This window comes from Squalius cephalus, assembly GCF_949319135.1.
Source record: "Squalius cephalus genome assembly, chromosome: 12".
NCBI lineage: Eukaryota > Metazoa > Chordata > Actinopteri > Cypriniformes > Leuciscidae > Squalius > Squalius cephalus.
Window position 1 is genome coordinate 3,618,963 of NC_137133.1, and position 123,386 is coordinate 3,742,348.

Here is a 123,386-nt window from a genome sequence, read left to right on the forward strand (position 1 = left end):
GGTGGGAATAAAGAACTCTAAACTATAACACAAAGAACCATTTCAACATATAAAAGGTTCTTCAGGACGTTACGGTTCTAAATAGAACTCTTGTGTAAGGAACCTTTAAAGAACCATCTTTTTTTAGAGTGTATGGCCTGGAAAATGGAGTCCTTCAAAAGTTAGTTGACCCTAAAAATGAAAATTCTGCCATTTAATCACCCTCATGTCGTTCCAAACCTGTAAGACTTTCTTGTCTTAAAAGTTTTGTGAGCGAATGCAAAGGTTTTTCAAGCTAACACAAAATGTCTAGGAGCAGAAATAATTTCTAAAGCCTCTGCAGTCTAACTCCACTAGATCAAAACAGCTTTAAAGGCCCACTGAAGTGCTTTGGTAAGCGCAGCTTTGTATGATGCGTTGACGTAATTTCCACTGAAACAGGAAGCTAAGGTCGGACATACTGAATGGCTCCTCCTCCCCCTTTTCAAATAGCCAATTGCGTTTAGTTTACCTCACAGACTGCAAGTTGTACTTGACAGCAACATGGAAGCGAATCCGAGCACTGATGACACGTCAGATTCTAGAGAGCATTTGATTGGACAGAAGATGTGATGAGAAGCTGAAGTCCGCGGTGATTTCATAAAAATCCGTGATCCATTTTAGCGGAAGTGAGGGACTGTAAGTTTTCAATGCTTATATCTCCTAAATGCACATTTTGTCATTGTTGTGGAGCACACCAGCCTATTCATTACCTTAGGGCTAACATATTCATACTAAAAGCTAAATAACTTAAATTTTGATTTCAGGGGGCCTTTAAAATAAATAGAATTGTAAATGCTTCCTCAGGTCAGGTCAAGTTATACATTTATGATCATGTTTCCTTACTCAGATAAGTTAACTTCACATAGATATACAAGTTAACTTATTGCAATCTCTGCTCAATTTAGGTCCATTTTAAAGTGTGCATTAAATATGACAATAGGACATAATAGCCTACATTAATTGTTTTTTTTATTGGAATGTAACATAGCGGCAACTAAATTAACAACACAATAAACATATATATATATATATATATATATATATATATATATATATATATATTTATATATTTATATATATATATATATATATATTTGGAAGTACGGAATATCAAATCTAATATGATTATTATATTGCACTGGAGGCATTGGAGTAGAATTAGCCTGATGTGGAGTCTGTAATTATAGGGTAAATGGGCATGGACATGGACAGAAATACAAAACATGATGGAAGCTTATAAACTATTTATAGTTTATAAACTATAGTTTCCAAAGAGAAGAGAAAAAGAATTTACAACCACCTGCACTGTTGTGTTTTCGTGTTTTATGTGGACTTTCCATAGACATGGAAACTAAATTTTGACTTGCTTAGTTGGGGACACTTAATATTCAACAATAATATTGATCTGCCTGCATTGACACCATTATGAGAACTGAGCTGGACGATGGCATCACTGTTTTCTCCAGAGCGGCTGGATAAATGAACTAAATTAATAACTTTTTAACAACAGAAATGAACCATCACTGAACTTAAGCTAGACTATGATGCTATTTTCTTCTAGATCTGCTGTACAGCAGAAACACACTTTGTTGCATTATTTTCCTGTTATCACTATAAAGCTGCTACAGTCTGTATTGTAAAAAGCGCTATATAAATAAAGGATTTGACATGATTTATACTGTTCAAACTGTATTCTATTCCCTTACACTAACCCTACCCATCACATAAAACTTTCTACATTTTTACATTTTCAAAAAAATCACTTATTATTTATATACGTTCATATACAGATATATTAAACATATTGTTTTCCTCATGGGGACCAAAAAAAATGTCCCCAAGGATTTCGGAAATTGCCATCTTTGTGGGGACATTTTGTCCTCATAAGGTAGACCTACAGGGTTTACCTGGAAAACACTTTGCTTTTGTAATCAATGAGTGGAAAACCCACAGCATTTTATTCTCGAGAATAATGATTTATTTTTATTTTCCAGTGTACAGCTTCATCCATGCATAACTGACAAATGTTCAATAATTAGAAGTGACGTGCGACAGTCCATTTTGTTGACGTTATTACGGTAACAACACCCGGAAATGCGCGAATATTCAGATATTAATACGTTCGTGTCTTGTGTAAGCAAGCAAGATACAAAGACCCGTTGTTCATAATGTTATAACCAGCACCGGAGTGTTTCCGCGTTAAATGCCGAGACGCGTTTTGCGCGTGACTGCGCCTTCCGCGAGCCGTTTCTAAACGCGGCTTGTAGTCTTTTGTGACACTGTTATCGCCGCTGTCCCACGTGTTGCAGAACAGACAAATACATTGCAGACTGCCGCCACCGAGCGAGCTGCTGCATCGACAGCTGGAAGTCATCGCAAGACATCACGATTCTGTAATCTTACAGTTCACATAACCATTCCCTCTAAAGCCTGTACAATGAGCGAATTCTTCTCGCTGTCGGAGTGTGATGTGATCGGCTTTGATTTGGACCACACGCTCTGTCGATACTATCTGAAGGAGACCTCCAGGGTGAGTCGTGCTGGCATCATGCATATCATCACACAGCCGACCTTACACGCAGAATATGGCTGACACATGGTTATAATAAATCAGAATCGGAAATATGTGTTCTGTTTGCGTTACATACTGGAACAGTCGCGTGTTGATGCGCGGATCTAAAATATCGATCTGTTCGGCAGGCCTCGTTAAAACACATTGAGAATGTGAGAGGAGTGTCTACTTTATCTGGCATTCTAGGAGGACGTTCATACATCGCATCTGACGTGTAGTTTACCTATAATAGCTCGAGATGATGCTTCAGTTATGGTTAGGCCTGGCATCTTCATGTCACTGTACCTCATGTTAGTACTTACATTTATTTCTTCTTCTGTCTGTGTGCAGCTGATCTATGAGAGTTTTGCAGGATATCTTGTGGAACACAAGGGATATGATAAAGATCTACTTAATTTAACACCTGCCGATTGGGATTTCTGGTGAGTTGTTTCAGCAATGCGCACACACACATAAAGTCATTAAAATGGTTAAGAATACCTGCATGAAACCAAGTGTTTAATGCCCAGACTTAACAATTAACAATTAGATATTTACTATGACACACGTCCAAATCACTCACTCACACACTCACACACACACACTCACTCTCTCTCTCTCTCACTCTCTCTCTCTCTCTCTCTCTCTCTCTCTCTCTCTCTCTCTCTCTCTCTCTCTCTCTCACACACACACACACACACACACACACACACACACACACACACACACACACACACACACACACACACACGCACACATTCTCTCTCTCTCTCACACACACACACACACACACACATACATTCTCTCACACACACACACACACACATATTCTCTCTCTCATTTACACACATTCTCTCTCTTGCACATATTCTGTCTCTCTCACACACACACACACACACACACACACACACACACACACACACACACACACACACACACACACACACACAAACATTCTCTCTCTCTCTCTCTCTCTCTCCTGATTCACATCATGAGCTCATTAGGAGCTTTACGCTTGTTAGGAACGTTTTTGTGTGTGTGTGTGTGTGTGTGTGTGTTTGTGGAAGTTTTGCAGTTGGTGACCTAATAAAATATTAAAACTAATTATGTCATCCTGGTACGGTGGACTCGTTCTCTCGTTTCATACAAACGCAGCTGCTGCCATTTTGTAGCTATTGTTGTAATGTGTACACTGTTGGATTATTTATTTATATAAATCTTATAAGATAAAAAACAGGTATGATTTTAAAACAGTTTAATCTCAAATCTATATCTCTTATCACCATAATTATTTAAGTGGTGAAATACCATGTAATAAGTGGTATGACTGTATACCGCATCTCTTAAATGTCTGTCTAGTTTGAACTTGCCGCTCTGCAACTGCTCTCTCCGCGGAAGCTTTGCGCTTAAAGAGCTAATAAAATATTTCGACTCGCGTCTAATTATTTACTTATGTGGCAAGTAGCCGTGTAACAAGTGGGATAATGTACATCCAGCCGGTTGTTATCTCAGAATAAACCCCTTCAGGCTGATGGAAGACCTGATCCTGATCACCCTGTCTGGGTTTATTCTGAGATAACAACTGGCTGGATGTACATTATCCCTTACTTATTGTGTAACAGACAACAACGTTGAAAATGGTGTTGTGCAAACGTCCCCTCAATCAGCTCCCTAGGTCATGAATCAGTATATCGTGTACATGAATTTTGGGCACTGGTAAGGACAGTAAAGGCTCCGATACACTCACGGCGAAGTTCTTTTTGGTTCTCTGTTTAGGGGTAAAATGAAGTTCGAAATACATTAGCAGAGATGAACTGTTATCGAACATCTGACGCCGCCCACACTGCTGAGAGCAACGGTTAGATGAATATGTAAGTCTGTGCTGTGCGCTTTGAGCTCTGCAATTTAGCAGTCTAGTAAAGTCACGTCACGTTTATTTATATAGCACTTTATACAATAGATTGCTTGAAATCAAGCAGCTTTACCGTGTTAAACATTAAAAACAGTGTTAGTCTCTCGTTTCATCAGAAGTACAACTTCATTTTCTACCATAAAGCAGCTCCTCCAATGTGTTCATCTTTTCACTCACGGACGTCGGATCACAACGGACTCGTGAGGAGAAATGAACTGGAAAATATTTCTATGTGAAAGAAGGCAGAGCCTCCGCACACACATACCGATTACGTAATTGCCACGGACCAATAGAACAAGCTGTTTCGAACTCCAAAGAAGTTAGTTTTGGCCTGATTTTGTTCTAAATGACGCCACATCAGTTCGTTCTTTGATTTCGCTTGAAGTATATCAGGGCCTTAATGGACACTGGATCACTACACATTGGGACACTGATGACTCTATTTCTGGCGACATGACAATGTCCACATTGTACAACTGGCGACATGAATACTGGTATTTATGAAACAGCAGAGCTGATATTTTCCTATATAATAAATACAGTGCTATGCATAAGTTTAGACACCCATGCTAAAGTTGACTAAAAAGAGGAATAAAAAATCATCTTTTGGAAATTGAACTTAATGCCTTAATTTAAAAAATTAGGAAAAATCCAACCTTTAAGGACACCAATTTTCTTTGTGAATGAATAATGTATCGTAAATAAATAAATGTTCTTCCTTAAAATACAGGGTGCATAAGTTTGGACACCCCCATGTTAAATTCCCATAGAGGCAGGCAGATTTTTATTTTTAAGTATTTAAAAAAAATTTTTTTTAGGATACTATGCATCCTGATAAAGTTCCCTTGGCCTTTGGAATTAAAATAGCCCCACATCATCACATAGCTTTCACCATACCTAGAGATTGGCATGGTTTTATTTCAGTTAGCCTAATAGCTGCTTTGATTTGCATTGAGAGATGATCTTATGGAAAGTACCCCATGCCAATCTCTAGGTATGGTGAAGGCTGTGTGATGATGTGGGGCTATTTTAATTCCAGAGGCCAAGGGAACTTTATCAGGATGCATAGTATCCTAAAAAAAAAAAAAAAAAAAAAAAACTTAAAAATAAAAATCTGCCTGCCTCTATGGGAATTTAACATAGGGGTGTCCAAACTTATGCACCCTGTATTTTAAGGAAGAACATTTATTTATTTACGATACATTATTCATTCACAAAGAAAATTGGTGTCCTTAAAGGTTGGATTTTTCCTAATTTTTTAAATTAAGGCATTAAGTTCAGTTTCCAAAAGATGATTTTTTTATTCCTCTTTTTAGTCAACTTTAGCATGGGTGTCTAAACTTATGCATAGCACTGTACTTTATTACATTTACCTACCAACATTTCAATTGTAACATAATTATAAATATTGTCTGCATCCAAAATCTTAAAAAATATTGCATTTTGAGAATGCATTCCAAGGTAAAAAGTCATCAAGGCATTGATTCTGAAGGTATTAATTGATTCTTAAAACATTCTGAAGGTTTCTCAGATGTATCCTTCACTGCCTTTGATATCCCACAATCCTGTGCTTGCCATTCCATGATTTATGTTTCAACGCTTCAGAACTTCTGTTAAGGGAATATATTGAGCATCGATGGTCCCTGGTTAATCACGGTGCATTGTGGGACTATTTAGGGAGCGAACGTTTCAGTGCACTGGAAGATATTTTAGGATTGAGACAGCCCTTCAAATTGCCGACTCCCGGATCAGTGCCCTGACTACTGAACTAGGGAGCTGATTGAGACAAGGAAGAGAGACAAAATGTGCAGAGCGGTGGGTCCCCAGGATCAGGATTGAAAACCACTGTTTTACAGTATAGTTCAGATTTATAATTATTCATTAATGGTTCAACATGGTCATAAGCTCAAACTCAGAGTAACCCAAGCATGCAAACTCTTCACCATTGGTGAAAATCACCATTTTGATAGCAGAATCGGTCGCCTAAGTTGATGCGCAAACACATTTTTGACACTTGTTGTTCTGGATGCATTTGTTAGGCTACAATAGTGGCCAATTGTGTATTAAAAAGGTCCAATTACATAACTGAATTTGTGCATCTGAATTCTGCAGCAGGGCTTCTGCATTTATGCAGGAGCACTGCAGATTTTGATTACGTTTTTTTTCTTTGATAACTATTAATTATTATTTTGAAGATATAAATACAAAATACTATGTATACATTAAACAGTAGCATACAGCTGGATGTTAACTACATTTAAGACTGTTTCATGAAGAAAAAAATTAATTCTTAATGTTAATGCTTTAAAAAGAATATTTGTTTATAAAAATATGTAAGTTATGTAATGTTATTGTCAATATGATTATTATCAAACAAATAAAGCCGGTGAATTCACACTTGGCATGTTTGGTTGGATTAAAACGAACCCTGGTGCGATTGCTCTGTTAGTGCGGTTCATTTGAATAAGTGTGAACCCATCGATCTGAACCCTGGTGCACACCGTACAAGCGGACCGAGTGCGCTGAAAAGATGGGTCTCGTCCGCTTTCAGACGAACTTTGATGCGGTTCGACTGAAAAATGAATGCAACAAGAACCAAAGACATGTAAACAAACAGAACATAATGTCACAAGATGCCACCCTAATATAGACAGAATGCTCAAGCATACCTGTTTTATGGGGGGAGGGGTTTGCAAGAAATTCCTAGTAAAGTATTTCCTAAAGTATAATAGTCTCATCTTTTTCACCCCTAGTGAGTTGGTATTCTTAAAGTCAAGAGTATCTAAAAAATTATCTGAAGCATGACATTTTGTTATAATGACCTTGTTTGCCCATTTTTCATATGGTCAGCTCCATTAAAGCTGTGTGGACTGCAAATTTAAACATCTCAAGAACATGGCTTATGTTCAAAATTGAAATACGAACAAATTGATTCTTGTTTCAAGCAGGTATTCTTGTAAATTGTGAAAATTATATTAATTGGGTATTAATATATCCATAAGCTTGTCATTTATGTAAGCTGTTTGTTTCCAAACAAACAAGTTGTTACCCTTGTATGAGCTTGTTTGTCTCTCTAGTACACAAACACAGTTGCTTGTTGTCATGTGACCAGTTTTAAAGGTCTTGTGGTGGACCTTGAGGAGGGAAACCTGGTCAAGCTGGCAGAGGATGGTACTGTCTTGCGGTGAGTCAATTCTAATATGCCGTGTGTATTTGAATGATTACTCAGCAGTACATTTTATAGCTATTTTTTTTTCTTTTTGTACTGTGCATAGTGAAATATCTAAACTGCTAACTTGTTACATTAAGATGTTAATCTATTTAAAACTCTTATTTGTAGGGCAACTCATGGCACTAAAAACCTGAGTACTGATGACATCATAAAGCATTATGGTCCAAAAAGAGAATGGAAACATTTTAATAGCCTTAATACCTCGTACACACGATCTGGTAAGGCTGCTTTTTGTCAGCTAGTTTATTTTATAATTTCTGATGACAATATAACAATCATTCGCTTATTGTATTTGAGGATTTTTTTTATTATATATTGTACTATTATTATTTATTATATTTATTATCAATTGCAGTTTTACAGTGTTTTATCATATTTTCAAATAACTGTCTTTACCTAAATATGTGATTTAGTTCACTCATTTGTTGCAGCAAAATACTATTTTTATGACAACTATTTTGACCTCCCTGGTGCCCTTCTCTGTGCAAGAGTGGTGGATATGTTGAATAAGGTAATACTAATTTAATTAATTCAGCGCTTTTCAAAAAAGCTATATTTCTATTTCAAATTAGAAGTAGCATTTGTTAATTTAGCTGTATTGTGAATGTTAAATTGTATAACAAAAATGTATGTTGTCATTTGCTAATGTTTTCATTTAAAATGAATGCATTGATTATTTTATTTTTTTAACCCTAGCAAGGAGTCGAAATCACATCTGACTTGTGGAAAGACATTGTTGCTGCAATTGACCATAATTACAACACATCTGCATTTCGGGGTATGTAGAAAAAACCCTCTTATACCCTTTTATTATTTGTAATCAGTATTTAAAAATTTCATTTTGATATTGTATAATGTCTATAAAGGTCTTACACCATGTCTACACCAGACGCGACAAAGCAACCATTGCATATCCACTTGTTGTGTCAGAAGTAGCGCAAGCGCTTGAAGTTTATCAGAAATAAAAACGGGGTATGAGTTTACAGTTGGGAATTGGTCATGTCGTTCTGCGCCTCATCCAGTGTAGACAGCATCACTTATTATAATGGGTTCTATTTGCTATCAGAATAACATTTTAAAGTTAAAATTTAAAAGATAAAGATATTGTTGCTTAACTTTTACAAAGATAAGGTCAAGGTAAGCACTTTCTTTGGGAAAACTTTAACCTTTTGCTGCAGTCAAACACAAACAGCAACACTGGCACTGAAACTTTATTTGTATTTATTATTATGATGCACACCTTGTGACGTTACAGAGTTAAAAGGAAAAAACAACGACTCACAATTATAATTATTCACTTGGAAATCCATTTAATTCAAAACCTGGCTCACTTAATTTGTCTTAAAGAGCCTGTGTCTTCAAAGCATACTCAACACAGGAAACTTATGCTAAAATGTGGGCTCAGGAAAAAGTCATACACATAGCAAAATTCAATACATAACCATCAGTTCAGGTTCTAGGCAAATGCAATAGGTCTGTTGTCTAATTTCTTGGATAATTTTTATTGGCGTTCCTTAATAATTGAGATCATCAAAATATTTTCATACAAGGTCTTCTTTAGATCAACAAGCTACAGACAATTTTTCTAAATTAGTCTTCATTTTCTACTCTGCATGACTTTATCTCAGGGAAACATGAAAATGAGTAGAGTAGAAAGATTGAGGTTTTCTTGAGTGTGTTTATCACGTTGTGGCAATCAAGAAGCCAGAGAAAGAACAGTGAACATTTTCATCAGCATAAATGCCATTGGACTGGTCATCTGGAACCTGGATGAACACTGTGTCATGGGAATGCAGCATAAGGACAGCACTGCCAGACATCTGGTCAAGGAAACCTTTGTTGTACTCATCATAAGAGAACAGGACTGGCTCACTGTTTTTGTAAAGTGCTACCAATGCATTTGCTCCATTGACATGCATATGGAAAGAAAAGTAGTAAAGTCCTGGAACCTGACAGGTGAATATGCCAGTGTTAGGATCATAGTGGTTCTCTCCATTGTACACAATTTGGTTGAATGCAATTGGTGATCCAGCATTAGGATAAGCTGTGGTAAGAAGAGCTGTGAATGCTGACATGGGTGCTTTCATCAGCTCGTGACTAACAGGCATTACCATCTCATGGGATTTAATTGGCATGCTTTTCTCGTGGTGGTAAACCATCTCGCCTGGAGGGCCAGGTGGCCCAGGAGCTCCTGGTTTACCCGGGTGACCATCATGACCTCTGGCACCAGGGACACCAGGAGGACCCTGAGGTCCAGAAATTCCCTTGGATGTGAGCCCTGCAGGGCCAGGGGGGCCTGGAAGTCCTGGGTGACCCTTAAGCCCTGCTGGACCAACAGGTCCTGATGGACCTATTGGTCCTCTTGCTCCAGGGATACCATCTTCACCCCTTCCACCTGGTTGCCCTTGAAGTCCTGGATGTCCCTTATCACCTGGTGGCCCTTTGGTACCGGGGATACCTGGAGCACCGGTAAATCCTGGTTCGCCCTTGGAACCTTGATGTCCCATATGGCCCATTGGGCCTGGAGGACCTGCTGCACCTGGAAGACCAGATTTTCCTGAGAAGCCTTGTGCCCCTTGTTCACCCTTTGCACCTCTTGGGCCTGGTGCCCCAACCATACCAATGTCACCTTTAGCTCCCTGTGGACCTGCTTCTCCTTGGAATCCCCTGGAACCTTGAGGACCAGCTTGACCTATTGGGCCAATAGCACCTGGATGACCTGTGTGACCTATTGGCCCTGGTTCTCCCTTTTGGCCTGTTGTACCTGAGGTTCCTGGCACTCCACGATCTCCTGGCAGTCCAGGTGATCCAGGTTTGCCAGTACCTGGCAGACCTGGAGCGCCTGGCTGTCCTGCTGGTCCTTGAGGACCTTTTTGTCCCATTGACCCAGGCATTCCTGGAGCGCCATTCTGGCCTGGTTTTCCTGGTGCTCCTATTCCAGGTGCCCCTGTATGACCCTTTGGGCCTGGTATGCCCATAGGACCTGGTGACCCATCCCTACCTGGCATTCCTGACTTTCCAGGCTCTCCAGGAAATCCACTTGGTCCTGATTTTCCAATTCCAGGCTGACCGGGCTGACCAGAAGGACCCTGAGGTCCCATTGGACCTGGGCTACCAGGTCCTCCTGGAATACCATGGCCAGGTTCTCCTTTCTGGCCTGGCAGTCCAGGAATTCCAGGATGACCCTTTAAGCCCGTTTCTCCACGTGGGCCCATTGATCCTGGGAGACCATGTGGTCCAGGCTTTCCAGCAGAAGAAAGGCCAGCAGGTCCAGGGCTTCCAGGTGATCCTGGTGCTCCTCTTGCACCTTGAGGTCCTGCAGGCCCTTGGTGTCCCTTCTCGCCTGGATATCCAGGTGCACCTGGCTTTCCAGGTGAACCTGGGCTTCCAGGTTTACCAGGTGAGGAGTATCCTGCTGGACCTGGTGGTCCAGGTGGACCAACTGGACCGGTGTGTCCAACACCATTCTTTCCAGGCATTCCTGGTGCGCCAGGTGGGCCGGCGGGGCCAGGTTCACCTGGGGAACCTGGAATACCAGGTTCACCAGCAACAGCTACAAATAAGACAAAATATAAGATAATTTACACACAACATTACAAAATGTAAAAATATAATAAAAATTCTAAAATTGCTTGTAAGACATTCCTTAACATACACCTTTGGCTTAGTAGCATGGCACTGACTTAAATCTGACATTTGACAAGCTAAGCTACATTTACATTTTAAAGTACATTATTAATTAGAGACTGATCTGATTGATCTGTTTGCTATCTCAGCCACATTTGTAGACCAAAAATAAATATATTTTAATTAGAATAATAAGTGAGTGTATTACTTGTTTTCATTTTAAAGTTTATTTAAAATTGATTCATTCTCTTGGTGAGATAGTGTGTGGGTGTGTGTTGATTTGACTATGCTTGTCCAAAATGGCCTCACTATTCAAAAATGTACTCAGTAAAATGCTGAAACCTGTCAAACACTGAATAGTCAGCTTAACCTCAATAGTTAAAGTGGCTTATAAATTGGCCAAATCATGTTTTTGTTTAAAAAATCTAAAGGTCAAGTTAGTCGATATAAAACAACTGATATTCAACTGATATAAAAACAATGGATATATCCTCACTAATATATTAAAGAAAATGTGTGTGTGTGTTAATGTTATTTGCAGCCCACATTGGTTTAAGAATGATTGACGAGAGAACTTTAACTTTTAAATGTGTGCTATGTGGTGATTATCATGATATAAAAACCCCTGCACAAGTTTTTTTTTGTTATAAAATAGGCTGTTTAATTAATTCTATATAGTCATGGGTGCTGAACGTTTGGATTGGATTGTTTGATAATCTAGAAAACGCAGGAAATAGCCAGTTGAAAAAAAAAAAATCGAAAAAAAAAATCAAATTGAAACCGTGCTTGGCCAGAAACTAATGGTATAATTTAACACCACAGTATGGGTTATTTTGGGTATGCCTGTTGTATAAAGTGGTTACCTCTGTTTTGGTGATTTTACTATGTTCTAAAGTAGTGGATTATATAGTCTGTGGTGTATACCAACTGAAAAGTAATTAACTAACAGTATTTGTAGTCTTTGCACAAGAACTTTATTTGGTAAAGTTAATGTATTCTGGGCAATATATGCAGCTTAGCAATTAAAGAGGGGCTAGATATATAAAGAGTTGCTTGATATATGTTGACTGAAAATAGTTTTGTGTACGCTTAAATGACCTGAGTGACTGAAGCTCATCTAATTTGTTGCAAAGAGGCTCATCCAATTTCATATTCATTTATGTACATATATTAGGCACCCTATGTACCTCAAGCTCCCTTAGTGTACTGTGTCTCAATGGTGCACCTTCTGCTGTTATTATACATATTCTGACTCATTCCACATTACAATTATGAAATACATTAAGCATATATGGACCAAATGTAAACTCACTGTGAGATTTTGTAGGATAAGGCTGTTTCTTCACATGATAGTATCTGTCAGGGGTCGCCTCAGCCAGTACCACAAGGAGAAGGAGAATGCTTGTTACCCGGAGGTCCATTTTCTGAAGCTAAGCCTGTAAAGAAATTATGAAATGAGAGCAATGATGAATGAGTGACAGAAACATCTCCTCATAGCATTTAAAAAATGGGCATTATAAAGAAACATGTTGTCTCGGTATATCTAAACATGCTGTATAAAATTAACATAAATAACAAATGACTACAGAAAGCATCAAGTACATGTGTAATCACTCAGAAAACATCCCAGAAGACTTGATGTATGTGGCCCAGGAGCTCACTGACACGCATACAAAGTAGCATCTAAAAGATCTTCTCCTCACACCCATTCCAGCAACACCACACACTCCCAAACCAGCATTATTCGGCCGCAGAAAGCTAGAGAGGCAAGTGTCTTTACCCACCAGTAGGCCGGAGCTCCAGAAGTCAGAGGGGGTCAGGCTGCTGTCCCGACCAATCTGTATATTTGTACGTTTCCAACTCCTGTAAGTCCGTGGTACTCCTGTTCACAGAAGTGGATTCTTCTATTTATACCAAATTTGCTTCTCCAGCAGCACCCAAAATCTCCCTCCCTCCTCGTGTGATGTCAGTTTTAATGAAGGGTATGGTGTCCCTTGTGAGTGCATGGCAATTCGGCATAATTCGGTAGTTCACATCATTTTTATCTGTGGTCATGCTTTCTTTTGATCCATACAGGCAAAATGGTAACACTTTACAATTAGGTTCATTAGTTAATATATTAACTAACATGAACTAACCATGAGCAATACATTTGTTACTGTATTTGTTAATCTTTGTTAATGTTGGTTAATACAAATACAGCTGTTTGTTCCTGTTAGTTCACAGTGCATTAACTAACATTAACAAAGAATATTAAATGCTGTATAAGTGCAGTTCATTATTAGTTCATGCTAACTTATGTAGTTAACTAATGAACCTTATTGTAAAGTGTAACTAGCAAAATTAATAAATAAAAATACAAAAAAGTAAAGGATGTTACACTATATTAAACGCTGTTCTCTAATGGCACATGTTTTTTGTGTGTTATGCATATTTTGTAAAACTTTAACCGAGTTTGTGCATTATTTTGTGAAACTCAGATCTTGCACATTTTATGCAATATGTTGTGTGCCTTCTATACCTTAAAAATGGTTAGGGTGCAAAAAAGTATGGGTATTAAAAATTATTTAGCTGAACCTTTAAAAAATAAGATGACTGGTTAGAAGAATAGCCTTTGTCTGTGTATGTTTTGCCTTTTAGATTTATTCCTTTAAAAAACATCAAGATCAGTGTGAAACCACAGCTTAGAATATGCGTGGAAGTGTGGTTAATTCTACTCTGAAACAGCAGAGGGCAGAATTGAAGTCCTTTTTGTCCTCATGTGGGAACAGTGGGCTGCACCAGCCATGGGGTCGTGATTATGGTTATTTTTAGAATTTTGATGACAGGAAAGTGTCAGAGAAACAAATCTGGTGAAGTGGAGTTCTGTGCTTGTCATTATGGTTAATACATGGCTGTCAATCACATGTTCCAATCATTTGCCTGTGCTGTTTGTCTTTGTGGAGTTTTCACACAGTTTTAAAATGAGTTAAACAGACCATAAGATTTACAGTAACACCATGCAAGTATTACTATTTTAATATGAAATGTTGTGTAATCATTAGTGGTCTTATGATATTTAATTGGCAGATTGACAATTTTGGTTTGCACCAGTTTATTTTGAATCTTTTTTTATTTTTTTAATTAATAATCAGTAAGTTCAAACCTGTAATTTTAAAGCAAAAAAGTTTGCCATTTGGCATGTTTTCTATGCATGCAGTATATTTTATTACAATTTTTTCTTGAGTATCTGATTTAGAAGCCGTTCAGTTTTACGACCCACAGCTGACCACCAGCAGAACTATGTTCCTCCTGACAACCACATTTAGTAAAATAACAGATCTGAAGATTTGGAAGTCTCTCTTTCAGTCAGTTCCTTATGCTGTCTCTTGGGCCAGTAGAGAAGACCTCACAGTGGAGTTCATGTTTACTTCTTTTGATGACAATTTTGGTTGGCTTATCAATTTAAGCATTCCAGTCTAAAAATAATGTTTTTTTTTTTGGTTGTTGTTGCTTTTTTTGTGTGATTCAGTAAGAAACATTTGCTTGTGCATCTGAAAGGGGTGTGTTTGTTTTTGTTTTTTTGTGTTCCTTAATTTTCAGTTCTGGAACACTTTGTAGACAATATTTTTTTATTTTTTTTAAAGTTATATTTTTGGGCTTTTGCTTTTTTTTTTTAAATAGGACAGTTTGAGAGAGACAGAAAGCAGGAGTGAAGGGAACAGGATCAGGAAAGTACCTCAAAACCTCAAAAGCCGTTTTGTGCAATATGACTGAATGCTGGTCGCAAGGCTATAAGGGTGTCACGTTAAATGGTCGATAACTAGAAAATTAAAGTACCGTAATATTATTTGGTGGTGATTATTTGGTAGTAATATTATATCATGCTGATAATTTTGACCAAAATGTTTATTTCAACATTTAATAATACATTGTTATAATCAAAAGTTTTAATTATTATTTAGTGGACCTGAGCTAACAATGATCAGTTGTATTTTTTAACTAATGTTAAAGGTATAGCGGAGGATTTTCCCGAATTTTAGAAAAGAACCGCCCTCTCCACTTTTTGAAAAAATGCACATGCGCAACACTCCTGCTCCCGAGAGGAACGCCTATTAAACGTGTGCACGAGCTAATCATAGCTTACATTAACTTTTACTAGCAGTGATTTTAAATGGATTTCTCCAAATAGCATGCCAAACTTTACCTGTCAAGTAGAAACTTCACGACTGAGGCATCAGTGGGAAGCCCAACCTGTATTTTGAGCACACGCCATCGTGTGAATCGTGTGCACGAGCACGTACCACGGCCTTACGTAAACATATCACCAGAATGATTGACACTTAGGAGGACCAATAGTCTTGATGATCCACCCGGAAAAAGAAAATCCTCCGCTATACCTTTAACAAAGAATAATAACTTACGTAACAATGAGCAATAGCTACATTTGTTAATGCTAATGCATTAACTAACGTTAACTAATGAGACTGAGATCTACTTACTGTAGATTTAATGAAAGTTATCATGAGCATTGTAATGTTTTAAAGCAGATGTCTTAAATTTCAGTTGATTTTAAAAATGAGCAGTTCATTCATAATGCATAAGATCGATGCGCAAATACAAATCGGAAGTCAAAAGACAATGAGCGCAGCGCTGAAAAGGGTCGGGTCTACATAAGGTCTACAGTATGACAACACTTTTTTCGCAACTTATTTCAATATTGTGAAAATACTGTATACTGTGATAAAAGCTTCAGCAATTATCGCAACATGAACATTTTATACAGTCACATGCCTAATTGTATGTATATACTCACACACTTTATTTGCTTTTATTTTAGAACACTTAATGATTATCTAATCAAAACAAAACATGTTACAATCAAATGCATTTCTGATTACTGTCGGCTGCATGAACATATCAGTTTGCTTTTTCACATCATTAGCTTTAAATATGCAACTTTGCTGCATAACGAATGCATAAGTCAAGTCAAGTCAAGTCAACTTTATTTATATAGCGCTTTTCACAATACAGATTGTATCAAAGCAGCTTCACAGTATTAAATAAAATAGTACATCAGTGTTTGTTTCTAGTGTAAAACATCCACGTTTGGTAATGCTGATCAATAGTATTGTTGATTGATTAATTAAATTAAGTATCCCCAACTGAGCAAGCCAAAGGCAACAGTGGCAAGGAACCGAAAAACTCCATCAGGTGACCTAATGGAGAAAAAAAAACCTTGGGAGAACCCAGGCTCAGTCTGGACATAAAAGCGACCAGCTGGATATAAACTAATGCGAATAGATGGGAACAATCGTGACATTAAACATTTGGGTTGGGCTTGTGTGTGTTTTTCACGTGTCAAAATAAACTCCACGAGCTGTCAGCGATTTCGCCTCTAGAGGCCGCTCTCGTACTGTATAATGACAGCAGACCGACCCTTCTCAGCCACAGCAACGGACACAACCCGGAAAAACTATCAGTATGGATTTTTGTTCTGATTGTTCCAGCAATCAGTTATCGGTGCTGATTCATCGGCAAAATAAATCAGTCAGTCGACCTCTATTTTAATCACAGCCATCTACTGTAAGTAATAATGTGCCATTTTCACGGTAGCACCTGGTTTCGCTTATTACTTCTTGACACGTAAATAGAATATCTAAAATGGCACATCTTTACTTGCAGCAGATGATCAGATGCTAACTAGAAACATATTGTAGCCATTGTTTTCCTATTGTAGTTATTATGTTTATGGAAGCATTTCTGATGAGTGTCTGTAAACGAGTTCAAGTATGTGCGCGCACACATAACGTGCATAAAAGGTCTATCTGCCACCATAAATATTATACAATGTACACTGCTGTTCAAAAGTTTCAAATCATTACGATTTTTTGTCATGTTTTCATGCTCTCCAAGGGTGCATTTATTTGATCAAAAATACAGTAATGCTGGAAAAATATTACATGTAAATGAACTCTATTATATATTCATCTACTTCAATAATATAATTTATTCCTGTAATGGCAAAGCTGAATTTGTATCATTAATAATCCAGTCTTCAGTGTAACATGATCCTTTGGAAATCATTCTAATGTGCTGATTCAAAACGTATCTTATTATTATCTTATGTTGAAAACAGTTGTGCTGATAAGTGTTTTTGTGGAAAGTTAATACTGTTTTACTGTATTTTTTGATCAAATAAAGCTTTTGGTGAGCATAAGAGACACACACAAAAAAAATTCTTGATTCCAAACTTTGTTTCTGTTGTGTGTGTGCTGTTGTTTTATGTTTGTAACATTTACCACATTTAAATTGTTACATGTGTTTTAAGTTCTGTTCTATTCTATTTAGTGCTTTAATGATTATAAATACTGGGAGAAATGAACATGATACAATTTATGCTAGTTTAATGTAATATATTTTCCATTTAAATCAGCATATTATCGGTAATACAGTCCCACTGAGTAGTTTTTCCATTCATTAGATAGCAGCTTCATTGTAGGGGGTTAAAAGTGAAATAGGAAATTGTCTGTATCTTTATCGACCACAATGAGCTGTGAATTATCGGAATCTGTCCTACACTCCTAATAAAAATGTACACTGAAGATTCCCTATGATACCAAAACTTTGATAATCTCTTGACTGATTCAAGAAGCAGACCAGACAGGGTTCTCATAATGAGTTCTGCTGTGGTTCACCCAGGGCCGTCAGGAGTTTAAGTTTTGCTGTCTGGTGAGGTAATCTACCTCCTCTGATGTGGTCTTCCGATGAGCTTCTGTCTTTAGTGAAGAGGTGGTGCTGGAAAAACTTAATGCTCATTTACTAAGCTTCTATATATAGTAAAACACACCACTCTCACTTTCCATATGTAATACCATGTGATTTCCATATGTGTGCTTGCACTATGTTGAATCCCAGCAGTTGCATAGCTACGTCTGTTTAAGCCCATTGTCTAACTTAACCATTATGGAACAAAAACAAAAATGCCTCAAACCAGTCTACACATATAGGAGTGTCTCGTATAAAATGATCTCATAGGCCATTTGTTACAAGCACTGACTATGTTGTACCGCCCATATTCACATAAAATAAACAGAAAGATAAGCTCATGATTTCAGTAGTCACAAAGCACAAGACATTACAAGTCAATGGAGCATGTGGATGCTTTTTCTACATAAAATGAACAATGCAAATCAGTGTACTGGATGATTTATGAATATGTGTTGTGTCATGTTTACATGTCATCTGGTTGTTTGTCAACGTGGTTAAAATAGAAGCCAGGACTGGATAGTATCTTGTTGGTACAGTATCTAGATTAGGCAGATTATAAATGAAAGGGTTAGGGACAATGAACTGTGGTGGAGTATGAGGCTAAATAGTGGCAGAGATGATGACGTGCAGGTGTGTGTGATTGGAGATGACGTGCAGGTGTGGACCAGGAGGGATGCTGGGAAGTGAAGTGCAGAGGATGGTGGCTAGGTGGAAATGAGACAGCTGTATTTAAGTATATTTTTTTGTTAAGCCATTTTGCTTCCACAGTTTTTGTAATGTGAGATGTTTCACATATGTAGGTTTATTATAGAAGTGCATCATATAGAAAATGTCCTATTTAAAAAAAAAAAAAAAATGAATGCATATCCACAATGTGTGAGATGAGAATAAAATAGAGTACGTAGGTCTACATTAATCTGGATACATTTGAAAACAGCCTTTTCATTTCAAAATGCTCCCTGTCCACAATAGCATTTCCAAAAGTGGCTCATCCAGATTGAAACATCCAAAAATGATTAAATCGCCTTACTCTGCATGTGTAAAACATGCTAAAAGTTTACAAGATGATAAAAAGAGAGCAAACATAATAAAGTTCTCACGCTATTCTTCTGGCATAATCATTTTATTAGCAAAATATCCCACTAGGTAGTGTTGCGTCCAGGTCGCACTCAAAATCATTGTCATCATGTTTTGTCGCAGCAATTACAAGTGCATTTTCAGTCATCTTTGCAGGAATGCTATATGAGACTGAACCAAGGAACATTTATCTTCAGCAACGCTATGAAAGCAAATGGCAGACACAACATTGCTGGTATAACCATGGATATCTATGGGTTCAATATGTGCCACGACTAAACATGCATTTTCAAATACCTCCATTTTCACAGTCAGCACTAAAACGGCGTTTTCAAATTCATCCACTCGTGAGAACGTTTTGAAAAAGCTCCATCTTCGTTGACAAAAATGCTGCCTCAATGTGGACGGAAGGCCAAAATGGAGAGAAAAAGATATGTTTTCAAATGAAAACGTATTAGCGTAGACAAGGCCTGAAAGTTACCCCAGTTTTTTGTAACTGAGAAATGAGTTTATCCACTTGCATATCCGTAAGCTTACCCGAGGACATCGCTTTAGCTGCTTTCTGGAATAGGCCCTGGCACCAAGCCCCACTGCCCAACATCACCAAAGCTCTTTTATGAATGGGGAAAAATCCCCTGTTATTGGAGCAAAGGGAGGACAGACTACAAATGGCATATACTTCATGTGTCATATACTGTTGACCTCTAGTTCTTTCTTTAAAAAAAAACAAAAAAAAAACAAACTGATCATGCTTAAAATTGGAATCATGATCGTTTTTAACATGGACAGAATGGGGAATTTCACTTTTAGACATGTCTCTAGTACTACTACTACTACTTCACCTTTCCACACTTTTCTGGGGTATAGGCCGTCAACCAGGGCTCGCCAGGCATCTCTATCTTGGGCTTTCCTCTCGACCTCGCTCCAGGTGTAACCCATCTTTTTGCAGTCCACCTCAAGGTCTCGGCGCCTTCCTCTTTTCCTTTTTCCTTGAGGATTCCAGGTCAGGGCTTGCCTTGTGATGTTTGATATTGGTTTCCTGAGGGTGTGCCCTATCCAGCGCCAGCGCCTCTTTGTGATTTCATCCTGTACTGGGAGCTGTGATGTTTTGTGCCACTGGTCCCTGTTACTGATGGTGTTTGGCCAGAGGATTTGGAGGATTTTTCGTAGACAGGTGTTGATGAATGTCTGGACTTTGCTGATAATGTTCGCATTTATCCTCCAAGTCTCAGCTCCATACAGAAGGACTGACTTGACATTGGTTTTTGAAAAAAAATAAAAAAAATAATTGTTTCAAATGTCTTGCTTATTTGTTTGTTCATTTAAAAAGAGCTGGCTGGCTGTTTTTAGAGTGCTGGGAGGCAGATGATGCCTAGAAAAAAGAAAGACTAATGAAAGGCTGCTGAGTGTGGGAAAGCTGAAGATAGTGGAAAAGGTAAAGATAGATTTATAAATTGACATAAATTTAACATTCAAATACATCCAGTGTGCCACTGAGGCATTTGTAATTCTATGGATGGGGGGATTGACGGAAGATCTTCAGGCAGAGAGTTGTTGCAATTACAGGGATCAAAAGACAAACTGTGCCAAATCACAACCGGAAGAAGCTTAACCCAGCAATCCAGACACTCAGAATAGGAGCTGAGGCTCAGATGTGCCATCCACTCATGGCTTTCAGACATTAAGACATTTTGAAAAGCTCTTGCATTTATCTTGCATATTTACTTTGCATACTTTTCAATATTCTGCATTGACAGGGACCAGAATAGGGTGGATTTATGCTAAACCAGGAACTAAACTAGACACTGTAGAGAATCATCCATCTTTCTGTAGGGTTACCCAATGGTACGTCTTCCACAGTGTCACGGTTTACTGTCTTTACTCTTCGTCCAGTTCCTAAACACTGGGCTGCCACACACATGTGACCGTGCCCACCCAAGTTAAAGAGGACCCACATGTCCTCAAAACATAAATGTTCATTTATCCGAGGCGCTGCTTGGCATGGAAGCGGTTCAGACTGTAGAGGAAACATTACTGCACAAAAGCACTGGGTCATGTCCAAATAAACACTTGAAATGGACCTTATTCATGAAACACAAGCAGGATGGATTTCTGATTTATTAGTAAGGTCCACTAAAATGGATGAAAAAGTTTGTGTAAAAATGATTTTACATATACACAATTATTTGTTTTGCTCCTGTATCATAAATAAGGCCAGTTGTGAATTTTTTTTTTACATTTTTAAAATAATGAGAGAGGTGAGCACACACACACACACACACACACACACACACACACACACACACACACACACACACACACTGTATATAGATATATAGATAGAAGTGTGTGTGCTTGTGTGTGTATTTATATATTCTCTGTAAACCTTGAAATCGCTGACCAGATTGTTTTCTTTTTTTCTTGATTTTACACACTTAGAAATTATCTTCATTGAAGTAGTAAAATATATATATATATTTTATATTTCCAACTGTTACACAAGTAGTGGAGTTAAATTATCTGTGTCAATTATTTATTTTTCTTTTGGCTATTACTTTGACTTACTTAGACCTACTATTTAAAGAGACACTTAAGTGATTATTTTGGAAAAGTCATCAATGTTAAAAAGGTGAAGGTAAACATTTATTTTCCTCTCCTATTTTGGACGGACCCTCCAGCTTCTAAAGTCCAGAGACTGCATAAATGAAAACTTGTCTGAGAAAAGAATGATTGAGGGTATGTTGGGCTACAGTCAAGAACTCTTAAAGATAGTGTTGACGCATCTTGTTTGCCAAAATGGATACTTCACATGTCCAGCAGTTGTTTCGTGTGCCAAGGTTGTTGCTGGCTGATGTGCTGCTTTTGTGTCCTGGGACAATTAACTGTGTGTGGAATACTTCTGGAATAAATGTGGAAGTTTTCAAGAAGATGCTTACTACCATTTTAGCTTCTGTGTTTGTTTACATCTGGGTTATCAGTAAACAATTTTGCCCTATAGTGTCCATTCACATAATGATTGTCTTGCAATGACCATTTGGTCTTTCTATATGGAGATGTTGCAGTGACCGTCATGGAGTTGGAGAAGCTGACTTTGACCCTTAATGAGAGGCTATTCAGTTGAGTCAGGCCACCATGGAAAGACCCAGCTCACTGATGTGAGGGTCACTATGAAGGCTTGAATTATTCTTCCTTAAACCAATAGCTGGCTAGCCAAATGCCGTAATTGCCATAGACTCTAAAATGGTCCTGTAATAACCATTGGTAAAGGCGTTGGTTGTGTGGTGTATCCAACATCAGTTTTAGCAGAATTTAAAGTACTGTATCTCACAATAGTGAGTACACCCCTCAAATTTTAGCAAACATTTTAGTATATCTACTCAAGGGACAATACTATAGAAATGAAACTTGAATAGATTTTAGAGTAGTCAATGTGCTGCTTATACAGCAGTATACAGTACTGTGCAAAAGTCTTAGGCATGTTAATGCCCCCCCCCCCCCCCCCCCCCCAAAAAAAACAAAAATGGTTTTAAGTCAGTTATTTATATCTTTTGCTGTAGTGTGTCAGTAGGAAATATCAGTTTACATTTCCAAACATTCTTTTTGCCATTAATTGTAATAATCCAGTGAGATTTGTGTATGCACAAGGAGTCTGACAACAGCCGGTATGATCTGATCTCACCATCATCGAGTCCGTCTGTGATTACATGAAGAAACAGAAGAAACTGAGACAGACTAAATCCAGAAGAACTGCGGGAACGTCTCCGAGACGCTTGAAGAAACCTTCCTGCAAAGCTTCCTGAAAAACTATGCGCAAGTGTACCTGGACAAAAGCCGTTTTAAACGCAAAGGGTCGTTACACCATATATTGATTTGAATTAGTTAATAGAAGTTAAATCATAAACAAATTCAATTTGTGATTTTATTTTTGAAAGCATTCTCACTTAATTTTAACACAAGTGCCAGTGCTTTTCACAGTACTGTAGCTTTGCAGGAAGGTTTCTTCAAGCGTCTCGGAGACGTTCCCGCAGTTCTTCTGGATTTAGTCTGTCTCAGTTTCTTCTGTTTCTTCATGTAATCACAGACGGACTCGATGATGGTGAGATCAGATCATACCGGCTGTTGTCAGACTCCTTGTGCATTCACAAATCTCACTGGATTATTACAATTAATGGCAAAAAGAATGTTTGGAAATGTAAACTGATATTTCCCACTGACACACTACAGCAAAAGATATAAATAACTGACTTAGTATTAACATGCCTAAGACTTTTGCACAGTACTGTATATTTACTGTCCTCTGAAAATGACTCAACATGCAGCCATTACTGTCAAAATAGCTGGCAACAAAAGTGAGTACTCCCTAAGTGATAATAGCTGTACGGCATTTAACCATGCAAAGCCACATGTCCTATTCATCATGTTCATGTTTTTGTCTGCTTGACAGGACCATACAAATTGTTGTATATTGTATTAGAGCAGTTCAAATTAGTGCTTTGAGTTCAGTTCTCTCATACTGACCACTGGATGTTCAACATGGCACTTAATGGCAAAGAACTCTTGAAGGATTTGAGAATTAGAATGGTTGCTCTCCACAAAGATGACCTAGGCTATCAGAAGATTGGTAACACCTTGAAACGGAGTTACAGTACAGGCCAGGGTCATACAGAGGTTTTCCAAGACGGGTTCCACTTGGAGCAAGCCGTGCGAGGGTCAATCAAAGAAGTTGATTCCTCGTGCTGTGCGTCAGGTGCAGAAGCTGGCTTCAACAAACAGACGCATCTTGTCAGTGATCAGACCATACGCTGCACACTGCAACAAGTCGGTTTGCATGGCCATCGTCCCAGAAGGAAGCCCCTGAAATGTGAGGGGTGTACTCACTTTTGTGAGATACTGTAAGTCTGCGTAATTTTCGGAAATTTGTCTCTAATTCCCTCTCTAAATCTCTGACACAGCAGCAGATAAGGTGGCCAGTCTGGTTTGCAGCTCTGTTCGTACACAGTTAGTTTTGAAAGTAAGATCTGAAGTCATTAAAAAAAGGTTTGGAGAGCAAGTTCAGTTAATATGTAGCATCTGTTGTGTTGAACAGAACGACATTTCAATTAGTTGTGTGTCAGGTCATTTACATATGTGACATCAGCACATGCCTCAATGCCATTTTGATAAAGATGTTCATCTGATGCATATGTGCATTAACCAAATGAAGTGCTTAACCTTTGTCATTCCCTCTTTCCATGTTTCTCTCTTCAATCTTTACCCTAGATTAGGAATTAATCCTTTTAATTCTCATGTTAATTTTCGAGTTTTCATGTTTCACATTCTAATTTGGATTTTTGCTGATTGGATGAACACAGCATGTGACTTGTTTAAAGAACACTTTGCCTCTCTTTTCCACATCACACAGTGTTGAAACCAGATGTGTTGCGATAAGATTTCAGTGACGAGGAATTTGCCTGTCCACACTAGACGCGAGTCACGCGACATGACAAAATCATTAAAAAAAAATCACAGCCAATAACAACAGCCTGTGGGAGGAGCTCTCATACATATTGCACAATTTTAACATTATAAAAACATACTGAGTAGTGAAACACTGAGTTTACAGTTTGAACGTTCTTGTTTTCTTTAAATTTTCAAGATCTGAATGATCTAATTATCCATTGTTGCTTTTAGTATGGCTATAAAGGTCATGCAAAATGATATTCAAACTCACATTAAAATCTTTTAGCATTAAATACAGCACAGAATTGGTACCTATGTGTTGATGTTCCAGCCGTGACATTGCAGAAATAGAAACCATTTCTATAATATAATCGCATATATATATATATATATATATATATATATATATATATATATATATATATATGTATATATATATATATATATGTGAAGACTTCAGATGCAAAAGCCTCTAAGTGCCATCTGAAATTTCCTTCTAGAATGATCATTTTTATCAAGCTTGTATGTTTATGTTCACTTATTTCACTTTAATGGCAATGAAAATTACCTATTAATTGTCATTAGAGTGAAATTACTGAACTTAACTATACGAGCTTGAAAAAAATGCTAATTTTAGAAGAAAATTTCAGATGGCACTTATAGGCTTTTGCATATATATATGAAGCCACTTAGAGGCTTTTGCATCTGAAGTCTTCATATATATTTGACATTTAGATATTTCCTCAAAGACAGAAATGAAATACAGCATGTAAAAGCTAAAATGTTTCTGTGAATGAACAAAGCACGTGAATATTTAATGAGGCAAGCGCTGTTCAGTTTAAGACTGATTGTTTGTTGCAGTATAGCACACTGACACCAAAATGTGGGATTATTCCTGCAAAAGCAGTGCTAAAGTAGGATTTCATAACCCAGGGTTAAAAGCAGTGCAAACATTACTGAAAGCTTTAACAAGTTGGAGAATGAGAATGCCTTTTGTTACCTGGAGCTCAAAATAGCACCAAGTTGCTTTCAAAGGGTGATTTACTCTATTTTACTGTCTACCTTTAGGCGTTTAAAACATTATGTCCATTACAGATGAAAGAACTTCATTTGAGTTTCTGGTGAAACAAATTATCCATAATTCTCAGAGGAGCCTTTTTATGTTCTCCATAGTGTGTTTGTTAGACCTTGTAGATTTAACCTCAAACACATATTGGAGAAATGGGCTAAACCTAGATTTTATCATGACATTCATAGTATTTACTACATCATAATGACAGGTAAAACAAAACAAAACAAAAAAACAGTTAAGATACACATGCATGCTTTTCATTTGTCAGGTGAATTTCTAGAGAACAATATTTCTTTATATGTATATTTTGAGGGCCACGGTCCACTTGTGTAGATTTGCGGAAGGTTTTCATCTAAATGATATTGTGTGTGGCGGTCTGAGTTGTTGGGCCAGTCGTGGTTCTGTTCTAGAGCTCTGCACAGTTGTCACCCTGTTTTCCTCTCTATTTAAAGGCAAATGTTCCACCCCAAATCACATGTGGGCAGAACACATATAATTATGGCATGCTTTGTTTACATCCTTATTTTCTACTTCTGTTTACATTGAAGGATTTTCTGCAAGAGGATGATGAGTCATGAATGTCAGCTTGTTGTCTCTCAGAAGGACTTTGATGTTGTTGAAAATGAAGACAATTATGTTTGCTTCTGTGTAAAAGCATTACCCACAATGCCTGCTACTACTTCTATTTGGACACACCAGTTATTTCTAAAAAGACCTTTGCATTTGATTTTCTACAGAGGTACCGCTGGGTTACTGCATCCACACATACGTTAATAGTATATTTCTCACGCACATTACATAGCCTTAGGTCTATAAAAAAAAAATGTGTGTAATAAATGTTGCACACACATCTTTTGCTTTCGTTTATAATCACTTTTTTTAATAATACATTTAAAAAAAAATACAAACAAAATATACTAGTACATTTAAAATAACCTTTTTTTCTTGCCTTACCTTAAGTCACAGTGGTAAACTTGCAATAAACTGTTGAGTTTGATTTTTGAGTTTGAAAATCTGTTTGAGGTCAGTAAGATTTCTTCTGAACACTGAAGTCTCTTCTGCTCACCAGGCTGCATTTATTTGATCTAGAAATACAGTAAAAGCAGTACTATTGTGAAATATTATCACAATTTAAGAGAACTGTTTTCTATGTGAATATATTTTATAATGTCATTTATTCTTGTGATCAAAGCTGTATTTTCAGCATCATTACTCCAGTCTTCAGTGTCACATGATCCTTCAGAAATCACTCTAATATGAGGATTTGCTGCTCAAGATTTTTTTTTATATTATCAATGTTGAATATTATTAAAATGATCACTGCTGTGCTGCTTAATATTTTTGTGAAAACAGTGATGCATATATTTTAAGATTCTTAGATGAAATGAAAATTTGAAATAGAAAACTTTTTTTAACAATCTTTGTAAAGAAAATGTATTTACTATGACTTGATCAATTTAATGTGTTGCTGAATAAGTTTTTATTTCTTTAAAAAAAAAAAAAAAAAAAAAAAAAAAAAAAATATATATATATATATATATATATATATATTATTATTATTATTATTATTATTATTATATATTTTTTTTTTACAGACCCCAGACTTTTGAACCTTTGTGTATCTTCTATCAATTCTCAGCTGTAGATGTGAAAAGTGATCATGTGACCAAAACACGTTGACATGGCAACTTTCCCACTGTTTATGTTTTGCCGCATGAAGCAATGGAACCGTTATGAAATTATTTTTATGACCCTAGTAATCTAACAGTGGAAACAAGTTGTTAGTCTCCACTTTCTATTCATTAAAGAAAGAAAAAGAATACAGACAACTTCTACATAAATACAACGTGGATATAGTGCTGTTAAATGAGCTGTACTGTTACACTATACTGTTGCCAACCGTCCGATATTGAAATATAAAATGCAGTGTCCCTTATTGAATCACTACAAAAAAACAAAACAAATACAGTAGTGGCCAAAAGTGATGTCAGGCCTGGGAAAATTGACATCTTCATCCTTTATTCAAATATTACTAAAAGTGTGGGTCATACTTTATATTAAGTGTCCTTAACTACTATACACTTAAAAATAAAGTATGATGCACTTATTGTGTTGATGTTATATTGCAAAACACTTTTGCAACTAATGAGGTGGGATACGTCAAAGTCCCTTTCAAGGAAAGGCCGCCATATTTGCAATGCTATGTATTAGCATCCAAGACCAAGTCCTATCTATTTGAATTCTCACATTCATAGTAATAGGAGTGAACCGTCTTTCTATATCTGTAGTCTTTGGATACGGGTACGTTTTTTTAAATCGGCAATAGACTTAAGGCCTGCAAAAACGAATACATACAACTGAAAATATTTGATGATAATCGATAAAGTCACTTCGCCATAGTGAATGATGCATGTGGACAACATGCATCTTAAACAGTAGAGGACACAGATTGAGCTGCTGCAGAAAACTGCATGATTTGATATATATTTGATTTTTCTTTTTTTTTTTTTTTTTTTTTTTTTTTTTTTGTGCACAACATCTTATAGTTGTATCTTTATCAATACATGTTAGAAAGTCATGTGAGCATAAAGGTTTATCCAGATTGCAAGCAAGCCTTCATTAAACTTCACAGACTTTAGAGAACGAGTGCCAGAGTGTATGAATGTCAGACAGAGTGCAATGATTGTCTAACATATTTTTTTGTTAGATATTAAATGTACATTTGCAGTTTTACCTACAAGTAATTGTATTTTTATGTAAAGGATAGCCTACATAGATACATTCACTATATTTGTTTTCAATATCCTCATATTGCACATTGTTTGGAGGACAACATTGGATAAGATGTGGAATAACAATTTGAGAATACTGGATTAAAATTATTCTTTTAACCATTAATTATTTTTTTTTGATGAATGATTTTTCAATCAACAGATTAATCAATTACCAAAATAATTGTTTGTTGCAGCCCGAGGCTTTACTGATTTCACAGTCACAAACCGTGATTTGTTACTTGCTAGTCAATTACAGGATGCATTAGAGGGAGGGACGTTTCACATTATAGAGAAAACAAATCTGTCATCAATTAATTTGGTAATTCTTTCTGGAGAAAGACTGCAAAGTTTAAATGCATATAGTGTGTTTGCTAAAAGAGTGTTTCTACATGAGTGCATGAGCTTACATGACCTTGCACCAATTTATAGAGTTGTGCATATAAATGCACTCAATGTTAGTGAAGTGAACTAATGTCAAGGTCCCTCAGTTCAACATGGCGGTAATTGGCTCTGGGTGGGAACGTACACAGCATTACAGTTAATGTAAATACTGGTTGATGTTGTTTGGGCTTTAGTCTCTTTAGCACTGGCTATGAGATAAGTGTGCCAGCTTTGTTATTGTTCGATCAAACGCAGGCTGAGGACATAATGTTTAAAGTCAAAGAAAAACAGGAACAGAGTTCATTTTTGCAAACATATTTGGCAATATTTGTTTGTGGGGAGGGTGAACTGATTATTTATTTTATCAAATTGGGCTGTGTTTGAATGTGTTTATATATTGAAATAAGCTAATGATTCTGTGTCATGCAATATCTGGACCTTGACCCTGGGCACGAATTTCAAAGCAGATGATTTCGTGACCGCAGTATAGGGCTGGGTGATATGGCCCAAAAAAAATATACCACGTTAAAAATGTTAAAATCAGTTGATATAGATTATTATCACGATAAGTGTCAAATCTTTATTTCAGTCAGGCTGATTTTTGCTCCTGAGTGACAGTTGTAGAAACCAGACTGTTAATTGTGGTTTTAAACTGCTCTTTGTTGTCAGAACATGACAAACACTTCATGTTTTTAATTATTTACACTTTTCCAGTCATTTGTCTTTACAAAATAAATATCTTAATAGAAAAATGTATTTCTTAGTTTCTGCATGTGACAGGTGATATTGTTAAAGTAACCTTATTTTGGTGCGAAGCCCTCGTCACACATTTGGCACAGCCCTTGCAATGGTTCTGTTCTTATCCCAAGTTGGCAATTTTCTCTCAACAGTTAATCAACACAAGCTAGACCTTTGGAGTTGCCCCGCAGGTGGTCCCTGACCTTTTCATGAGGTGTACATACCCTTAAGGTGCATGTGTGGAATTTTCTAGTAATCCTAAAGACCTTGATTATCTGGTTCAGGTGTGTTTGAGCTGAACTCTGCAGGACAGTGGCCCTCCAGGAACTGATTTGACATCTCTGCTCTAAGGAAAGTCTGTTGCCTCATTGGAAATCATGGATCCATGGTTTCAACAATGACTCAATTGGAAATTGAAGTTAATTTTTGTTTCGGGGACAGGGCAGATTGATGATGTCTTTCTTTGAAAGTGGGCTGAAAAAATGTGTAAATACACGGTTGGTTTTCATGTCGAAACTGTATATCATGTTCTTCTATGTCACAATGTAAAAACTTGTACATGCTTTTCTGCGCAAAAACGTGCTCTACAAAAAATGCCCGTGCCCACAGATATATGTCGGAAAAACGTCAAGGTCACTGAGGATGAGAATTAGTGAACATACTGTAAATCAGCCATTGGAAGACACAATGTCCCTTCTCCGGTTGCCAGACATTTTATTGATCATGATCACAACATTGAAGAACTCAAATGCATAGGTATTGAGAAAGTGATGAATTTTGCGGCACCAGGCGCAAGTGTTTTTTGCTAGTTTCAGCCCGATGCAGTTATCATTTTCACGTCCTGCACCACGTTGTTTAAATAGCAAATGCATTTGCGCTTATCTTTGCGCCCATGGGCATGCTGGTCTGAAAAGGAGGTGTGTTCTGGCGCATTGTTGGCGTCTTGCTATTTTTAGGCAACTGAAATAGACTGTGCCATTGACCAACAAAAACCTGGTCTAAAGTCAATGGTGACATTTTTTTTGTTATTTAAAGAGTGCATTAGTAATGTGAGCCTATAGGCGGGTCCACAACGCGCGTACACTTTGTCCCGTAGATGGTCTGTGCGCTTTAACCTCATGCACGAGCAGATCCGTTTCCTCACTAGAGAAGCATTCAGTTTTTCCGGTTGCAAATTCCGCCATGTAAAAATCCACCATGGCGCAAGCGCCATAATTCCCATCGTTAAACTAGCAAAAGTGGATTCAGACATGCCCTAAGTGCACTTGCGCCATACGCTTTAGACCATGCGCTTAGATCATTAAAATAGAACCCATCTTGTTTCTTGTACATTTTTCCCCTCTCTCTCTGGGGGCAAAATGTACGGATATTGTATTGCTGTATTACCTGATTGTTCCCATTGCATTTACAGTATCTGAAGTCTGTGAATCAATCAATTAAGCTTGATTATTATCACCCCATGATCTTTAATGTTCTTAATATAATCACTGAGTAAAATGTGAATTGTTACATTGACGATTTGGCAGAACAGCCAAAACTTTTGTCTTTGTATCTCCTGTTTTAAGTCAATACATTTATTTTAGTGCAAACCTTTTGTGCAAACTGTTCAGTTACCCATGTTATGCATTACTTGACAGTGACTGCTGACAAAATATTAAAGGGAAAAACCCAACTTGGATCTAAATGTTTCATCAGCATTATTTCAAATCCTATGTCAAATCTAGATGTTTCTGTATAGAAGTTAATCCTTTCCATTTGGATGGATTTTCCTTGGCCTGTCATCAACCAAAGTACGGCCTTTCCCATCTTCATTTTAATGACCATGAGAGAGTGAAAGTGTTTGATTTAAGTGGAATTACTGACTTCTGCATCGTACTGACTCATACAGTAGTTAAAATCATCACTGGCTAGGTTTGAGGGTGGGTTACCCACTTTGGGAGAATATATGGTTTAATTGCAGAGTAATTTTTCAGAAGGATTGCCACAATCCATGGTGATGGTGTGCCAGATCTGAATAGGCTCCAGTATACCAGTTGATTTTTCCTAAATCTAATTGTTTTATTTTTGTCAGCATTTTCTCTCTGACTGCTGATCACTGTTTACAGGCATGATTGTATGGATATCACAGTTGGGTTTGTTAGAAGTCCAAGCACAAGACATAAAGAGCTTTTTTTCTGGCAAGAAAAGTCCGAATCTGATTTGTCCGATCAACTTGAAATGTTGCATGCAGTGTCTTTCTCTGAGTTTCAATCATTCAATATGGGTAAATTCCCATACCAAAAAAAAAAAAGGCAATTTATAAATTCTCTGCAAATCACAACAGTGCTGATATTCTGAACAATATCACTCATGTGATATAGCTTATTTAGATACCTACTTTTCTGAACTTTCTGAACAATACCTGCATAGGAAGTTGGAGTCCCAATATAAACAGTTGTCCAAAACCTTTAAACTTTAAGTTTTACATCACAGCCACTCACCGAAATAGTAGTTACTTAATATTTTATAATACTGCATTTAACTGCACTGACACTATTTTATGATGACAACAACTTGTTTCATCATTTTTTAGTTGCTGCTTAATATTTTTGTGGAAACCGTGATACTTTTATTTAGGATTCTTTGATGCATTAAAATCTCAAAATAACAACATTTATTTATTTATATTAATGCATGTCTTTACTGTCACTCTCGATCAGTTTAATGCGTTCATGGTGAATAAATATTCATTTATCTTTCTCAAAAAATGTAGAGACTAAAAAAGGCAATTTATAAATTATCTGCAAAAAAGATTATTTGACCGAAACTTTTGTTGGTAGTGTACCTGCACAGTAAAATGTCATTACAAAAAAGGTGGGACTAGATGTGATGCATGTGTGAAACACTTTCCAAAATGCCTCTTTTTCTCACAACTCTATATGTGACCCTGGATCACAAAACCAGCCATAAGTCACACGGGTATATTTGTAGCAATAACCAACAATACATTGTATGGGTCAAAATTTTCGATTTTTCTTTTATGCCAAAAATCATTAGTATATTAAGTAAAGATCATGTTCCATGAAGATATTTTGTACATTTCCTACCATAAATATATAAAACATTTATTTTTGTGAGTGAATGCAGCACAATCGTGAATATAAATGGACAACTTTAAAGGCTTTTTTTTCTCATTTTGACCCACGTGACTGGTTTTGTGGTCCAGGGTCACATATATCCTTTAAAAAGTTAAACTTTTAAAGTAGCACATCTCGAGAGCCCTTCCATTGTTGTCTAAACGCTTCCTAAGTAACATGTCCAATCAAAAGGAGCTAAACCAGTCTAATTATACAGACTTTCTTAAGAGTGGTTTGTTAACTAGCCTAGTTTGCATGATTCAGTGCATGTGTAGATATGTGTACGTGTTATTTTATAGTATTCTCCACATCTGAAAGTCTTTGAGCTAAGCACAGAATCTGAAGACCTTTTCCTTCACTCCCAGAGATTTGGATGCTTGGTTGGGGTTTCTGTAATGACAGATTGTTACGTCTACAGTTTTCCGCAGCCTCCGGGGACGAGTTAAGGGAAGACTTACTTTGGGACTGGCGTCTGAGACTCTTAAATCTTAACCAAATCCCACCCTTTAGCCCAACGCCCTGTTTAACTCTTTTGCCATTCATTCTTCTATTATGATATTTCCCATCCATTCAGTTTTTAATTGTACTTCTCGTACAATGTGCAGTTCTGCTTGGCATAAGATCTTTTTTTCTTTTTTATCTGAGGAGAATAGCACATGCACACATACGAAACACAATCCACGATGAAGGTGTGCCAGATCTGAATAGGCTCCAGTATACCAGTTGATTTTTTCTAAATCTATTTTTTCATTTTTGTCAGCATTTTCTCTCTGGCTGAGTTTTCCAGAGAAAAAAACTTATGGTTGAGCACTTGTGTCACCAAGCATGACCTTTATTTGAACTTTATCTACTCCTTTACATTGACCATCTCTGGTCTGTCTCTTGATTGTGTTTCAATTGCTGGAAAAAGTGGAGAATTAACAAATGTGTGGAGTAAATTGTGTCAATGATTTAGCGGTATCATCCTTTTAATCTAATTTTAAAAAAGTATCGTTTTTTAATTTCAAAGAAAATTATACATGACTGGCCAAATGATTTTATGTAAATATATCCAGAAACTTATCAAGCTCACTATCCTTCTCTTCATCCTCTCCTCAGAGCATTAGACATGTTTTTCTGCTGCTGCCGCTGTCTTTCTTGTCAGTTGTGTTGCATTATGTACGAGTGCACTGGCAGTGTAGATATGGCATTATATGGTCAGCTTCTTTAATTCTAATTGCAAGCAAAAGTTTTGTTGAGTTGTAAGGCGCAGCTGGCTTGAATTTACTTGTTGAATTATCATGTTTAACCCTTAAACGCATACCTCGGGTCTTTAGTGACCCGGGACGTCATTCACTACTCTCCTCATCATTCATTTCAAGTTAGACATCAACCTTCTTAGTATTCCTCAATCAATTCATTCGAAACAACAAACAAGTACAAAATAATACAATTATTAAAGAATGCATGTTTTGCCATTTACAGGTGCTGGTCATAAAATTAGAATATCATCAAAAGTTGATTTATTTCAAGAATTCAACTTAACAGGTGAAACTAATATATTATATAGACTCATTACATGAAAAGTGAGATATTTCAAGCCTTTATTTGTTATAATTTTGATGATTATGGCTTACAGCTTATGAAACCCACGAAAACAAAATCCCAGAAAATTAGAATATTACATGAAATCACACAGTAATTGCACAGTAATCCCATGGTCATTGAACCAGGTTTTGGTTATTTTGCCAGTGTGGGCCGGTGCAAATCCTGCTGGAAAATGAAGTGAGCATCTCCATAAAGCTTGTCTGCTGAAGGAAGCATGAAGTGCTCTGGAAATGTCCTGGTAGACGGCTGCGTTGAGTGGACAGCACAGTGGACCAACACCAGCCGATGACATGGCTCCCCAAACCAACACAGACTGTGGAAACTTCACACTGGACTTCAAGCATCTTGGATTGTGTGCCTCTCCATTCTTCCTCCAGACTCTGGGACCTTGGTTTCCAAATGAGATGCAAAATTTGCTCTCATCAGAAAAGAGGACTTTGGTCCACTGTGCTTTATTAAATCCAGAGTCAACGCAGCCGTCTACCAGGACATTTCCAGAGCACTTCATGCTTCCTTCATTTTCCAGCAGGATTTGCACCGGCCCACACTGCCAAAAGAACCAAAACCTGCTTCAATGACCATGGTATCACTGTGTAATTACTGTGTGATTTCATGTAATATTCTAATTTTCTGGGATTTTGTTTTCGTGGGTTTCATAAGCTGTAAGCCATAATCATCAAAATTATAACAAATAAAGGCTTGAAATATCTCACTTTGCATGTAATGAGTCTATATAATATATTAGTTTCACCTGTTAAGTTGAATTCTTGAAATAAATCAACTTTTTGATGATATTCTAATTTTATGACCAGCACCTGTATGTTTTGTAAAAATTGTATTGGGTCGCTAACGACCCGTGGTGTGTAACACTGTAAGTATATTTTTTCTGCACAACAATAATTGAATCTTTGATGACTAAGTAAGTGCAATTCATTTTTATTCCACAGGCTGAAACACAATGATGAAGTGACATTTTACTCATAGTTACTGCAGGCAGAAAACAAAAGATAAGATGTATCATCAGCAAAACCTGAAATGCCTCAGCGATTTACTGCAGAGCAAATACTGAACGTAGTCAAATATTAATGTCATTGTCACTTGATTGTGGATCTGGTAAAGCAGATGAAGATGTTGAAAATGCTAGTTTTGAGAATATGTTTGAGATTGTGAATATGAGCCAGATGCTGAATGTACTGGGAGATCTGATGCTCTGACGAGGACAGTGATGATGGTATTAAACATCTGATCAAACTCTTCCAAGCTCCAAAGGGTAACAAAATATGCCTTATTTTATTCTTCTGTAATTGTACCTCTAATATAAGGAGAGTTTTATATTATCACGACAGGTAGAGATCTATCCGTGTTAGATATAGATCCTGGTCGCTAAAGACCCGAATATGTAATAATGATTGCCAAAACATTCATGCATTTAAGGGTTCATTAACACACAAACATGGACGAGGCACTGTGGACCGATACACACAGCTCACTGTGCATGTCCGAGAGACAAACAGAGAGAAAGAGACGCGGTAACGCTGATTCACTTGCGCTGTTTGTGAAATTACAGTCTGAAACAAATATTTAAAATTATTATTATTTCCTGCATTATAAGCATGGCACTTGAGGTAAAATGATGCACAATACTTGTGATTGCGAGCCAAAATTCAGGCCCTGGAAATATTGATACTTGGCATCTGTGTATCTATACAGTATCATGCAAAATATTGCAATACTATGCTGTATTGATCCCCCCCACCCCTACTTTTAAGTCCTCACTGAACAAGCCAACATTGCAGTTTTATAAAAAAAAAAAAATGAAAATAAGGATAATGCACAGCCAAATGTGCATGAATTGTTTTCAGGGGAAGGTTTATAGAGGCACTACAGAGTAAACGTGTTTGATTTATTTGTCTGTGGTCAAGCTGTCTGTTTGTTTATGTGTGCAGTCTGCGAGGACAACTCAACACAAAGTCTTCTTGCCTTTAATTTGAAGTTGCATATGTCTTTAACCCTGTGTTATTGGCACTTCTAATTTCAGCTGTTAACATCAGTTGACATAATAGAATATAGTTTGGAGAATTAGCTTTACCTCAGTCTCATTTAGCCTTTCATGGAGGATAAAAAGAGGACAAAGAAAGCACTCTCCAATATAGTGTTACAAGACTTTATATGTTCAGAAAGAGTTTCACTTCCAGTGTTTAGTAGTTTCAGCTGTTTTTTGATGACCCTTTGGGACTGCACATTTAATTCCCCTCTTGTCTTTTAGCAACCACTGAAAAAAATGCCACATGGGACACATGCACTCATTAGTGGCCTTGCTGCTAAAAATGGTGAGGGTTGGTTTCTTTAAGCTGTTTTTCCAGGGTTCAAACAGGTGTACAGTAATGCAGAGTCAAATAAGGTCACTGCATCCTCGTGCAAATATTACACAATAAGCTGTGCATTGTGCAGATAACACTGACTGCGCAGAAAATAATAGGTATGGCTTTTTCCCACTTGTCATAAATAGAGGCTGGTTGCTGTAAAAATAAAAATAGCTTTTTGTTAGCGATGAATAGCATGTCTCTCTGGGCGTGTGTGCTTTTCAGTCTTAAATGGTCAGTATCTCTTTGAATCATTTCTTTATGAGGAGGTAACTGAGCTCTCTCTTCCCATAAACTGTGGCGTGAGTGCTTCTAAATGGAGTGGCACAGCTTATTTTATCATCTTGCATTTAGTCTTTGAAGTATTTGAGGATCTAATTCAAGCTTCTCACAGATGCTCGGCACTTCCACTGCCAGTAAAGCCACTAAGACACAGTAAAGGAAGTTGACACATAATAAAGCATAGAATGACGTGAGTTTTTAACACATTTTGATATAGGGTACAACATGGCTAAAAGTGCATTTAATTGAATTTTCTTCTAAAACACTAATTTGCAGAATTTCTGCACTTTCCTGAACATCTTCAGTCCACTGTGCACCTGGGAATTTGGCTGATCCTTGATGTGGTTGCAAGCGGCGATGCAAAGTCAATTCTTCGCTAAATTGATCTAATATTTATTGTTGTTGGTTTTAAATTTGCTGTATTTATGAAGCAAATGAGAATTGTTAAAATTATTTGCGACAAAGGTCTTGTATATGATTTTCTGGTTTGTTCAAGGATATGTAAAAGTAAAAAATGCCCCTAGCCACCTTATATATATTTTTTCAATTATGATTTTTAATAAGAGCAAGAGTGAGTTTTTAAGAAAATACTGTAGAAAGAGAGATGGCTGAAAGACATTACAAAAGAAAAAAGCTCAGTCGAATATCACTGGAAAATAAAGGGTTATGATCAGGAAAGAGCTTTAGGACCCGTGCTAATGTTAGAAAAGCTTTCTAGCGCTGGAGAGAGAAAAGCGGGACGGCCTGAAAACAGACGCGGATGTTGCGTTGATTCGCTCCATACGTGAGTAACACTGGGTTTGAGTGTCATTGTTTGTCTGGAGCTGCTGTGCTGTTGGCAACTAGCAACCAACTCTTAAGTTCCTTGCACACTAAGTCCGAAATTTTTGCCTCACGTTGTGTCAATCGCGTTTACACACTGCCTCCGAAATCGGGTTCGATTGTCTGCGTTTTTCGCACCCGTAGCAAGCATTTTGAGAAGTGTTTTGACAATGCACAACCCCCGAATGACAAATACAAAAAAACGCACACAAAAATTTCAGACTCAGTGTGCAAGGACCCTAGCCTAGAAATCTAGACGCACCCTAGCGGCAGCAAAATGTATTTTGCAGCCAGGGCAGTCTAGCAACTCTCCATTGACTTTCGAGCTGCAAAAACCTAAATGGGGTAAGGCCAATCACGTCGTGTATAGAGTAGGCGGGGCGGGCCTAGTGAGAGTTGTGCACGCTGACGACTGCTAGAGAATGCAGTGTTTACAGTTTAGTGTCCTTGTTAGTGCAGTCGCCTCGCATGCCAGCGATCGGGGTTCGAGATCCACTCGGAGCAGGGCGCTTAGGATTGGAGGGTGAGCTTTGGAGGCGGAGCAATGAAGAGAGGGGCGTGTTTGTTTGGGTTAAATCATTTCATTATTAATGCAGTGTCCTGTTGTGGTATACAAAGGACGCAAATAAACGACTGGATGCCATGAACTGGATGTTTTGAAGAAAAGGGTGTGTAGTTGAAGTTGAAGGAAAACATCTGAAAACACTTATAGCACCTTTAAGAGGTTCTAAAGTGTTTTTAAAATAGCATAAGAGCAGGAAAATTTTATATAACTACAGTTTTTTTTTTATTAAGCACATACCTGTAAAGCACAATGCAGTCCATTTAACGGGTCATGAAACCTGCTATTTCAGCAGCAGTTAGTTCTCACCGCAGTATTGAAAAATGCTACAAAAGTGGATGTGGTGAGCTGTGGAGTGGAAGCAGAAGAGGCAGACAGAGCAACAGATTCTGGTGCAGTCCTGGTTAAAGCGTCAAATATTTCTGTAATTCAGAAGCCTAGCCATCATATTAAAAGTGAGGGGTACAGAAATGTCAAGTGTAATACCATTTTATCTGGCCTTTGTCTAATTGACAGGTTTTATTTTTATTTTTACCGCTTTTAACTTTTTCCCCGCCACCACCATAATTTTTGATCATTTTCACAAAAATGTCATGGCCCCCAGAATATTCTGTTATATGAATTAATGAACATGAAATATAGAAAAAACAGAGCCTGAAAACCCACATCCTGTGACATTGACACATTGAAGATTTTAAACTCGAAAAGATCAGTTCAACTTAAAAATTAATCAGTTTCTTACAACAATTAAAATGAACAAATGCTAACCTTTGTAATCTGTGCTGTGCAACTCTGTTAAAATCTCAGAAAATGTTGCATGACCCATTAAAGCCCTGAATGCGAGCTCTGATCGTAATCGGCGTGCGTGCGGGTGGTCACTGACTGCGCTCAGTCGTCAAAACTACAAAGCATTGTTGTTTTGTTTGTTAGACATTCCCTGTTTCAGGGAACGCGTGCTCTTCCACCAGTTAGATAAGATCACCGCTCCTCCCGGAGTGCGTCACGCCGGACATCTGCGTTTGTCTGTGTGTATGGAGGAAAAGCAGAAGAATCCTGTCCCTTCTCCTCTATAGGCATATTGTTATATTATTGTTTGTCTGGCTTCGGGTGGTCTTTAGCTATGCCATGTGTGCACTGTTTGTGCAGATGAGCAGATAATAACCCATGTGTGTGTGTGCATCAATGCCCATGTCTCTTGAATACAGTGGTGTGTGTTTGAGCTGGTAGTGAGTGTGTTTCCAATCAAACAATAGCGCTCTCTACCGTTCATCGCTTAAAACAGTGATTCTCAACCCTTTTGATTCAAAGGCCCCCATGGAATCATTTTGTGCTTCCAGAAATTTCAAGTGTCTGTATGTTATTTGATTAAAACTATTGGTATTTGATGGAGAAAAAACAAATCTTGTTTTTGAATGTGTTTTTTTTTTTTTAGGTTAGATGACCTTTAAGTCACCCTGCAGCTTTCCGAGGACCTCTAGTGGGCTCCAGTATAATGTTTTTGTATTTGGCAGAGGTCTTTTTTTTTGCTAATTTGTCATTTATTTACATTATGACAAGGACTCTGAGATGGCAAGGGAACTAATTCAGAAGAAAAAATTAATTGCTCTATCTCAATATTGTTGCAGTGTTTATCTTATCGTTAGGCTGAATGTTTTATTAGAGGTAGCTTAAATATCAGATGATAATCCTTATTTCCTGTCGGTAGCCTAGTTTTTGTTTTGTTTTTTTAATGATAATAACTGGTTGTCTACATTATTAATTAATGCATTATTACATTAATGAATTAAAGGGATAGTTCACCCAAAAATGAAAATGCTGTCCTCATTTACTCACCCTCATGTTGTTCCAAACCTGTATGACTTTCTTTCTTCTGCTGAACACAAAGGAAGATATTTTGAAGAAAGTCGGTAACCAAACGACTGATGGACCCCATTGACTTCCATAGTAGGAAAAAAAAAAATACTATGGAAGTCAATGGGGACCAGCAACTGTTTAATTACCAACCTTCTTTAAAATATCTTCTTTTGTGTTCAGCAGAAGAAAGGAAATCATACAGGTTTGGAACAACATGAGGGAGAGTAAATGATGACAGCATTTTCATTTTTGGGTGAACTATCCCTTTAATATTATTAAAATCATAATTTCTTGAATTAATAATTATAAATGTGCATTTTATTTGTTATATTCACAAGGTAAAACAACAATTTAGAACACATGGTCACTTCATGTGTTTTTTCTGTTCCATTTACACTTGTTCACATAAATATGTCTCCACAAAACAAATATAAATCTGATCAAAGAATGTAATAGGAGAGAAAATGGCATCAGCACAGGTGAGATCATTTCTCACTGCTAGTGAAGATGATTGTGTGTTGAGCTTTAGGATGTGACGCCAAACTTTGTTTCATTTGTGGCAGTTTGCGCATCTGCTTGCTGAAGAGATGCTCATCTGCGCTGGTCATATCTGTGGCATCGCGTGTTACATTAGTGTTGGCATATCTGGCTACCGGGAGCTGTTATAACTTGTTTATTTTTTTACCATTTGGGGAAGAATGTGTATGTGGCTTCAACCAGATGCATTTACACCTAAATTGGTTTGTGTGATTGTATTTAAATCCGCCTCGAGCGTTTCAGAGTGCATTTACACCTGGGGCCTCACATATAAATCTTTCCGTAGATTTCATCCTAAAAGTGCGCATACTCACAAAAGTTTTCAGATTTATAAAACCAGAGCCTATGCAAAATTCTCTTTTTGTCACGTCTGCATAGCCATGCGAATTATCCCGACAACATTTTATCTGTACAGAGGTAAAGGGAAGGGAAGGAGGCCTTCACAGGGGAGAGACTAGTTGACACTTCAGGACTGTGTTGTCATCGTGTCCAGGCGCAGGTCCTTCATCAGATCTGGATACGGCCTGGATCCGGCGGACTGCGGTAAACCTCGGATAAACACAGAGACTCCACGTGATACTATGTTTAACGGTACTAGACACTAGGAAAAATTATATACGGACTATGTGCCGTCACATTACATTACTAAAAATCATTCAGTATCCTTGCCTTGTTTTAGAATAAATAAATACAAATTTATAAAATACATTTCAGAGAAAGTTTTCAGGGAAGAGTTATTCTCAATCATTTCCGCTGGCCAAATAGTATTTTTAATTGCTTCAAGCAAATCATATTTTTGCAATTTTGTCTATGTTAAACATATTTTAGGATGTTTATATATTTTGCGGTAATGTTGAAATGTCGACCCAGGACGAGGTGTAGGACTGTGAAGCTTTGGGGAGTGTCCGATCCGGACGAAGTCTTTGACAATTACGCAACAATTTTTTTCCAGCTTTTAGTTAAAAAATGTTGCTTTTTCAAAAATATATTTAAAAACAAATAGCCATAATAAAGTGTTGCTAAAGAGTGCATGTAGCTAGAATAACATTTTGTTGTTGTTTAAAAGCAGAGACTGTTTCTTTTGATATACTCTGTTCAGATATACATACAACAAATATTTTCGAAAATTTTAGAAAGAGGAAAGAGTTAATGCATGTTAGGAGTCTTGTGGTGTGCCTTTTTTATGTAGATAAAATACCCCATAGTCCCCCAGGGGGCGCCAGGTTGTCTGTTGAAAATTGTGAAAATGCGCTATACAAGTTCGAATTGAAAATGTCTTCAGATTTACTAGTATATCATTCAAAAGGATTCACTGTCTTAATACAACTTAATACAACCAAAGTATTATCTTAAAGATGAAATTTTAATAATTTGTTCTGTATAATGGCAAATGGCAAACCCACACAACATAAATGTGTACTCATATAAATATATAGCTGATTTGACTTGTTTGCTTGACAAAGTTTTGCTGTTTAAACTTTTTTTTATTAGTCAAGTCACCTTCATTTATATAGCGCTTTTAACAATCTCAAAAGCAGCTTTACAGAGATAATAGGAAATTAAAGTAACAGAGATTGTTCAGCTCTAGAATAAAGTTATTGTCCAGCTAAAGTTCACTTCTGTTGTGAAGATCATTAGTTATTAACTTCGGGGCCACTAACAAAACACCGTTCTAACAGAAAACCTTTAATGCGCTCCAGCCCGGTCATTCGCACAACAACAGTGCCTGGTGGCTCGAGAACGCAAACCTTGAAATAGGTTCCAAGGTGCAAGCATTGAACATTTTTGAAAAACTTTATCATCTCCGCGTAAACTTCAAAAACTCAAATCTGTGAAAACGCTGACGGGGTGCGTATGATGTATAAATGTATAATACAGAATTGTTTTATCGCTTCCGCGTATCCATGTGAACTGGAATTATGACACTTATTTTTATTAGTGGTGTGTGTTTAAAGTTGTTAATTATAATGCTTTCTGGCAGTTTCTGACAGTTCTGTTCCACTGACTGTGCATCCAATAAAACCTTATTTTTCAATCTTCAGTATCTATTTTAGGTCCTTGGCAACTAGTGTAATCATAGACAAACGCTTGTTTTTAACCAAAAGATCTATTTAACCAAACTTTTATTTTAAAAAAAGAAAGAAAAAAATTCGGTCTATAGACACCTTTTGATATACTTGACCTAAAAGTATCATGTTTAAGCTCAATCATAGTGGGACTAATACGTGACGTATCCCACATGGGGGCAGCACAGCAATATAAATTTAGTGAGAAAACTCCATTATCATGCTGTTGTTTGTTTAGATTTTAATGTGTGAACCTTTGGTTTTATACATATTTTAAGTCATTTTAAAGGGTAATGTCTATAAAACTCTTATATAATGTAACAGAAGTACTCTGATAAGATTGTGTGTTATTCAACACACTCCAAAATGCACAATATATGCATGTGTGCTCTTACAGACCTGCACATATAAGCAAACAAACATTTGTCCATTTAAATAAAAACGAGTTGTGCAAATAAATGTGCTTTCGGAAGAGGCCACTGGTGTAAAAGCTGGTGTTTATGCAGAGCCCAGTGTTGATCTGTGTTGTAGGCTGAGACGTCTCTGCGTGTGAATGTGTGAGATGATTCGAGGGCTCGGAGACGTGGCTGTGTGTACGTGGTGCGGCGGTATTTGCCAATATAAACTGAAGACTAGTGAATATGCCTGTTTTCCTAAGTCTCCTTTTCTGCTGTTCATGAAATGAAGACACGGTACGTCTCACATATGGAGCGCATTCCTTCACTCCAGGCAAACACAGTCCACTTCCTGTTTTAGTAAGCTGGCCACCCTGCGTATACTGATACTTTTACTCTTTCACTAACAACTCGCCAATCTACACACTCCAGTGGCTCTGGTTTTCCATTCGTCCTGGTTTTAGTTCTCAAGAAACTTGGGTTTGTTTGGATTGTGGATTGTGATAGGATCAGACTGCCTCATGCTGCAGTTTTCAGTGTCGTAGTGAAGCATTTGACAGGTTAAATCTGAATCTTTGTTAAGAGAGTTTCAGGGGTATTTGTGTGTATGGCTTACGTTGAGGGCTGAACGTGATCTTGTGTGATGCTCGAGTCTGCGATCATGCAGACTGTGGAAAAGTTTTGGGATCATGAGGGGTGTGTGTCTGTTTGATGTAAACCATATGGGCTGCGTAGGTCAGATAGAAAGCCAGGATAAGAAATGAAAATAAGATGTAAATAACAAAAAAAGATGTGCTGGCAGCGGGGGTTTAAAATCAACACGCCAAATGGCAAGTGCGTGTGGAAATTAGATTGGCAAGTAAATAAAAAACAGTTGGAGCGTGATTAAGAACTGCAACATAATGCATCATTTAAGTGGAATTGCTATAATGATAATCTGATGCTCTCTGATGACATTTTGAGTCAAGATTGTCTACTAAAGAGAACATATCACCATTCAAATTAATACTTTTATTCAGCATTCATTTCTATTTCAAATAAATGCTGTTCTTTTGAACTCTCTATTCATCAAAGAATCCTGGGAAAAAAGTATCTACAAAAATATGGAGCAGCACAACTGTTTTCACCATTAGAAATGATTCTTGAGCTGCAAATCATCATATCAGAATGATTTCTGAAGGATCATGTGACACTGAAGACTGGAGTAATGATGCTGAAAATTCAGCTTTAATATCACAGGAATAAATTACATTTTAAAATATATTACAATAGAAAAGTAGTTATTTAAAATGTTTGAATTTACTATTTTTACTATACTATTTGTTGTTTAACACAACATTATTATTTTTATTGTATCATTGAACAAATAAATGCAGCCATGGTGAGCAGAAGAGACGTCTTTAAAAACAATATGTGTGTGTGCGTGTGAGAGAGAGAGAGAGAATATATAGTTATGGTCAGAATTATTGGCGTCCCTGGTAAATGTGATCATAGATGTGTAACATCTCAGGGTTGATGAAGAAGATGAAGGTAGGCGAAGATACAAAATAGCAAGGTTTATTAATAATAAAGAGAAACAGGAAACAGTGAGCGTGTGCTCAAACAATAACCGACATGAAAAGGAGAGGGGAACTTAAATACACAGATAGATGAACAGAAGACAGGTGATGCAGATGATGATAATAACTGGAACACAGGTGAAGGAGATGATGATAATGATGAACAGCAGGTGCAGGTGATGATGGAGGATTCTGGGAACTGTAGTGAAGACAGGACGATGACAGACGGTGAATGTGACAAGATGGCTGTAAAAAATAAATCTGCATTGTTTATCCTTTTGATCTGTTATTCAAAATATTTGCAAAAATCGAACCTTTTATTGAAGTAAAAGAATTGAAAGTGGGGGAAAAAAAAATTATTGGCAACATTTTATCAAATACTTTTTGCAACTTCTGCTCTGAGTTTTCTCCTATAATGCCTGATGAGTTTGGAGAATAACTGGCAAGAGATCAGAGACCATTCCTCCATACAGAATCTGTCCAGATCCTTCAGATTCCCAGATCCATGTTGGTGCTTCTTCTCTTCAGTTCACTCCACTCATCAGGTCAAGGAACTGGGACGGTTATGGCAGAAGCTTCATTTTGTGCTCAGTGACCCATTATTGTGTTGATTTTGACGTTTGTTTCGGATTGTTGTCCTGATGGAAGATCTAACCATTATAAGGTTTCTAGCAGAGGCCGCCTGGTTTAGATTTTTTATCTGTTGGTATTTTCTAGAATCCATGATACCATGTATCCTAACAAGATGTCCAGGACCTCCAGCTAAAAATAGGCCCACAAAAATTAAAGATCCAGCAGTATATTTAACCGTAAGCATGGGGTACTCTTCATCCCTGTTTGCACCAAACACATCTGGTGTGTTTGCTGCCAAAAAAGATTTTTTTGCCTATTTTCCAAACGCCTTTTCGTGTGTCGCACATCTTCCCTCAACTCAGTCAAACATCACAATCACAGCTCTTACGGGTGCTTGTTAAGGATGGATAAATGTAATCTACTTTCAATGAAAGGTCTGACATATTAGGAATACTTTTAGCTATGTTGCTATGTGTCATGAGAGTAAGCAACTGAGAAGCTAACACCAAAGACTTTAGATATAACATAGTAACCGCTCACCACTGATATATATATATATATATATATATATATATATATATATATATATATATATATATGTTGAATATATGAATCTTGGCATTGTCATCCTGGAATATGGTCATGGATTGTGTCTTCCGACATGCTTGTTTAAGAAATAAATGCTACACACTGCATCATTTAGGGTTAAATGAATTGTTGCCAAACATATAACATGCCAGAAACCTTAATCACTGCAATAATGATCCAATCATAGACTATTAAGGGCCAGATATGTGAAAAATAAGCGCTGAAAAGACGTGGACACAGTTATTTTTGCGGCTGACCTTATTGCATATGCATTTGTAGGACTTTCCCTTTCAGATGCTAAATTTATGGGAGGGAGAGTATTTAAATGAATCATGCAAGGTGATTTACTAAGGTTTGCGCTCGTCAATGTTCTGGTGTTTGCGCCATCTTAAACCAGACGCTCCCTGGTAGATTGCTTTGGTCATTATGGAAATGATCCGGCTGCGTCTGTGTTCTTTAATATGCGTGTCGTCAGTAGATCACGTGCAGAACTCTCCACTCCCATCGGCACTCTTGCACTCTCACGTTAATTTGCCCTGTTTAGTAAATCTGACCCTAAGTTTGAACTTTTTTTTGGCCAGTCAGTGTATATTCGACCTTTTGTTTTGTATATTTATTTATTTGTCTTTATTATGGCTAATATTACATTAATGTTTAAATTTTTATTTAAATGATAATTTCATGTTATTATAAGTATGATTTTTTTTCCTAGTAACTATTACCCTTTTTGTTTTTTGTGTTTTTTATTGCATGTGTTGGGGTTTACTGTTATTTAATCCAATAAAATACTACTAAATATTTTAAATTACCCCATATTTGAAACCTTAAATGTTCTCTATATAGAATTTTTTACCTTAATAAGAAATAACAATTATTGATGCTTTTGTTGTTGCATGTTTAGAGGACACAGGGACGTATTTCCCCAGTGTGAAGCGTTGTCCTGGTCGTTACCTGCAGCCCTGCTCGGATGCGGTCAAGAGATGGTTGAGGAGCATGAAAAACAGTGGGAAAATCCTGCTGCTCATCACCAGCTCGCACTCGGACTACTGTCGACTAGTGTGTGAGCACATACTGGGGTGAGTTTTACATACATACGCAAAAGAAATAACCTAACACTCCCTCTGAATACAGCTACCTGGCCGAGCTCGTTTGACATCAAGGGATAGTGGCCTGGCTGCTGTTCAAAACTATTGACTTTCATGTGACTTTAACCTTTGAATATTTAGTTCTCAAAGTTTCTGGTACATCTCCAATGCTCTTGATTCTCCTGTATCGTCCACCTAAATCTATCTCAAATTTCTTCAGTGAACTGCATGAACTGTTAACCCTTTCCTATGCCTTATCCCCTTGTGTTATATTACTTGGTGATTTCAACATACATGTTGATACTGTTTGTGCAGAATCTCGTGAACTCTTGTCAGTGTTTGAATGTTTCAATCTTGTACAACATGTCGATTTTGCTACACACTCAAAAGGTCACACACTGGATCTTGTCTGCACTGCTGGTCTACACAATGTTTCCGTGCTTGGTTCTCAAATTGGACTGTCTGATCACCTCCTCATCAAACTAAACTGTGAAATGCCTCTTCCCTGCCTCAGGGTGAAATCCACTATAACCTACCGTAAACTCAATTCTGTTAATCCTCTACTGTTTTCTGAATCTGTACATCTGATATTACTGAACACACTAGCTCTCTCGATATCCTTACCAAATATAATGCCTGTATTTCCCTTATTTTCCCATGCCCCTCTTAAAAGTAGAGTTGTACCTTCTACACACACGTCTCCCTGGTTTACCCCTGCACTTCGCAATCTAAAACCAGCTGGTCGTCATCTTGAACCCCTTTACAAGAAAACTGGTTTGACTGTTCACCTCTCTGCTTACACTGACCTTATCCAGTTGTACAAATCTGCTATAAACACTGCACGCTCTAGTTACTACTCAGCTATTATTAATAATGCATCCTCTCGACATAAAGCACTGTTTTCTGTAGTCAATAAACTCACCACCCTCCTGCACCTGTCATAAGTAACTCAGCAGACCTCTGTGAGTCATTCCTGCATTTCTTTCAAAATAAAATCGATAGCATTCATAATCATTTCCCATCCATGATCTCTCCTGTCTCCACACATGACTTCCTCACTGCTTTTACACCTGGTATTCTCACTGATTTTGCCACCCCAACCCCTCTCCACCACTGTCAAAAACCTCGGTATAATCTTTGATTCCTCTCTTTCCTTCCTTCCACACATCTCCTCGCTCACTAAGTCTGCCTTCTTTCACCCACGTAATATCGCGCGCTTATGTCCATTTCTGAATATCTGCGTTGCTGAAACCCTGGTTCACGCTTTCATCACTTCACGGCTTGACTACTGCAATTCTCTCTTCTATGGCTTACCCATTTCATCTATAAATAACATCCAACATATTCAGAACTCCGCAGCTTGGGTCCTCACATACACAAAGAAATCTTCTCACATTACTCCGATTTTACGCAGACTTCATTGGCTACCGCTACACTTTCGTATTCAATACAAGATACTCCTTATCACATTCAAAGCACTCCATGGTCTTGACCCCCAAACCCCCCCCCCCCCCCCCCCCCTCTCTATCTCTGCTTGCTTAGTTTCTCCGATGTACAGCACTAAGCATTCCTCATCACGCTGTACTTTATATATGATTTTGCATTTAGTGTAGGATTCTGGGCAATATGGAGAATTATGGCATTCAGAAATCTACAAAAATTAAATAAAAAAAATTGTGTGCCGAGGAGATGCTGGCTTGTTTTATATTTTGATGAAGTTGACTATATTTCATTTGTGTTTCCCTATTGCTGTTCCTGTTTCTACAGTTGAGCCGGCCAGTATATACACACAAATATCACCCTACAAATTATTTATACATGCTCATTTTTGCAGAACGGACTTTGAGGAGCTGTTTGACATCATTATCACTAATGCTCTGAAGCCTGGCTTCTTCTCTCTGGTTCCACAGCAAAGACCTTTCAGAGCATTGGGTGAGTAACAGACATTTAAAAACAGCAAAAAGAAACACTAAAGCTATGCGTTCGCTTGAGTTTAGAATAGGCATATTATTTCTCTAATAAAGGTTTAGTATTCCCATTTATTTAAGTAATTAAATTCATATAAACGCGTGATTAGTCGACTAATGGCTTAAATGAAACCCCTGACCCCGGCTCCGTCACAGATGAAAGGATAAGTGTATTAACTAATACTGTATAGAAGTATTGTTTGTTATCCTCATTGTGTATCTTAACATATGCTCCCCTTTCTCTCAATAGTGGATGATGTTGAAGATAGTGAAGGCTTGCCGTCTCTGGAAAAGCCTGGCTGGTATTCTCAGGGCAACTGGCCTCATCTACACGAACTACTGAAGAACATGACCAACAAACCTGAGCCCAAGGTAGGACAGTCTGAATCCTGAATCATTCTGATAATGGCAAAGCTTATCAGCATATTATAAATGATCATGTGACACTGAAGACTGGAGTAATATTTGTGGAAACAGTGAAACATGTGTGTGAGAGAATATGTGTGTGTGTGTGTGTATATATATATATATATATATATATATACTGTATATATATATACTGTATATATATATATATATATACACACACACACACACATTCTCTAACACACATACATACACACACACTGTATATATATATCTTTGATTAGTCTTTTACATTATGGAATGCTTAACAGATAATGTACATGCCATTATGACCATATACTGTATGAAAACCTATAAATCAAAGTTTTGTGACATTCTGTTTAACTGTTAATTTCCCAATATTTAAAACTTTCAATAATTTATTAATGTTTATAAATTATTTATTATAAAAAATATAAATAATAAATTTTGAAAGATGTTGTATGCTGCCTGTATTGATTATGTGTGTGTGTGTGCGTGTGCGCGCATTGATTTGCGTCCACGTGTGTGTCTTCTCTGATGAAGGTGGTGTATTTCGGAGACAGCATGCGCTCGGACATGTTCCCCGCCTGCAGCTTTGGAAAGTGGGAGACGGTGATGATTGTGGAGGAGATGGAGGGGGAGGGCGTCCCACGTGCGAACGCGACCCCCTGTAACAGCCCCGCCCCTACTGAAGGCCCTGCAGAGAAAAAGGGCAAGTTTGAGGTGGGACTGAAAGGCTGTTTCTGTTTAGTCAAGCTCAGGATCTTTTCCACACTCCATTTCATGGGCAAAAGAGTTGGAATGTTACATGTGCTTGTCTATTGGACATCTTGGATTATTGGAATCTCATTTGATATCTTTAACAAAATCTTACTTTTATGTTTTGGAATAATGTCTTTGGCTATATATATACATATATATATATATAAGTTTCATAAAAGTTAGGACAATACTCATTCTTGTGTCTTAGGACAACTTTGATGAACTTTTTTGATCCACTTCAAATGTTGACTACTGTTTATATATATATATATGCCCCGAAATGAGAATTCTGGTCCGAAACCGAAAATTCTGAATGCACTTAGCCAAAAAACTGAAACCCCGGGTTGCCAGTTGTCAGAAAACACAGCATATTGTAGCCATGGAAGCCAGCAAACAAACTGGGTCAGAGATCGCAGATTCTACCCGACCTAAAGCCTCGGCATCCATCTAAAATAAATCAACTCGTCAACCTCGGCTTTCCCGCGTGAGTGTCGAGTATTGTGAGGAGGGGGCGGAGGAAACAACTCTCTCTAATATTTTTAATAGTTCCTATTTCAACCACTAGCTGTCAATATTACATACTGCACCTTTAAAGTAACACCAAAATTGGACTAAAAATATATTAAAATAATATTAAATATCAGTATGTTATTCTTCATTCAGTTCTATGTAGGAATGTTACGATTCCTCGATTAAATTCGAGTACTCGATTAAAAAAAAATTTGATTGTAATTGACCCGTGTCGAGTAACCGACAAAATACTGGAAGCGAAGCATTCCACGGACGAGAATCCATGAACCCCATTATTACTCCGTTTTCTAAGGCTGCACGATGTATGATATAACCAGGGCTTTACATTAACACCCGCCGACCTGCCAAATGCGGGTGTACATCAGCAGTGGCGTGTAACGCAGTCACTCTTACTAGCCACTTTGGCGGGTTGTCAAATATTGTCAATAAATGTAGATTTTTGGATACGGAAATATCTGAAACGCTTCCAATACTCATTTTCAGCAGAATAGATGCACGTTACTAGCTGTGCTTTCTCAAGATCTCTCCGACAGCGAGTGACACACAAACCCGCCTCCCCTCACTCATTTCATTTTCTGCAGATGAATATTGTTGGTGTTACAGAGCTTGAATTTTGACATGGGATTGCACATCATTTTACTCATTCCCGCGCGCACATAAAGCCGCCTCTCAGTACTAAATTGAGTTATTTTTCGCTGCTTTTGCGCTTAAACAGTAATGTCAAAATGACGGTCTTGGTGAGTATTCACGCAAACACAGTCAGTTATGTTTTAAGTGGATGTAAGCAGTTGAGAAAGAAAATGCATGTGTAACAGTATAGTGGATCCGTGCTTCAGGTCTTAAAGTGACAGCAGCCTAATATACCTGACAATGGAAGATATTTTGAAGAATGTTTGTAACCAAACAGTTGTGGGGCACCATTGACTAGCATAGTATGGAAAAAAATACTATGGAAATCAACAGTTACCCACATTCTTCAAAATATCTTCCTCTGTGTTCAGCGGAACAAAGACGTTTGAAACCTGAGCACTGAACACTGCATATATTTTCAGCTCATATTTTCAGCCTTTTTTCTCTTTCGGCCAAAAACCAAAAATTGATGGATGGATAGCAGTGTTTCATCAGAGATTTGAAAAACAGCTGCATGCATTTTTTTACAATCACTTGTTGTGTTACAAAGACACCAGTGGGAGGAAAGGCAGTCAGCAGGACGGAGGAAGTGGAGAATTACAGGAAAGATAGTGGATGTTTAAAAAAATATGTCTATACAGCAGAAATATGATTTCTTAGAAAACTGTAACATCACTCAACCCCCTCATTGTCATTTAGGGTTTATGATTCAGTTTTCAGATGAACGAACTGTATATTAATTTCACAGAAAACTTTCTCTAATATTTGTAACTGTTCTTTGGAAAGGCAGGAAAGATGTTCCACTTAAGTTGTACTCTAAAGAAATTAGAAATACAAAACTAATACAACTAGTTATGTTTCAGGATGTCTGTAACTGAAATTAGGAGAATGTATGTATTAGTAGAATTTTTTGTGAATAATTTTTTTGTTGTTGAAAAATTGGCACCTACTTAAAAAAAAACTTGACCAAATTAATATTTTCTCCATATGAGTGCATTAATGTCTTAGATTAAAACAACTATAGATTTTACCCACTGACACATCTATTTATTTTTTTATTTTTTTATTCTTTTTTTTTTAAGTTTCAGTGACCCCAATGATATGTAGCTACTGCTTATACGTGTATCATGTTCCAGTTTATTGAACACTATGCTTAGTTGTACTATTCTGGTATTTTTGAAAACCCCTGTTTAAAAAGTAGAGCTAATGTGAGGTTAATCAGCTTTTGTTGAGAAATTAACTGTTCTCAGTCTTGAATCCCTTTGCAATTCAATTTTTTCTTTTCTTCAGAAATCACAGAGCCAGTATTATGCAAAATGTTGTGTGTGTACGTGCGTCAAACTATGGGAACTTCTGATCAAACACTTCCTCTTTTAGCAGATCAGAGAGTTTCATTCTATTGAAGTCCTTCAGATCAGATACATCATGAAAACATGCTGAGAGAAATTGTTTGCTTCCGGTCTCAGATTTTATATTGGACATCACATTTGTGACCCAACACAAAAGCATGTCCTTTAAATCCAACTTTTAATTTCATTATTATATTTTTTATTAAAGGTATAGTTCACCCAAAAAATAAAAATTCTACCATCATTTACACACGTGCAAGTTGTTCCAAACCTGAATGAATTGTTTTTCTGCTGAACACAAAGGAAGATATTTTAAATGGAATGGAATGGGGGGGAAATACAATGGAACTCATTTCTCAGTTTCCCACATTCTTCAAAATATCTTTTGTGTTCAGCAGAAAAAATAAATTCATTCGGGTTTGGAACAACTTGAAGGTGAGTAAATGAACTATGCCTTTAAGTCAATCATTCATGGCACAAAACACTGGTTGACAAACTTTATGTTTAACCTTATTGCAGGGTAAGTCATAAAGTCATATTTTCTGTTGTTTTGTGTATTTTTGTGGGACAAGTCGGACAGGTTACGTGACTTGTACTCATCCTCAAAACCCAAACGCTGGCGTCTGCCTAATTTGGGCTGAATTTATCAAAGAGCTCAATTGGACTTTGTTGTCAAAAAAAACGAAAACATATTTAAAGCATTTCCTGCTTGTTTAGTAGTCAGACCTTAGCCTTGTGGGCAGCGTTCAACCGAGTTCGAGTCCCAACTTCATGACCCTGTTCCTCAATTCAGACTGTCTAATCAAATAAAGCCAGAAAGGCCACAAATGTAACGTAACAGTAAGGGATGATGTACAGTCAGCAGAAGTTTTCATAAATTAAAATTGCAACAGTGATTTTTATGTGAAGTACATTAGCAAACTGTTCATTGGAGGTTAATTTTGAAAAAGGTTTGACCATAGAATGCCACTATTGACCAATTAAAATGTAGTATTCCTGATGCCTGTGTATTTTCCTTTCCAATTACACACTATTCAATGGTTAGTGGCATTTTATTTTTAGAGCGAGAGAGAGAGAAACTCTTGTTTCCACCTGGGATTGGGATTAAGATGCATTTTCGATGAACACAAGTGGACATGAACACATCCAGGACACATTACTGTTTACTGCTGGTATTATCATGAGTTTCAAATGCGTTCCGTGACCACTTGCTTTTGGATTTAGTCGAGACCCTCCCCTTTTATTTAGCTGCACTCTTTATCACTCATTACTTTCACTTTTTGCGTACAAATACTATTGAATAAACAAACCCGTGTTACGCAGCTTATGCATAAATATGAATATAATGTAATATAACAATATAATATAATATTATGCAATGTCCTGAATTCATTGGTGGTGGTGGTTTGTTAAGGTTGATTGACTTTGTGCTCTTTCTCTTTCTGTGTCTTCTTGTATAATCTTTCTCTTAGGATCAGGGAATGAAATCTCCTTCTGATGTATCAAACCAGTGGGGCTCATATTTTGTAGACGTGCAAAAGAATGAAGGAGAGGAGACACAGAGACTCACCTGGTGTTGTCGCAGTATCCACACATACAGCACTATGGCTATACCCAGCATCGAGGCTATAGCAGGTATTTGTGATTTAATGGGGGAGTCTGAAAGTCTGAGATCAGGACTGAACATGCTTCCATTTTGTGTTATTTTCTTATTTAAGAAAATTTGAGCAAAAAGTTTACTGGTTTGGCCCAGTCCTAAATGACACACTTCATACTTCTGGTCTTGTGGACTTACAATGGCCACTGTACGCATGTGATCGTGGAGTCCACGAGACCATAGGGCGTCCCATTTGTCATTTTAGGTTTCAGAAGGGTTCTTTGCGGTCGAGATGCACCCACCGCACTGAAGCGAGCTCAGCAGGAGACTGCTACTAGACAGTCAAAACACTGCTTTGAAAGTGTGGACTTGTGAGTGTTTAGGGTGACATTTAGGTCTGGGCCAATCCTTTATTGAACCGTTTCAGACTCTTTGAGAAAAGAGGTGATGCTGCAATGTATATTATGAGAACATTGGGGGTTTTGACCTTGGATGCATGGAAAGAGGAACCTTTAAAATAGCCTAATAGGGGCACTTTGAGTATCCGTAACCCTACAGTTCCTAAAAACTATTCTTGTTCTCTACTTCTGCTTTTCAGCTTTTGCTCTAGTTTACTGACATTATGCAGATTTGCATACTGCAAATATTGGGTCTCATTCTCTAAGATTTTAAGAACAAATCACGATTTTTTTTTTTTTTTAATTTCCAAAAAAATATAGGAGCAACTGAAACCACACGTACGCAAAAAGCACTTACTCTTTACGGCCTTATAATCATATTAAGAAGTTACATTTCATCCTAACATGACTATAATTATATTGAAGTATGTTGCATTAATTGTATTATATAATCATGTATAAAATTAAATAATACAGTTGTTAAATAATACAATTTCGGTTTCTCTGAATAACGCAGATATATGCGTATAATGAGAGGTCTGTAATCTGGGTCTGTATAAAAGGTGTTTATTGTGAGAACTGGTGAGGATGGCACACTTGGCATTGCTCGAGGATCGGGCGGGAGCGCATCTGAAAACATCTGCAAGTTTGACGAGAGTGGCGAAAGGCTGTAAGGAAAGTGTGTATGGAAAGCCCTTATATGGTGTTTGGGTGTGTTTAATGCAATTGACTAACCTCGTGCTCACGACCACTCATTTCGAATATTCCAAATTCACTATAATCAGAACGATGTTAAGAACAAATTCATGTGTGTACGAGCGAGTTGTGAATTAGGCAGAGATTTTAATGAGAAGGTCTCCTAAGCGTACAAATATAAAATAATCCACACAATTATTAGTGAATGAGACTCAAGTTCTTGACTTTTGTACAGTTGATTTCTTGTTATGATCCCTATTTGTAAATCACTTTTTGTGTGTATTAAATGATTGCATGCAATGTTAAATTCTTTTTTTACTGATCGGATTATCTGATCAATTTAGCCAATTTCAAAGAATTTAGCTTTAAACACATATTTCTGAAAGATAAAATAATTACTATTCAATAATATTAATAGTTATTAATGATATTTCTTCTTTTATGTATGCTCCTATCTGGCATAAAATGGGATTCTTTTCAATTGTTACAATTAAATTTTACAATTGTCCCCAACCATCTGTAATGGGGAAGTTGTAGCACTGTGACTTTAATGGAGTAGTTCACTTTAAAATAAAAATCACCCCATGATTTACACACGTGTATGACTTTCTTCTTTCAGATGAATACAAGCGGAGTTATATTAATAAACACCCTGACGCTTCCGAGATTTATAATGGCAGTTGATTGCAACCATCAGTTTGAAGCTCAAAAAAGTGAATCCATCCATCATAAACGAACTCCACACGGCTCCGGGGGTTAATAAAGGCCTTCTGAAGCAAAGCGATGAGTTTTTGTAAGAAAATATTGGTTTAAATATTGGCTCAAACTGATGGTTGCAATCCACGGCCATTATAAATCTCGGAAGCGTCAGGGTGTTTATTAATATAACTCTGATTGTATTCATCTGAAAGAAGAAAGGCATATACTGTACACCTAGGATGGCTTGAGTAAATCATGGGGGAATTTTCATTTTAAAGTGAACTACTTCTTTAAATATTTTAATCTTCTAAAAATGTCTTACTGGGATAGTACCCAAAAATGAAAGTTGTCATAATTTACTCACCTTTATGTCGTTCCAAACCCGTAAGACTTTCGTTGATCTTTAGAACATAAATGAATATATTGTAATGAAAATCTGAGAGATTTCTGTCCCTCCATTGACAGCTACGAAACATTCATAAAGATATCGTGAAACGAAGACATATGAATTGAGCGGTTTAGTTCAAATTTTTTTCATTAGTTCTTGCTGAAGCTCAAACGTGATGCGTAACACGAGAATGAACCTCATTGGTTCTTGCTGAAGCTCAAACGTGATGCGTAACACGAGAATGAACCTCATTGGTTCTTGCTGAAGCTCAAACGTGATGCGTAACACGAGAATGAACCTCATTGGTTCTTGCTGAAGCTCAGACGTGCTGCGTAACACGAGAATGAACCTCATTGGTTCTTGCTGAAGCTCAAATGTGCTGCGTAACACGAGAATGAACCTCATTGGTTCTTGCTGAAGCTCAAATGTGCTGCGTAACACGAGAATGAACCTCATTGGCTCTTGCTGAAGCTCAAATGTGCTGCGTAACACGAGAATGAACCTCATTGGTTCTTGCTGAAGCTCAAATGTGCTGCGTAACACGAGAATGAACCTCATTGGTTCTTGCTGAAGCTCAAACGTGCTGCGTAACACGAGAATGAACCTCATTGGTTCTTGCTGAAGCTCAAACGTGCTGTGTAACACGAGAATGAACCTCATTGGTTCTTGCTGAAGCTCAAACGTGCTGCGTAACACGAGAATGAACCTCATTGGTTCTTGCTGAAGCTCAAACGTGCTGCGTAACACGAGAATGAACCTCATTGGTTCTTGCTGAAGCTCAAACGTGCTGCGTAACACGAGAATGAACCTCATTGGTTCTTGCTGAAGCTCAGACGTGCTGCGTAACACGAGAATGAACCTCATTGGTTCTTGCTGAAGCTCAAACGTGCTGCGTAACACGAGAATGAACCTCATTGGTTCTTGCTGAAGCTCAAACATGCTGCGTAACACGAGAATGAACCTCATTGGTTCTTGCTGAAGCTCAAACGTGATGCGTAACACGAGAATGAACCTCATTGGTTCTTGCTGAAGCTCAAACGTGCTGCGTAACATGAGAATGAACCTCATTGGTTCTTGCTGAAGCTCAAACGTGCTGCGTAACATGAGAATGAACCTCATTGGTTCTTGCTGAAGCTCAAACATGCTGCGTAACACGAGAATGAACCTCATTGGTTCTTGCTGAAGCTCAGACGTGCTGCGTAACACGAGAATGAACCTCATTGGTTCTTGCTGAAGCTCAAATGTGCTGCGTAACACGAGAATGAACCTCATTGGTTCTTGCTGAAGCTCAAATGTGCTGCGTAACACGAGAATGAACCTCATTGGTTCTTGCTGAAGCTCAAACGTGCTGCGTAACACGAGAATGAACCTCATTGGTTCTTGCTGAAGCTCAAACGTGCTGCGTAACACGAGAATGAACCTCATTGGTTCTTGCTGAAGCTCAAACGTGCTGCGTAACACAAGAATGAACCTCATTGGTTCTTGCTGAAGCTCAAACGTGCTGCGAAACCCCAGAATGAACCTCATTGGTTCTTGCTGAAGCTCAAACGTGCTGCGTAACACGAGAATGAACCTCATTGGTTCTTGCTGAAGCTCAAACATGCTGCGTAACACGAGAATGAACCTCATTGGTTCTTGCTGAAGCTCAAACGTGTTGCGTAACACGAGAATGAACCTCATTGGTTCTTGCTGAAGCTCAAACGTGCTGCGTAACATGAGAATGAACCTCATTGGTTCTTGCTGAAGCTCAAACGTGCTGCGAAACCCCAGAATGAGCCTCATTGGTTCTTGCTGAAGCTCAAACGTGCTGCGTAACACGAGAATGAACCTCATTGGTTCTTGCTGAAGCTCAAACGTGCTGCGTAACATGAGAATGAACCTCATTGGTTCTTGCTGAAGCTCAAACATGCTGCGTAACACGAGAATGAACCTCATTGGTTCTTGCTGAAGCTCAAACGTGCTGCGTAACACGAGAATGAACCTCATTGGTTCTTGCTGAAGCTCAAATGTGCTGCGTAACACGAGAATGAACCTCATTGGTTCTTGCTGAAGCTCAAACGTGCTGCGTAACACGAGAATGAACCTCATTGGTTCTTGCTGAAGCTCAAACGTGCTGCGTAACACGAGAATGAACCTCATTGGTTCTTGCTGAAGCTCAAACGTGCTGCGAAACCCCAGAATGAGCCTCATTGGTTCTTGCTGAAGCTCAAACGTGCTGCGTAACACGAGAATGAACCTCATTGGTTCTTGCTGAAGCTCAAACATGCTGCGAAACCCCAGAATGAGCCTCATTGGTTCTTGCTGAAGCTCAAACGTGATGCGTAACACGAGAATGAACCTCATTGGTTCTTGCTGAAGCTCAAACGTGTTGCGTAACACGAGAATGAACCTCATTGGTTCTTGCTGAAGCTCAGACGTGCTGCGTAACACGAGAATGAACCTCATTGGTTCTTGCTGAAGCTCAAACGTGTTGTGTAACACGAGAATGAACCTCATTGGTTCTTGCTGAAGCTCAAACGTGCTGCGAAACCCCAGAATGAGCCTCATTGGTTCTTGCTGAAGCTCAAACGTGCTGCGTAACACAAGAATGAACCTCATTGGTTCTTGCTGAAGCTCAAACGTGCTGCGAAACCCCAGAATGAGCCTCATTGGTTCTTGCTGAAGCTCAAACGTGCTGCGTAACACGAGAATGAACCTCATTGGTTCTTGCTGAAGCTCAAACATGCTGCGTAACACGAGAATGAACCTCATTGGTTCTTGCTGAAGCTCAAACGTGCTGCGTAACACGAGAATGAACCTCATTGGTTCTTGCTGAAGCTCAAACATGCTGCGTAACACGAGAATGAACCTCATTGGTTCTTGCTGAAGCTCAAACGTGTTGCGTAACACGAGAATGAACCTCATTGGTTCTTGCTGAAGCTCAAACGTGCTGCGTAACATGAGAATGAACCTCATTGGTTCTTGCTGAAGCTCAAACGTGCTGCGTAACATGAGAATGAACCTCATTGGTTCTTGCTGAAGCTCAAACGTGCTGCGTAACACGAGAATGAACCTCATTGGTTCTTGCTGAAGCTCAGACGTGCTGCGTAACACGAGAATGAACCTCATTGGTTCTTGCTGAAGCTCAAACGTGTTGCGTAACACGAGAATGAACCTCATTGGTTCTTGCTGAAGCTCAAACGTGCTGCGTAACATGAGAATGAACCTCATTGGTTCTTGCTGAAGCTCAAACGTGCTGCGTAACACGAGAATGAACCTCATTGGTTCTTGCTGAAGCTCAAACGTGCTGCGTAACATGAGAATGAACCTCATTGGTTCTTGCTGAAGCTCAAACGTGCTGCGTAACACGAGAATGAACCTCATTGGTTCTTGCTGAAGCTCAAACGTGCTGCGTAACACGAGAATGAACCTCATTGGTTCTTGCTGAAGCTCAAACGTGCTGCGTAACACGAGAATGAACCTCATTGGTTCTTGCTGAAGCTCAAACGTGCTGCGTAACATGAGAATGAACCTCATTGGTTCTTGCTGAAGCTCAAACGTGCTGCGTAACACGAGAATGAACCTCATTGGTTCTTGCTGAAGCTCAAACATGCTGCGTAACACGAGAATGAACCTCATTGGTTCTTGCTGAAGCTCAAACGTGTTGCGTAACACGAGAATGAACCTCATTGGTTCTTGCTGAAGCTCAAACGTGCTGCGTAACATGAGAATGAACCTCATTGGTTCTTGCTGAAGCTCAAACGTGCTGCGAAACCCCAGAATGAGCCTCATTGGTTCTTGCTGAAGCTCAAACGTGCTGCGTAACACGAGAATGAACCTCATTGGTTCTTGCTGAAGCTCAAACATGCTGCGTAACACGAGAATGAACCTCATTGGTTCTTGCTGAAGCTCAAACGTGCTGCGTAACATGAGAATGAACCTCATTGGTTCTTGCTGAAGCTCAAACATGCTGCGTAACACGAGAATGAACCTCATTGGTTCTTGCTGAAGCTCAAACGTGCTGCGTAACACGAGAATGAACCTCATTGGTTCTTGCTGAAGCTCAAAATGATGCGTAACACGAGAATGAACCTCATTGGTTCTTGCTGAAGCTCAAACGTGCTGCGTAACACGAGAATGAGCCTCATTGGTTCTTGCTGAAGGTCAAACGTGCTGCGTAACACAAGAATGAACCTCATTGGTTCTTGCTGAAGCTCAAACGTGCTGCGTAACACAAGAATGAACCTCATTGGTTCTTGCTGAAGCTCAAACGTGCTGCGTAACACGAGAATGAACCTCATTGGTTCTTGCTGAAGCTCAAACGTGTTGCGTAACACGAGAATGAACCTCATTGGTTCTTGCTGAAGCTCAAACGTGCTGCGTAACACGAGAATGAACCTCATTGGTTCTTGCTGAAGCTCAAACGTGTTGCGTAACACGAGAATGAACCTCATTGGTTCTTGCTGAAGCTCAAACGTGCTGCGTAACACGAGAATGAACCTCATTGGTTCTTGCTGAAGCTCAAACGTGCTGCGTAACACGAGAATGAACCTCATTGGTTCTCGCACATCAAGCAAACATGTTTGAGCTTCTCTTTACCACAACTGATGTGCGTATTGATGCATGTTTATATGTGAATAAAAGCCTAAATTCAATTTGTTCATCATATAAAGTGATTGTGTCTCTTCGGAAAATTTGGAATAAACCTCTCAATTCATATGGATTCGTTTTACGATCTCTTTATAACCTTTTTGACGTGTCAAAGTAGTATTTGCTTAGCTGTCAATGAAGGGACAGAAATTGCTCAGATTTCATTAAAAATATCTTGTTCCGAAGATGAACGAAAGTCTTACAGGTTTGGAACGCCATGAGGGTGAGTAATTAATGACAGAATTTTCATTTTTGGGTGAACTTTCCTTTTTAAGTCTACTTCAGGAAAAAAAAAATGTAATGGTACTTTACATATAAATGTTTCTTATACCACAAGAGAGCAGTTTGTTTTATAGTGGTGTGTGACTTTCAGGGGGGAAAAATGGTGTCCCCTCTTTAAAACTTCCCCCTGTTCAATCTCTCTTCCAGATCTTCCTCTAGACTTTAAGTTCCAGCGATTCTCTTCAGATAAGCCCATCACCACAGGTTATTACCCCAGACCTCCAGACTCGCTGCTGAAATGGGAAGAGAACTTGTCCTGAACCCTCACGTCTGTCAGCATAGACCGGGAGATTGTTTCACCGTTACGTTCTCAAGCTTCACCACAGAGCTAGACCATCCATTCGTCCAATCAGTGATAAAGCTGTGTGAATGTTACACCCAGAGCACTGTCTGTGTATCTTCTCACCCCTTCCTGAATCAGTCTGCACAGTATGAAGTTGTGTCCGTATAGATGCTGAATATCCATACGTTGATCATTGGATGTCTCATGCAGCGTTGTGCGTTCACTACCATTAAACTCATTTTAATGGTGTACAGAAAAAAAAAACATAGCTTTCCCATGAGCTCTGTGTGGTTTTCTGTTTTGTTTTGTTTTATTTTTATGAAGGGAATGTTACCTCAGAGGATTTGTTCCTGCAGATGATGTGTATGCCTTCTGCTGGAAAGCAAGCACAAATTATATTGAATATTCATGCAATCAAGAAACAGCCATGAGTTCTTTGCTCCTTTTGTGATTGGTTGATGTTTTGATTGTTGTAAACTACAAGTTCTGTAATTGGTTCAGATCTAAGCCAGTTTATTGTATTCTGCAAAAGTTTCAAATGAGCAAATGATCATCATAATTCCAAACCCCGAAGTAGTATTAAAGGAATAGTTCCACAAAAAGGTTATTTACTCGCCATCATGTTGTTCCAAACCATAGTGCCGTTGTTGCAACATAAAGAGATTGCTGAAGCATCTTCACACAGCTCTTTCCATACGGTTCATAGTGACCAAATATGTCAAGCTCAATTTAAAAAGCACAGTAGAACTAGTCCATATGTCTCATGGGCTTCTGATGCCTCAAGAAGAACATTTCAGTCGTCATTCACTGATCATTTTTCCTCCACTAAGTTGTTAACTATGCATTGCAATCAGTTCATTGATTTAGTGAGCTGAACTCAAGAACCGGATCCGTGAATGAGTTGTTGCTTCTTTTCAACTCAAGGACTCCAGTTAACATCACTGAAGGGAAAGTTAATCAGTGAATACCGACTTGCGTTTCGCTCTGTTCCTCGCACTAAGCGATCAGAAGATTTGAAATATAGCAAGCAAGTCCTATGTACATTTTGGATTTTTTAGGAATATTTTGTTCCAATGAAGAAAGTCGTACCGGTTTGGAACAAGTTGAGTAAAGATAGTGGTGAACTATTCCTTGTAATTTCCTTTTGTTTTAGGTCTTCTTTGTTATTGAATGAAGAAGGGTGAATATTTTTTCTGTGTATGTAATGTTGTCGCAACATTGTGTAAAAAATATTGTGCTGTTGGGTGTCAGTGTAAACAGTCGATTTCTGTCTTGCGCAGGACCAATGTTGAATGGTGCCAAGCTTTACCCACCCATTTAGTGATTTTACGTGTCAGGGCGCATCTCTCACCTAAAACCTGTTATTTGTTTCATGTGTGTGCTGGCCCTGAGCTTTAATAATGATTTGTTCAACGCAATGTAAGTGGAATTGATGTGTTTGTTTTTATTTTGTATTTATTTTTTAATATGGAGTGCTCTGATGAGGTTTCTGCAGTGTTAGGCTGTAATGGATTTTACGTACAAATGGTACAATGTTAAAACGTGTTGCATGTCAAAAGTTTGACAGAGATACCCAAAACTGAGTATTGAGTGACACTTTGTCATGGGTACAGAAGTGTGGAAATCCTCATCATAAGCATGACCTACTTTTCTCAAATGAAAAAAAAAAAAAAAAAGTATTTTCTGCTGTATGTGGTGAGTAGCACTAGTGCCTGTTTATCGAGTGCAGGGAAAGTGTTCATATGTGCAGATAAAATAAAATAAATAAAAATGTTACTATGTTTAAGAGATTTTGTGTGCTGTTGCCCCTTTTGAATGCCATCGCATATTTAATGCAATATCTAATTTCACAGCATTTTAAATGCTTTATTCTATTTAGAGGATGTGGATAGATTGGATGCATATCCATTGACAATCAACATCAAGATTCTGGGTTCACATTTACAAAAACTATTTAAAAGGAAAGGTCTTATGTATTATATTATTATTTTGCCCACACTCATTAGTTTTAAATGGTCATGTGACAAAAATAATTAACTATATTCCATGCAGTATTTCAAATATTATTAAACCAAGATGCCTAAGGCTATCTAAAAGAATCAAAATGATCTGGTAAAACTTTACAATAAGGTTCGTTAGTTAACATTAGTTAATGTATTAACTAACATGAAATAACAATGAGCAATACATTTGTTACAGTATTTATTATTATTTGTTAATGTTAGTTAATAAAAATGCAGCTGTTCATTGTTTGTGCATGTTAGTTCACAGTGCATTAACTAATGTTAACCAGAGGTGGACAGTAACAAAGTAAATTTACTTGAGTACTGTACTTTAAGTACACTTTTTGAGTATCTGTACTTTACTTGAGTATTATTTTTTTCTGGAAACTTTTTACTTTAACTTCACTACATTTGAAAGACAAATATCGTACTTTTTACTCCACTACAATTCTGTCATGGTCCTTGAGTAGAAAGTAACATCAGTCAGTGGATGATTTTGGTTGCAGGGGTTGCATTTTGGTTGGAAATGAAAGTCGGGTTGACGTCAGAACCCTGCATCTGATGTTGGTTTCTGACGTCAACCCTATTTTAATTTTCAACCACAGTACAACGTCTGTCCAATGTTGGAGATCAAGGTCAATCTGACACTGGATTCTGACATAAACCTAATTTTCATTTTCAACGTTTGGTTTGGTTTTCTAAATGCGAATTTTGTCACTTTTTTGGAGCACACTAGCTTATAGATAACAGTAAGGCTAACATATTCACACTAAAAGCCAAAAAACTTTAAATAGGGCAATATTTTAGGGAACAGCCATTTGGGTGTCCAGTGCACTTATTCAATCTCACATTCAATCCCACTACTGTGTTCTAGAAATCAATTTGATATCGATATGAGGGCAGGCATCGATTCAGAGGCATACGGTACAACAATGCAGCAATAATAAACCAATGCATTAACATTTACTTTTTACTTTTGATACTTAAGTATTTTTAAAAACGAGTACTTCTGTACTTTTACTTAAGTAAAAATAGGTCTTTACAACTTTTACTTGTAACGGAGTAATATTTGACCAGTAGCCTAATATACTTTCACGTAAGGAAGTTGTGTAGGTTACTTCGTCCACCTCTCATGTTAACAAATACAACCTTTGATTTTAATAACGTGTAACTGTTGAAATTAATCAGATAGATGCTGAAGAAGTATTGTTTTTCTTTCTTAGTTCATGTTAACAAAGTTTAACTAATTAACCTTATTGTAAAGTGTTACCAATGATCGTTAGTCTATAGACCGTCATTCCACAAGAATTCAAAATTCATATTCTCAGTATTTCATGTCGACTAGCCCATAGACCTGCTTCATTATAAATGTATCCATATTTTATAATAGGCTACACATTGTAATGTATTTTGTATTCAACGATGTGGTTACAGTGATTGGTGACCAAATACAATTGTTCAAGGTTGCATTATTTGTGATAGAAGCGCGTGCATAGGTAGGCTATAGTGCATTCTAGGCTACAGGCTGCAATGAAAGCGTAAGTGTTACTGAAGAGGGAGAGAGTGAAAACCACGGGGGGAAATGAATATATATCTCCCCTCCCTCTCTCTCTCTCTCTCCTCCTTCTCCGGCAGATGTGACGCTGGTTTGCTGACTTTCTTCTGCGCAGATGATTGCGGTTCAGCGAGGCTGTTGACGACAAACAATACCAGGCCAGCGGATGCTTTCCATCAGGCATGAGACCCATGACTTCGGCGTTTTTTGGGAAGGTTAAGATAACGCAAGTGGATCTGAGAGGTAACGGAGCTCAATACGACTTTCCTTCCGATTTGAAAGAAGTTTTGATGTGGTGTAGCCAACTTTAAAGAGCGCTAGAATCAACAGAAAAAGTTAAATAGCCTATAGGCTATTTATTTTTCTTGTTATTAGTAGGCTATTATACGTTTGTTAAATTGCTTTATTTAAATCTAGTTTCGTTTTTAAGCGCCTTATTCATAGAAGTGCTTTGTTTTCATAGATCGTTCAGTTTAGGACTATTGTGTGGTCTGTCAGTGTAACTTGCAGTCATTGGAAATGTCATTCTTTTTTATGAAAAAGGGTAACAATATAGAAGGCAATACAGCATTTCGATTATCTGTAGAACATAATTAGATATCTCTATACAGTATCTCATAGCATGTGTATTTCTATATCGTAGATTTATAGAAGTCCATTACAAATGTGCTTCTCTTTAAGAGTCAAACTGGATTGAAACAAGCCTGTTCTCTGCATCTTTGAATATGTGTGTGCTCAGATCCTTCACACACAGCTTATGTAAGCATTAGTTGTTTGACCATGTGTTTAGCAGGAATGCAGAGGTTGAGGGGTCAAGGGCCACTGCTGTGACTTGCCCTATGCGGTTTCACCTTGCTTTCTAAAGAGTAATCAGAAATCCAATAAGCGCAGTGCTAACTGGAAGGAAGTGATGCATTCTTCATACCATAGAAGTTGTCACAATGTTGAGCAACAGATGGGAGGATAATATTTGGAGTAAAGGCTGATTTATTTTGTTTGGTGTGTGTGTGTGTGTGTGTGTGTGTGTGTGTGTTTTAAGACAAGAGTAATAGATACCGGCTGCGCTGGACACATGTCTAGACACCCCATAAAACTGGACCAGCTAATTTTCCATTTGACCAGCGGCGTGTTAGTCAGTCAGGAGGAGAAGCAGAGAGCTCACATTTCGGCTGTTGGAAAGACGCGGTTATGGTGAACTCGCTAAATATTAGAGAGTTCTAACTGTTTTCAGGCGTAACAGGCTTAATAGCAGCCAATCAAAACAAATAAATAAAGTATTCTCTGGGACTGAACGTCTGTCTGTTGAAGGTCCTGCTAATCATTCAGTTTCATGAACTTTAATTTACTTTCCCCTTTCTCAGCTGGTATGCCAAGTCATCTATAAGTAAGCCATTCGTAGGTTGACTTCCTCAAAAGTGTAAACACTGTGGCTTTGTTTGTCCAAGCCAAGGAGGGCTGTGATTCCTGGAGAAAGCTATTGGTTTGCATTCCCATACATTTAAATAGCAATTGCTAGGCAAAAAAAAAAAGACACCATCAGATATTTTTTTATTTTATGGAGCCAATAACTTACAGTATAAAAAAAGCATAAGACTAATTCATCTGGAACCACAGGAAAATTGCATCAAGATAATGTTAAACATTAAAATGTGCACAGGCCAACAGGATTTTTCCTTTGGGTTTTGGATTATTGCAGAAAATAAGCTCTGTGGCCGACAAAAGTTTTATGAATTTTTCACGTTGTGTTCTACAAAATAATCTTCACACATGAACAACATTTATGAATTTTGAAGTCGAAATACAATCACCAGAAGTAAAAGCTAAAGTTAGGCTACAAATGAACTAGACCATGGCTGCATGACTTCAGCATCAACACCACTAACCTTCCGATAAACCTTCTATTCTTTATTTAAAATCTTCAAGTTGGAAATCTTTAGTTAGAATGGTTTGCAAGAGCACAAGAATAAACACAACAAGGCTGTAAAAGTAAACTAGTGAGATGAGTTTACCTGTTCTGCGTGATGATGTATAATGTCCCAGACAACCTGTGTAGTCCAATTTAGACACTTGTTAGCAAGCACCTTTTCCAAGACGCATAAAAGCTTAAAAAATTCATGAGTGCTAACTCGTTTCCGGGTTTTAGGACTCGATCTTCCAGGACTCTATGGAGAAAGATGGAGAAGATTCTTAGAACTAGATGGTGCAGTCATAGATATGTATACAAAGATGTCACGTCTGTGCGCACGCCATCTTGGAACAGTTAGTGTTTTGTCACTCAATGTAAGAATCAATGATGCCACAACATTGCGCAGTTTCTGGTTGTGAAACCGCCGAGATTTAAATTCCCGAAGAAATGGGATAACCTTTCACAGGTGAGAATGGTTCATGTTTTTTATATGTACTTAATATTACAGGTTTTTAAACTATGGTAATGTTTTAAAGGAGAACTCGGCAACTCTAGTGAACTCTAGTCACTTCTTCGCTGATTTTCCCTTTTGTTGTCGCATGTTTTCCCCACGAGCTCCCCCTACTGCTGTGGTGGGGCGTATATTTCACAACACGGTAGTAAAAAACTCACTTGCGGCAGCCTCCTCCCCCTCTCTACCGCTGCTCATGTGCGTTTGTTATGATCGGAGCAAGCCAACTGTATCGTGTGGAGCTAAGTCTACCGAGGTGGGTAATCTCATAGACATCATATAGCCTATACACCTATATGATGTCTATGGGTAATCTGGTAATACAGCATACATGCGTGTGTTTATGTCGAATTGCCGTAAAGCAATCCGTGTTTCGCGCTCGTTTCTCACGAGACTTCCAATTTCTGTCTTACCGGGACGGTAGTCCCCAAGTTGCAAGGTTGGTTTTCCGCCTGGGAACGCTGGGGGGAGCGGGGAAAGTCACCAATATCACCAGAACAGGTTGTTTAACCATCCAAATGATTTCTAGACAGTTTTATTAAGTTAAAAAAGTTACCAAGTTCTCCTTTAATGTTGTATTATGCCTAGTTCACACTACACAACTTTAAACATCGGCAGATCGCTGTGCTGTTTAGACTACATGACTTGCTCTGGAGTCTTGAAGTCGTTGTGGTGTTCACACTATGTGACACTACGTAAATGATCTGCAACAGGGGGTTACACACTACGCGAGCTGACAACAACTCTGTCACCCAACGACTATCCGGTCCCAAAACCACATTTTGTCATGAAAGAAGTGGAATGGGAAATGGTGCATTCCAATGGCGCATTGTCTATTTGAAAATGGACGGCGGGACAAAATTGGCGGTAAAAAAAAAAAATTGGGGATTGTCTGTCAGAGAGAGTTGAAGGTGAGTAAAACATTATAATGAAAAAGCAGCTGCCTGTTGTGGTTTGGCAATGATGGTTACAAATACAAAAGGCTTTTGTAATGTCATAACAAGCTGATCATTGGCTGTTGCTCGTCGCGACACGTGACACCACAGGCTATCGAGTCGGCCGACAGCTCCAGATATTTGGCATGCTAGATATTTGTCTGGCGTCGGCGATGTGTCAGCGAACGTTTTTGATGCATCGTTAAGTATTTCACACTTAAAGATTGGCGAGCGCGGATCACCCGCAGATTTCCAACCTGTCGGCGAGCTCGTTAACTTGCAAATCGGGCTTAAAATCCTGTAGTGTGAACTAGCCATTAGCTGACTCCTTCGTCTTAAAGTATTGTGTTAGTTTTGCTAAATCATCTGCTGAAGTCTATTGCAGATATAGATAATTATACATGAGTTTAACTTCGGTTGCAGATTTGCTCTCAAGTGTTCATGGACAAGCTTTGACTGTTCCAATGTGGCGGATGACTTTCGCATAGCGGCCCATAGAAACAGACGCTAATGAGGCATCTATATGTATATACAGCAGGGCTTTTACTTGGATCATAATACCCAGCCAATCCTCGAGCCCTTCGTTTGAGCATTTCAACCAACATCATTGATTCAATTCGATGGCGTGAGTTTTGTCTGACCAATGTACGGAAGGTTATGGAGAAGTGTTCAGGAAAGCAGTTCAAGAACAGCAGTGGTTTACATTTCCTCAGACTCTACTCAGTTATCATGCAGACATGTTGACCTTTAAAGCTCTGACTAATTGTGTTTCTAAGTGCTGAATGTTGGAAGCTTTCAGGCATGCAGGGTTTCCTTGAGCCTGTCGGAAAAAAAAAGTATAGTGAACTTTCATCTCTGTTTAAAAAAAAAAAGTGCACAAACCCAGTGAGAGATCGGCCCTACAGCTGGGTCTAATTACTGCAGGCATTCAGACCCTGTAGTGTAACACAGAGAAAATAACGTCTCTCTCTCTCTTTCTGTCTCCTCAGCTGAGAGGGAGCAAAGGGATGAGGTCTCTCTCTCTCTGATGCCAGAATGAGAACTTACACCCGTGGTGCACCAACAGTGTTCTTTATAAGTGCACTGTGGATTCTGGCATCCTCGGCTCTGGCTCAAGTGGACCCCAGCGGAGGCATTGCGTTCCTTGGAGGGAACTACGAGGGAACTCACCCCATGCTGTACTTCGGCCAGGCGGAGGTTGAGGAGCTGCAGCGGGCGGCATTGGGGACGCACAAGGCTTTGGCCCGACAGATCCGGGAGGCTGGGGAGGCCATACTGGAGAGACCGGAGGAGTACCTGCCCCCCTGGAGCCCTGCTGAGTTTAGTGCCCGCTGGAATGAAGTGTATGGGAACAACTTAGGCCTGCTCTCTATGTTCTGCATGCTGTACCCGCACCGTGCCGGTGCATTGGATGTAGCCAAGGAATACATGGAGCGCATGGCTGTGCAGCCCAACTGGTAAAATAATGTGTGTCTGAGCTTGTGTGTTTGGTGTGCTTCTTAAAGGCCTTGGAACGTGCAGCTCTGTATGATGCGTTGACGTAATTTCCACTAAAATAGGAAGCTAAGGCAGGACATATTGAATATTTTCAAATAGCCAATAGCATTTAGTTTACCCACAGACTGCAAGTCGTACTTACAGCACCATGGAAGCGAATCCCAGTGCTGATGATACGTTGGATTCAATACATATATGTGAAAGTAATATAAAGTATTCAGACCCCTTTTTTTGCATTTCGTTTGTTTTCATTTTGTCTTATGCTAAAATGCTTAAAGGCCCACTGAAGTGCCTTGGTAAGCACAGCTTTGTATGATGCGTTGACGTAATTTCCACTGAAACAGGAAACTAAGGCGGGTCATATTGAATGGCTCCTCCCCCTTTTCAAATAGCCAATAGCGTTTAGTTTACCTCACAGACTGCAATTCGTAGTTGACAGCACCATGGAAGCGAATCTGAGCACTGATGATATTTTGGATATTTATTTTCAGTTGTAGAGGTGTGAATAAATTCTAGCTATTGCATTATTAACCAACGTACAGTTGGAAAATTGAATAAAACTCGAGCGTTTGAGCAACCGAACACACATCTGCAACCCATATTGCTCTGTGACATGTCAACGGTTGCTATGGCCAGGTGGTATTTATAGCATAGGGGGCGGAGTTTTAGATTCTAGAGAGCATTTGATTGGACAGAAGATGTGATGAGAAGCTGAAGTCCGTGGTGATGTCATAAATATCCGTGATCAATTTTAGAGGAAGTGAGGGACTGTAAGTTTTGAATGCTTATATCTCCTAAACGCAAATTTTGTCATTGTTGTGGAACACACCAGCTTATTCATTACCTCAGGGCTAACAAATTCATATGAAAAGCTAAATAACTTAAATTTTGATTTCAGGGCTCTAAGGGGCTTTAAGCTCCCAATATACTCGTGGGAAAGGTTCGTTATACTTTTTTGTTCTTTGCTTAGGGATAAAAAGAAGTTTTAAATTCCTGAGCAGCTGAATACGGTTAGCAAACATCCCAACGAAAAAGCCACAAAACACCAATTTTGTTTTCATAAGCATAAACATAAAAAGCATATTGAATTTCTTAGAACTTAAGACAATATGTTCCAGGCTGGAACATGTATACTTATGTTCTTAGAAAACCAGATTCAAACAGATGCATATACACAAATTTGTTTTTATCTTAATTTTAATGTTGATGAATCCAGATTGTTCTAAATGAGAGAGTGGTTATGAATTGCTAAAAAACACACAAAACTCTCCAAGTCTGTATTTAAGGATTTGCTGCAAAACCTCTCCTATACAGCCATTTGTCACTGTCTACAGATATATCCTTACATTTAGATTTATACATTTGGCAGATGCTTCCGACTTGCATTGCATTCAAGGTACACATTTTTCCTTATGCTTTATAAAGATGTACTCTCACCTAGATGTGTTGCAAGATCTTCAAGTAAAGCCAAGTGTGCTATTCTTAAAACCAGATGAAACACAATAAACACCTTTTATATTGGCCTACACTTGATTGCATGTGTTATTGTTCAGAAACTATTCCAGATCCAGCGTAAGCACAAATCATGTTTGCCACTCTTCAATAGGTAAGGTCACTTAGGGCCACAATTTCTAATAAGCAAAAACCATTATTATTATTATTATTATTATACCATGCTATTTTAACACATTCCATGGTTCTAAGGCCACAAGGATTCTCTTTTTCGAAACATGTGGTTTGAGTTTACATGAACCATGACTGCTGATTGCTTTGTTCATTGTCACTGTACCTTAAGTACTCTATCTTGACTGTACTTGCTTCTTTTTCAACCGTACTCCTTCCTGTACAATATCTCCAAAATGTTGACTCAGCCAAACCTGCCTCTGACACTACTAACACAAAAGCCTCTAATGCAGTGAGTGACAGTTAGACCTGTCTAAACTTGTATCTGATGCTTCTTATACGCTCATCTTGCCTCTTATATCGCTTGCTCTCTGTCACTGATTTATTAAGATCAGTCTGCTCCTATTTGATGGCCAAAAAATAACTACAGATTTTAACCTGGACTTACAGCATATGTGGGGGAAAATCCCTCAAAAATAGGACAGTTCTACGGTTGGTTTGACCTAAAAGTAAAAAAAAACAAAAAAAATGCAGGGCATCAGAGCTTTATATAGAGAAGCTCAAAAAAACTTTCTGTAAAGAGTAAACTTAGTTTTTAGTTGTTTAAGCCCTTGTCATAATCCTCTGAAAGCTAAGACATGTAGCCCATCAAATTTATCAAAGGTTTAATTATTGCTGTCCCCACAACATCTAATTTCAGTGTATTCCATAATAGCAACACAAATAAAAAAAACTATGGATTAACTTGAACTATGAATCACATTGACCCAGATTCCACTGTCATCATTTAATTCCAACACATTCGTTCTTTTTTTGGAAAGTGTGCTGCCTCCACCTTACATAACAAGGATTGTAAAATGGCTCTAACTACATGGTTAGGATACATCTCCAGCTGTCTTAAATCATTTAGCTAAGACAAAGTCTTCACTTGCGAATGTTCATGGCAGACATTTATTATTAATTATGAGTTAGCTCCAGTCATTGGGCAAATCTTGAGTGAGTCATTAAATCATTCATCAGTCTTTATGTCTAAAACGTGGGATGATTCTGTGGAAAGATTCACTCTTTAACGAAGCTCCCATAGTGGCTACTGAAGCATCACGTTCCTTCATTCAGCGGACCAAGGTTATATGCACAACCCATACATTTAAGTTCTCTGTTGCTTGAATATTTGGAGTTATAATTTGGTGTTCAAAAATGTGGGTTTATTCAAACGTGTGCACATTTGTGAGTCCAAATATTCCAAGTGCCAGTTTTCCCTCACCTCCTCCAGTGTGTTCTCAGAGTGAGTGCTGATGTTTCTGTTTAAGTTGCTGTGGATGGTTGGTTGGTTGGGGTTAACGGCTGCGGTTCTGCACTCTCATTTACACTGCCGCCAGCATGTAGTGGCCAACCAGCACCAGCCCAACACAAACCTCCAGCTTCTGGAACTCATAACTTTGTCGGTGTTATTACGCACACTCCAGATTGTAGGTATAGCTGTAGCACTGATTCAGATCTACAGCCTCCACTGCTCTTTCATTGCTTAGTCAAAGCAAAAATCTGTTATATATTTGCTACTAGCAGACGGTTTCTTACCAAAGTAACTTATAAATAGTGGTTCTCAAATTGCATTACTGTAAACACATGAAACTTGCAGTCCATGCAAGTTTTTAACTGTATTTTTTCTGCCATTTTTCTCCTGTCCAGTGAATAGCAATTGAAATGCAGCTCACTTGTCTCCTAAACGCTCAGTTGAATGAAGAAATGTACTGTAGTGTTGACAATATATGTGGACATTGTTTATCTACTGTGTGTATTAATCTAAATCAGCTCTTTTTAAAGTGGTTAGTGCCTATTAAAAGTTATTGCAATTGTATCAAAGATATTACAGTGATATTTGCATTCTGAGCCGAATTTCATGTCTGTTGTCCTGTTCGGTAAAATGCAAAATCTATTTTATATATTATTAGACTTAAATACATAATTATCTCACCATTTTGTTTATTTTTCTTAAATTAATTGTATGTTTTTTGTTTTGTTTTTCTTCGTATTTTGTCCACTTTACATGAAAAAAAAAATCATATCGGCTAAAAATAAACTGGAAAAAAGTAGGACTGTCACTTTTTAATGTGTTACCATTCATTCTTAGAAATAATGTGATAATAAAATAAACATAATTAATCCTACCCCCAACCCATATGTGAATTCTGTAATTCTTCGACAGAACAAATGGATGAAGTACCACATAATACTATAATCAAATTTTTATATATATATATATATATATATTTTTTTTTTTTTTTTTTTGCTAATTTGATTTTCTGTTAACCAATCTACAGTATTTTTCTTGACAAAAACTTAAATTCAGTTAACAGTCAGTCAACTGTTAAGTTAGCATATATGAGCTGCTACCCTCTCATCAATTGCTGTTCTTTTAAGCTCTCTAAATAGAAACAGAACAATTTTTCTGGCTAATGTTGTGTGAGAGTATGTTTCGAAGTCTTAAAGACGGCTCTTTTGTTTCAGGATGGTGAAAGATGCTCCGTGGGATGAGGTTCCTATAGCCCACTCTCTGGTTGGCTTCGCTACGGCATACGACTTCCTATATGAGTACCTTAGTAAAGTTCAGCAGGAGCGTTTCCTGCAGGTGATCGGGAACGCTTCTCGCTACATGTATGAGAAATCTTACCACCGCGGCTGGGGATTTCAGTACCTCCACAACCACCAACCCACCAATTGTGTTGCTCTTTTGACTGGCAGTCTTGTGGTCATGAACCAAGGTGAGTCTAACATTTCTTTAGCGTTGTATGTCCAGACAGTGTGAATTCATTTGCATGGGATTGCATTGATCATCAAGTCATGTTGAAAACTGTATTTTTTTTGACTGGTCCAGTTCTAAAGTAAACAGCCTCTATGAAAGCTTTATTAACTGAAAGATGGGACTTACGTTCCTGCAACTGCTAAACTGAGCGTTACCATTTCTTCTATTCATTTTTCTGTGAATGGTCTGTTCTATCACCTTTATTTTGTTTCTGGCTTTATGGTCTGAAAGCTTAAACATGATGCCTTCGAAGAATGCTTTCGGAAGGCATCAAGGCACGTCTGAATCCAATGTTAGCTTCACTTCCTGTCTTCTGAGATACCTTCATCTGATCGGTTTTTGAAGGCAGCATAGATGCGGGCGCATCCTTAGAATAAGGATGGCGTCTGAAAGTTGTGGTTAGTGGTCAGCTGCCTATGCTTTCGGATGCAGCCATTGGTGTTTAAATAATGAACATGGAATTTGAGTTCTATTTGGAATGCACTGCAAAAACATTGAAGTATGAAGTAGCGATCAGCTACAGTATTGTAACATATTCATGAGTGAATCGGCTATTGAATGGGTGGGGGGGGGGACTTGATTTTTTCCATTGGTTGTGGATTGGATTGTGAAAATTGAGCATTGTATACTTGAATGAATAAAGATCTGAGTGTGAATGGAAAGTTATGGCATTTTAATTAAAGATTCCAAAGTAAAAAAAAAAAATGCATAAACGAATTGTCAAGAACTATGAGCTTTTCTGTGCACGGTTCCAACAAAATTATAAACTCATGACATGATTGTAAAACTTTTATATTTTCACGTCACACACAAGGATTCTTGAAAAGGGACAAAACGGAAATGTCTGTAAAGTACATATGGAGTAGACTTCACCACAGGAGTTCAGTCGGTGAAACACATATCCAAAAGTTCACAACAACTTAAAAGCTCAAATAACACATTTTAAATTGAACAAAAATATGATTCCTCTAGTCTAGAATTGTAAAGCTTAGATCCACATAAGACGAAGATGATTCTAAAAGAACATAAGATTTATTACGAACTCATAAAAACAAGCCAACAAACGAAACAGTGTGCTAGTGCACAGACATCAACCAACAAATGAACAGGACAAAGGGAGGAACTTAAATACACAGTGATGATTCGCTAAAACGATGAACAGCTGTGAAGAATGGTGTTAGTGTCCATGGTGAAATGCATATCCATGGCGGGAAACTAAAACAAAGGGAACACATGCCATGAATGAAAACAAAACAAATGGAACGTGACTGTGTGTACGTTTACACGACAACGATATGCTTAAAACGGAGAAGTTTTTCCTGTGAGTTTTCCGCGTACAGACGACACCATTGTCAAAACGATCCCCATTCACACGGATCCGTGAAAACGACTAAAAGCGCTGTATTCTGCTGCCAGACCATTAGATGACGATGAAACCCTAGACTGAACACGTAATACGCATGTGCATGACGTCATTGTCTTCAGAGATTCACGTTTTTGTTGTTTACACGGAGACCGTTTTCAAAAACTTGCACTTTGAAATCCAACATTTTGCGTTTTCAGGAACCCAAAACGCTGTTGTCGTGTCAAAACGCATAAAAAGTTTTATGTTTTAGTAGAAAACGGTGTCGTGACAAGAATGTCTTGCCCAATATAGTTTCATCACGGTAAGCTTGTTTGATTTATAAACTCAAGGCTAGTCAAAATGACGTTCTATAATAATTGGCAACATACCTCACATACTTGTTGATAGACCTTTTTTTGAACCCCAAATAAAATCCTGTAACAGCACTTCTTAAATTAGAATATTTCATTTTAATACAAAGTGAAACTGAAATGCTCTCAATCTGTGGACAATCTGTTACTCCCAAGTAAACTGACATATGGTTTTTGGAGAAAGCTCAGTCTTCTGAACACACACATTTTGAAGAAGGAAGGGTCTGCGCGCTCGCTCAGCATTCCTGCCTGGAATTTAAGGCTGCTCAGGGTCATTCTGCAGAGCTGAACTTAAGCCTTCCTAATTATTTCTCCAGCGAAGCAGTTCACCACATGACTCCAGTATTTCAGAACTGATATTTTCCCCTCACTCTCTTGCTCTTTTGTGTTTCTCTCTGTCTTTATTCCTCCCCTGCAGCTATTCATAACATAATCTGTAGTTTCTGGCCCTGAAAGTATGTCCTTTTGACTTTTTGAAACAGCTTCTCTCATATCTGTCCAAATATCTGGAGGTTCTTTTTGCCCCGCTCTTCCCAGCATTCCCATCCCAATCTGCTCCGTTTCATAGCAGAAGATTCTGTATAAAATAACATCATTAATACAGAGTAAATGATGTGGGTTTGTGGAGATCGGCCTGGATGAAGGAACGTTGCCTTAAAGGGTTAGTTCATCCAAAAATGAAAATAATAATCTACTCACCCTCATGTTGTTCCAAACCCATTAGACTTCCTTTGTCTATGCAACTAAGAATTTGTGCATCAGAAAGTACAAATAGACATGTATGGATTACTTTTACCAAAGTCCTTTTGTACCTTGTATGTGTCAAAGATAAAGTTTTAGTTGTGTGGGCTTTCAATGGATAGACAAAAATATAAAAATATCTTCATTTGTGTTCCGAAGATGAATGGAGGGCTTATCGGTTTGGGATGATATATTGGTAAGTAAATGATAGATTTTTTATGTTTTGGTGAACTATGTCTTAAAATTAACTTTGTGTATACAGAGCTCCTTGTAATCCCAATCAACCCATCAGTTATACATTGCACTAGTCGGAACAGTCATGAATTTGGCGGTAGTGTTTTATTTTTATTATTAATTTGCCATTTAAACTTCACTTGGCACTTTTTGATGGCTGCCTGGTTTTGTAGTTTCACAATTTAGAACATGTCTGATCTTCAGTCAAGCAAAAACGTCCCACATCACACTCTTTTGGTCTCACTTCATCTGTAGCTATTCATATAAAATACAAGGCTATGATTTTGGCCATATAGGGGGTTCCACTTGAACGGCATTCCCCAACCTCATCACAGTCCTAAGCATCTGTTTTCTACCACCGTCTGGTGGTTCCGTCACAACAAGGTATAAAGTCTCTCTCTCTCATTTCTACTGTAGTGGAACGAGCTTCACCTGATCTAGTGAGACCATTACAGCTTTGAGATAACTTTTGACTTCTGAGAATGATATTACTTGAGCTTGGGTTTTCTTTGGGACATTAAATGGGTTTTATGAATGGGGTGGAAGAGTCACCTTTGTGAAAAATGAGTGCGCTTAATTGTATGTGCATTTGTTGTGAACTTCAATTCTTAAAAGTATATACAAATAAAAGAAATGTATGCAGATAGTAAAGTATTAATGAAATAAAAGTCCACTTAAGAGAGCATACTTTCATGACTGTTTCTTAACCCACTTAAAGACACATTTAAAAAGTGCCCTTTGTAATAATGTCAAATTAAAAGCTTTTAAATAATTGTTTTAAGATCTTTTTGTCATGCTTTAAAGAAGTACACTTATTTTGATTATCATAGAACACATGGAAAAGTACTTGATAAAAATTTTACAGTAACTAGTGTTTTATTCAATATTACATTTAAAGTTAAAGTCATTAGCGACACTGGAGGCCGTTAATGGAACTGCAGCCAGCAACTTATTGCTCGTGCTCGCACTCGTGTATACGTAACACACAAGAGACTGAGCGTGATTCAAGGCCCAGATATACTCACGGCAAATTTTTTCTTTTCTTTTTTCTTTGCTTAAGTAAAAATAAGTCGGAAATACCTTTGTTACACTACATCCTTATGCATCGCTTTCTGCAGGACTTTTACATGCTTTTCCCAAACCACTGAAGTGACGTCGACGTCCGGGTTAGCAGTAGCATGAGCCGTCAGGCAAGTGTTATTTAAATAAACTCCTGATGTACTAACAAACTTTCCAATGCTTCGTTTTATGAGTACAGAACCTATTTGTACTACTGTAGAAGTTTGGTACCATTCCAGGCATTATTAGTGGGGTAATTTACGAGATACATCCATGGATCCATTAGTGCCTGCACTAAGACATCCGGCTGATATCTCTAAATAAGCTCTAACTTTAATAATGTTCAACCACGGGAAAAAAGGCTTCTGGGGGTGTTTGGCTCGAGGTCATGGTGCAAAGGACCCTAGGTTGATTTTACTCCGAACCATCCCTTTAAGCAAGTATCTGATCATAGCGATGTGGATATGTTTACAAATGCTCTGCAATTTACCGTCATCATGGTGACAGATGAGGTCATTAAAATGACACTGTTTTGATAGTTTGATTATAAAGAAAATTTGAGACTATAGACTATGAGGCTATGTGAGACGATAGCTTAAATTAATTTTACCTTTTCTTTGCATGACACATTGACATTACAGTACAGAATGGCTCTTTTGGCATTTTTCCTGAACATTGTATAAGCATTTGCTTCATGTGTCATTGAACGGAAGAGAAGCTTTCGGGAGCGTGTGTAAACGTCACAAAACGTCCCGAGTCCTTCACATAAAATCAGTCCACAGGCTTTCATAGACAACCTAGGAAGTCGGGGAAAGTCTTGTTTTTTAAGTTTAATTACAAACTGCTCATTAGCAATAAAAAGCAACTCTCGATTAATACATGCAAATTCTTACATTGATATCAATTTCAATAGAAATGACAATAAAGTATATTTAACTTTACCATAAATGCTTGTCAGTACATTCAATTATATAAATTTAACTTTACATTCAGAAGCATACTTTGACCATATTTCAAAGACAACAGAATTATGAAATTACATATAAAGATGTACTTAAGTTCTACTAATATGTGGATGAAAAAGCACTTTAAGTGTATTTAATTGAAATTTAAACTAGAATACATTTTCATTTAATTATAAACAACATCCATTGTTAGTGTCCGAAAACATGACATTCAGTTCACACTTTAGTCTATCTTTTTAAAGTATATTATCTCTGTTAAAAGTTTGCTTAAGTGTATTTCTTTTTCACAAGAGAAGAAAATGTCAACAACACTTGGAAATCCAGCCTGTAACACATATGTACTGTAGTTTTGTGTAGAAAATGCTAAAAGTGGTAACAGAACTTTGAAAAGATGAGTTTTTACAGAAATAGTTTACCCAAAATTAAAGTGCATTGTGCTGTGTGGCACAGCTGTGTACTCTGGTTGTATACTGCATATTTGTCAAATGTGCACAGTAAACAAACAGCAAAAATAGCACCAGTAGTGTGATGTCTATCTCTCCAAACACACCCGTTCTCAACCATACCTTCACTGAGCTAAAAATCGCAGCACTAAAATTGGAACATTAGAGCATACTATGTGCTTCATACACTGTTTGTATTAGAAAAAGACTGCCAATCATGGCAAAGACTGTCAATTTAACAAAATGCCAAAAGCAACTGAAGAAGTTATTTAGACAAACAGATAAAGGGCTTTGTGGAATGAAGTGTGTTTTCTACCGTGAATGTTTTGCTTTATATGGTGCAGTCAGATCTGATAACTCCAGCTTGTGTGCTGTTGGGTTTCTGCAGTCCACAGAGTAGGTGATATCATGTTTGTGTAAATGTTGTTGTTCACTGAGGGTAATTCCTGTTTGATTGTAAACTGGTGTGTGTGGCCGTGTGTGTGTGTGTAAGAGTAACTTAGAGACAGTAGCTGTTTGTCGGTGGACCTACTGTGTTCCAGGAAACCTGTGGTGTGGCACTATTACTCAAACTGATGAGATGTGGTCTAAATATTTATGTGGTTCTTCTCAGACTCACCCAGGCATGCAGGCAGAGGAGCTGGGGGTACATTTGAAACATTTTCATGAAATTAAGAGAGCTATTTGAGAGTTTAGCTCATAGTAGTACAGGAAGGTTTGCTTTTTGCCTTCTGCTTCTCAGAGTTATAAATATAAACTGTACAATTCATCATTTATACCATCAAACACATCTCAGTGTGGTTTCCGTATGATCTCTACATGCTGAAATGAGCTGGCTATAACAGCAAAGAGCTGCTTTCTGCTGACACAAGCCATTTACGTGCACATCAGAAAACGGGTTATTCCAGGGTTATTGCAGAGCAACACTCTCTAAACATGAGCGCTGTTTTCCCTTACGCCATCTAAGGAATGAAATTGTTTAGTCCTGTTTTGACTGATGTTGTTGTCGTTGATAAACAATATATATTATGGACGGTTTTGTGTCTGTTTTATGGTGTATTACTAATTATGGTGTATTACTAAAATATTTGCTTCTTTATAATGTTCCATTGCAACATGTGCTGTATATTCAAACTTTAAAAGCAAAATCACTGGTAAAATATCTTTGGAATTTTTTTTTTTTTTTTTTTTTTTTTTGGTTGCCTGAGGCGCAGCTGCTTATATAACAGAGCACTGTCCACAAAGCTATGATTTTGACGTGTTACTAAAATTTGTAAATACATTTTTTAACTTTATTTTTTATTTTTTACCAATAAACAAAAATGTATTAGACAGAATTTATAATATAATAATACAGTGCTATGCATAAGTTTAGACACCCATGCTAAAGTTGACTAAAAAGAGGAATAAAAAATCATCTTTTGGAAATTGAACTTAATGCCTTAATTTAAAAAATTAGGAAAAATCCAACCTTTAAGGACACCAATTTTCTTTGTGAATGAATAATGTATCGCAAATAAATAAATGTTCTTCCTTAAAATACAGGGTGCATAAGTCTGGACACCCCTATGTTAAATTCCCATAGAGGCAGGCAGATTTTTATTTTTAAAGGCCAGTTACTTCATGGATCCAGGATACTATGCATCCTGATAAAGTTCCCTTGGCCTTTGGAATTAAAATAGCCCCACATCATCACACAGCCTTCACCATACCTAGAGATTGGCATGGTTTTATTTCAGTTAGCCTAATAGCTGGTTTGATTTGCATTGAGAGATGATCTTATGGAAAGTACTCCATGCCAATCTCTAGGTATGGTGAAGGCTATGTGATGATGTGGGGCTATTTTAATTCCAGAGGCCAAGGGAACTTTATCAGGATGCATAGTATCCTGGATCCATGAAATAACTGGCCTTTAAAAATAAAAATCTGCCTGCCTCTATGGGAATTTAACATAGGGGTGTCCAAACTTATGCACCCTGTATTTTAAGGAAGAACATTTATTTATTTATGATACATTATTCATTCACAAAGAAAATTGGTGTCCTTAAAGGTTGGATTTTTCCTAATTTTTTTAATTAAGGCATTAAGTTCAATTTCCAAAAGATGATTTTTTATTCCTCTTTTTAGTCAACTTTAGCATGGGTGCCTAAACTTATGCATAGCACTGTAATTAATTAAAATATGCCAGAATGGGCAAAAGGGTTGCAAAACTAAGTTCACTTGGGAACAGCTACAGTAGGTTGGGACAAAATATGTAATTAAGATCAAGCAATGTAAGGGAAAATCATGCAATAACATGGCTGCAAATAAAAGGTGAGGCACATGGCCAAAGATTATGCTTTTGGGAAATAAAATTATTTCATAATAAAAACTACCATTCTACTATTAAAAACTAATTACACTACCATTCAAAAGTTGTTGTCAAATAATCCTGAACAAAAATGCATGATGGTTTCCGCAAAAATATTTACTATCTAATACTAAGGGCCAGATTTATTAAACAGGGCAAATTAGCATGAAAGCGAAATTGCAAAAAAGCGCAGATGGAAGTGGGAAGTTCTGCGTGTGATCTAATTAAAGTACACAGATGCAGTCGGATCATTTCCATAATGACCAACACAATCTAGGCTACCAAGAGCAGTGCAAACTAGCGTCTGGTTTAGGACATGCCTTTTTGGGTGGTAAATAATGGCTAGCGCAAACCTTAGTAAATTACCTTGCATGATTCATTTAAATAATCTCCTCCCATAAATTTTGCGTCTGAAAGAGAAACTCCTACAAATGCATATGCAATAAGGTCAGCCGCTTCAGGAAACAACCTTCTAATCACAAGAAATTCTTCTCTGTGTGATATTTGCTATGTTTCTGTATATTTCAGGATACCTCCAGGAGGCATACCTCTGGACAAAACAGGCTCTTTCCATCATGGAAAAGTCCATGGTGCTTCTCCAAGATGTGACGGATGGATCTCTGTACGAGGGTGTGGCCTATGGGACGTACACCACTCGTTCACTCTTTCAGTACATGTATTTGGTGCAGAGGCACTTTGACATCGGCCACTTCAGTCATCCCTGGCTGCACAAACACTTCGCCTTTCTCTACAGGACACTGTTGCCTGGTAAGGCCTTGCTCTGCCTGGTTCTGTGCAGTATCTTACAAGCACAACATTTAAAGAGTCATATCGGAAACGTTTTATTTGATTTGGTCATCCTTTTTCACCCTCTCTCTGACTCTTTTTTTTTTTTTTTGCTGCTGCCTGTTGTACCTTCCTAAAGCAGTATATAAACGCCCTTTTTGAGTAACAATGCTTACTTTATGTGGGCTGCGGGTTTGCTGTAGGGTCCAGTTTATTTTGTGCTGCCCCATTTTTCAATAACAACCTCTTTGCAAAGCCTGAGTTACATTTGAACAAATTCGCAGCTTGGTGTCAATAAATGCATCTTCAGTTTCCATAGTACATTTAAAAAGTTTTCAGGATATGACCCCCTTTAAAAATGTTAATAGCTGACAATTGTGGTAATAAAGTGCTTTGCCCCTGCCAGTCAAAGCAATGAACTCCTTTTACACATGAGTTACTTGGTCTCTCACCTTAAAGGGTTAGTTCACCCAAAAATGAAAATTATCCCAAAATATACCCACCCTCAAGTCATTCTAGGTGTATATGACTTTCTTCTTTCAGCCGAACACAATCAGAGTTATATTTAAAAATGTCCTGGCTCTTCCTAGCTTTGTATTGGGAGTAAATAGTAATTGAGATTTTGAAGCCCAAAAAAGTGCATCCATCCATTATAAAAGTAATCCATACAGGGTTAATAAAGGCCTTCTGGAGTTAAGCGATGGGTTTGTGTAAGAAAAATATCCATATTCATAACTTTATAAACTATAACCATTATGACGGATGGATGCACTTTTTTTACTATTCACTCCAATTATAAAGCTTGGAAGAGCCAGGATATTTTTTAATATAACACCGATTGTGTTTGGCTGAAAGAAGAAAGTCATATACACCTAGGATGGCTTGAGAGTGAGATAATTATGCGATAATATTCATTTATGCGTGAACTAACCCTTTAAAGCCATGACAAGGTAACCTGGCCAAAACCAAACCAAAGCTCAGGCCATGAACTGTAACAACAATAGCTCTCTGTGCACATCAAAGAGCGACCAGCCGTCGAGCTGTTTGTGTGTCTACAGACAAGTCAGGTTTGGATAGTTTGCAACCTCCTGCCAAAAGCCATTTTATTGTAGCGGAAAACCAAATCCGTAAGCAAAAAATTAGCAGACGGAGAAGGTTAGCAGCCACAATACACCCTCTCAGTCGTCCGTTCTGAGAATCCACACAGATGCAGTCTGTCAAGACCACATGGCCTCTTCTTAGTCGTTTCTGTGTTTATATCAATGTAACAAGGGTTTTGGTTTTCTGTGGAAACCAAAACAAACTGGTGAAAATACTAACATCAAACTCTCATTAGTTAAAGGCTGCCCTCTAAAGACAGTGCTCACTTCTGTCGCTCTTTTACACACAAGTGATTCCTTCTGGCTAAATATTTTCTAGTGGTTGCTAGGTTTAATTTTCCATTTCACAGTAAACTGCTGCTCTTTCTTTAATCTTCACCCAACCTCGTTAATTAAAAAGTGTTTACTTGCTGTCAAAGAGGCTTCTACTTATTATGTGGGGTGTATGTATCAGTACGAACAACTACTTGAGATTTTAGTTGACCTTTATGCTTTGAATGATTCAGTGCATTATTTTCTGCTCCTGCAGGTTTTCAGAGAACCGTTGCAATCGCAGATTCCAACTATAACTGGTTCTATGGGCCAGAGAGTCAGCTGGTGTTTTTGGATCGGTACGTCATGCGAAATGGCAGTGGCAATTGGCTGGCTGAGGTGATCAGACAGAATCGTGTTCTGGAGGGCCCGGGACAGGCGGGGAAGGGTCAGCGCTGGTGCACTCTGCACACTGAGTTCCTCTGGTGAGACTTCTTGTGTTCCTGAGCTATTTAGCTAGATTTTAGTTTTGAATACTGTGTATGTAATCCTCAAAGAGGATTAAAGCTTTGATTTTGATGATATTATTTTTACCAGTTAAACATGGTTGTGGGAAGCCATTAGTTATGAAACTCACGATGTTTCAGCATATTTAGTTTTTTTTTTTTATGTTGTAAAATGTCAAACATCAATGTTGCAAAATTTCACAGATGTTATACTTCCGTTTTCAAGTACTTTGACTTTCTTTAGAAGCCTTCCTAGCCATAAAAATGTTTGTTACATTACACTATTAGTAACTATAATTTATCCAAAATATATAAAAAAATAATAAAAAAAATATAAAATATCAAAATCTAATTTCTCGTACTTTTAAATATACAGGAAAAGCTGATTTAATGCAAAGTGTTAAATTCGTAATCAATATATGCATCTTGAAAAAACAAAGCAAATGATTTGCAATGTAGACCTAATATTACATAATCTGATGAAGCGGAGTTAAAAAAAATAGCAATAAAATCTTTCCATCATGAATAGTTTTTTTCTTAAATTTTTTTTAACTAGAATTAAAATAATATTTTCCAAATTATATGTATATATGTCAGCTTTTATGTACTTATCAAAAAAAAAAAAAAAAAAAAGGTTTTGGAATTAATTACCAAAAAAGTATTCAAAATGTATAATTTAACTTGCTGTAAAGTCTGCAAATGGGTGTTCAAATACTTTATTTAATGTCAAAAAACTTAGCATGTAAACAGAAGTTTAGAAAAAAAATGTTTTCACAAAATCTGTCATTTTCTGTCACTAGCATGTTTACATGGACACTTTTTGTTTCGAACCCAGTGTTTACATGAGCTCTAAATAAAGTGATCTGATTAATGTGTGCATTTATGTCACAAGCTTAACATCGGAATTGATTTTCTTTCTGGTACTGATGTAAGGTGCACATGAAGATTTGGGCCGTTCTGCTTATGTTTATCAAGCAGTAAAAACGCCTCCTCCCGCACAACAAATCCGTCTATGGGTGAAAGTCCGAAGTGGCAGATGATGAATGGAATATGAATTTTAGATTGACACGACAGTCATTTATTGTACTATATTATACTGTATTCAATAACAATTAATTTCACCATTTCTCCGTCATTGCACATGCGCAGAACTTTCCAGTTTCGCTTTTCAATTCGATCTTATTTTAGAAATTTTACTTACCAATTCATTCGGATCTTTTTTTATTCCGACTGTGTTTCTAGTCCGATTACAAACAGATTTTTAGGGTCCATGTAAACGCAGCTAATGTTTGGATGTAGCAGAAAACATCTGGGTCATGTTTGCATTTTCTTTTGTCAGGTATAAAATTATGTCATACATGTGAAAATCATCTAAGAATTGAACAAATAGTTGTAAGCCGGCTCAGAGGAAGACAGGAATTATGTCTTTGTGGCAGTTTTTCTGGTGATTGAGGGATAATACGACTTCTACACCTTACAAATTGTCATCTGAAGCAAAAATGGTACAAATTGCACTTCATATTTTGCGAGAAAGCATGACACGCTAGACCAAAATAGGCACTATTTTTGGAACCAGCACCACAAAATTAGTAAGAAACAAATATTGGATCATTTCACTCTGCAAATATTATGCAGGACGGTGTAATACATCTCTTGAGTTATTTGGGATTGAAATCCCACTTGTTGAGAAAAGGTCGAGCTGAAACCAAACTGAAAGGTTTTCTGATTATCCAAGAACTAGAACTTTGTGTATTCTGGTTTAACTACAAAATGTGCCTCTCTCTCTGTATAGGTATGACGCCAGTCTGCAACCCACCCCTCCTCCTGATTATGGTACATCCCGTCTGCATTATTTCGAAGACTGGGGAGTGGTGACCTATGGAAGTGCCCTTCCTGCTGGGAGAAACCACACATTTCTGTCCTTTAAGTCGGGGAAGCTTGGCGGACGTGCTATTTTCGACATTGTTCACCAAAACAAATACAAAGACTGGATCAAAGGGTGGCGAAACTTTAATGCGGGCCATGAGCACCCGGACCAGAACTCCTTTACCTTTGCTCCGAATGGAGTCCCGTTTGTCACAGAGGCTTTGTATGGACCCAAATACACCTCTCTCAACAATGCCGTCATGTTCGGGCCTGCCGTGTCTGAGAGCTGCTTTGCACCATGGGAAGGCCAAGTCACTGAGGTTTGCAACTCAAAATGGCTGAAGTATAAGCACGGTCTGGCAGCAGACTGCCAAGGTCAGGTGGAGGCGGCTCTGGAGCGGCAGGGCATGGTGTTTATTCGCGGGGAGGGTCATGCAGCTTACAACCCTGAGCTGAAGATCAAGAACTTTCAGAGGAACTTACTCCTGCTTCATCCTGAGCTTCTGCTGGTGGTGGACCACATTCAGCTGCATTTAGGCAGCTCGACACACAGCATGAGCGCCTTCTTCCACAACACTGACCTGCCCTTCCAGAAAACCCAAGTCGATGGAGTTCACGGTGCTCTGATCCGACACGGAAATGAAACGTCCAAGATGTTCTGGTTGGACGATACGGGTGGCAGTGAGCAGGCAATAGTGGGATATAGGAGCTACCCCCGGGGATACCCGTATAATGGTTCAAACTATGTGAATGTGACTTTGCCACTGAGGTACCCGATCAGCAGAGTGGCCTACATCTTCTTCGGGTCCGGAGTGGATGTGCAGAGTTTCAGCGTGCATGGAGACTCAGAGAGACTTGACATCTATCTGGCCACCAGGGATCACACCTACAACATCTATCTGCTCACAGATGAGGTTCCCACCAAACCCCTGGCCACGGTGTTGATGGACCAAAAGAAAGTGGAGTTTGAAAGGACAACAGGGGTAAACGTGCATCCCTTGGAGGAAGTAGAGGAGTACGTTAATGTTGTGGAGGACAATCTTCAGCATGTCAAACCAGTCTTCCAACAGCTGGAAAGGCACATTCTTTCACGGGTTCTTAACACGGACCGTTTCCACAAAACTGCTGAGCGCCTCCTAAAGTCCTCAGACAAGAGGAAGACACCAGGGACTATTGAGAAGATGTTTTCCCTTTCTAAGAAGCAGGGGAAGGGGAAGGGAGGCAAGAAGGCAAGCCTTTCTGACAGCCTTCCAGACATCTTTGCTCAGATTGAGGCGAGTGAGAAGAAGGAGAGGCAGCGGACGATGAAGCGCGTCTATGAGGAGGTTCCAGAGGAGGCGGACGGGGACTCGAGGGCTTTCATTGATTACAGTGATTTACGGAAGGGCAGAAAAGTGGGCTTTGTAAAGGGCCGGAAATTCAAAGAAGTACGCGTGGGGGCTACGGCAGAGAGTGATGATGTGTTTAGCACCACCTCGTACATTCGCCTTTTCCTCATTTTGAATATAGCCACTTTCTTTGTCCTGCTGGCCGTGCTGTTGACGCGCTTCCAGAGGGCGCAGAGTTTGCACACGCAGCGATGTCTTTACTGCATCCTCCTCATAGACAGCTTCATCCTGCTCTGGCTGTACTCCTCCTGCTCTCAAACACAGTGCTGACCGACCATTCCTGTGGTGCAATACGCCACAAGTGTTGACGCCAATACTTTGGAGGAATATCCCTGTTTGCAGCAGCAGTGCATCTAAATGAGGCGTCATCAGTGTGGACGGTACATGGCTCCTTCTCACAGTCACGGTCGTATCATCACGAGGGGTGGGACAAAAGATCAACATGGCGATATATCGTTGTCCTTCTCCGTGCAATACGAGAATCGATGCGCTGGCACCAAATTTCGAAATTTTAATTAATAAAATAAGGGGCTCTAAATAGATTTGCTTTGCTACTTCATGGCTCCTCGAGGTGGCGCTCAACATATGAATGACCATAAGTTAACTAGCCTAAGATAAAGAGATTTTTTAATGGCGGACAGCAGTGTGAGTAAAATAATAAATGCCCAAACCACGTTTAAGTCGAAAGTCTGGACGCACTTCAGTTTTTATACCATTGATGGGACAAACATGTTATACAGATACCCAAGCACTCATACAGATACACACAGGAGCATTTGAAAGCAGGCGTCTATTAGTGGATCCATCTATCAGTGGATATGTTTGGGATCCACTCATAGACGCCTGCTTTCAAACGCTGTATAATCTGTAATCTGTATAAGCGCTCAGTGAAGTGCGTCAACCATGTCTATTTACAACATGTTTTGGAAGTGTTGATAAACGTAGCCAATCAGAGACATATGTGACCCTGGACCACAAAACCAGTCACATGGGTCAATTTTTTAAAATTGAGATGCATGCATTATCTGAAAGCTTTCCATTGATGTATGGTTTGTTAGGATAGGACAATATTTGGCAGAGATACAACTATTTGAAAATCTGGAGTCTGAGGGAGCAAAAAAATCAAAACATTGAGGAAAAAAAAGCCTTTAAAGTTCTCCATTTATGTTGGCGATTGTGCTGCATTCACTCACAAAAATATTTTTTTTATATATTTACGGTAGGAAATTTAAGAAATATCTTCATGGAACATGATCTTTACTTAATAGCCTAATGATATTTGGCATAAAAGAAAAATCGATAATTTTGACCCATTCAATGTATTGTTGGCTATTGCCACAAATATACCCGTGCGACTCGTGACTGGTTTTGTGATCAGGGTCACATATATGTTGAGCGCATGAACACAATGGCCAATCAGAGGTGCTTAAGATCTGCTCAACAGCGCTCGGGGGAAATGCTGATATTGTCACATTTTTAAAATGTTAAAATACCCAAGTCGATACCTTTGACAACACTATTCCCTGGTTCATTTTAAGGAAGCTGGTAAACACTGAGATGTTCCCAGGTTGAAATAAAAGAGGTGTATGTATCCATATAAAACAAGTGAAATGTGTCAGTTTACACTCAAAGAAAAGTCTAAGCTTTTAAAAAGTACAAGCATAAAATGTTTAATTTACTTAAACTTATTTTTTACCAATTTGTACTTGAATAAAGAGAAACAATCTTCACTCAACCTTTTCACAGGCATTTTGTTTTTATAGACAGAGATTGTAATGCATCATTTAAGGATCGTCTAGCAATATATTGATTATCGCAGAATTGCTGTATCATGATATTATCGGTATCGTGTATCATGTCGTGAGGTACCCTGTGATTCCCACCCCTGATCATCACTGTGAGACAGAAGCGAGGCGTTTGTCTACTCCACCATGCAGTGCTGCACAACTCTCAATACTGAGCCAGTATTAGCAAACAGATGTTGCCAAATTTGCCATCCCAGCTCGACTCAAAAGCTTTTGTGGAGCTTTAAAATAGTTTACAGGAACTTTGTCTTGAAAGACGGAGCCCTGCACATGAAATAAGGGGGGGAAACTGTATATTGTGGCCACGAATTAAGAATTCGTTCCCATGACTTAATTAATTTCCTCATTTTAGTTAAATCGTGGTCACATTGTAGTAACTCATTCTGTTGTTTTTGTTAAATCATGGTCAGTATTTAACAAAACTGAGGGAATTAATTAGGACAACATTGCCACAATTTAACTAAAATGAGGGAATAAATTAGTAGAACTGGAAACAGGGAATAACTGAACAAAACATGGCCACAAAGTCATGGGTACTAGTTCTTAAAGGGATATTTCACCCAAACCTATATTACCGTCTTTCTTCTGTTGAACACAAAAGAAGATATTTTGAAGAATGTTGGTAACCAGATAGTTGATGGTAGCCATTGACATCCATAGTAGGAAAAAAACATTCTTCAAAATATCTTCTTTTGTGTTCAACAGATGAAAGAAACTCATACAGGTTTGGAACAAATAAGTAAGTTTGGGTGAGTAATGACAACTTTTCGGGGTGAACTGTACCTTTAATTCATGGCCATGATATTTATTTTTTCATATTTGTCATGTGGGGGGGGCTCAATATTGAAATTGGACTGGCTATACCCACTTTTACTCAAGCTATGCACATTTGGTAACAACATGGACAATCATAAAATGTGTAAAATGTATATATGTTAAAGCAAAGTATATTTTTGAGTGTTGTTTTATACTCTTCCTAATTAAAAGGCAACTACAGAAATGTGTGTATTTTGGTTTCTGGTGCTTTCATGATATATTAAATCTTAAAAATATATACGGTGTTCGTGCGAGTAGACCTTACATCAGAGAATTATAAAATCATGATTTTGATACTTAAAAGTAGAAATTATTAACATTTAGAAACACATTAGCATTTATATAAATATGTGTTTGTAGTGAAAAGACATAGAAATTCATGGTCAGAACAAAAGGTGTAGTAACCCTGTCATGTATCCCTGTTGATGATCTAAGTAATATCATACAAAGCAAAGTTTGTCAAAAACATTTTGACCAAAAAAATTATAGAAACATTTTTGGGAGGAAATCAGACTTCTCTGCTGTTATGCCATCTAATAAATATCAGCCAGCGCTGCAATATAATACAAATAATAAAAGCAGACCCTTATTATTAGTAAGGGTGATTGACTTGACTATTAGATGGAAATCAGACACCAATGTTCATAATGTTAAGCATGAATAAAGACATTAATCCATCAAGACTTAAGATTTATCCTACTCAATCAACAACAACAAAAAATCTTCTAATTGAAAGATGTTCATTTTAAATTCAAGAATATGGTTTCAGTGAAGCAAATGATACTGGCAGGGAAATAATGTTCCATATGTTGATATTAGTTAACTACATTAACATTAACTAACAGTGAAAACACTTCTAAAGCATTTATTAATCTTAGGTAATATTAATTCCATAATTTACTAATACAATCAAAAGTTGTATCAGCTAATATTATTTAATGGACCTGAGCTAACATGAACAGTTATGTTTTAATTAACTCATGTTAACAAAGATTAATAAATACTGTAACATCATTATTATGATGTTAGTTAATGCATTAATTAATATGACCAAAAAAAGTAAAATGTTTGTTTTACTTGTCCACACTCGCACACATCATTGTGTGTGCATGTGTGTTTCACATTTAAAAGAATTATATCAAACATTATTTTGAATATTAGTGCAAGGTAATTTTTTTTTTTTTTAAGAAAACTCAAATTAAAAGAAAGCAACATCAGACTGTTACATCTGTATTATAATTGGGTAAGAAAGAGCAACAAAGAACAGTATTGTGTCATGAAATTCATGCTATTCGTGATGGAAAATGTCCTCCACATTTCCCATCAAGACACAATACTGTTCTTTGTTGCTCTTTCTTACCAAATAAGTGTAAAAAATGTACCAAATAAGAGGCTATCTCTAGTGTTATGCAACACAAAGTAAAAGAAGATCATTATTTTAGATGATCAAAGTAAAACTCACACATTTGACTTTTTTTGGTCATATTAATTAATGATTAACTAACATCATAACAATGATGTTACAGTATTTATTAATCTTTGTTAACATGAGTTAATTAAAACACTGTTCATTGTTAGTTCATGTTAGCTCAGGTCCATTAAATAATATTAGCTGATACAACTTTTGATTGTATTAGTAAATGATGGAATTAATATTACCTAAGATTAATAAATGCTTTAGAAGTGTTTTCACCGTTAGTTAATGTTAATGTAGTTAACTAATATCAACATATGGAACATTATTTCCCTGCCAATATCATTTGCTTCACTGAAACCATATTCTTGAATTTAAAATGAACATCTTTCAATTAGAAGATTTTTTGTTGTTGTTGATTGAGTAGGATAAATCTTAAGTCTTGATGGATTAATGTCTTTATTCATGCTTAACATTATGAACATCCAAAACATGCAGAAATGATTTTAAGAAAATGTGCAATAATGATTTGACCACTAGAGAAACGAATGCCCGGTGATTGACAGTGATCTGGCGACCCCTGGGGTCCACAGCGGTACTGCAGGCTTTCGCCGATGTGTGATGATGTCCAACTCGTTTTTGGAAACATTTAAACCATTTGAAACATATGGAAGTACGCCACTGTTCATCAGTAATTATTGTTTAAATGCCTTTGAATTTTTACAGAATCATAACAAAGTACATAACATGCCCTTGTCCTGAAAACAGCGGAAGACCCCAGAGCAAATATGCCTTTATGTAGAAGTTACAGTATTTTGTGTAAGTGCATTGTGAATGTAGGTATAATATCCCCCAAAGCTCATAATGGTATGAAGCTTTACATTTTTTTAAATAGTTAAATAATTACTTTACAGTAATTTGATATAAAACGTTCTTATTTGAGGAGTGATTTGTTTGATAGCTATAATAAATTAAATATATAAGATTAATCATGCTAACTGTTGCTAATCATGCTAATAACAAACATGCCTGTTATTTCGATAAATCTTTTAAAGATGCGTTTAATTCTTTTTGAGATTCCACTAAAATACACGTATGAAATAAATATTTGGAACGGAAATAATATTAATAGGAATTATATTAGTAACTTATAAGTAAAAATACATTTTTTATTTTATTTGAATTGTGGGTGTCGCGCGCTCTGAAACCCTTTTGTCCCTTGTGCGTTTCCGTCTGACGTTTACAGTGGAGACTGACGTGTCTCTTCCTCCAGTGCGAGTCTGCACAGCTGCTGTTTGAGCGTGAGAAGAGTTGGAGCTATTTCATTAATGCTTTAATAATATAAGAACAACATTTGTGCACATAAGTGAAGTGATGGCGGCAGACTGGGAGGAGATCAGGCGTCTGGCCGCGGACTTTCAGAGAGCTCAGTTTGCAGATTCTGTTCAAAGGTAAAGTCACTGTTGTTGCTGCTGCTTCTGCAAGCCAAACAAATAAAACAAAAAAACACAGGAATATGCAGACTGAGAAGATTCTTGAGCCATTAAATATTGAAAACTGATGACTCAAGTTCCTGCGACACGATCACCTGTCGCACATTAGAACGTCATTGGTGTTTATAAAGAGCGTCATAATAACTGATCATACACCTGCGTTGTAACCATAGACTGTAAAGGTTGTAACATGTTACAGTGTCAAACACACACACAGTACCATGCTAGCCTATATAGTTTGTGTATGGGAATCATCATTTAGTATCATGTTATGTATCAAAGCACTATTGTATTACATTTTAACTCTGTACAGCCTGACAAATGAGTCAGATAATAGTCAGAAAATCTGTTTAAATGGAGCAGCTAATTGAACCTATAGACTAATAATTTTATATATATATATATATATAGCGTAAATGTTTTATGTTTTTTATTTGGCCTATATTTGATACGTGATGCATTTATGATTCATGTAATAAAATATAGTGAGAATATGGCGCTCACTGACAAGAAAAAAAAAATCATAGGCTGAAACTAAACACAAATATGTAATTAGGTGTAAATATTACTTATATGACCAAAAAGTAAGATGAAATTAAACATAGATGACTTACAGATAACTTAAATAAAAGCTATAGTAAGATAATACACATTGAAGTGCTTTGTTTTGTGATCAAAGCTCAAGACACATTATGCAATACAAAAGGATCATTCCATGTCAAATTTCAGAAACTTCCTTGGCTCAAAGCTTTTATTTAGTAAAAAATCTGAAGAAAGACAAACATAAATAAAGAAGAAAGACAAAATATTTAAATGTCATGACTGAGCAATCCACTATTTTGTCGAGGGGGTCAAAATGACAATTTTCACCTGAGATTTGGTGCCAATTTACAGTGGGGTAAAAATAACTGGCAGCATCATTATTATATTTTGACACAGAGATTGGTCGGTGTATTAGTAAAATCTGTTTACTTTAGCAATCTTTGCCGCATTATATGCCAGCGGTGACAGTCCAAAAATGGGAAAAAAGCACTTCTTGTGTTTTTTGCCCCAAGTTTACACGACTTTCCTTTTGGTATCTTAATTTTAAAGGCCAAAAATGGTTAAATTATCCCAGATATATGGAGATCTTAAAGGGATAGTTCACCCAAAAATGAAAATTCTGTCAGTAATTACTCACCCTCATGTTGTTCCAACCCCGTAAGACCTTCGTTCATCTTCGGAACACAAATTAAGTTATTTTTGATTAAATCTGAGAGCTGATCACTCCTCCATAGGCTTCTAAGGGACTGAAACTTGCTGGCCCAGAAAATGTATTAAAGAGATAGTTAATATAGTCCAAGTGACTCCAGTGGCTCGATCTTAAGTTTATAAAGCGACGAGAATACTTTTTGTGCGCAAAAATAACGACTTTAATCCACTTTTCATTTCCTTCTCTCTGGGCCTCGAGTCTTTTCACATAGTGTTTAAGCGTAGCGCGTCTGTGTTGCACGTCACCACGTAGGCTCACTATTGGCCGACGCTGGTCATGTGTGATACGTGGTGACGTGAAACACAGACGCGCCACGCTTAAACACTACGTGAAAAGACCCGAGGCCCAGAGAGAAGGATTTAATCAAAAATATCTTAATTTGTGTTCCGAAGATGAACGAATGTCTTACGGGGTTGGAACAACATGAGGGTGAGTAATTACTGACAGAATTTTCATTTTTGGGTGAACTATCCCTTTAATGCAGCTCCATGAATAAATTGGTCAGTTGTCAACAGATTTTACTAATAGACCTATCAATCTCTGTGCACAAATATAATAATGATGCTGCTATCTTTCTAAAGTCATGTTTACCCCCCTGTAATTTGGCACCAAATCTCAGGTGAAAAATTTTACCCTCTACAAAATAGTGGATTACTCAGTAAATATACATTCATTACATGTAACATTTTGGCTTTCTTCATTTATGCATTTCTTTCACCAGAAAAAAAAAAAAAAAATCAATATACATTTTTAGCAACAATGATGATTGATAATATTTGATACTCACATTTTAACATGATTTTTCTAAAAGATGATGTATAGATAATCCAGTAAACCTAAGCTGCTTCAGTCCAGTGCTCATTTTGAAATATTAATAACAATACAAGTTATTCTTATGTTTACTTTATAAAAATCATTAAAGATTTCGCTAACACTTTTATAGGGTTCGCGAAATCTTTAATGATCATTAGTTCTTATAAAGCACATATTAATGCCTTGTTCTGCATGACCTTATTCTACATCCCTAAATCCTACTTAACAACTACCTTACTAACTATTAATGAGCAGTAATTTAGGAGTTTATTAAGGCAAAAGTTGTTGTTAATAGTGAATATGTGTTCCCCATACTGAAGTGTTACCAAAATTTCATAGCAAAAAGAAAAAGTGTACCGCAAACTAAAGTTGAGACATTTTTAAAACGATACAAAAAGGCCTTTTAGCTGCTAATAAAGGATGAACTAAAACACATTTTTGATCATGTTTAGAAATGCATGTATCACAAATGATACAGTAGGCATTATAGGGTTAATAAAAGGAAGTTCTATCACACAGAATTTTGAGTGAGATAAGAAATAAAGTTATATCTCATGTCTGATTTGACTTTGGCACTGATTGTGTTACCAGCAGATTGAGCCACAGTGATTGTGTGTGTGTGTGTGTGTGTGTTGAATCCAGGTTGTCTGAAAGGAACTGCATTGAGATCGTGGCTAAGCTGGTGCTGGAGAAGAAGTTAGATGTGGTTCACACGCTGGATGGGAAAGAGTATGTGACTCCAGCACAGATCAACCGAGAAGTGCGTGATGAGCTCTATATGCAAAGAGGTTAGTAATACGCCTTCGCCCTGTAATACGCCACTTTGAATAACAAGACTGCCTGAAACTAACAGTTTGCTTTGTATCTTAAGGGAGGGTTAATGTTGTGGACCTTCAAAAGGTTGGTTTCTAGTCTTCATAATCTTGCACAGAAGGTGGGATATTATATCATACATGAATACATTTCCAAGCGTTCTTTAATATTCCTCACAGATCATCAATGTTGATTTGGTCCATGTGGAGGGCAGAGCAAGTGAAATCGCCAAATCAGACAAAAGCACACAGCTCATACTGGGTCAGCTGATCGACAAGTGAGTGACCGACTAATGTTTCTAGGGGAAACTATTGAAGATGCTCATCGGTAGTGTTTTAGTCTTCGTCTCAGACTGAGAGGACTCAGGAATTTATCTCAAGACCACAACTGCGGGAATATCACAAAATTGCCTGTGCATTAATTTGTTAACAATTACTGTAATTGGATGTAAATCTTCCTGCGTCTAATGCCATTAATAACTAATTTCTAATTTGATTTCTTTTGTTACTGTTGTGCCTGGTCAGAAACGAACGGGGGATTGTGTCGGAAATATCACCACAATTAATACAAATGCCCACAAAACTCAAGAAATGATCGCAAAATAGTACTTGTATGAGATCTTGTTTTTTATATTATAATATACGATATGATTAAGCAATATCACAAGAGCAAGAGAGCTGTTTTCACAAATATGAGCACGATTGCAAATGTGATTTTTATTTTAATGCATTAATCTGGGGCCGTATTCACAAAGAATTTTAAGGCTAAAAGTAGCTCCTAAATGGCCTAACTTTAGGACTCCTAATTTTTTTGACTAGGAGTAATTCACGAAGCATTTTAGCCCTAAAAGTAGCACCTAAGCCTGGGACAGCTTAAAAGAAGTCGAGAGGACTCCTAACTCACTAAGACCTTCACAAACCGCTTTTTGTGGCATTTCACGTTGCGGTGTTTTGAAATGCGTATGCGGCGCTACAGGAGCGTCCAATCGCGAGGGAACAATTTTGCATTGTAGGCATAACTAGGGATGCAATAACGCCACCAACAACAACCAAAACTAGGCTACTCATTGCATGTAAACTAATTGTAACGTTTCATTGTGAATCAAATTAAAATGTTCTTCTCTTTGCAAACGGAGGCAGAGGCATATAGTGACAGATTAATTCAATAATGTTGCAAAGATATTGCATCAATCCATATGTTTCATTAGGCTACTAGGCTATTTGTTTTGCCTTACTCTTTATTCATTTAGGCTATTTATTCAGTTATTCATCATCTTCCGTCCTTCGCACTACTTGTGTAGCGCACGCATTCTCAGACCTGTCACCTGTCACTCATCATCGTAGGGGAGGGGTTTGGAATCATTCCCGCGTTACAATCATCAGCCAATCAAGGTGGTCACTTCAGTCAAGCTCGTGCATGAGTAATGACGTCATCCATAGCAACGAAGACTCACTCTTAGTTTAGGAGTTGTCATTTTTCTTTACTAAGAGTAGGTCTGAAAGGCGTTGTGAATAACTTTTAAGAGAAAACTCCTAGCTAAAATCTTTTAGTGCGATTTAGGAGTACTCCTAGTGGTAAGATAAAATGCTTTGTGAATACGGCCCCAGAGCATTATGTATGCAGTTGGTAACAGCTCTATATGGTGTCTTATTACTCTATTGGTTAACTATAAGACATCTCTAAGGCAGTAAATGTGGATCTTTGAGGAGTTCTGGGGCCAGTTGCATAAACATAGCCGTTATGTTAAGACTGTTTTGTAAGAACTAGTATGAAAAACTAGCTGTTAGTTAGGAGTAATCAGATCTTACTTTTAGGTATCAAATTAGACCGGTCTAAGTTTTTATGTAACTGACTTGAAAAAGATAGAAACAGTCTTAAAGAAAAACTGGTGTCTAATGGTGCCTTCACGTGCTATGGTAATTATGGTAAATACCAAAAGCCGACGTGGAAAATGCACATGAACACCCCCTCATGTGGTATTTTCCACTGGGCAACTCGTAGAATATTTTGATGCACGAGTTGCCGAGATGAGATAACCTTTGACCTTTTCAAAATGGCGGAGAGCAACGCAAGAGTCGTGAATACTGTTAGCAGATAGTTTTTGCAGCCTATACAATGTTGTGTCATTAACAATTGTAATATAATGCGTTAACACTAAATTTTCAACTTCGCTGCAATTTTCTTGGTTCATATTTAATCATTTTATGTCATTTTATTATTTTTTATTATTAATTATGTTTTAATCATCAGAAAGCACCACATTTACGTTTTTTTTTTTTTTGTAAAGATAAAAAAGATACTCTACTGACACAGACCTTGCGGGTACTACATTACGACAACAAAAGTACTTGAACACAACACACTGGTAAATACCAGTTCACAAGTGGAAAATATCATCTTTTCCAGAGCACATGAAGGCAGCATAAATTGTAAGACTAGTCTTAGCAGTTTATGCAACCGGCCTTGGGTCTGGTTTTGGTCTTGACTTGGGTTTCAACCCTTCTCTTCAGTTCTGTCAGCGTGTTAGTTGACTTTGTAGGTGGCAGATTGTCATGCAAACCTAAACGCTTGTTCTGCTATTAAGAACATACTTGGATCGGCTTGCTGAGGAGGTGAACGATAAACTACAGGAGGCGGGACAGGTGAACATTGCAGAGCTGAGCAAGACGTACGATCTACCTGGAGATTTCCTGACTGAGGTTAGTCCAGTCTGCATGAAGGATTGGGATTCTCACAATGCATAATTAGGAGAAAGTCATTTTCATATTGTGGTATTTTGGCCTCTGCTGTTTTCAGTGGAGATATTTCAATATGGATGAGCTGCCACAAACTTTATGTTAGCTTTTCCCGTTAATAATTGTATCGTTACACATGTGTCATGAAATGGTCTTTGTTTTTGCCCTTAACATGTTGACTCTACTAGGAGCTGAACGCGAGGCTGGGCAGAGTGATCATGGGGCAGATTGATCCGTGCAACAGAGGAGTGATCTTCACACAAGCTTTCGTCTCTAGACACAAAGCTTGCATATGTGGTCTTTTCAGTGCCATCACAAGGTAAGCAGCTCCAGATCATCATGGTCATTGTGTCAGCTATTTGTTTAAATTTAGTCAGTCTTTGTCCTGTGTCAAATGTACTTTTTAGTTTTTATTGTATTAATCAACCTAGTCAGTTTTAGTTGACTAAATGTCTGAACTTTTTAGTCTAGTTTTAGTCAATAAAAACTTGCTGCAAAATGGTTAAATTAATAATCCCAATTATTTTGCTCAAAATGATAATCAATTATAAAAAATGCAAATGCAATTTTTTACATTTCAGTAGAATTATTGCACTTTCACCTATAAGCACACATTTATTATAGTACTGGTAAAACAAGAAACTTCTCTCAAAAATGAAAATGTTGAAATTCCTAATAGTAATCCAATAAATCCAAATTACATTAAAGGGATAGTTCGGCCAAAAATGATATTTAACCCATGATTTACTCACCCTCAATCCGTTCGAGATGTATATGTCAATCTTTTTTCAGACGAACACATTTTCAGTTATTTTAGAAAATGTCTTAGATCTTTCAGTGGTTATAATGTGAAGCTATGGGGTCCACCTCCTTCAAGTCCCAAAATGTGCATGCATCCTTCACAAAAGTAATCCATCCGGCTCCAGGGGGATAAACGAAGGCCTTCTGAGGGTAATCCGTGCGGTTTTGTCGTAAAAATATACATATTTAAAACTTTATAAACGAAAATAACTGTCTTCCGGTAGCGGTCGACGTGCGTTCACGTAGATGGATACTGGCGTAAGACATTTTCTAAAATAACTGAAAATGTGTTCGTCTGAAAAATGATTGACATATACATCTCGAACGGATTGAGGGTGAGTAAATCATGGGTTAAATATCATTTTTGGCCGAACTATCCCTTTAATGTTTTTCTTTGTGTGCTGAAACTTTACTGTGAGTTCTCCTGTGCTGTTATCAGCCTGTTGAATTAAAGGGTTAATTCAAGCAGAAATAAACATTCTGTTATTTATTCGTTCCAAACCAATAATACTTTATTTTATCTTCTAAATGCAAATCTATTGAATCCTGAGAGATTTCTGCCCCTCAGTTGAAATTCCACTCACCCAAAACATTGACATTTCAAAAAATCTCATTACAGAAGCTCAGATGTGTTTCAACATGCGAGAACAAACCTCAGTGGAGCTTCTGTTTTCTGTTTGAGCTTCTGTTTGCCAGCTCTCAATTGATCTATGCAATCTATGTACTTTAATCAATGTTTATATTGCGAATAAAAGCCTGTATGAAATCTGTTTATCATATAATGCAATCGTGTCTGTTCATAAGGCTTGGGTTAAACTGCTCGATTCATATGGCTTACTGTCACGATCTCTTTATGAAGTTTTAGGTGGACATACTTTGTAGGGACTCTCAGGTTTGTGTTTGGAAGATGAGCAAAAGTCTTATGGGTTTTCAACAACATAATGTGCAGAATTGAAATAAGTGTGTTCAACCTTTGCACATGACATTGCTTTTCAAATCTCTTAAGAATCTCTGCTATCGTGAATTTGTCAATGGAATACACATATTTTTCTTTTTTATCGGACTTTAAAGATTGATTTCTCTGGAGTTTATTAACAGCTGTGATTTGATTTCCATCCATAGGCCTACGCAGATCAACAACTTGCTAAATCTCTATGGTTTCCAGGAGAATCTGTTATACTGTAAGTATTGAAGTTGGCCTTTTTACACAATCATTTCTTATTTGTGCGTCCTGCATATAGACCTTTTGTGTGTGTGTTTCTTCTTTGTTTATCAGCGGTGCTTGAAGAGCTGGTTAGCAGTGGCCGTTTGAAGGGATCCGTGACCGGAGGAAGGCAGGATAAAGCCATCTACATCCCTGACATCTACTCCAAAGCCCAGAGCACTTGGGTGGAGTCCTTTCTCAAACAGAATGGATACTTAGGTGTGTTAATCTTAAATGACAAAGCCAACGTTCGACTTCGAAAATATAGCTTATGCATTTAATATTTTTAGTCTCTCTGTTTTAGAAATAGGGACTCAGGAAAATGAATGACTCCCAATGCACTTCAGTCGCCCAATCAAATGCTTTCTAGAACGATAATGTCCCCTACACCCTAAATAATAAATGCCTCCAACTAAAGCTGCGTCCAACATCGGTCACTTGTTCACTCATTCAATGTTCCTATTTAGTGGGAGCGATTTCAAACACTGTGTAATATGGTTTCCATTGGCGCAAAAGAAGCCTGGTTTGGAGTCAGTGTTGCATCCCAGCATGCACCAGAGACAACATAGCCCTGAGTGGATAATTTGCAAACAGACTGGCCTCAATAAATGTATGCAACATAGTTGTGCTATGGAGGAGGTCAGACATCTTAGCACTGATGATCAAATGCCATGAACCAACATAAATTAAACCAGAAATCGTCACCAATGCTAAAATGTGTCAGTTTTACTTTATTAACAGTAACAGGCTTCATCATATAGTCTTCCTAATATATAGATAGATTGTCTTATATATATATATTCTTCCATGTCAGTTGTAAATTGCACTAAAAGTGAAAAGGACTTCAGTGTTATTACTGTAATATTTTTGCAGTGTTTGCTTTGTTCCTAGACCAATTGATCTGTACATTATGAACTATTTTTCCTTATTGAAAGCTTTGGTTACACTTTATTTCAGCGGTCCACTTTAGATATCCTACTAACTAGTACCTACTAAGTACCTTTGCAACTACATATCAACTAACTCTCATTAGAGTATTAGTAAAGGGTTCATGTTAGTAGAATAAGTTGACATGTAGTTGCGAAGTTACTTATAATCAGTAGAATTTCTGTTTCAGGAGCATCAAAATAAAGAGTTAGCATATAATAAGCAGACCGTCTACATTTAATCATTTTAGCAGACGCTTTAATCCATCTACTAATACTCTAATGAATGCTAGTTGACATGCAGTTTAACTATTGAAAATAGTGTTAGCGAAGCTTTAACATTATATACAGGTAAAATGATAAATTAATTTAACTCCGATGAATACTTTATGTCTGTTTGTATGCTGTATAAAATAGTCAAAAATTCAGTCAAAATTTACACAAATATGCCTAAGTACAATAAATCATGATTAATACCGTCACCAACTACACACGCACATTTATTTATCGTGTGTCCATTCCTGTAGAAGCCTACGGCTGTACTAATATTTTCAATTAATTCAAAATATAAACATTGAACCTTCCCTAACCTCAATTTTGACTGTTTTTCAGTTTATAATGAACACATTTGAGACAATAACAATGTCTCCTATTGACCACTTGTGATCAGTTTATCTGAATTAAGTTAAGCATTGCCAAAAGAGTTTGTGGCATAATGAATTACCTAAAAAAATAAAAAAAGCAGATAAAGTACCAAGTACTAACATTGAAAGTAAACTCTGTTCTGAAGGGTTTAAAAGCCAAATTGCGAATTGCTAAACCATTTATTATAATTGTTCAGGAAAAACTCTTTTGTATTTCTTTTGTAGTTTTTGTTTAAATCAGGGACTGGTCAAAATAATTTTCTGTGTTAAAGCTTAATTTATGTTGACCTGAGAACAATCCTTTACAGCTCTTCTCAGTCCAGTTGTGTCTTTTCTCCTGCAGAGTTTGAGCCACTGACCCGTTTGGGAATACCTGATCCAGTCAACTACATAAAGAAGAAGTTTAAGTCCAGCAAATTGCTTTTTCTCAAATCCGCGTGTGTTGGCCGAACTATTGTAGATCAGCTTGAGGCCTCAGTGGAGGAGGCCATCAACTCAGCCTCTTGGGTTGACCTGCAGGTGCAGTCATGCAACTTAAAACAAATAAAAAATATATATATCCACAAATGTTACGAGGTAACTTCTTGTTTCTTCTTGTTTAGCCAATGCTCCCAAGCAGTCTGTCTGAGGAGGATGTAGGAATCCTGTTGAATGAAGTTCTGAGGGCCATGAACGTGCAGTCCAGTGCCAGGCTTCTCTCCACTTCTGTAGTCAGCGAGAAGTTCGTCAGCGGATGCCTTGCTTTATTTGATGACATCATGCAACAGAAAGCACAGAAGGTGTGTGAGCTCGTCCTGCTACTGTACACCATACACCTCGACAGGGTCAGATATGAACTTTTCCATTAAAAGCCAGAAAGTGATTTCCTGGGGCATTTTTTTCCTTTGTTAGGGCAATCTTTGTAATTGGTTACCTTATTAAATATCTGTTGTTTTTATGTAAAATACTTGAATGGAATAAATTAATTAAATAAATCAGAATACTAGAGTCTGTTACCAATAAAATTTTATAAGCATCAACAAAACAAAACTTACACAGACTCAAAATCGGCATGCATGTATTTACACAACAACTGCATAATGATATAAGATTAATGCAATTTTCAAGTTGTTTCAAACCTGTATGATTTTTTTTTCTTCTGCTGAACACAAATGAAGATATTTTGAACAATGTCCAGATAGTTGATGGACACCATTGACTTCCATAGTAGGAAAAAAATACAATGGAAGTCAATGGGGTCCAACAACTGTCACCTGCAAGTCATTCCAAACAGGGAAATTATTATTAACTGAAACAAACTATGAAAAGTATTTTTGTTCATTGGAATAAAGCTAAAATAAAATATAAATATTGAATGAAAAGTTTGTAATGTTGCCTTGGCAGTTGGCAGCTAATTGAAATAGGTTTAAGCTCATTTTGGAAAACTGAATTAAAATTCAAACGGAAATAAAAATAAATCACACCTAAATAGTAATATTAAAAAAAACACACAAAATTACAAAAAATCTAACAAAAATTTTAAATGAAAACTGAAAATGTCAAAATAAAATCTAATTTAAAATATTAATAATTAATGTAATAGTATATAAATAATAGTAAAGTAACACTGGTTCCAAACCTGTATGACTTTTTTTTTTCTACACCAAACACAAAAAATATAAACATGTATGTTTTGAAGAAACATGCTTTGGAACAAGTGTCTTTTTTATTGGAGACTTCAGCCTCTTCAAGGAAAGACAAGGAGTTGCATGATATCTTATGCATCAACACATTAATAGGAAATCAGTAAAAAATTGTGAATCCACTGGCTTGTAAGGGAGCGTTGTTTCCGGCTGGCAAGGAATAGCGAGCATCTAGACTGACAGGTTTGCAGCCGATTGTCACTGGATGTGTGTTTCTTCTCTGCTCTATCAATAGGAAGTGAAGAATAACCCAGTGTTTCTGATAACCGAGGAGGATGTCAAACAAGCGTCTTTTTTATTGGAGACTTCAGCCTCTTCAAGGAAAGACAAAAGAGATGACCGGCGCAAGAAGGGTACAGGTAAAAACTGCAAAACGACAGGAAACACTGATGATACAGATTGATTTTTAAGACCTCTATGAAATCAGAATTGGAGTTTTTTTTATGCTTTTAGTCCATGCCTGCTTCGTAGCCTTCTATATACTAGTGTACACTGTAAAAAAAAAAATCTTAAAATAACATTCAAATGACTGGCTGCCAAACAAAAAACATACAATTAACAGGTTTCCCGCGAATCCTTAAAGGGGAACTATGCAGGTTTTTTACCTTAATTTACCTTAACTGAACAGCTTCGGAGTCATTGGAATGGTTATATGACTTTTTTCGGGTTGAATGGTGGTGTTCTCGCACCCCCCCCCCCCCCCCCCAGCGCCTGTGAGCGGAAAAACCACCCTTGCAACTTTCAGAGTCAGGAAGTATTGCGTGATATCAGGTTGCGCGATGTAACAAATTGCTTTACGGCACTGCACACATACACTATCTAAACATTTATATGCTAGCCTTCTGTGTATCATACATACCTCAGTGGACATGGCTCCGTGCGTTCGCCGGCTTCTTTGAAAACAAAAGCACATGACCAGAGGGGGAAGATGGGAGGGGGGGCGAGTCGCCAACGAGTTTTGACGACAGTGTTGTCAAATATCTATTCCGAAGCTGTAGGGGGAGCTCTATAGAGAAACACGTGAGCAAAAAGCGAGAAAACAGCGAAGATATAGGCCTTTATCACAACACAATAGAACGCCGGAAGTAGCCGCGAAGCAGTGTACAGCGTCTTCCGGTTATTGCATTCACCATGGCTTAATGTTAATTATCACTGGACTACTTCGCTCTCTCGCGTCTCCCAAAAGTTTCATTTTTTTTTTTGTTTTCTTGATTCCATTTGAATGGTTTAATTAAATTGTTATAACCAATTGTTTAAAATGTAATGATTTAAGCAAAAAGTTCTTCAAAGGTTAAACCAAACTTTTATTTTGACGGGTTGCCGTGTAGACCTTCTCTCTGTGTTTTATGATGATAGTTTCTCTCAAAAGAAGCTAAAAAATGCTGCTGAAGTGACTCTCAGAGCGGCTGTGTTGATGAAGTGCATTAATGTTAATAAGTAAGGCTGAAAAAAATCGCGAGCGTCATGCGTGCCTCAGTGTGTGTGTGTGTGTGGTAAATGAAACGCGTCGGTGCCATTCATTCATAGAGACACGCAGAACATGCACGATTAGTCTTTATGCGGTTTAATATTGACAGACACTGGTCTATATCGCGATTTTATTTAAGTTTACTGACCTACTTTTCATCTAAAGGTAACTAAGTAACCACCGGAAGTGCGAGTACACTGCTTGGCGATTTCGAACGTTCCGAAACCAGGAAATGAGATAAAGGCCTATTGCCAAAACTGCATAGCGCTGCTTTAAAAGGTCTAAAATTAGATTTTTAAAATGTAAGGCCATAAAAAGTCTTATTTTTACTTATGAAAGGTCAATTTTAGATGACACTTTGACTTAGACGTATCTAAATGCTTTCCAAATATCTAATTAGCGTTGGTATTATTTTTTATTATTCTATCTTTGTGGATTTTCTTGTTCACGTGACAATTCGCGTCCTTTACTGCAGCATATTACGCCTGTCTCCTGCACATGAAAGGAGGAGAGAAGGAGAAGAAAATGGGTAAATGTCAGTTCAATTGTAAGTTCATTCTTTATGTGTGTAGGGGTGTGCGATATGTATTGTCTTTTATGATATTGTAATCATTGTTTTACCGATGTACGAGGCACTGCGAGCTGACATCGCATTTGTCACTCGTGCTTTCCTTTCATGCTTTAGTTTCATATTTTAAGTGCCCTTATTTAAATATTGAATAATAATTAAAAATCTCATAGCTTTATTTATGTAAATGTAAATGGAGTGTAAATATATTAATGCCAGTTCAGATGCTGCTTCTGTGTCAGCTCTGCTCTGCAAAGATGGATTTTGATTTAATGATTTAATTTGACGGGTAACAGTGGTACTGTGTTATTATTCTAATAGAATTGAATTTGAATATTAGAATTTGACATTAATAAGGTGATGCATACGGTCAATGACAGGCCTAAACCAGCCATGGTGCCTGTACAAAAACACAATCAGTAAAATATCATCTAACAAAACTTTGAAAATATTGAGATATATTTTTGTCAATATTGTGCACCCCTAATGTACGGTATTAATTCGGTATAAAATCTTCAGGTCTTAAAAAGCCTTAAATCTGACCCTGAATTAAAGTAAAATATCCTCATTTGAATAAAATGCAGAAACGTTTGCAGAAATATTTTAAGAGAAAATTGTATTTTCTGAATTATTATGATCAAACAATTTCACTGTAAAATGCGAATCTCCTGCAGGTTACTGTTAGCTAGCAATAAAGTGCAGGATCTACTTTCACCCACAAAATAAGACAATACAGAAACCCTTAAAATCCCAACAGAACATTTCATATACAATTGATTATCCTCCGCCAATTCATCCTGCCTCAGCTTATCAATAGGTTAATGGCTGTGTTGTACACTAGAGGCTAGTGTCTAGACCAGTGTGTAATGTGTTCTTCCTGTTTCAATAGTAAAAACACAAGAAAGAAATGTATGGCTAGAAGAGCTCATCAGGCCATAAGTAATTATTATAACCACTCAGGCTGTTTATTATTATTATTATTTCCCCGTGATTTTCATACTTAAACTTTCAAACTCAGCAGTAGTCATTCTTGTAATATAAATGACTGTTGATCAGAAAAGAATAGTAAAACAGCTCTGCTGTCGGTGTTGTTCTTCTCAGAGGGCAGCGGAAGCGTGAAAGGAGGTGGAGGCGGAAATGCCCGAGAGATCCGAATCCGCAAAACAAAAAAGAAGAGCAGGAGGGAGGAAGACAGCGATGAGGAGACATCACACACCTCCTCTCAGGGTATGAACACACATTCACAGATTCATATGTGCTCGTGTTACAAAAGAATCACATGCATTTATGAATCTAGGTTAATGTTAAAGTATTGCTCTTTGTTATTTTATGTGAATTGTTGTTTCACTTAAAGGTGAAGTGTGTAGTTTCTGCGACACTAGTGGCATCTAGCAGAATTACAAAAATACATGTTTTTAAACAACATTGCAAACGCCCCAAACACAGAGATCACAAACACAGCTCTCACAGGTGCTTATGAAGGCATGTCTCAACAGGTAAAACTATGCTACTTTAAAATAAAAGGTCTGATTTATTAGGAATACTTTAGTTGTGTTGCTATGTGTCCTGAGTAAGCAACTGAGAAGGTTCTAGCAGTCTGTCTAGAGCAAACACGAGCGTCTCACTTATAATAAACCCATCCAACTTATCTGCACCAACATGACGTGCCACAAATGTTAAAGGCACAAAGTAAACATTATAAACTAGGACATTTGTCTCTCTGAACGGGTGCATGATGATGCTGTTTGGTATTGAAGCATCCATTGTAGCACATAGTATCGCAAGGCTGTGTTCACTTTGTCGTGTTCAGGACGTGTTTACCCCTTATATAAACGTATACGTTATGTAATAAAAGTGGTTTCACTGCACATGTCTGCGGCGCGTTACAGGTCCCACATGTTTATATCACGTTCCAGAAGAGCTCTCCACACTGCTTCGCTAATGATAGTCAAGTCACCTTTATTTACATAGCGCTTTTTACAATACAGATTGTTTCAAAGCAGCTTTACAGAGATAACAGGAAAATAATGCAACAAAGTGTGTTTCTGCTGTACAGCAGATCTAGAAGAAAACAGTGTCATAGTCCAGCTTAAGTTCAGTGATGGTTCATTTCTGTTGTAAAAAAGGTATTAATTTAGTTCATTTATCTATCCAGCCGCTCTGGAGAAAACTGTGATGTCATCGTCCAGCTCAGCTCAGTTCTCATAATGGTGTCAATGCAGGCAGATCAATATTATTGTTGAATATTAAGTGTCCCCAACTAAGCAAGCCAAAAGCCAAAGGTGACAGTGCTCAAGCATTCCTGGTTCCTCTCGTCATAAATCACGATGTTGCCTGTTACAGTTCAGAACAGTCGTCCTCTTGCAGAAGATCTTCATTTGTGTGTAAAAGATGAATTCCTGGTGCTGTTTCGACTCTGTTTTCACATTTTATAAGCTTTTTGTGTTAGTTCTCAGCTGGGAACGAGCTCATTTAGCGCACAGCAATGTTTTGGATGTTCTGAAAGTTCTCCTGCAAAATATACGTCATAAAAGCTGTCCAATCAGGTTGTGACCTTATCCTTATGCCTTTTGGTTTGTATCTTGAAGTTCTGCGTGTGAACACTAAGCGAACCAGGACTTCATGTAGTATTTACTTTTTTGGTCCCCCGAATCAAAAGAACCAAGAGAACCGATGTACAAGAGTGAACACACCCTTAGTGTAATTTGTAATGGTAGTAGGAAATGAGCAGTTGTAAATCCTGTTTTTGTGTGTGTGTGAATGTGTTACAGGTCGAAATAAGCTGGGAGACATGCCCTTCCTCTCAGTGGAGGAGATCATGGAGGTTCTGGAGAAGAAAGTGTGTGACAGCTCTGAGGAGATGCTGCAGGAGCTAGCAGAACAGATACTAAGGTTCAAACCATGAGATTCAAGCTAATTGACACTAAAAGTACAGCACTGGCAAGTTCATAATGTGGAAAACAGCTTGAAGACCTATTCACACCAACACAAAGGTTCAGACCGAAAATGCGCTCAGTTTTACAGCTCTATATATAATGTTGTATATCTATTCTATCATACACTCGCATAAGGTGATATACACCAAAAAGCAAATCTCAAATACCTAATTCTTTATTTCATTGCAAAATGTAACTGTAATTGGCCAGCTCTTTACTCATATGAGTATGTTCAACTTTATCCGCATACATACAGCATACTTGCATGGGGTGTTACATACTGAATAGTAAATATCTGCTTGATTACTTGTTTTATTATTATCATTATCATTGCAAAATACAACATATATTATTGTTCAGCTTTAATCTACCCAATGCAAGCTTAAGGCATGAAGATATCAACATATTATGAACATTAATATCATGACTTTCTGTAAAGCTGCTTTAAAATAATGTGTTTTGTGAAAAATGCTATATGAATACATTTTAGTTTACTTTTTTGTAGGCTTGTGAGCAAAAGCGCAAGTCTTATTGGTTACAAACAATAAATGGAGTTCCTAACAAAGCTTTTGGAGAAACATGTACATTTAATCCAAACAGTCAGCATTAGAATAAGCGTATGTTTGCAAAATAGGCATATAGGGCACATGACTGCCAAAACTTTTAGAGGGAATACATGGAGACATTAAAAATAATCAAATCTAATAAATATAAAATGTATAATCTATTACTTATTTATCGATAAACAGGCTTTTTAAACTAGAATTAAGTGTTTATGATAAAGTTAAAAAACAAAGTAATCTCATGCACACTGATTTGATTGAAATACATCATATTACAAATGTTTTAGCACATCCAAAACTCAAATCTGTCAATTCTGCATCTCACACAGCTCCTGTATGACTTCTGATCTGAGTGAAAGCTGGGGTTAGACTACCTCTCCTTAAAATTACCTCTCGCATTAACAGCATGATGTTCCTGTTGGTCTGAACAAAATCTGAACAGCTGTTCATTCAAATTAAAATGTTTATCTCACAGCATTTTTGCACCGAACATTCTTCTTGCTGTGAACAGGCTTTGAGGTTATTGTTTTTGTAAAGGATTTGCTTTAGATAAAATCAACAACATTTGGAAAAAGAAGTTGCAGAACCTCAATTTCTTTTTCTTCTTTTTTTTTATTGACAGGCCATTGAGTAAAATGTACCAGGAAGTGGTCAGTACAGCTTTCATGTCCACAAGTTCAACCGGAGCAGGAGGAAGTCGGAAGAAAAACATGAAGGATCTTCAGGAGGAGATCAACAACTTGTACAACAACATCCGCCTCTTTGAGAAAGGAACCAAACTCTTCTCAGGTTTGCCTGTTCGAGTCTTAAATTAGTACACTGTAACAAATTGCTGTAAAATTTACAGCAACTTACTGGCTATTTTGGTTGCCAGTAAGCCTGTAAGCTTTACAAGAATACTGTAAATCATAAACTACAATTATACTGTAAAATTATACAGCACACCTGTAAAATGGGGAGTTAAATTAGGTACAAAGTCATGGGCAATTCAATTCATGGGGACATATATTGATAAGGCAAATGGGTGAACAACTTAAAACTATATGCCTGTCTGTCTGTTTTTGCTCTAACAACATTTTGTTGTTATCCTGTAACAATGACAAATAAACTAAACTGAACTGAACTAAAAGCAGCAGAACAAGAGCAGCTGTGAATTTACAGTTCTTTAATGTAATCTTTACAGTATGTTACTGTTATTAATACACAAACGTTTGTGGACCATTTCTGTCTGCCAAATAATGTTAAAAGCCCAGTATTTTCGCCTGTAATGGAATTGTCTGTTTCGGCTCCTCAGTTGTTCTTTAGTTTTAAGGTGGTTCAGGCATCAAGCACACATAAGAGCCACTTTTCCATCGCCGGGTCAAACCGCGCCGATCCAGCCCAGCCGGAAACTTTTTTTTTTTTTTTTCATTTTCCACTGTGGATCTGATAATGAAGCTCTTTAGAATGTAATAGACATGTGACGTAAATGAGATGTAAAAAGTGACCGCGTTATGGAGGAGGATCAGATATTTCTTTTAATTTTATTATTATTTTGTGTTTACGTCACTCAAATTAGTGCTCTTAGCCAGATACAGAGAAACTGGCAGCCAGGCAACAGACAGGTGACCAATCCTGAGTTGCGACATCACCAAACGCATTTCAACTGCAACCGTTCCTTACTGTTCTTAGAACCGTTCGGCCCGACGGTAGGGCTGTGCAATTAATTGAATTTCGATTTCGATTTCGATTTTGGCTCCCAACGATCACCAAAACAGTACAATCGAGTAAAAACGATTATTTTGCCATGTTCTGTTCTGAAAGAACGCTCTAATTGTGTCTTGTGTTCTGAATGACACGCGCACATCCGCCCCTCCCAATGCCATAAACTCTCTCAGCTTGAATGTTTAAACTGATAAGACTTAAAAAGAAGTGAAAATGATCAACTTTAGTTACGATGCAATGCTGGCCCGATTGTGCAACTGACAATTCCGTCATGTCCCGACTCCTAAACGCGAGAGTGTAGTTTCGACGCTTGCCTTGTCCAGCCCAGTTTGAGAGACAGAGAGAAGACGCAGCGCCGCTGAACACTCACGCGGTTTGTGAAATTGCGTCTTAGATAAAGTTTTAAAATTATTGATTTGATTTTATAATTAATTATTAATTTAGGCTACTCGTACAATCTACCGGTACATGCTAAAGTGAATCAATGTTTGTGGGGGAATTTCCCGCATTATAAGTGGTAGACCTGCGGGAATTATTAAAATACTCATTGAAGTATTATCTGTTATATATATATATATATATATATATATATTTAATAGTTCAAAAAGTACAATCAATGTTCAAATTTCGATTTTTTAAGAATTGTTGAAAGGTGTCTTTGGTAACACTTTACAATAAGGTTCATTAATTAGCATTAGTTAACTACCTTAGTTAACATTAACTAATAATGAACAATACTTCTACAGCATTTATTAATCGTAGTTAATATTAATTTCACTATTTACTAATACGTTATTCAAATGAAAGGTTGTATTTGTTAACATTAGTTAATGCACTGTGAACTAACATGAACAATGAACAGCTGTATTTTTATTAACTAACATTAAAAAATATGAATAAATACTGTAACAAATGTATTTCTCATTGTTAGTTCTTGTTAGTTAATACATTAACTAATGTTAACTAATTAACATTATTGTAAAGTGTTACCGTGTCTTTTTAATAAATGCAACACGTTCCCAAAGTCATGTGAAATAATCGTGTTACATAATCGTGATTTCAATACTGACCAAAATAATCGTGATTATGATTTTTTCCATAATCGAGCAGCCCTACCCGACAGTGGAAAAGCAGCTGAAGTTTTCAGCAAATGACTGCATAAAGGTTGGCTGTACAGTATCTGTGTGATGTTTTTCTCTCTCTGTCTTAACGTTTCTGCTTTTTTTTTTCTGCACACACCAGATGAGACGCAGACTACCATTGCCCGGCATGTTTTGAAGACTGTATGTACGGATGTGACCAATGTGCTGCTGAGCTTTGTGGCAGCTGAGCACATGACCTCGGAAAGCTCGACTGCCATCACCAGCGAGGTACAACCAACTGATATTCCAACATTAAACGCCATTCACAGCACATTTAACTTCTGCACTCTGAAGCAAAATATTCATCATGTTGTACTAGGTTTTCATTTTTTCATCAGGATTTGATGGGATTGAGAAGTAGACTTCGGCTTTTCTGATTCCCTGTCATATGTTTGGAGAAATTAGATCAGGAGCAGTGCATGAACAAAAACATTCATAATAGAAACAATTAACAAACCACTCTGAGTGTTTTTCATAGGGTTCAGTTCAGCAATCACCATGGGTAGCAATCAGGAGTTGCAATATGTATCTTTATATGTATGAGAAGAGGCTTATCGTCACTGTGGCTGTTAAAACACACACACACACACACACTGATGGACATGACCATGCGCACCAGCTCTCTTTGATTCTCCAGTAGATGAAGTTTACTACTGGAAATTTAGATAGGAAAATCCTCTAAATATCGATCATGTTTACATATGTGTTGTGTCTGTGTTTGTTACCATCTTGCAGATCAGGCTGAAGATTCTGGCTAAGCTTTCAGATGAAGTTAAATCTCCTCTGATGAAGCTACACAACAGTCTCAATGGAAAGGTGCGTCACTTTCAAGCCCTCACAGAATCTGTGCTCACAGAACTTCTCAAATTTCAGCAGTTCTTCATCTGTAATAATGATGTTTATGAAATATGAATAGGAGTGTAGAGTAACATAATGAACGAATGAGCAAGTTTAAATCCATTTCTGAGAATTCCACTAATTTTCCCCAAAATCAGTTAGAAAAATGTGAAAAATTCTATATATTACATTATATTTTTCAAAATATTGGATCAGCTGATCTGTCTGTTGTCATAGGTTGGAAGAATCAAGCTTTTATTTCTTGACGCTTGCAGGCCATTGAAGAGTTTCTGTCATGTTTGGAGACGAGTGCAGAAGAGTGCGGGCTACTTCTGAAGAAAGGTGACAAGAAAAGAGAAAGGTAATGCCTCTTCCATTCTCCAACAATGCATCAGTATTGATCAGAAATCTGTGTTCCAGATTGAGTTCTCTTTCACGTCTTTGTGAATTCAGATGCTTTAAAATCACTTGAATGCTTAAACTGACAGGACCTAAAACATGTTTAAGGCGAGACACTACAGGTGAATAGGGTAACATTTTTAACTAGCAGATATCACCATGAAACTTTCCCAGTTGATTACCTACATTAAGATGAGAAAAAATGTATTACAAGTTTTCTGTAATTTAATGTTTAAATATGCAAATTAGGCAATATCTAATTAAATATGCGCTAGTTTGCATACATTTTAAAAAAAACGAAATCTGAGTATTGGATAAAGCCAGGTTCAAAATTATTTTTTTCATTGTGTTCACATATTAGATGGGAAAAAATTACAGAGGGATTTATGGATATCTACTTTTGTTATCCTGTAATCAGAAAATATTGTCAATAGCCTTAAAAAAATGATTTTCGCCATGTTTTTTGGAATAAAATGTTATATAAATCAGGCTAGGAATAATATATTTACAAATCCCTCTGTAAATGTCTTCATAATATAACTAGGAACAAGACTGGAGAGTTTGGTGTATATCGGCGCTACTGAAGTGGAGATTTCAGACTTTCAGACAGAAAAGTCATTTTGAGAAAATGGGCTTTAAAGATTTATCATCAGCCAATGAGATTGCGCATTCAGCCCTTTTTATTTTCACGATTGGTTGCCGATAAAAAGGAAGTGACCATATTTGGATCCGACAGCATTGTACAGGAGAGAGAGAGCTTTCCAGCGTTGTGTGTGATGACAGGGTGACGGCAGAGATCGCGGAGCAGCATGTTGATTAAAAACACCAACTTTTGTTGAATTTATGAGAAATCTACAGACGCAAAGTGTAGTAAAATAAAGACCTAAATGTGTATTTCTGACTTTTTTTCACCACAAGTCTGAAAGAAGACATGTTATTGAAGACAAATATCCAAAAATATCAAAATTGCCCAGTAAAAAAAAACTATGTTTTTGCCTGCCGTGTCTCGCCTTAAATGATAAACGTTAAACTTTGCAGTTAATCTGAGAATCACGTGTGTTTCGAACAGTGGTGCCTGGTCATGATTTTTACAGATAACCGATAGTTTGCCATCAAGGTTAAAGGAAAACGATACATTGCAAAGTCAAGGATGGAAACATACCTTTTATCTTAAAGTGTTCGTTCACTTAAAAATGAAAATTCTGTCATCATTAGGGTTGGGAATCGAAAATCAATTCCAGTTATGGAATCAGATACTTGTAATAAAATAAAATAAAAATTCATTCTGCTTATTGACTGAAATGCTTATATGCATTTTAATGTGATTTCAAACCATTTTTAAGCACCTGAAGATGTGAAAAAAGAACTCTGTTCGGTACTCGTGCGCTGTTTTCTGTGCTGGGCTCATCCAGCGCGTGTGCACAGAGAGACACCACTCATTTAGCTCACGAATAGGGAGTTCTTGTGCTTGAACGGACAAATACACTCAAAATTATGTCAAAATATCTTTGTAAACAGTTGATTGTCTTAAGTGAACGTAAACAGTTGAGAAAGAAAACGCATGTGTAACAGTATATTAGATCTGTGCATTCAGTTTTAAAGTGACATCAGCCTAATAAACCTGCTGCCGTCTGTCTCATTACTGGTAATCAAAAAGACATAAAAATCACTCACTGATCTTGCCAGAATAATGTTTGTAACTTTAATACCCAACCCTATTCATTAAGTCAAGTCAAGTTTATTTATATAGCGCTTTTCAAAATACAGATTGTATCAAAGCAGCTTTACAGTATTAAATTAAAATAATACATCAATGTTTGTTTCTAGTGGAAAACGTCCACGTTTGGTAATGCTGATCAATAGTATTGTTGATTGATTAATTAAATTAAATATCCCCAACTGAGAAAGCCAAAGGCAACAGTGGCAAGGAACCGAAAAACTCCATCAGGTGACCTAATGGAGAAAAAAAAACCTTGGGAGAACCCAGGCTCAGTCGGGGGCCAGTTCTCCTCTGGCGTTTATGAACTAGAGACCGGATTTAACTGTAAGATTAAAAGTATTATATGAATGCCTGGCTGAAGAGATGAGTCTTTAATCTAGTTTTAAACTGAGAGAGCGAGTCTGAGCAACGAACAGTATCAGGAAGACTATTCCAGAGTTTTGGAGCTAAATGTGAAAATGCTCTCCCTCCTTTGGTGGATCTGGATATCCTAGGTATGACCAAAAGCCTCGAATTTAATGATCTTAAAGAGTGCGATGGATTATAGGGCGATAGAAGATCCGTTAAATAGACTGGAGCTAAGCCTTTTAGGGCTTTATAAGTCAGTAGCAATACCTTGTAATTAATACGGGACTTTATAGGTAACCAATGTAGAGATGATAAAATCGGTGTTATATGATCATATTTTCTTGATCTAGTAAGAACTCTAGCAGCTGCATTTTGGACTAACTGTAGCTTGTTTATTGAGGATGCAGGACAACCAGCTAATAAAGCATTACAGTAATCTAGTCTCGAGGTCATGAATGCATGAACTAACTTTTCTGCATCAGAAACTGATATTAATTACTCTTAATTAATTACTTTCATTCATCTTCAGAACACAAATAAAGATATTTTTAATGAAAACTGAGCGATTTCTGTCCCACCATTGGCAGACACACAACTACCACTTTGCGGCTTCAAAAAATTCAGAGATTGTAAAACTAATCCATAAAAATTGAGCGTTTTCTGAAGAGACACGATTGCTTTATAGAGCTGGTAAGTCCCGCCCATCCGTAAAACCCCACTGGACCTCTAGATTGAAAAATCGTCAATGCAAGTGAATGGGAGAAAATAATTATTTTCTGGTCCCGTTTGAATTGTGCCATGAATGTGAACATATGTTGTCTGTGAATTTTTAATATAATTTTTCATGTTACGAGTTTGACAGTATATTGTATGATTCTTTGGCTTGCAGTTGTGGAAAAGACATAACGAGAAAGACTACATGTCGCCTATGTGACGTCACTCCATAACACATTTTCCCTCCACTTGTCAAATCACGGTGCTAATGCTGCGATAATCTATGGAGACAGATCGAGATGCCTGTGTGTTTTGTACCCAAATGTCACCATTCAAACCAAATCGGCTGTTCTTTCTTCAGATTCCCGTCTGAAAGCAGCGAAGAGTTGTAGTCCACAAAGTGCTCTCACACAAAGTCTAACCGTATCAAACTTCTACCCGCTAAATTGTAGCATTCTTCACACGAAAAATTATATTAAAAATTCACAGACAACACATGTTCACATTCATGGCACAATTCAAACGGGACCAGAAAATAATTATTTTCTCCCATTCACTTGCATTGACGATTTTTCAACCTAGAGGTCCAGTGGGGTTAGCGGAAGGGGCGGGACTTACCAGCTCTATATGATGAACCGATTGAATTTAGGCTCTTATTCACATAAAAAAATAATTACAAGGTTTACATATGGTTGACGTGTGTGTGTGTGTGTGTGTGTGTGTGTGTGTGTGTGTGTGTGTGCGCAGACAGGCTCTCTTTGTGCACCGTCAGGCTCTGTTGGAGCAGTTGAGAGATGCAGAAGACCCCGCGCTTGTGCTGCATCTGACCAGCATCTTGCTCTTCCAGAACGTCACACACTGCATGCTTCATGCACCGGGACGCTGTGTGCCACATATCATCGGCTTCCTGCAAAGCAAGATTCCCGAGGTAACATGAGTCACTGAAACAAGTCGAAATAACTGTGTATTTCAGGTGTGTGGTTCTTCACAGCTGGATATTACTGCCAACAATTATACAAAAGTTTGCCCGTTCAGAATAATCTCACACTGCATAAATTTGTAGTTCTGTTGGGTCACAGTCTAAAAATGGACTGTCTTTTTGTGATACAGCAGGGAAAAATAATGCAAATTATAAATACTAAAAGGCAGCGAATCATTTGCTTGTGCATAGTTAGTCGCCCTGGAGTCAATCATTTTATCCCTTAAAACTCATCTTTGATCACTTTGATGTTTTCTTGAAAAACAATGTGTTCATGCCTTAAAATATCTTGAATGTAACTCGACACCCTTGCTTCTTTTAGTATGCGCGGTTCTATGAATATGCAAATGAGCCCCGCCTCCACTCACTCACTCAGCTCAGAGATCCACTGGTTGACGATCACACGTTGATCTGATTGGTTACAAGGTAGTTTGTGACGTCAGAAACACCAGCGATTTCAAAGCGATGTCTTTGGTTCACTGCAGTTTTAAGGAGAAAACACTCAGCAATGGTGTCGACTTATGAGTTTACACATGGTTTGTCTTAAAGCACATTAAAAACACCACATAGAAATATAAACAATATTAAAAGCTGGATTTTCACCACAGGGAGACTTTAAAGCAGTAGTTTGAGAGCCTTGATATACTTCAAGCAAAATCGAAGAATGATCTGCTGTGATGTAATTTCGTATAAAAGTTGGTTTGGTGTTTGTTTGGGGAGTGTGAAACAGCTCTGGCTGGTAAACACCTTTGAGCTACGATTGATCTGAGCCGATGATGTAATAGGTGGGTGTGGCTCTGGAGCTCCGCCTTCTTTGACGTGGAAATCTTCTCTGGTTTATTTCTTCTGTTTAGTCCTTCAAGGTCAGACATCACAACATAGTGAATGTACAGAAACACATAAGCCAAATGTTTGTCCCTGTGTGTGTTTTAGGACCAGCTGAAGCTGCTGTCTCAGTACCAGGGTCTGGTGGTCAAGCAGCTGGTAGTTCAGGGTCATGGCCTGGAGAAGAACAGCAGTCTGGGAGAGGAGGACGGTTCTGTTGTTCCTGATGACGTGGAGAGCCTTCAGAAAGAGCTTCACAGTCTCACCAGAGACGTCAAAGACATCATCCTTACTCAGGGAAAACCCTCTGGCACAGAGTAACCCAGCTGTTAGTGTATCCTGCTACATGATGTATTAGAGCTCGCTTTTAAACGTGTCAAATAAACTGACTGAATTTACATTTGGAGAGGGTGGACATCTGTATTGTTCTGACAATTACTGACAAAAGTGCTTAACCCTCAAAGCCCTCCAGCCCAGGCTGAGGAGGATAATTATCAAGAAGCATTACCAAAATGATTTAGCACACATTTGAAATGTTGCTTGTCTATGACCCATTAAATAAAGTTCATTTAAATATTTTACCATTGTGCCTGTAAAATCATACATGACTGCTGAGATGTACAAATATAAAGGATTTACTGGACCAAAAAACAAACTGTTAAGTTGTAGATATTTGTAGCAGCTAAATGTGGGGGGACATATGAAAGTTTGAGGTCAAGAACCCTCAAGTTACATACTTGACTCATTCAATCAAAAGTGTTTCGATCATCTAAGGTTTTCTTTTTCCTACAAATAAATAGCTATATCAAATCAAACCTTTAAAAAAGGGCAGTTACTGCATTTTTTTATAAACATCAAATTTAACTCACCTTATTTTGTTACGCATGCCAAGGTTAGTTAAAAAACACATATTCAAGGGTTTCAGTGCATTCCCATCACTAGCGGGTTATCCACCTTTTTCCTATACGCCTCATGATGACGCTTAGCACAAATTATGGAAACAATCAGCCAAAGTGAACGCAATAAGCATTCTCAAAAACAGGGTACAATAAGATATTATTTCACTCACCCTTCAACCATAGAACATTAAAAGGACAATTAAAAGTGTAAAAGCATTAACAAATGACTACAACAAACCATCATAACGCCCAAATTAATTTTCCGCAGCAATATTACTGACATGATGATGTGCATTGTAGTAATATCTGTATATTATGAAACACGTTGATTAATCAAAAATGTTCATCACCTGGAACATTGAGTGATTTCAAAGTGCTTTCCGTCATTTTGACAGACAATAAATATAGTAGGCCTTTTTACCTGCTTTAGAAACATTCAAGTAAACACTGCTTATACAGATTAGAAGTGAAAAGGGGAAACAATTACAGGATCTGTGTGAAAAACCTGGAAAGTGAGGATTTGGGGAGAAAAACGAGAGACTAAATAATTAATGGGATATATTGTAAATTAAGTCAGGAGAGCAGACCTGGATCATTAAGCTTAACACTCATTGTTTTCATATGAGCATTCACTCAAAGAAGGAAAAGGACAAAATAATGAGAAAATAATCCTCTACACAAATATAAATGTAATGAAAAATAGCGTATTAAACAGTGGAAAAATAATTTTTCTAAAGTGATTGCAGCTGTTAAAGTTACAGCATCTCTTGCCTCCCCTGATTCTGATTCTGATAGACCACGGCTGCGTCTGAAATAAGTAGTTACTTAACGCCCGCTAAAAAAAGTATGAATCTGATCTGTGGAGTATGAATTTATTCCGGACGTTCTTCATTTGCCATGTTATCAGTAACGCGTGACCTTCCAGAGTCAGTTGCGTCGCGGTCGCTTCAGTGCCATTCACAAATCCTCTCCTGTGGCCTCATGGGATAGTAAAGTGTCCACCATCGTATGCCGGAAGAAGTAGGTCATCCAGGTAGGCTACTTTCTGCTTACACATTTATGAATACTGTGAATTCAGACATGCTTCTTTTGTTAAACACTGTTTTTCACCTAGGCCTACTATAAAGCAGGCATGTATCCTGTCAGCCATGGGCCATGTGTGGCAATGATGGGTCTTTCCCCAAATCAGGATTGTGCCAATTAAGTGCACTTTAATGTAGTTGACTTGACTGATTTTCAGTTTACTTCATTCTGTTTCTTATGGGGCATAATTTTATTCATATGCTGTCATACACCTTATTTTATGTCTGTGCTGCAATCTAAATATTTGTGATGTGGTGCTTTGTGTGACGAACTGTTGTAGAGTGAGATTTAAAAGTTGTATGTGACTATTAATGACAGTCTAGCTTGTTTTGTGATGTTGAGTTGATCTGAATATTGTTTTGATTGTCACCATTGTTGCAATTCATACACTGATTCTTGATGTCTCTATGAGTCTATATGATCCTGTCAAAACATTTTCTGCATGACTTCATAAAATCAGAGTATCACAGCACTGTAGGAAGTTCTGCAGTAGTAATGACATGTAAAATTAACAATTAATATTAAACAATTTAATCAGAGATTAGAGTGGTATCAGTGAATCAGGCCACTAAATGAAGACAAAAAAAAAAAAAAAAGTGACCAACATCTGATCAGATCTTGATCTTGCATGTTCTGCCGTAACAAACATGTGTCAGAGACACACAGTTACAAAAGCTAGAGAAAAAAAAATTATGTTAAAGAGTTTAACATAAAACATTGGTCTTGAGTCCAACTAAAGCAAACACCATAATGGTGACATGAACCGTTATTATTTTCAATAAAACATCAACATCTAAACCTCTGTTAATTCTCAATATGAACTTTAGTATGAAAGAAATAAAGTCTGAATTGAAATAAGATGCTGAGATCTTGAGAGATCTGTCAGTGTTTAATGTTCTGTTGGGATTTAAAGGGTTTCTGTATGGTCTTTTTGTGCAGAAGAGTAGAGCCTGAGCTTCGGTCCAGGATGGGCCAGAAAACACTGATGTTATGCTGAATGTTGCTTTATTTAAGAGGCTGTAACTGAGTAGTTGCTGATGCAGTGACATATAGTTGCATTTATTTGTGCATGTAGTTTACTGCAAGAGATTTGCATTTTACAGTGAATGTGTTTGTTAGTAATAAGTCAGGAAATACCTGTGAAATGAAAAAAAAAATTCTGTAAAAGTTTTTTTGCACTTTGCACTTTGGTTTTGGTTTGGCAGCCGTAGATGACAGTCATTTACTGTTTATTTTTTTTACAGTGTAGAAAGTTCAGGCTCAGGCATGGCTCAGTTTTGGGGTTTCTGGTTTACTTAAGGCTGAGAATCGGTACCAACACTAAAACCTATTCAGGCCCAGTGCAGGGCCAGTTATGGGTTAGTAATTGTCTGAGACTCGGGCCAGTTATTATGGCCCATGTGTGGCCCTCGTCTTTAATCCAGATCGAAGTCCACAGTAGTCGATTGTCGAGTTCACGCGTGTGATCATAGATACTAAACCTATGCGCGTGAACTCGACAATCGACTACTGTGAACTTCAACCGAAAACAGGATGTAAATACAGGTATGTGCGCTGGCTGAATTAACTTCACTTTTATTAATTTCTTTCACATCTACTGCAGTCAGATTCACCCGTGTTCACTCTAAATAAACTCACTCACATGGCTGTGCACTTGTAATGACACATCAAGGATGTTAAGAGGCTAAAAGCAGGTTTAAAACTTGCCCCATTGAAGTCAACAGGGTGCAAATTTTAAAAAGAGGATAACACGGTGTAGGCAACACCGATTTTTGTCGTTGTTCTCTGTACTGACAGCACTCCAAATTTACAAAAAAATGAGCTCAATGTTAAAATTGACCGTAGTTCTCCTTTAAGGCGAGATTTAAAAACATGAAGACTTTCACTGTTTCGCACATCCTGTGGCAGCAGGTTCCATAAATAAGGAGCTGCATGACTAAAAGCTCGGGACCCCATAGAAGTAGTGCGAGTTCTAGGGAGAACAAGTGTGAGTGAAGAAGACGATCTTAAAGTCCTAGAGGGAGTATAAATATGAAGAATGTCTAATAAGTATGAAGGGGCAAGGTTATTGAGTGCTTTGTAAGTAAGAAGAAGAATTTTAAAATTAGTACGATATTTTACCGGGAGCCAGTGCAAGTGTTGTAATACGGGAGTAATGTGTTCAGCTAGGGGAGTTCTGCTGATGATTCGTGCAGCCGAGTTCTGCACTAGTTGGAGTTTGTTGAGTACCTTTGAAGGCAATCCATAAAAAAGACTGTTGCAAAAATCAATACGGGACGTAACTAGAGCATGGACTAGAATTGCCATGCTCTTTACTGAGAGAGCCGGACGAAGCCGATTGATATTGCGTATATGAAAATAAGCAGAGCGAATGACACTGTTTATATGTGCTTCAAATGAGAGAGTACTGTCCAAAATGACCCCCAGACTTTTAACTTGTTTTAGATAAAGAGACAGTGCTGTATCTGAAAAGGAACTGAAATCTGATAATTAAAAAGAATATCTGAACATGAAATATACACAAAATGTTGGGATTTTAATAGTGTAGAAATGTTTTGGTTTTTTTTACCTGGAAAATGTATCCGCGTCAGATAAAACTGGAACATGAATTTACATTTGATTAAAGAAACTGAGGACACTGCCTATTGTTTTCAAACCACTGATTTATACATGTCAACCAATGTGCACCTGGCAGTGAGTAATTCTGTATAGAAAGCGCTCATCTCAAGAGAGCCTTTTATCACTACATCAAGTGCCTGCTATTCGATTCAGGTGCTGATGAAGGCCAGATGAAGATGAAGGCCTCACCTTCAGTAAACTAGAATAATCTGGTATAGTAAGGGCATAAGCATTGAAGTATGTTTTACTTACAGTCATAACAAGAATAAAAGAAATGCCTGAGCTGTAGAGGCATCTGAAAGCGATTTAAAGCCACATTCACACTATTTAAAGGCCACCATTCAGCTGTACATAATGTACACATCGAGAAGGTAGACCTCAGGC

The 123,386-nt window shown here is 37.6% G+C and overlaps 4 protein-coding genes across 4 annotated transcripts; 3 read left to right on the top strand and 1 right to left on the bottom strand.

The window, feature by feature from the left end:
- Positions 1–2,087: 2,087 nt before the first annotated feature.
- On the top strand, positions 2,088–63,350 carry nt5dc1 (5'-nucleotidase domain containing 1). Its single transcript, XM_079888877.1, has 12 exons — positions 2,088–2,551; positions 2,924–3,015; positions 7,597–7,668; positions 7,825–7,934; positions 8,148–8,227; positions 8,413–8,494; positions 46,780–46,954; positions 48,798–48,895; positions 49,181–49,302; positions 49,861–50,040; positions 54,062–54,224; positions 61,426–63,350. Exons 1-12 carry the CDS (start codon positions 2,459–2,461, stop codon positions 61,536–61,538), a joined length of 1,380 nt encoding a protein of 459 aa, XP_079745003.1. The 5' UTR covers positions 2,088–2,458; the 3' UTR covers positions 61,539–63,350.
- On the bottom strand, positions 9,007–13,396 carry col10a1b (collagen, type X, alpha 1b). Its single transcript, XM_079888876.1, has 3 exons — positions 13,128–13,396; positions 12,656–12,779; positions 9,007–11,269 (listed from the first exon to the last, which is right to left on the bottom strand). Exons 2-3 carry the CDS (start codon positions 12,762–12,764, stop codon positions 9,399–9,401), a joined length of 1,980 nt encoding a protein of 659 aa, XP_079745002.1. The 5' UTR covers positions 12,765–12,779; positions 13,128–13,396; the 3' UTR covers positions 9,007–9,398.
- Positions 63,351–65,184: 1,834 nt separating the features above from the next.
- Positions 65,185–90,602, top strand: dse (dermatan sulfate epimerase). The gene is made up of 6 exons (XM_079889248.1): positions 65,185–65,362; positions 69,461–69,928; positions 74,100–74,353; positions 82,431–82,670; positions 84,318–84,525; positions 86,339–90,602. The coding sequence occupies exons 2-6, from the start codon at positions 69,507–69,509 to the stop codon at positions 88,068–88,070; spliced, it is 2,856 nt and encodes a 951-aa protein (XP_079745374.1). The 5' UTR covers positions 65,185–65,362; positions 69,461–69,506; the 3' UTR covers positions 88,071–90,602.
- A 2,474-nt stretch (positions 90,603–93,076) lies between these two features.
- Positions 93,077–119,483, top strand: ufl1 (UFM1-specific ligase 1). The gene is made up of 19 exons (XM_079889452.1): positions 93,077–93,286; positions 96,036–96,181; positions 96,265–96,293; positions 96,386–96,483; positions 98,791–98,905; positions 99,130–99,260; positions 100,865–100,923; positions 101,019–101,165; positions 102,860–103,035; positions 103,119–103,295; positions 104,434–104,557; positions 107,336–107,461; positions 109,006–109,126; positions 110,356–110,522; positions 112,680–112,807; positions 113,315–113,395; positions 113,692–113,777; positions 117,345–117,525; positions 118,510–119,483. Exons 1-19 carry the CDS (start codon positions 93,210–93,212, stop codon positions 118,720–118,722), a joined length of 2,382 nt encoding a protein of 793 aa, XP_079745578.1. The 5' UTR covers positions 93,077–93,209; the 3' UTR covers positions 118,723–119,483.
- The last annotated feature ends 3,903 nt before the right edge of the window (positions 119,484–123,386 follow it).

Coding starts and splice junctions, on each gene's coding strand:
- nt5dc1 (XM_079888877.1), top strand. CDS start 2,459: ATGAGCGAATTCTTCTCGCTGTCGGAGTGTGATGTGATCGGCTTTGAT. Junction 7,669..7,824: donor GAGGATGGTACTGTCTTGCG/GTGAGTCAATTC, acceptor TCTTATTTGTAG/GGCAACTCATGGCACTAAAA. Junction 8,495..46,779: donor CAACACATCTGCATTTCGGG/GTATGTAGAAAA, acceptor TTGCATGTTTAG/AGGACACAGGGACGTATTTC.
- col10a1b (XM_079888876.1), bottom strand. CDS start 12,764: ATGGACCTCCGGGTAACAAGCATTCTCCTTCTCCTTGTGGTACTGGCT. Junction 11,270..12,655: donor TTATCCTACAAAATCTCACA/GTGAGTTTACAT, acceptor TCTTATTTGTAG/CTGTTGCTGGTGAACCTGGT.
- dse (XM_079889248.1), top strand. CDS start 69,507: ATGAGAACTTACACCCGTGGTGCACCAACAGTGTTCTTTATAAGTGCA. Junction 69,929..74,099: donor ATGGCTGTGCAGCCCAACTG/GTAAAATAATGT, acceptor CTTTTGTTTCAG/GATGGTGAAAGATGCTCCGT. Junction 74,354..82,430: donor TCTTGTGGTCATGAACCAAG/GTGAGTCTAACA, acceptor TGTATATTTCAG/GATACCTCCAGGAGGCATAC.
- ufl1 (XM_079889452.1), top strand. CDS start 93,210: ATGGCGGCAGACTGGGAGGAGATCAGGCGTCTGGCCGCGGACTTTCAG. Junction 96,484..98,790: donor CTGGGTCAGCTGATCGACAA/GTGAGTGACCGA, acceptor TCTGCTATTAAG/AACATACTTGGATCGGCTTG. Junction 117,526..118,509: donor TGCAAAGCAAGATTCCCGAG/GTAACATGAGTC, acceptor TGTGTGTTTTAG/GACCAGCTGAAGCTGCTGTC.